This window comes from Stigmatopora argus, chromosome 9, assembly GCF_051989625.1.
Source record: "Stigmatopora argus isolate UIUO_Sarg chromosome 9, RoL_Sarg_1.0, whole genome shotgun sequence".
In the NCBI taxonomy this organism is placed as follows: domain Eukaryota; kingdom Metazoa; phylum Chordata; class Actinopteri; order Syngnathiformes; family Syngnathidae; genus Stigmatopora; species Stigmatopora argus.
Genome location: NC_135395.1, coordinates 5,621,069 through 5,765,247, shown reverse-complemented (window position 1 = coordinate 5,765,247; position 144,179 = coordinate 5,621,069). Strand labels below are relative to the sequence as shown.

The 144,179-nt window shown below is 40.8% G+C and overlaps 1 protein-coding gene across 10 annotated transcripts; it reads left to right on the top strand.

Annotated features, from left to right (window-relative positions):
* The first annotated feature begins 47,275 nt into the window (after positions 1-47,275).
* On the top strand, positions 47,276-124,097 carry glra1 (glycine receptor, alpha 1). Of its 10 annotated transcripts, none has more exons than XM_077609062.1 (11): positions 47,276-47,390; positions 47,665-47,730; positions 60,913-61,037; positions 77,193-77,231; positions 83,899-83,966; positions 88,917-89,140; positions 93,371-93,453; positions 94,646-94,783; positions 105,021-105,235; positions 111,222-111,368; positions 121,019-124,097. In XM_077609062.1, exons 3-11 carry the CDS (start codon positions 60,959-60,961, stop codon positions 121,328-121,330), a joined length of 1,305 nt encoding a protein of 434 aa, XP_077465188.1. In that variant the 5' UTR covers positions 47,276-47,390; positions 47,665-47,730; positions 60,913-60,958; the 3' UTR covers positions 121,331-124,097. The 10 variants fall into 10 exon arrangements, with proteins under 10 accessions (XP_077465188.1, XP_077465187.1, XP_077465189.1 ...); XM_077609061.1 differs by having other exon boundaries at positions 60,901-61,037; XM_077609057.1 differs by lacking the exons at positions 47,276-47,390; positions 47,665-47,730 and adding exons at positions 50,595-51,130; positions 62,471-62,482.
* The last annotated feature ends 20,082 nt before the right edge of the window (positions 124,098-144,179 follow it).

The following is a 144,179-nucleotide window of genomic DNA, read 5'->3' as shown; positions in this document are numbered from 1 at the left end:
AAAGTACACAAACATGCAAATAAACACACCTCTAAACAACTTCTGTTATGAATTCAAAACATTGATTCATTCATTTTCCATATCGCCTTCCTCACAAGGGTGGTTGGGGGCGCTCAAGCCTATCCCAGCGTGACAATGGGCACCAGGCGGGGGACACCCTGAATTGGTGGCCAGCCAATTGCAGGGCACAAGGAGACAGGCAACCAATCACACACACTCATTTCTTGAGGAAATCTAAAGTTTTCAACCAGCTAATTTTGAGACGTGGGAGGAAACCGGCGTACCCGGAAAAGACCCAGGCAAGCCCAGGGAGAACATGCAGAGCCCATGCAGGAAGATCGGGACCTGGATATTTAATATCTATTGTCCTAAAATAATGTGTGTGCGGTCGATTGGTCGCCCGTCTTTTGGTCGCGGTCTTTTGGTCGCGGTCTTTTGGTCGCGGTCTTTTGGTCGCGGTCTTTTGGTCGCGGTCTTTTTTGGTCGCGGCCTTTTGGTCACGATCTTTTGGTCGCCCCGACCGCGACAACGGGCGACCAAAAGACCGGCGACCAGAAGACCAACGACCAAAAGACCGGCGACAAAACAAGGTAAAACAACACGGTCTTTGCATCAATAAAAGCCAACAATGGCCATGAGCAGTTTCACTGAGCCGACGTGTGAGTGTATAAGAGTTTGTATGTACATGCGTTGTCCCTTTAAGAAGCTACGTCAGTCAGGCAGGGTCCTAACAAGTTCTCAAAAAAAAAAAAAGTCCGGGAAATTTGGAGCTTTTCTTTAGCCTAATAATTACTAGGGCATTAAGTATGACTAAATAGTAATTCGCAGTTTGTATTTAGGGAATTTGAGCAACGATTTAAATGGTAATTATCACTTACCCTCCGGGCTACCAAAAGACCGGCGACCAAATGATCGGCGACCAAAAGACCGGCGACCAATCGACCGTGTACCAAATAATGCAATTGATATTGTTTTCTATGCATGAAGGAGGAAAATTATAAAAAAAGAAAGATTTTATCGAGGCAGCTCAAGTCAAGCGAACAAGTTTAGTCTAGAATCAAAGTTGCCAGTCGCTTGGAGCTAACACATGCGGGTCCGTGTATGACCACGCACGCACTCAGACATGCACGTGCCCCCATCCCCCTGCAACAGTGCTGATGTGTTTCTATGTGTCACTCCAGTTCTATTTAGGTTCTAAGTACTTAGTGGGAGCGTGTGCGTACCTGTAATGTGCAGTGACAGTGCGGCCGGCAGCACGTCGACTCTCACGTATACACCGGCCCAGGCGCCAACCGGACGTCTCTTTGTCGGCGCCCCCCGGACATGCGTCCGCACCCCGGTGGCTGACGTCGCCAGTGTTGTCAAGTCACGTGATAGCGCTGATGCATTAAAATCTCGCACTTTTGAAGATTTCCCCATCTGTGGCTCAACCCGCAGGTGGAATCTCTTTGCAAACAAACCCGTAACTAGAAAGAGACACAGGATCGGCGGAATATTTTCTGGCCTGGCTGCAGCTTTGTCTGTCCCAGTGAAAATCGCCATACCTAACAGGTGCAGTTTTCCAAATGAAATTCTATAACACTGAAAAGTACATGCAATCCCATTTTTTTTCATTCATTCATTCGTTTTCTGAACCGCTTTATCCTCACTAGGGTCGCGGGGGTGCTGGAGCCTATCCTAGTTGACTTCCGGCCAGAGGCGGGGGACACCCTGTATTGGTGGCCAGCCAATCTGCAACCATTCACATTCACACCCATATCTAGGGGCAATCTAGAGTGTCCAATCAGCCTACCATGCATGTCTTTGGGATGTGGGAAGAAACCGGAGTACCCGGAAACAAACCAACACAGACCCGGGGAGAACATGCAAACTCCACACAGGTGAACCAACTTGGATTTGAACCCAGGACCCCGGAGCTGTGAGGTGGACGTGCTAACCACTCATCCACCAGGCTGCCCTCTTTCCAAAAGATAAAAACGAATTGAAACTCAAATGATGGCAACTGAGTGTCGGTGCTACTACAAATGGAAAACATGCCCCATTCACCATAATCACTACTAGACGACAACTTCCCAACAACGACCACCATGGCCAACATTCTTCCTTCAACACTACGGGCCAACTTTTCCCTTTAACTCAGTTAGCAATTCTCTATTGAACAACAATCTTGCTTAAACACAGTATATAAAATACCAGTACTGCAGAATAAACTACTCAATACAAAGTTACTACTTCAACTACTGTACCACAATCTGATCACTAAACAGTTACTATTATTCATTCATTCATTTTCTATACCGAGCATCCTCGTAAGGATTGCGGGGGTTGCCGGAGCCTATCCTAGGTGACTTTGGGTGAATGGCAGACTATACCCTAGGCCAGGGTGGGCAAGCTATTCCACAAAGGGCCGCAGTGGGTGCGGGTTTTCATTCCAACCCATAGAAAGGGCACCTTTTCACCAATCTGGTGTCCTACAAGTACAATCAGTGGATGGCAGTCAGGTGCTTCTTGTTTTCTGCAGAAATCTCATTGGTTAAACTGTTTATGCTAGATCGGTTGGAACCAAAACCTGCACCCACAGCGGCCCTCGAGGACCGGTTTGCCCATCCCTGCCCTAGACTGGTTGCCAGTCAGCCATAGGGCACATAGACATGACAACATATTTCTAGGTGGCCTGTGGTAGTGCTAAAATAATTAATTGAGTATTGATATTTTTGCAATCAAATATCGCAGGCTGGATACAACGTTTCAGTATGGGTGCTTTCATGTTTTCAATACTACTATACTAACTGGGGTAGAGGTTCACTCGCCTGCCACGGTGCAGGCAGGCGTGGGCTCAATTCCCGCTGGTGGCGGTATGACTCTGAGTGCGGTTGGTTGTTTGTCTCTCTGTGTGCCCTACGACTGACTGGCGACCTGTCTAGGGTGTAGTCTGCCTTTTGCCTGATCACAGCTGGGTTCGGCTCCAGCAACATCCGTAACCCTTTTCAGAATGTTCGGTATGGAAGATGAGTGAATGAACAAGAAATGAGAGGGTTGTACTCACTTTTGTGCGATACGGATACACACATAGAAATACATACATGTATACACATACAGTCATACCTCTACTTACGAATGCCACTAGGTACAAACGTTTCAGGTTACAACATTTTTATATGCAAATGAGTTATTCGAGGTACGCAACTTTTTTGAGGATAGACGGCATGGAAGATGAATGAATGAAAAAGAATTAAGAGGGTTGTACTCACTTTTTTGGGATACTGATACACACAAATACATACATGTATACACATATACAGTCATACCTCTACTTACGAATGCCTCTAGGTACAAAAGATTCAGGTTACAAAATTTTTATATGCAAATGAGTGATTCGAGATACCTTTCTGTTCAGACATAGGCTTTATCATCATCGTCAAATCATCAAAAAAGCCTATTGTCATCAGCTGCGTATGACGAAATTGGTGGTGCTACTCCACAAGTGCGCTTTCCCGACAAAAGACCACAAATAAGTAATATAGAATATAAGAGTCACATCCTGTTAAGGTAAATACTAAAATATTGCCTAATCTAAGATATTATTACTATCCACGGAGATCCTGGTGGTCGCGAGATGTCCTCGGGGATATTGTAGGTTTGTTGGTAATCTGTTGTGATGGATATATCGCATCTCCTCCCGAGAGTAATTAAATCCTGGCGACTGTAGAAAAAGTTTGCCCGCAGATGATAGTAAATAACAATAAGATTGAGGAAACAAAACACCAAACTGGAGAGCAAAGAGCCGCTGCACCAGTGCGCGCCGCCATCTTGGATCATTTACCTCCTCACTTACCTCCTCACTTACCTTCAATCAGCCAGCAGGAGGGAGATCACCGCCCAACATCTTTCATGTTACCTGACCCCAAAGTTATTGCACAGAAGGGATTGTGAGTCGTGCTACCGGAAGTTCAGAGTCCTGATGGCTGTGGGGAAAAAAAACATCCTTAAGTCTATTTGTCCATGCTTTGTGAGACCTGTAGCGTCTGCCAGAGGGCAGCAGCTGGAACAGGTTGTGACCAAGGTGGTATGGGTCCCTGACAATGTTCCCGGCTCTGCTGAGGTAGCGAGGGCTGGCAATGTCTTCCAGTGAGGGAAGAGAGCAGCCGATGATCTTCTGGGCAGTGTTGATCACTCTCTGCATGGACTTTTTGTCTGCTGCCGTGCTTCCAGTGTACCACACTGTAATGCTGCAGTATGCCAGGATGCTCGCCACAGTGGCTCTATAGAAGGTTACCAGAACCTTAGTGTCCAAGTTGTTCCTCCTGAGTACCCTCAGGAAATTGAGTTGTTTCTGGGCCTTCTTCACCACTGCCGTGGCGTTGGTAGACCAGGAGAGCTTGTCGGTGACATGGACATGGAGGAATTTGAAGGACTGGACCCTGTCTACGCATACTCCATTTATGAGGAGTGGGGCCAGATCTGTGCTGCTTTGAGTACGCAACCCTTTTGAGGATGGAGGACATGGAAGATGAATGAATGAAAAAGAAATAAGAGGGTTGTACTCACTTTTTGGGGATACTGATACACACATAAATACAAATACATACATGTATACAGTCATACCTCTACTTACGAATGTCTCTAGGTACAAAAGTTTCAGGTTACAATATTTTTATATGCAAATGAGTGATTCGAGATACGCAACCCTTTCGAGGATGGGCGGCATGGAAGATGAATGAATGAATGAATATACTAAAAGGTCACTGATCTTCCTTGAACACAGTCACCATTTACTGGACAACAATCTGCTTTCAGCACAGTCATTGCCCCCCCTACTCGACTCTGCGTGAGCGTTCCTTGCATTTCCAGTTAGGGCAAGTCCGTCAGGAATGCCTGCTGAATGGTGGCGGCCATTTTACTGATTGTGAAATTCCAATTGTTCATCTGCCGCATTGATGATGTCCCTGCAGTGGCCTCCTCACCACGCTGGGCTGTTTATTGACTTCCCTCCCGAACGCTCTTTGCATTCTGAAAGCGTTTCACATTTTCGAAGCGGAACGGCCAAGTTCATCCGAATGCGGCGATTGCAGCGGCGCCGCGGCTCGTTGTGTTTTCTCCGCCTTTGGCCGATAAGCGACAAAAGAAAGATGGCGGTTTATCGCTGGCCGCTAACAAAACAAAGCAATTTCCCGCTACAGAGGCGGGGGGAGAAACAATCTATCACGCGGCAGCGCACCCCTTTACGGCCCCCAAACCCCCTCCTCTCAGGAGGCTCCGGTGCACTGATGAATCTGCCGCCAGGCGAGAAATAAGACAAAGACTTTGGCTCTTCTCTCCAACACGCCGGCCGATTTTGGGGCAATCGGTCATTTTGGAGACATCGCGGCGTAGTGTGCAAAGGTCCAAATACATCCGCTGGAGGCTACCAGTAGCAATTGGATGCTCAGCCTATGTTTGGCGCATGTGCGGTCGATTGGTCGCCGGTCTTTCGGTCGCCGCCTTTTGGTCGCCGGTCTTTTGGTCGCGGTCTTTTGGTCGCCTGGACCGCGACAACGGGCGACCAAAAGACCGACGACCAAAAGACCGGTGACAAAACAAGGTAAAACAACACGATCTACACATCAATGAAAGCCAACAATGGCCATGAGCAGTTTCACTGAGCCGACGTGTGAGTGTATAAGAGTTTGTATGTACATGCGTTGTCCCTTTAAGAAGCTACGTCAGTCAGGGTCTTAACAAGTTCTCCAACAAAAAACAATAAAAGTCAGGGAAATTTCGAGCTTTTCTTTAGCCTAATAATTACTAGGGGATTAAGTATGACTAAATAGTAATTCACAGTTTGTATTTAGGGAATTTGAGCAACGATGTAAATGGTAATTATCAATAACCTTCCGGGCGACCAAAAGACCGGCGACCAAAAGATCGACGACCAAAAGACCGGCGACCAATCGACCGTGTGCCGTTTGGCGGCTAAGCGTAATTGGTGATGACAATATTTCCATCTGATCATGAGGATTTTAAATCGCTTATATTGTGATATATTGAATAGAACGCACTGCCTGATGGGAGAGGGCAGGGGTAGGGAAACTATGGCTCGGGAGCCACATATGGCTCTTTTGATGGGTGCATATGGCTCACCGCTAACCTGTGAGGTAAACTATGGAAACTGCTGGTGATAAAAGCGCAGTAATAGGATCTTTACGTTAGTATTATGTTGTTGACACCACCTACAGCGTGATTAGCAACAACGGAACAATGTCGTCAAAGGAATTCAGAGACTTTATGTACTTTAAAAGTGGTGAAGTGACTAAAAAAGGCACACATTTTCATGTATGTCGACTTTTAAATTCGGAGCATGGCTCTCAAAGATTAACATTTAAAAAGATATGAATTGTTTATGGCTCTCTCCATCAAAAAGCTTCCCGACCCCTGTTATAGGGGGTCACTTTGCCTCTGCCATTTTGAGGCTATTAAAGCATTGATTTTTATCCAAAAGCCACCTGATGGTGTTGATGTTCACTTGCCTGACTTCGGTGCGTTCAGGCACGAGCTTGATTCCCGCTGGTGGTACTATGATTGTGAGTGCGACTGGTCTCTGTTTCTCTGTGTGTCCTATGGCTGACTGGCGACCATTCTAGGGTGTAGTCTGCCTTTCGCCCAAAGTTGGCTGGGATAGGCTCCAGCAACCACCGTAACCCTTACAAGGATGCGAATCCTCAGCAGAAAATCTAAAATATGCAAGTTTTACAGCAGACATCTGCATTTATTGAACATGATGTGCTTTTATTTTGAAATCTTCACCAGACAAATGCACGTTAGTTGCTAAACCGTTAGATTACGCTTGGTAAAAAAGTGTAACTTGCTGTATTTTCCTCAATTATGTAGTGGCAGAGGCTAATTTTGGTAAAAAATGTAGAATATTGTGAGAAGAGAAGGTTAAATATTGGTATGCAGTGAATAAGTTTGCAGGGTCGCGTTATCAACTATAAATTGTTCGGTGGAGCCAAAATGGCAGCCGTCCGGATGGTGCCGCAGTGTAACGACGTCGAGATTTAAAAGCGGCTGCTGCCTGTGCAGGATTTTCTAATTAGAGCTGGCGACTTGGCTTCAGCCTCGGCTGGCAATAAATCATCCAGCCTCACAGGTGCAACCCCCACTGTCTGCTCCCACCCCCAAACCCGCCCTTCCCTTCCCTTCCCTATCAGCACGCCACTGGTGTTCCCCTAATGTTTTACTCTGACAGGAAGCCATTGCGTACGTTCACCGTCTTTACTAGCAAACATTCATTACCTTGGAAAGTATTTGGAGTCAGACTTCTATAAACAAATGAATCCATAATTACGTTCATAAGTATGGAAAAAGTAAGGAAAATTATTAACGTGTCAAAATGGAAATGATTTATATTCGTATACGATATCACTGAGAGGGAAGCGACCCACTTTACAATACTCACCCTATTGTTATATGGACATTTTCAAACCAGCAGTCAGCTGCAGAGGTGGTGACCCACCAAATAGTTTGAAACAAAAAAATAAATAAACTGGGACCGAGCTCGTATGTCAATTTACTCGTATCTCAAATACATTTTTCCCATATAAAATAATTAAATACAAATCAATCTGTTCCCACCCTTTGAAAAAAAACCTAGGATATTAGAATGGAAAAAAATGTTCTAATTCCATACCTGGCAACCAATTGCTCCCCTTATTAGTTATTGCAATTCCCCTCATTGAGCGATAATAACCCTTACAAATGCAACCTGACATATTTTCTCACATAGGGTGCACTTAAAAGTCTAAAATGTTCCTTGGACATTCAAGATTCAGTAGTTTACCCTATACGTGATCGGACGTTTCGTCGAAAGAGGTTTGGTCCGCGGACGTTTGGTTGACCGGACATTTGGTTGACCGGACATTTGGTTGACCGGACGTTTGATAGAACGGACGTTTGGTAGAACGTTTGGTCGGCGGGTTCGCTCACTGTCAAATTATGACAGAGAGTTTACTGTTGATATTTTGATATTAGATATTTAGATATTAAACTCACTCTCTCTCATGATTATAATTTTGAGAGCTGGTTTCAACAGTAACAACCCGGCGCCCAAACGTCCGTTCTACCAAACGTCCGGTCGACCAAACGTCTTTCGACGAAACGTCCGAGTACCGTCGCTATATGACGCTGACAACTTGACTGTCTGGGTACATTGCTTGCTGACGCGCTGTGTGGAAGAGGAGTGTGCGTGCGTATATCATGCTTAAGGCATGACAGTATTAGCAGTCGACGATGATGTCTTTGTCTGCTACCAGTGACCGAGACGATCCGGATTAGAGCCGAAATGGGTAAAACGAGATCGTTTTTCCCCCAAAAAACGTACTTTAAAAAAAATCCTGTACAAAAGATGTTATACGGCGTACACAATTTGAAATGATCAGAAAACGTATACAATACGTTGAAAACGTATAAGTTGACAGGTATGTAATTCACCACGGCAGCGGCTAACGGCTGTGTGTGCGGGCGCAACACATTCGGCAACACGTGTTGACGGCAACACATTCAGTTCACTACACTTTTGTGACATTACATAACATAAACTTGAAATTCAACTTAAATGAACTTACTCTACGAAACACACCTTTGTTGTGCTGCTTTCGCATGCCTCCCAACCGAATGTATCCTAGTTTGTTTTTTAAAGTTATCGATCCAGCCACAATTCACTTTGAAGGTTCCCGCTGGCGTTTAAGTCTCTCCTTTATAAGATGCTTGCTTTACTACTTTGAAGTCCTCGTAGATTTCTCTAACGGTTTCTCCTTTATCCATATTAAAAGAAGGCCCACCCTCTTGTCATGAATATCACTGCGTAGCTTGAATGGGACCACCGCATCGTATCTCGTATCTCAGGGCAAAAATTTGCTCAGAATTTTCCTTGTATCTCAAATTTCTCATATGTTGGGACACTTCTCAAGGTATTATTGTGTGTATATATATATTTATATATATATATATATATATATATATATATATATATATATATATATATATATATGAATGACCTTTCAAGGTATTACTGTGTGTATATATACAGTGGTACCTTGACATACGAGTGGCCCGACATACGAGAAACGTAAAATTTCGGGCAAATATTTATCTTGAGATACGAGACAAATTTTGATATACGAGCAGACAGCGGACGCGAGAGGCTGCTCATAAGAACATCATGGGCGCTGCCCCCCCCCCCCCCCCCCCCAACCGCCCCCCCCCCACTCCCTCGGGTAATGTCTCTCTGGTCGCAACTCCCTCTTGTAATGTCTCTGCGAGCACTGGGCGGAGCGTTGCATTTTTTCAGTTTTTTTTCCCCGTTAGTCATTGCGAATGGCGAGGCGATCGCTAATACGAGAGTTATATATACTACTCGTTGGCAAGTGATCGTGCGTTATCCTATTGTGAGGACATTTGTGTGCATAATTTTCGGAATAAATTGAAGGGAATACAAAAGCAAACTACCATCGATAGGTTGCATCTGAAACTTAGGGTGGAGGTGGGGCAAACAGAGCCAAACGGCCGGGAGAAGAAAGGTATTTTGCTGCCCTGTCAGCAATCCTCATTCCAGAAGGAACTAGGTAATTAATGTGTTAGATTCACGTGCCACACATTTACAAATAGAAATTTGTTTTGGAAGTTCAATTGCCGCCGCTCATCGCCCCAGCCAGTCAGCATGAGGACTGCCCTGCGAGTGGTTGTGATAAACTATCTGTTCGCCAACAATGCAGTAACGGAAAAGTTGTGACACATTGAAACACACACCGCCCTCAAGTATTTTAACCGTTTGTAAAAACTTTACCTCCATGTTTTGCATTAAGTTACACCCCCTGTTAATGCTATCAGTTTAGCCGTTTATACGCAGAATTGAGGTGGCAATAGTTTCACCTCTAAAATTTGTTTTAGTAGTCGTCAATGTATTTCGCATTCCGTTCGAATTTTGCCCATTCCATTTTATTCCTAGACAACCCATCTACTTAAAGCAATACTCAAAGGTTGATATTTTATAATTTGGAGATGCTATTTTTGAACATAACCATAATTTCATCACTTGTTTCATACCACGAAAGGCCCCACCAGAATTTGGGCATCCAGTGCCAAATAGAGCCTATTTCCAAATTTCCCTTGAATTTGTTGTAGATATTCCCCAAATATCTCAGAATAGATAAAGTACTTGCCTACGCATCTTTGTTTTTAATGGCACTGTGGCTGGGGAGCGTGGAGAAACTTTGCATCATCTTCCAGCGCTTTTAGCCTTTTCTTCCTTTCTCTCTCTTGGCGCCACATTTCCTCTTTGTTTAAAACTGTTACAAGTCCATTGATTAGCTTGTTTATCGTCTCCTACTCTATCCGCTCTACTCAGTCCGACTCCACGCTTTACACATTGGATCTCGCCGCCACAGCTGCAGGTGCTAGACGAGTCACACACACATCGTTCCCTCCGTCAAAACACTGCTTATATGGTTGGTAGGGGTGGCGAACAAGTTAGACACAGATGAAAAACATTAAACTGTGAGAGTCAAAGAGACACACCCGCAGAGATTTTTTTATGCTGCTTAAAAAATCCAATCTGCCAAATTATTTGTAATATATAATTCAGTCAAAGTGGAGTTGATTGTCAAATAATCTTGCAGAAACAAAAAGAATGTTTCAATCCGTGTCACAGCCTTCAATCCGTGTCACAGCCTTCAATCCGTGTCACAGCCTTCATCGGTGTCACAGCCCTACACCTTTGTCATAGAGAATTTGTATGTCACGCAATCTTGCCCTAATTAAACTGTTGATGCAGAGGGAGAGTCGTCGGAGATTGGAGAACGGAGACAGTCGAAGATTGACCGGAGTCTTACGCAGAGTAACTGTCTGTTCTCCCTCCGTGCTCTCCTTCTGCAGAAGCGTCAAAATCTCACTCATCTGTCTTGGCGTACTTACTTGTGTTCGACCTTGTGAATGTTCATCGTGGACCGGACATTGATGTCTAGTGCCATCGTAACAGTCAATGAGTTAACAGACACAAAGTATATTGCGATAATATCACCATTTTGACATACAGTGTTACCTAATGAAATTATTTTATCCAGAAATTGTTTTGTAACTTTCATTTTTCGTACGTAAAGATGCATTTTACATTAAAATGCTCAAGGTCGGCATCTCTAGGATCTGGAGCTGCCTCAAAACAGTTTGAAAAGAACTGAAATATATTTTTGTTTTAATATGGTTTCTGTAGGAGGACAAACATGACACAAACATTCTTAACCTTTTACAATGCTGTAAGAATGTGTAGAAATAAATTACAATGAAGATTTGTGTCAAAGCCTGCGTCTGTGTGATGGGCAATGGGGAAAAGAGAAAAATAACTGAGGAAGACCGACAATTCAACGTTTCTTGGCCGAATCATTTGCATTTATTGCCAATGCGGAAGGATTGACTGAATTTCTGCTTTATAGTGAGAAGTTGTCAAATAACACAAAGAGTAATGTGGTAAGACATTTCCAGGTAAGGCATGCTACATTTGTAGCCAAGTACCAAGTTGTGAAAGAGAAAAAAAAGTGTGATTGTCTTACTTCTGGAGAAATTATAGGCGCGCAAAAATAGAATTAAAAAAAATTAAAATGTGATTGAAAAGAGAAGAAGTGGATTGCATCTCCAAACTTCACTACTGTTGGAAGTTTTGTTGCAACCCGGGAGATAATAAAGCGTGGAAAACCGTACACAGATGGCAAAGGGGCACGTTATGCACGTTCCATTTTGTTGTGATTTTGTCGCATGATCAAAATAAAAGTGGCATCAAAAATCAGATTTCTTTCTTGCATTTTTTTATTTTCATCAAAGCAATGAAACATAATTCCTTAATATTGTAATGAAGTTAAACTTGAGGCGTTATCTACAACAGAGCAGTCACGTGGTGCTTTGTTCTCTACAGAATGCACTGCAGGGAAAATAAACATTTAATCATGACTGCTCATGATGTATTTGTAGGCAACATTTTGATAGTAAGCTATTATAAACACACAGCGTTATAAGGATTAGTATATAACACTTTTAATTTTTTGCGACTACAGACATATATATTTTTTTTCGTCCAATATGCCTCTTTCAATATTTTGGGTTGCCGTCCCCTGCTCTAACTCTTTAAAAATGATCAAAGTTTACCAATTTTGTATGAAAGATGTAAGAAACACACACACACACACACACAAGAAAAAGATTTATTAAGCATTAAAATGAACAGCAAATATGAAAAAAGTTTTTCTATTGCTTTTGAAAGGCGAGTGCGTAGGTGAGAAATGAAGAGGCAAACATTTGGCAACTAACAAATATATGCACTAACATAACGTATGCACTAAAACACAACTTAACCACATAAATGTTATTTTTATGTTATTACAAAGCAAAGTTTCTTGGGGACCAAAATGTGAAATGAAGAATGAAGTTGATTTAAGCACACTGGAAAAACATTCTGCCATGCCCCTTCCAAGTCTTGTCTTTGTTTCCTTTTGATGTTCTTGTTTTTGGTTTACACTTTGTTTTTTAGTCATGTTAATTAACCATTTTTTAGTTACTTCCACTACCTTGCTTGGCCTCCCTGTTCCCTGCATTTGGGACCATCTTTTCTTGTCGGCTCGCCCTCACTTCGTTGCAGATACAGAAAGTTAATTACGTTTCGGTGGATGTTGGATTTTTTGGGGGAGATTTTCAATGTCTTAACTTGAATTTCTTTTGTATCTTGGAACAGAATATACCAAGTACCACTGTATTGTTACACCCCTACATTTGTCTGATAAATTAGGCGAGCTGTCAATTAGTCGATTCATTGTAGCCTCCCTATGAGTGTTACATCAGTGTTTCCCAACCTTTTTTGAGCTGCGGCACACTTTTTGCATTTTTTTCACACCAATCTAATGTCATCAAAGTTGATGTCTGCAGACCCCAAACAGCTTTCAGTTCGACTGATGTTAAAATAATTAATGCTGCGTTTTTTAACCTTATTTAAATTTTTGACTTTTTCTCCTAACAGTAATATCTCAACCTACAAGTGCCACGACATACGAGCAATTTGAGATATGAGTAAAATTTCGGGAAAACATTTATCTTCAGATACGAGACAAATTTTGATATATGAGCATACAACAGACACGAGAGGCTGCTCATAAGAACATCATGGGCACTGTTTTTCCTGTGGCAACTCCCTCGTGTAATGTCTCTCTGGTCTCAACTCCATTGTGTAATGTCTCTACGAGCACTGGGCAGAGCGTTGCATTTTTTTCAGATTTTTTTTTTCGTTAGACAGTGCGAATGGCGGAGCGATTGCTAATACGAGATGAGTATAATAATAATAATAATAATAATCGGACATAGGCCCTGTCGTCATTATCACAACACAAAAGCCTACTTGTCATCACACGCAGAAACTGCGTGTGACGAAATTGATGGTGCTTCTCCATAAGCTACGTTTAATCGGCAAAAGACCTAATAAGTGTAAGTTACGGACTTGTAATTTGTCATTCCGCTGTTGAGGATACAGGTCGCTTACCTCTCACTGTCTTCCACTTACCTTTCCTCAGTCAGCTAGTAGGAGGCAGATCACCAACCAAACATCTGTTCATATACCGCAGAGGGGAATGTGTGTTATGTTAGCGCGAGTTTAGATTCCTGATGGATGTGGGGAAAAAACTGTCCTTAAGCCTATTTGTCCGTGCTTTGTGGGACCTATAGCGTCTGCCAGAGGGCAGCAGCTGGAACAGATTGTGACGAGGGTGGTAAGGGTCCCCTATGATGTTCTTGGCTCTGCTGAGGTAACGAGGGCTGGCAATGTCTTCAAGTGAGGGCAGAGAGCAGCCGACAATCCTCTGGGCAGTGTTAATCACTTTCTGCATGGCCTTTTTGTCTGCCGCCGTGCTTCCAGCGTACCACACTGTGATGCCGTACGCCAGGATGCTCTCTACAGTGGTTCTATAGAAGGTTCTCAGAAGATTGGTGCCCAAGTTGTTCTTCCTAAGTACCCTGAGGAAATGGAGTCGTGTCTGAGCCTTCTTCACCACTGCCGTGGTGTTTGTAGACCATGAGAGCTTGTCCGTGACGTGGACCCCCAGGAATTTAAAGGACTGGACCCTGTCTACACATACTCCATTTATGAGGAGTGGGGCCAGATCTGTGCCGTGTTTGCGAAAGTCCAGGATGATTTCTTTAGTTTTCGTGGTGTTCAGTGTGAGATTGTTCACCGAGCACCACGAAGACAAATTGTTGACCTCATCTCTGTAAGCCGACTCATCCCCTCCTGAGATGAGTCCGACCACAGTGGTGTCGTCAGCGAATTTGATGATGGTGTTAGACTGGTGGGTGGGTGTACAGTCGTGGGTGTACAGGGAGTACAGAAGAGGACTCAGTACACAGCCTTGTGGGGAGCCAGTGCTTAGTGTAATGGAGGAAGAGAGGTGGGGACCAAGTCTAACAGTGTGTGGTCGGTTGGTCAAGAAGTCCTTTATCCAGCAGCAGATTGAAGAGGATAGTCCAAGGTGGGAGAGTTTGTCAGTCAGAATGTCCGGTTTTATGGTATTGAAGGCTGAGCTGTAGTCAATGAAGAGCATCCTAACGTAGTTCCCAGGGTGTTCCAGGTGGCTCAGTGCTGTATGAAGAGCAATGGCAATAGCATCATCAGTGGACCTGTTTGCTCTATAAGCAAACTGGTGAGGGTCAATTGAGGGAGAGATTGTATTCCTGATATGGCGGGCTACCAACTTTTCAAAGCACTTCATGATCACAGGCGTGAGGGCAACAGGCCTATAATCATTCATGCCGCCAATGGTTGGCTTTTTGGGGACAGGGATGATGGTGGCAGATTTCAGACAAGATGGAATGATGGATAGTTGCAGGGAACAATTGAAAATATTTGTGAAGACTCCAGCCAGCTGGTCAGCACAGGCTTTGAGCACCTTCCCAGGTACTCCGTCTGGGCCAGCAGCCTTCCTGGTGTTCACGGACCGCATTACCAGTCTCACTTCCTGTTCCCGGAACGTCAGTGTATTGCTGCCGGGTGGTGGTGGGGGTGTTGAGACTGGGTCTGATTTGTCAGTCTCAAAGCGGGCAAAGAAACGGTTCAATTTCTCCGCTAGTGAGGCATCTGCATTAACAGACATATTATTGTTATTGTAGTTGGTAATATGTCATATTCCTTGCCACATCTTCTTTGGGTTATTTTCTGTGAAGTGCTCCTCAATTTTTTTGGTATATGCTGCCTTGGCCTTTTTAATGCCTCTTTTCAGCTCAGCTCTGGCAGCGCTATATTTTATCTTGTCCCCTGATCTAAAGGCGGAGTTACGGCCTTTGATGAGTGCCTGTGTCTCATTGGTCATCCAGGGTTTTTGGTTAGGAAAAACCCGTATTCGTTTATCTGTAGTGACGTTGTCAATGCAGTATATACTACTTCTCATTGGCAAGTGGTCGTGCGTTATCCTATTGTGAGGACATTTGTGTGCATCATTTGGGGAATATTTTGAAGGGAAGACAAAAGCAAATAACCCTCGATAGGTTGCATCTGAAAGTCAGGGTGGAGGCGGGGCAAATAGAGCCCACCTGGCCGGGAGAAGAACGGTATCAAACTTTAAAACAAAATTAGAATTAAGATAAGCGTAAGGTTAGATTAAACTTATTTATGAGTGTGTCTGCATCGTAATCCAAGTTCATTTAAATTTGTTTATGTTATGTTACGAGCGCGTTGCCGTGCAAAAAGTATCCCCCTCTCCCCCCTCTCTCTGTCCCCCCTCTCTCTCCCCTCCGCAAAATCTGTCTAATTTTAATACTATTAAACACATTTTAGTACTGTTAAACCTCTAGTTATTTGTTTCTTTGTTAATGGATGGCGAATTAGAACAAATAAAAATGTTTTTGCAATCCAATATCCGTTTTTTTGTGTTTTTTCAGATGGTTGGAACAAATTAATTTGTTTTCAGTTCATTCCTATGGGAAACGTTCATTTGAGTTACGTGTAAATCTACATACGAGCTCAGTCCTGGAACGAATTAAGCTCGTATCTCGAGGTACCGCTGTACTACACAAAAAGTAAGAGACTTAACATTGCCAAAAGTTGATGCCCAGGAAACCAAACAACTTCCGGTTCACGTACCGCAAAAACAGGAAAATGACTTAAATCTCATAATATTACGACTTCTTTTCCTTCCAATATTACTTCAACCACCAAACATTACGAGAAGAGCTGTTTTATGCTCACACAGACTTAACGTCGACAAAAGTTGAAGCCCCGAAAACCAAAATGACTCTAATCTCCTAATATTACGATTTGAATCTTGTTAGACTACAATCTGTGATTTCATATTTCAATTTTAACCTTGTAATAGATCGATTTTAATCTCTTAATATTGAGATTTCTCTCGGATTATTATGATGAATGACTTCTTATAATTTCCCGCGGCACACCAGAGCATCGCTCACAGCATACTGGTTGGGAAACACTGGTTTACGTTATATATGGTACCCGGACGTTTGGTCGACGGACACTTGGTCCCCGGACGTTTCGTCGAACAGAAGTTTGGTCGAAGGACAGTTCTCTCTCTCTCTCTCTCTCATGATTATAATTTTGAGAGCGAGAGATTACCTGGTTGATCGCTTTCAACAGTAAACTCTCTCTCATGATTATGATTTTGAGAGTGAGCGAATCCGGCGACCAAACGTCCGTTCGACGAAACGTCGGGGGACCAAGTGTCCGTCGACCAAACGTCCGTTCGACGAAACGTCCGGGGACCAAGTGTCCGTCGACCAAACGTCCGGGGACCAAGTGTCCGTCGACCAAACGTCCGTTTGACGAAACGTCCGGGGACCAAGTGTCCGTCGACCAAACGTCCGTTCGACGAAACGTGCGGGGACCAAGTGTCCGTCGACCAAACGTCCGTCGACCAAACATCCGGTCACATTATATACATGTGCGTACACAAGCAAAATCCATGCAGCCCTACAGAGACTTGTCAGCTTCTGATGAAAGTCAATTCACATTTTCTCTATTTGAATCTTTCTTCAAATAGTTCATTATGCCCCATGCGCGCATATGTGTGCGTGCGCTTATGAAGGAGGGAGTAGATGCCGACCAAATGGGATCTTCCTGTGTGCCCCCAGGCAACCGTTGACTGCGCTGGAAAAAATATTGGAGTTGTAAATAGCTGACGTTTCACTGTAGCTGCAATGCTTGCACACGCACGCACACGTTTCTGCACTGGGAAGGAGGACCACTAGTCATACCATGTCAACTTTTGCTCTTGTTAGCATAAAACGCCACTAATAATTGACACGAGCGGGCAGTGTGATTGAGAGGTGTAGCTATGGAGGAAGTATTCATTAGGCAGTGGAAGAAAAAAAAAAATCTAGTAGAGACACTCGCGTCTTCAATTCACATAGACTATTTTCTGCTTTTAATTGGTTCTGTTTGCTGAGAGACATTAGCTCAATTTCTGTTTCCTGTTAGTTTCACTTCCCGTTCGGGTCAGGCCGGCTTCTTTCTCGCTGAAAAAAAAACAGTACTATACGAAAATGATGTGTGGTTTCTCTCGCTGACTTTTTAAAAATAAATAAATGTTTATAAGAATGTATATTAAAACGATGTGTGGATACTAAACTAAGGAATACTTGTTGTAAAATAAATCATTTGGAATTTTGGATAAAACAGAGAAGGTGCTGTAATGTAATTGCAATTGGAAGCGGAGTCGCAGAGCCAGAGCATGCTCTGCCCACGTCACGTGACCGCCACTCTCTTAATGATCTTCCCCTTCACAATATGGAGAAGCAAGAAGTTGAGGATAAACACGGGAAAACTGAACAGACAAACACGCACCGGTAAGAGGGAGATGTGGAAAAACTTCAAATTGATTGATGAATCTGGGACAGAAACTTGCGTTGGCTTCCCTGAATGTAGTCGATGTAGCGCTTCAGGCATTTAAACAGTTGAAATCGTCAAACATCTATATTGTCATATAAAAGATGTAAATGTTTATACAGTCGTCTTTAAGGTAATTGCTTGGGCCGAAAATTAATACCCGTGGTCCGGTTCGGGTCTGGCCGAATTTTTTCGGCCCGATCTTCCCTCTACTCTGAGCTATAAGAACAAGACAGGATGGCACTGGTCAGGAACAGTTTTACGATATTGTCACTCTGTTAAGCTTTGAAGCATTACCTTCAAATTTTTCAAATAACCTAAAGTCATCACCCCGACGATTGGGTCTTGGGCGCAGTTGTGTTCCAATAGGACAATGACCCCAAACACACATCAAAAGTGGTAATGGAATGGCTAAATCAGGGTAGAATGAAGGTTTTCGAATGGCCTTCCCAAAGGCCTGACTTAAACCCCATTGAGAACTTGTGGACAATGCTGAAGAAACAAGTCCATGTCAGAAAGCCATCAAATTTAACTGAACTGCACCAATTCTGCCAAGAGGAGTGGTCAAAGATTCAACCAGAAGCTTGCCAGAAGCTTGTGGATAGCTACCAAAAGCGCCTAATTGAAGTGAAAATGGCCAAAGGACATGTTACCAAATATTAGCGCTGCTGTATTTATATTTTTGACCCAGCAGATTTGATCACTTTTTTCTGTTCACCCATAATAAAGTCATAAAAGAACCAAACTTTATGAATGTTTTTGTGACAAAGAACTATCTGTTCCAATCAATCTATCAGAGAAAAATCAGAGTTGTAGAAATAACTGGAAACTCAAGAGAGCCATGACATTATGTTCTTCACAAGTGTATGTAAACTTTTGACCACAACTGTATCTCCACCTTCTAAAGAGTATCATAGATTTACTGTATATCATGATGTGTTCAGGTTCCTGCTTCCTAGCCAGTTCCCTTTTCACTCCACTTTCCACTTTCGACTTTCTGTTGGCTTGAAAAAGTTGTTGACTGATGCGTTAACTTTCATTTCATTTTCTGGCCGAAGCGCAGGCTCGGCGGTTAGCGCCTTCATTAGCGTCTTGGTGGGAAAGAGCCACGAGGCGTCTTTTTATAACATTATAATGTTGAATTATTCAAAGGACTTTTTGCATAATTGCGAGCGGGCTTTTTTTCTTGCTAATGTGCACTCGCCGCTCGATAAATGTTCTTGTCCCTGCAAGTTTATTACGATGCAGTAGAGAACACCAAACCGGGTGCAACCAGTGGGGCAAACAACAAAACAAAGAAAAACATCATTAAAATCTGATAACACTAATAAAAACACAAAAGTTACTAATTCTAGCCTAGTGGTTCTTAACCTGGGTTCCATCGAAGCCTAGGGTTTATCTGAGTCGGTTTCAGGGGTTCAGTGGACCCTCTGCCGCGGAGGTCAAGACACATTGACTCATCATGTCTATTCGCAATAACATGCCTCGCTTGACCATCACTGGCTGCAGATGATCACGTGACATTGCTTGGCCAATAAGTGCTGCGAGGAATTTATATATCTTGAATTTGAAAAAAATCATATTTTATTTTACAGTAAAGTAGGGTTCGGTGAATGTGCATATGAAACTGATGGGGTTCGGCAGCTCCAACAAGGTTGAGAACCACTGTAATCTAGCCCGATAGCGTAGTTCTAATCCTTTCCCTGGTCCTGGTTCTGGCCTGGTTATTTTTATAGCTGTTTAACCTTGATCTCAGTACTGATCTTGTGCCTAGCCCATGTGCGGTCGATTGGTCGCCGGTCTTTTGGTCGCCGTCTTTTGGACGCCGGTCTTTTGGACGCGGTCTTTTGGTCGCCCCGACCGCGACAACGGGCGACCAAAAGACCGGCGACCAAAAGACCGACGACCAAAAGACCGGCGACAAAACAAGGTAAAACAACACGGTCTACGCATCAATAAAAGCCAACAATGGCCATGAGCAGTTTCACTGAGCCGATGTGTGAGTGTATAAGAGTTTGTATGTACATGAGTTGTCCCTTTAAGAAGCTACATCAGTCAGGGTCTTAACAAGTTCTCCAACAAAAAACAATAAAAGTCCGGGAAATTTGGAGCTTTTCTTTAGCCTAATAATTAATAGGGCATTAAGTATGACTAAATAGTAATTCGCAGTTTGTATTTAGGGAATTTGAGCAACGATTTAAATGGTAATTATCAACAACCTTCCGGGCGACCAAACGACTGAGTACCCCAATGGAGAAGCACTCAGTATTATTACCAAAAGACCGGCGACCAATCGATCGTGTACCGCCTAGCCATAGTTTGGTTTTTGGTGCTACAATACTAAAATTTTGAACTCAATACTCAAATAAATACTCAATAAGTTACATCACAGTGTCAAAGTGGCGGGGCTGGCCACATCATTTTGTACAATAGTCCTGGTTTTAATTCTGAACCTAATTTTAATCTTGCTCTGACTTGTTTGTGGTTTTAACCTTGGTCCTGCACTGTTCCTATTTTTATTTGTGTAATTAGTTCAAATCCCGAGTTTTTTGTTAATCTTTGTTCCTGTTTAGATGAATTTCGCGTTGGGTTTACCCCTAACCTAATAAATCCTAGTCATACTTGGGTCTGGGTTTAATTTTAGTCTTACCGTATTTTTTCGCATATTAGCCGCCTCCGCGTATAAGCCGGACCCTTAAAATTGTCACCTCCATATTCATGGTTTTAATAGGGAACACAAATGTGTTACTTTGAAGGGAAAATCTTAAGAAAAATATTCACGCGTGGTATTTCTGAGATACTGTATGAATCGTCTGCTGTATTGCACATTCCTAAAAGGTGTTGCCTGCACGTAGACACATTCAAAAGGAAGACACGTGAGCAGTACAACCATTTTAGTGTGTCCGTAGCTGTCTAGTTTGTCATCCCTAGTTAAGATGGCAGCGCCCTGAGCGAGCAATGGCAGGCACAAGTAAGTGAGTTTTTTAAAAGGTTTTATGCAAGATACTGTTTACTTTTTTCTTGAATTTCATTCATAGATGTCAAAAGAAATTTTGTCTGTTTATCTTTTCGCTATTTTGAAATTAATGAGTGTATGCAGTGTCGTGCATGTCAAGTCTAATTTGTGCGCATATAAGCCATACCCTTGATTCAGTCATTTTTTAGCAACAAATACGGCGTATATGCGAAAAAATACGATAATTTTCTTTTAGCTCAAATTTGATTTTCAGTCGATCTTGATCATCGTACTGGTCTTAATTTTGCTTCTGGCCTTTTTTCTGTACATTCCTGGTTTAGTTGAGGTTTTCGTCTTAATCTTAGTTACTTTACATGTCCATGCTTTAATTTGGGCCCTGGTTCGTTGGTTCTTGCTCAGTCGTATTCTGAATTTGTTCTTCTGTTGCTGTAAAACCGGGTAATTAGAGACTATTTGAAAAAAAAAAATCAAATAAGCTGTTGCCTGGTAATTAAGAAAATCATTCATCACAGTCAACTTGCAATGACGACCTCGTCATTGGAGGAGCAAATGAGCTAACGGGGATGCCCAGCGCAAGGACGAAACTTTCCGAGACCAAAGTGACACTGATAAACGACACCTTAGCCAATTAGCTTGACAGCTTACTCATTTGTCCCGTTTTGGTCACGGTTGCCCGGAGGCAACCGTCAACCCCTCCCGCTCCCCAATTCGCCCCTTGCTCCGCCCACCTCTGGCACCAAAATGTAAAGTAGACGTTAGCGTGTAAAACGCTGATGCCTGCAGAAACCCTGAATGTGTGTCGCTTATTTGGCTGATGGGCGGGGCCAGTGTTCGCTGGCGCAGCGTTCAGGGACCAGATGGTAAAGTCCCAATGGGTCGGCGGTGTTGAGGAGGAGGAAGAGCTGTCTGCTCTCAAAGATTCCAAATCACAGACATTAAGTGGAAGGGAGTCTGTCTGTCTGCTATATGCCAATTCTTCTGCCATGTTGGAGATGTCAGGCAAAGTTTAATGCATTCTTGCATACTGTTTGTTATTGCCCCCTTTTTTTTCGAACCAAAAATTTGGCACTTATCGCCTCCCACATCACACCATTTCAACTTCAAAATCCATGTAACACGGTTTTCTATTTTAGTACCATAGTTTCTCCCCCCAAAAAATTAGCTAAAAAAACATTTTCATTAATTTAACTTAAGACTTAGACTTGCTCATTCAATTCACATTGTCATCAGAGATTGTCCTGGCTAATTTTGCACCCATTGATTTACAAAACCGATAATATAATATATTACTATCTATGTTTACAAAATACGAATACAAATGATCTTCGTTCATATAAGATCATTTTAGTATAAAAAAATGTAGACAGAAGAGTACATATGTTGACGGCCTGGTGGTTGAGTGGTTAGTGCGTTGTCATCACAGTGGGGCGCGTTGTCCTCACAGTTGGAGACCTGGGTTCAAATCCAGGTCGGTCCACCTGTGTACAGTTTGCATGTTCTCCCCGGGCCTGCGTGTGTTTTCTCCGGGTACTCCGGTTTCCTTCCACATCTCAAATACCATGCATGGTAGTCTGATTGGACACTCTAAATTGCCCCTCGCTATGAGTGATTGGTTGTTTGTCTCATTCTGCCCTGCGATTGACTGGCCACCAATTCAGGGTGTCCCTGGCCTCTGGCCCGAAGTCAGCTGGGATAGGCTCCAGCACCCCCTGGGACCCTAGTAAGGATAAAGCGGTTCAGAAAATGAGAGATGAGTGTACATATGCACCAAAATATGAACACAAATGCAAATTGTAAAAACTTAATCGTATAAGAGAATTCATTTAAATATTAAAATGTTGAAAATAATTAACAAAATCTGAATTCTTTGCTCAGATTGCAGCAGATGTTTTGGATGTCTTTTGCCATTTTTACACTTGGCATTAAATTGTGTTCTGGATGATTGGATTGAACCTATAACCGGACATTTCTGGAGGCCTATGATGCTATATCATCAACTACATCTTCAAAAATTTGTTACAGCAGTAAAGAAGTTATTACACCATTTTAGACTGGATGCAGTGACACTTTACTGACGCTAGTGGGGAGACAATTCCTCTTGCTTAAACTCTGCCGCGGAGTAGATGGCTTACGTGGAAATAAATGATAATAGTATTTAAAAACCTACTGATTGATTACTTCATTCATTGCCTGTATGGCGCATCCTCGTAATGGCCAGAGTCTATTCCAGTTAACTTTGGTTGAAAGGCAGACTACACACCAGTCACCAGTCAGCCATACAGCAAGAAAAGATAAACGACCATACGCACTCAGAATCATACCGGCAACAGCAGGAATCGAGCCCGCACCTGGCCGCATCGAAGTCAGGCGAGTGAACCTTTACACCAAGGGTGTCAAACTCGAGGTGGTTCGCGGGGCGCATTCACTTCGACTCGATTTCATGTGGGCCGGACCATTTTAGATATAATATTTATATATTTAAAAAAATCGGAAAAAAAAAGATCTAAATATACCGTTTTTTTAGATCTAAAAAATTGTTTATTTGAGTTTTTTTTTCTTGGTAAGGGAAAACATCTTTTAATCATTTGTTTTTCATTTCAAAAGGAAACAAAATATATATATTTTTATGTTCAATATTAAAGTGGAAAACAAATCTTTTTATGTATTTATTTTTAGATTTTACAAAATGATTTTTGAACTAAAAACACAAAAATGGAGCAAAAAATTGCAATATTGATTTAAAAAGGGAAAATCAAGAAATATAATATACATCTATAATCTTCATTCGAATTTGATCCTAAAACAGAAACTCAGCACTCGTGGTTTACTTTCTCGGGCCGCACAAAATGATGCGGCGGGCCAGATTTGGCCCCCGGGCCGCCACTTTGACACCTGTGCTCTACACCATCATGTGGCTACACCAGCGTATATACTTGAAAATTATTTTATATAATTGTTTACCCCCAAAAGAGATTGCGGCCTGGGCAGTCATCCGTATTGCCTATGCAAACTCCACACAGTGAGGACCCTCCTAGGACCAAACCTTCGACACCAGAACAGTGAGTCCAACGCATTAACCACTCAGGCACCGGTCTGCGCCAAAAACGTTTCCATCCACACAGAATCATTTTTAAATCCGGCTCTTAAAATTTCTCCATTGGTCGACCCAAAAAAAAATCTATTTACCCCCAAAATCAACAGGAAATATTTAAAAAATACAGAGATTACCCTAAATTAAGACGAAGTGATCTGGTGTTGATCAGAAATCATATACAAGTGTTCTAAATTCCCTAAAATCAATAGGAGGTAACTCAGAAAAGCTTACGAATACACTGAAAGTGACCCAGAAATAAACAGAAAGTGGCCTGTTATTGCCCCGATATCAATTAAAAGTGGTACAAATTCTTCCAAAATTTAGCTGGAATTGCGCCAAAATCCACAAGAAATGACCAAGAAATGCATGAAATAAACACAAAGTGACTTAGTATGACCAAAAATCAAGAGGAGGTGACTCAAAATCCAAATGAGTGAAAATCAACAGTTTTCAACCCAAAATACCCCAGAATTCCTGCAAAATCCACTGGAAGACCAGTGTCCCAGAAATGCCCCGAAATCAAAAGAAAGTGACCCCAAATCAACTGAAAGTTACCCAGAAATGCCCCAGACTCAACAGGAAGTGGCATAGGAAATGACCCGATTTGCAAAAAATGCTGCATTAACTTCATGTGAAAATTGAACTGACCATTTAGATCACAAAGATACGAATCTACTTACTATATCTGCTTGGAACGGGATTGTTTTTTGTTTCATTAGTTCCTCTTTAGCTCATTGTCCGAACCAATCATGAAGTGACGTGGACATGTGTTTGGGAGAGGAGGAGTTAACATGTGAGGGTCCAATTATTGATCTCGTTGACCAGGTTAATGCCAAAGAAATGAGATTGATTGGCCACAACATTTGCATCCTGCTGACTGGTCGCCTTCTTCCTGGGATCAGGCACATATGCCCTGATTTGAAACAAGTGAAGCTCCTCCTATTGCCCCAAGACAGGGGTGTGCAAAAATGTTCCTCCCTAGGGCCGCTTTCAGAAAAATGAAATGATGCAATGGGCCAACTTGAAAAACTTCCACTTTCATTTGATAAACAAAAGATCGGAATTAGGTAAAAAAACAGATTTGGTTATTAAAATGTCTTTATTTTTAAGCATGAACTCATTGGTTGAGATAGACGTCTAATCCATTTTGACTGGAAGGAATCAAATTTGATTGGATGTTTATTGTCGTCAATGTCAGTGAAACATGATCCCTTAATGCTAGTTGAAATGGATTTGATGTCTATAACTGAGAATGGCAGTAAAATGGGTTAAGGCACTCACGTTGAAGATACTTTGTGCTCCCCTCAAATGTAAATTATGTGTGTCGACTTCATTTTTAATTCTAAAATTCAAAGGAAAATTACAGTTTTTCCCCCCTTTAATTTTTTGGGGAAAATTTTGAATAAACATTTTTTTATTGAAAAAATAGTACAACTATTAGTTTTTTCAGCATCAGGATTTTGTTGAGGTCGTTATTAATGAATTTAAATGAGAGGATTAGTAGAAATTTAAGAACAAAATCTAAAAAATATAATATATATATATATATATTATGTGTTTTATCCAAAAATATATTTTTTACATTAAAATTAATTATTTCATTCATTCATTCATTTTCTGAACCGCTTTATCCTCACTATTCAGTCATTCATCTTCCATACCACACATCCTCGTAAAGTTTCCGGGGGTTTCCGTAGCCTATTCCAGCTGACTGATGGGTGAAAGGCAGACTATACTCGAGACTGGTCGGCAGTCACCCGTAGGGCACACAGAGACAAACGACCATACGCACTCACAGTCGGTACTTGAACGTTTCGTCGAAAGACGTTTGGTCCCCGGACGTTTGGTCGACCTGACGTTTCGTCGACCGGACGTTTGGTCGACCGGACGTTTGGTAGAACGGACGTTTGGTGGAACGGACGTTTGGTGGAACGGATGTTTGGTCGCCGGGTTGTTACTGTTGAAACCAGCTCTCAAAATTATAATCATGAGAGAGAGAGTGAGTTTGATATCTAAATATCTAATATCAAAATATCAACAGTAAACTCTTTGTCATAATTTGACAGCGAGCGAACCCGGCGACCAAACGTCCGTTCTACCAAACGTCCTTTCTACCAAACGTCCGTTCTACCAAACGTCCGTTCTACCAAACGTCCGTTCTACCAAACGTCCGTTCTACCAAACGTCCGTTCTACCAAACGTCCGTTCTACCAAACGTCCGGTCGACCAAACGTCCGGTCGACCAAACGTCCGGTCACGCTCACGGTCACACCGCCACCAGTGGGAATCTTGTCTGCGCCTGCCCGCATCGAAGTCAGGCGAGTGTACCTCTACACCACGAGGCAGCTAATCATTTTTATTAATTAATAAATAATTTTCTCATCATTTTCTTTTGATTTTTGTCTGGCGCTCACAACTTTTATACAAAAGTGGGACGCTAATCATTTTCAAAGGGTTTAGTTGATATTTATCTGAGGACCGTGAAACGAATTACTGAATTTACACATAAAGTAGTGCTCTACTTACGAAAAATCCAAGTCACAAAAAAAGTTCTGGAACCAATTCATTTCGCAAGTATAGAGGTACGACTGGATAACATATAAATTGACAGAATAAACGAATAAACATTCAAATCGGGACAAAAACTAGATAGAAAATAGCATTTTCAAATTTGGAAATGTTATGTTTTTGTGAAATAAATGGGGCTTTTTTTTGTTAAAAAAATCTGTCTGTTAAGCGCAATGATCCAACAGTTACAGTGTCAATTTGCTGCCAATCCTCGCACTTCAAACAGCTTGGACATCTATCGTCGTCAATGGATCCGTGCGGCCGTGATTACTTGCTGTCAAATCTTTGACAATGGCTGGTAGAATGTTTGCGTTGGATAGTTTGGCGTAGGCGCGTTGTTCCAACCGGCCGCGTTAAATGCCGCAGGCTTCATTTATCACTCCGGTGCCGCCCCGAGTGTGTGGGTGGGTTGTTGTGCGGGAGACATTGGAAAGAGGGTGGGGGTTACGGGCGCGCCGGTCCGTTGAGCCAATCAGTGCTCTCGGTTCAGCGGCTTCCCGCGGCCCGTGATGAAGCCATTAAAGATGGCTGACTGAGGCCAGATGGTCGTCAGTGAGCAGGGAAGATGGAGGGCCAGGGGAGGGAGGGAAGGCCAAGGTCAGCGCAGGGAACTGGAACATGCACACTACACATACACTATCGCATATACTTCATGTACACACCATTCTAAATTAGTAGACGCCACAGTATCTACGGCATTAACGCCCAGACTTCAACAGCCATCTAAATTGGGATTGTTAAACCTCTTTGTGGGCGGCCGCGAGTGGTTAGCGCGTCGGCCTCACAGCTCTGGGGTCCTGGGTTCAAATCCAAGTCACGTCCACCTGTGTGAACTCTAAATTGCCCCTAGGTATGGGTGTGAGTGTGCTTGGTTTTCCGTCTCCTTGTGCCCTGCAATCGGCTGGCCACCGATTCAGGGTGTCCCCCGCCTCTTGCCCGGAGTCAACTGGGATAGGCTCCAGCACCTCCTGCGACCCTAATGAGGATAAACCGGTTCAGAAAATGAGATGACAGAAACCTCTTTGTTTGCATTTAAAAAAGGAATTAATTCATCTTCTGCACTGCGCATCCCCATAAGGGTTGCGAGGGTTGTGGGGGTTGCTGGAGCCAATCCCAGCTGACTTTGGGCAAAAGGGACACTACACCCTAGATTGGTCGCCAGTCAGCCGTAGGAAACAGAGAGAGGCAGACGACCATTTGCACTCACAAGCATACCGCCACCATCAGGAAGCGAGCCTGCCCCTGCCCGCACGGAATTTAGGCGAGTGAACCACTACACCAAGAGACAGCTAGATGGTAAATATATTTTAAGAAATATACTTTATTTCCTATTTAGATTTAAATAACTGTGGAGAACATAGAATATTCTGATTCATTTCTTAATTAAAAAAAAGATTCAAAATATAGTGCATTCGATGTTTTTGATTAATTTTTTTTATATATTCATTTTTTGCATTAGTCATTTTCTGAGCCACTTATCCTCACAAGGGTCACTGAATCATTAAAGTCTGTGTTGTGAGATTAAAGTCAGAATTCTGATATTAAAATCAGCCCCCTTTGAATGGATTGAACATTTAAATGCGACATATACTCATTTCAATCCATATCAGAAAGATGATTGCCTGCTGCGTCTATCTTTGTCAATGGCAGTGAAAGAGTTAACTAAGCATAATGCACAAATGTTTGTGTTATATGTACACGGAGAATAAAGCATATTCCCTTGAATGGAGAAGAAGAGTACTATTATAAATAGAAAGCCTCTGCATAGAGGCAAGCATTTTATTGACGCTCGTTGTTCCCTTTATGCACGCCCACTTTATTTACAATCTTCCTGCATCCATGTGGAAATGTGTGTGTGTGTTAATGCGTTTCATTGACTGTGTGCAGCAGCAAATGACTAAGGGGGAAAAGGGAGACTCCATTCCAGTGGACACAAGTGAAGCTTCATCTTGAGTGCACCCTAAGAAAAACATATCATTGTATTCAATACCGTTTTCGTTACTACATAAAGAACATCCTGTGACCTGGCGTCCACATGTGTGGACATCACATTTTTGGTTGTCAAAGACTACAATGTTAAATTTTGGACTACAAGGGCCTGGCGTCCATTTATGATGTGGGCATAATTTTTTCTCAGAAACTACATCATGTAAAAAGATAATTCTTTGTTTTTACACTCATCAGGTCCCAATTAGCCTAAATATCAAAGAGAAAATAAAAATGCATGTCTTGCAAGAGTTTGGGTCTTAGGAGGTTAAATGTTTCTCCATTGGTTATTATTTGCGAAAAAAAAATTCCATGAATTGCTCCCAAATCTTCAAGAAGCACCCTAAAATTAACAACAACAAAAACCTTTAAGTCATTGCCTCCCTTTGGCAGCGCTAGACATTCAATTCAATTGGACTGGGAGCGAAAATGGTGAGTTCCTGATTTGTCACAGAGTTTTTTTCTTGTGTTTTCTGAGTGTGCGTAACATAATTTTAAGTTGTCAAGTTCTATGTTCACGTTCTTGTGTGCACTTGTTTACTTAGCTGCCACTCGCAATTCCACCCTAGAATTAATGTCTGTACATAACAATTATTGAGGTTACAAAAGCATTAATGGTCCTTGTGCCCTGCGATCGGCTGGCCACCGATTCAGGGTGTCCCCCGCCATTGGCCCGGAGTCAGCTGGGATAGGCTCCAGCACCCCCGAGACCCTAATGAGGGTAAAGCAGTTCAAAAAATGAGAGAGAGAGAGAGAGAAAAAAGTATCAATAGGAAAATGTGTCTTTAGATATGAAAGAAATTCCACGTTATGAAACGCGAAATCTAAAACATTCAAAGCCTCTTGGACTATCCCGTATTTTATTTTGAAATTGCTGTGATAGAATCGCTCTGACATTGATATGAACACGGCCGTTCCTGATTCATGTGCCTTCAACCTTCGTTCATCACAGATTTGTAAGTTGTTTCTTGAGTTTTTCTTCATTTATTATGGGCCCAAGTAAGTTATGGTGGGAGCAAAAAGAATAAGTGTGCTGTTATCAAAGCGAGTCTTTCGCTCAGCTCGCCAAAAGCAATCATCGTTGGATCTGTATTTCACCAAACATAATAACAAATAATTTCAAGTGTATACAGACGCTCCCCTACTTACGAACATTCGAGTTACGAACAACGGTACATATGAACATGCCAGCAAATTGCGTTTATGTCGAAAAATGTTCGTAAGTTCAATTTTGTATTGCGCGCCTTTTTCCGTGTAGTGCTTCTTTCCGCCGCTAATACCGACGCCTGGCGCTGTGAGAGCTCAGCTCACCTAGCATCCACCTTCCTCTGCCCAGTTCATTGCAATGCGGAAGTGCGTGAGCATATCTCCAGTGTGCAAAGAACCTTTTTCATTTGTATCATTAAATATCTCGTGCATCCATTATTGAATATGGTTGGTGAAAAGCGAAAGGCTTCTATTGAGGGAGGTGCAAGGAAGAGGCAAGCCATTTCAATTTAAATGAGTGGCAATAATAACAAAGCTTGATGCGCGTCAGAAAGTGGTGAGCGTTGCACGTGAATACAACTTGAATCGTTCGACCGTCAGTACCATTTATAAACATAAAGATCGGGCAGCAGGACCCAAATATTGGACGTTGCACAAAGTTTGCAAATCAATTGAATGATGCCCTACAGTGCTACCGCATAATTTATGATGAAAAAAAGAGAACTGCAATCGTCATTAGATAGCTTCTTTCGGCCAGTTTCTAGTAAATCTCTCTCTCTCTAATGTATGTATACAGTACTGTATGTATTCTCTCCATTTTATTAAATGTTTTTTTCAGTACAAACCAGCGTGTGTTACTTATACAAGCCTTAAACATACAAATGCACTTATATAAACCTTCACTATACCTATATAGTCCTTAAACATAAATTATAATACAAAATATAGCACTGAGCAACTTTTGAACAAATTCAATTTATGAACAATCGCTCGGAACCTAACTCGTTCGTAAGTAGGGGAGCGTCTGCATTTACTTAACTGTCAAATGTTTGCCTCCTCCGCCTTCAACTTCGAACACGTCCATCTTTGTATGTATTAGTTATTTTAATGAATAAATAAATATTTTTTTCTTTTCATCTTTTTTGTTTATACATTTTTTTTTTACAAAATGTATATACTTTAGTTAAAGGGTTTCAGGGTAGTATTGGGAATCTTAGAATGGGTTAATACTAATCAAAGCTTTTACATGTAAAATGCCCCTCTACCTCCGAAAAAATCTAAGTTGCAAAACCATTTTCCGTAAGTAGAGGTAGCACTGTACATATTTCCATATATCTTTTGGCTTACTGTAGAAATGGGATAGGTTATAATGTAATAATATCAGTTTACTTAGAGGATTTTGTGCAGTTATACCAAGCGAGATACCCAAGGCAAGTTAAACAGTTTTAAATTAAGCAGATATTTATCATCTCATCTGATTTTCTGAACTGCTTTATCCTCATCAGGGTTGCGGGGGGTGCTGGAGCCTATCCCAGCTGACTCCGGGCCAAGGGGGGGGGGGGGGGGGCTAGAAAATGAATGAATGAATGAATTAAAATTACTGCTGTTGCTATTTATTGTAATTCACACAAATACAAACCGAAATAATGCAGGGTTGAGTAAAAAAAAAACACTGAAATGGGCCACTTTATCAGGCCACCTGCCTCTACCAATTAGGTGTCTATTTTTTTATTTTTTTTAGGGAGGTGGCAAACCTACACATGGGAGAAAGAAAGTACCCCCCCACCCCCCCCACACACACACACACAATTTCTCCAGAAATTGCATATTGTAGTTTCTGCGTGTTATTGCATCATGTATGAGTGACTTCCAACTGTGGCGTCCATTTGCTGTGATGTGATGAAGAGCCACCTACAGTGAATATGCGTCCGTGCGCATTGGTCCATAGCCAAAAGCACCATTTTCATATTAGCTTTCTTCACGTCTCGGCAAGGGGTTCATCGTCTTAACACCTCACACCCCGTCCAAGGTTACATCCTCACAACAGGGGACTATTCGCACCACGAGAGACACAGTTGGTCAATGTGTTGATTAGCATGTTGCTAAAAGTCAAATATGAGTGCTCGGGAGGTTTTTATGCGCACTTAGAGCTGCCGGTTGGTTATTAACTCCTCTCGTTAATTGCGAACATCATTAAAAAAAAGAGAGAGCGAAGAGTCAGCTTTTTTTCTGCAAACATTTTCATCAGCGAGCATGAGGATGAAGAGGAGTTGCAAAAAGCAAAATGTCCGTGTGTTGTCCCTGAATAAGGCCAGATCCGTTTTTAATATTTTTGTCTCAGGGCTGAAAAGTTAATTAGTTCATGAATTCATTGATTGGAAATATTAACTTACATTTTTAATTTATTAAATTTTTCTTCAACAAAAAGGGGAAAAATATTTTTATTTATGTATTTATTTTTATTAAAGGGCAAAAACTGTAAGTACGGTACGTACAATTGATCTTTTTACATAGACAAATAAAAGAAGAATAGAATAAATTCATTTTTCAAAATTATAGATTAAAAAATGTTTAAAACCCCCCTAAATATTATCATCTCATCTCATTTTCTGAACCGTTTTATCCTCATTAGGGTCGCGGGGGTGCTGGAGCCTATCCCAGCTGACTCCTGGCCACCCTGAATCGGTGGCCAGCCAATCGCAGGGCACAAGGAGACAGACAACCATTCACGCTCACACTCATAACTTGGGGCAATTTAGAGTGTCCAATCAGCCTACCATGCATGTTTTTGGAATGTGGGAGGAAACCAGAGTACCCGGAGGAAACCCACGCAGGCCCTGGGAGAACATGCAAACTCCACACAGATGGACATGACCTGGATTAGAACCGAGGACCCCAGAGCTGTGACGCCGACGCGCTAACCACTCGCTCCACCGGGCCGCACCTAAATATCTAAACCTATTTTTTATTATATATATTTAACAGTAAATATATGTATGGAAAAATACATTTTACATTTTTTAAATTAACGTTAGAACAAAATCAAAGTGTGGTTGTCCATTTCATTGTGCCTTGCATTGGCTGGCAACCAATTCGGGGTGTTCCCTAGCTTCTGACCGTGGTTGGCTGGGATAGACTTCAGCACCCCCATCACCAATGCAAAATGAATGAGTGAACAAAAGTGTAAAACGGTAAATAGCCTGTTTTATTTATTTTAGATTTTTGTTAAAAAGAAACTAGACTATGATAGAAAACAAATTGAATGATTATTTTGGGGGATTAAAAATGTGTATATTTATTTTTTAAAGGGAAAAACACGAAATATTTTCTATACATTTCTATATTCATTTGAATGTTATCATAAAACATGAAGTCAACACACATGATTTAAAGAGTTAAAAGAAAACAAGATCTATTTTGAAAGAGAACAAGAAGTCGAGAATTTTATTGATTGAAAGTAAAGATAAAATCTGAACTTTAAAAAAAAAAGTCAGATATTTTGAAGAAATTAAAAGACAGCAAAGTCCAACCTTATTACATTAAGAAATTGAAAGAGTACAAAGGCAGGCACTTTTAAGAGACTGAAAGAGAACAGAAAGTTGGACGTTTTTCTTTAAAGTCTTGTCCAAATTCCAGTCCTTAAATTGTTTCCCAAACCACTATTAGTGACACAGGCCATCAAAATGCCATTACTGACGGTTGGAAGGCGCATGGATGTTCCCGTCTGGCTGTGGCCAAAACGTCTCGTTTGGCGCTTGAGTGAAGCGCGCCAATTAACGGAGCGCTTTGTCACCGTGGCAACACCATCATTTGACGTCAATAGCTTGTTTAACGTCCATCTGTTCAACGAGAGCTATGTCAGAGTGAAAGACGGAATATAGGAGAAGGGACGGTCAAAAATAAGACAACAGCAATCTCTTCAGCCCTCTATTTATATTTTTCTTCCATTATAGTGTTTATTTTACTCTCGTTATGCCATGTCCTCTAACAACCAGCCATCAAGTTAATCAGAATTGACTTGAAGACAACAGATGCTGTGGGAAAAGGTCCTTCCAGGACGTTTTCTGCAATAAAATGCTGTGCCACTTTTATATCCTGCGAAAATCACATCAAGGCTATAAAAAGCAACAATAAAGCAGAACAATAACGTGTTTTTCCTCTACAGCAGATGTCGATGACGCTTTAAAAAGCTCCTCCTCTGCAGCAAGATGGCTGAGAAAACACTTTCCGGTTCATGACTTCAGGTACATCCCACATTATGTTGTATCTTTATCTGAGCGAGTGTTAGTGTTTTCTCACACAGCACTGCTGAGTGACAATTATAGAACACAGCAATAGCAGATAAAAAAAATACATTTGAGCAAAAGGGTGAAGGTGTCTGCTTAATTCAGTCTTGCAGTCCCAGAAGGTTTTGAAAAATTCAGCCCCCGAGTCTAGTTTTACATGGTGGACATGTCCACTACGAGTACACCCACAAAAAAGTCGGTAGAAACAATTACTGTAAAAACACAGCTAGCCTAACATTTTGTTTAAAACATTTATTCCTTTTTTTCCGTACCGCTTAGACCACATGTGTCAAAGTGGCGGCCCGGGGGCCAAATCTGGCCCGCCGCATCATTTTGTGTGGCCCGGGAAAGTAAATCATGAGTGCCGACTTTCTGTTTTAGGATCAAATTAAAATGAAGAGTATAGATGTATATTAAATTTCCTGATTTCCCCCCGGTATGGAAGATGAAAGGATGAATTAATTTCTATGGAGGTCAGTGTTTTAGTTGTTTTATTTCTTCCAAGAAATTAAATCGTTTTATCAGAAAATTGTCATCACAATTTCTCATCTCATCTCATTCTCTGAACCGCTTTATCCTCACTAGGGTCGTGGGGGGTGCTGGAGCCCATCCCAGCTGACTTCAGGCAGAGGCGGGGGACACCCTGAATTTGTGGCCAGCCAATCGCAGGGCACGAGGAAACGGACAACCATGCACACTCACTTGTAAATTATTAGATTGTCAATCAACATGTTTGTTTGTAGTGTGGTGGGTTGTAAGTGTCGGATATTTTAATTTAACACTAAGTTGATTCTATGTGAATGGAGCCCAAGATGCACCCGTGTCTGACTGCGTCTCCTTTATGGCGCGCAGTAAAAAAAAAAAAATCCGATTTTTTTTTTTTACTGCGCGCCATATGATTGCTGCTGCGCAGAGAAGACGAGAGTAGTGCGCAATTGCGCACGCGCGCATCTTAGAGGGAACACTGGTTATGGAGCTATGAGTGCAGATTGTTTATTTTTTAAATCTCTTTCACAAGATCTTATCATTTGATTTGGATAAAGAAATCATTAATGCTAGGACTTTAAAGGTATCTTTAGGTTTCTTTATATGGTTTCCTGGTGTTTTTCAAAGACAAAATCCCTGACATTTTGGTTGGAAGTGGCATTTTGGAGTCAATTTGGTGATTTTTAGGTGCCCCTGTTTGTGAACCGACTCACAAGTTCCTCTCTGTAGACTGATATTAAGTTGTCCGTCGTTCAGGACTGCGTCCTTCACCTCGTAAGCTGGTGTTTGCGTTGCGCTAGCCGCGGACTATCGGTGACTTTTGCCGACTTGACGCCCGACTGGTCGCCGTGACCTCGCGTCACAATGTTTCTCATCTCCCGCATTGCATCGCGGCGACACCTGATCTGCTGCTCGCATGGTCCGCCGGCACTCCGGAAGTGTTTTTCCGTACGCTCCTTTCAATTTGGGGCATACACGTGTCTCGAAGCCACTGCCATATTTACCGCCTTTCAAAAAAAAATCAAAGGACGCAAAGGCCAATGTGAAATGGTTCCACTATTATTTCTTAAAGAGACAATAGGAATCAGGTTTAAAAAAAAGAAAAAAACATTAGTAAATCACTGGCTTAACTCATTGGCTGCCAGTGTCAGCAATCCAATTTTGACTGACAGCGACTCAATGACAGATTTCCTAACAAGTGGTTAGCAGGGTCACAGTTCTGATATCGACGGTCCAATCCCTGGTGGCTTCCAACTATCCTGTGTGGAGTTTGCATGTTCTCCCCGTGTCTGTGTCGGTTTTCTCTGGGTGCTCCGATTTCCTCTCATATCCCTAAAAAATGCATGGTAAGCTGGTTGAACACTCTAAAATTTAGAGTCTAAATTGTCCCTAGGTGTGAGCATGAATGGTTGTCCAAGTCCCTGTTCCCTGTGATTGGGTGGCAATTAATGCCCAGGAGGATAATCAGAACAGAAAATGAATGATTTATCGTACTGTGGTGACTTGCCAACTTCTAGTGTCTACCCACTTGGGGGAAATCTGAGCCAATCAGAATAAAGCGCGGTGTTTTCCAGGCAGTTGTCCCATAGGCAGGGGACACCCTGAATTGGTAGCCATTCGATTGCAGGGCACGAGAAGATGGACAACCATTCACGCTTACACTCATACTTGGGGGCAATTTAGAGTGTCCAGTCAGCCTACCATGCATGTCTTTGGAATGTGGCAGGAAACCGGAGTACCCGGAGAAAACCAACACGGGCGGACCGACCTGGTTTTGAACCCAGGACCCCAGAGCTGTGAGGCCGACATGATAAGCACTCATACCGCCAGGCTGCATTTTTAACAATACATAGTTGAACTAAAAATGGAAAATACCAAAAATCTTCTCTTAACTCACAGAAAGTGAGCCAAAATCAATAGGAAGTTACCAGAAATGGCCCTAAAATCATCAGGAAAATGTACCGTAATGTTCGTGAGGTGTCCAAAAATCAATCAGAAGTGACCTGCAAGCCCCCTAAAATAAGCAAGAAATTGAACCCGAATTGAACTCATTGCTTGCCATTCACAACTATCACCATCCAATTCATTTAAACTGCAAGGACTGGCTGTCAATGCTAACCTTTCTGTTCATTTGCACTCGAAATCCTTCATTTGCCCCTCACAGTAAGGGGAATGCAAAAATATCCTCGATTGCATTACTAAAAAGACTAGCACAAAATCAAATTCAGCCCATGACACCACATTTCTGTTAAGTGCAACAAAAAAGAAAACGCTTAAATAAATCTGAGTATTGATACTGCAAAGTATCGTAACAGGGAACGACATTTCAGTATGGAGACCTTTCCATAATTTTGACAACCCTCCTCGGCTAAGTTTGAAATTTGGACACGCCGATTCAATTATTGTTCTGCTCCCCGCAGGGTGAGGTTTTCCGTTTTGGCTTTGATGGCACATCGGCCTCCCCCCCCCGGCAGCCCCGGGGCCCTCAAAGACGGGCCCGTTGTCTGCACGTTGGCCCTCGTACGACGTGACTCATGCGAGAGGCCAAAGCGTAACATCGTTTAGAGCCGGCTCGTCCTCGTCCACGACATGACATAGAGACGGGACCGCTTTCCCGCGTTCAACGAGCCGTCCCGCCGGGGGGCTCGTCGATGTCTGACGAGTCCACCTCGTCCGTCATACGCCATCAGCGTCAGGATCGGCCGGCGCACGGCTTTCCCTACCTTCGGCGCACATGAGTCAAAGTGATGCTCTTCCTCCTCGCGGCAACATATGGCCGCCGGTGGCGGGCCGGCTCGCCTTGAACGGAGTCGACAGCCGCCGTTACATAACGTGCTCCGTCCTGCCTGCGTGCGCGCGTGCATGCTGTTTGCCGTGTCGGCCAACGTTTGGCACGCCAGGCGAGGTGCGGATGCCGTTGAATCAGGAGAAACAAGTCAAACTCAATTTTACTTGCCATGAACCATTGTTACATACACCCTCCGACACGCACCCAACCCCCGCCATATATATATATATATGGATTCTTAGAAATACTCGTTAGGTGGGCAAGTGGTTAACGCGTCAGCTTGACGATTCTGTGGTTGACGGTTTGACCCCAGGTCTGGACCTTCCTGTGGAGAATTTGCATTTTCTCCCCAACCTTGAGTGGGTTTTTATCGGGGTACATTGGTTTTCTCCCGTATCCCAAAAACATGCATTGTAGGCTAATTGAACCCTCTAAACAGCCGCTAGGTGTGATTTTGAGCAGGAATGGTTGTCCATTTCCTTGTGTCCTGCGATTATCCGGCAAAAGACCTACCGTATGCATGCATGTACATCTATGTGTATGTATGTATATGTATAGGTGTGTGTGTATGTGTATGTGCTTATATATGTGTATGTGTGTATGTATATGTATAGGTGTATATATGTGTGTATATGTATGTGTATATATATATATATATGTATATATATATATATATGTATATATATATATATATATATATATATATATATATATATATGTATATGTATATATGCATATGTGTATATATATATACTTCAGCGACACGCTTATTTATTTACATATTTATTCATGTATTTATTTATTAACTTACTTATTACCTATCTATTTTTGTCTAAAATGCCTTTCCTATTTCTGCATCTCACCCTTTTGCTATTGTGACAACGAAATGTCCCGAATACGGGATGTATAAAGTTATCCAATCCAATAAAGTTGTCCAATCCAATAAAGTTATCCAATCCAATAAAGTTATCCAATCCAATCCAATTGCCTAGTGCCTGTAGTTAGCTGGGATAGACCCAAGCACCTTCTGCGACCATTGTGAAGATGAGTGGTATGGAAAATGAAGGAAAAAGTATTCATTCCGGATCGCGTGATCAGAAAACAGGCCTGGTTTTGTCTAAAGATTTAGAATCTGGTGAAAACGACCGGGCGTTGAAAATTATTCATTTATTTTTAAATTTTATGTACTAACTAATTACCTGTTATTGGTGGAGATAGAAATCCAATCAATTTTTACTGGGAGGTCAAATTGGGTTGTACGCCTATCAACGTCAACGTCAGTATAGTATATTTAATCTAAATAGTCTATCGCTACAAGCAACTACAGGAATGCAGAAGTATAACAATTAATTAGGTTGTACGCCTATCAACGTCAACGTCAGGTTAAGTATATTTAATCTAAATAGTCTATCGCTACAAGCAACTACAGGAATGCAGAAGTATAACAATTAGAGACTTCTCTGATCTGAGCACGTAATTGGGAAACAGGCCTCGACACGTCATTTTTAGAAGATCGGCAAAGGGTGAAACAGATTGGGTTTTTAAGATTTGTTAATCTCATCTCATCTCATTCCATCTCATTTTCTGAACCGCTTTATCCTCATTAGAGTTGTGGGGGGTGCTGGAGCCTATCCCAGCTGACTCCAGGCCAGAGGCGGGGAATACCCTGAATCAGTGGCCAGCCAATCGAAGGGCACAAGGAAACGGACAACCATGCACACTCATATGCATACCTAGGGGCAATTTAGAGTGTCCAATCAGCCTACCATGCATGTTTTTGTAATGTGGGAGGAAACTGGAGTACCCGGAGGAAACCCACGCAGGCTCGGGGAGAACATGCAAACTCGTGACCTGGACTTGAACCCAGGACCCCATAGCTGTGAGGCCGACGCGCTAACCACTCACACTACCGGCCCGCCAAAGATTTGTTAATGGCTACAAAATAAGAAAATGTTCAAGATGGACAACAGCGTTGTCAAAAAACTAAAAAGTAAGAAATTCATTCGTTTTCTGTACTGCCTATTTTCACAAGAGTCGCGGGGATGCTAGAGCCAATCACAGCCAACTACGGGCAGTAGTCGGGGAACAGCCTGAATTGGCTGGCAGCCAATCGCAGAGCACTCTGGGAGAAACAACCATTCATACTCATACCTTGGAACAATTTAGAGTGTTCAACAAGGCTACCATGCATGTTTTTGGGATGTAGGAGGAACTAGGATTACCTGAAGAAAACCATACACACTCATACCCATACCTAGGGGCAATTTTGAGTGTCCGATCAGCCTATCACACATGTTTTTGGAATGTGGGATGAAACCGGAGTACCTGGAGGAAACCCACGCAGGCCCGGGGAGAACATGCAAACTCCACACAGGAGGACGTGACTTGGATTTGAACCCAGGACCCCAGAGCTGTGAGGACGATGCGCTAACCACTCGTGGCTCCGGGCCACCCAACAGGCAAACTTCACACTGAAACCTTGCAACCTCAAGGATTGAACCCTCGATCTTAGAACTGTGAGGCATTTGAGGTAACCACTCGTACACTGTGCCCCCTAAGTAAGCGATTATTAAATAAAATTGATAAAATGTGCAAAAAATATAACGCATCACTGTACAAAAACACGTGATTATTGGATTGGCTTGATTTTGAGATCGAATCTGAGTATTATATATACTGAGTATCAAATCAGGACATCACGACTGAAAAAAATCTGTTTTGTACACAAGAGGTATTTGGGTAATTCATAATATCAACAAAAGGTTAAATCTGAATCTTTCAGAAGTTAGTCCTAGATTGGTTCAGAAAAGTTCAAAGGAAGAGTAATTCGGAATAGTATTGGATGTGGATTCATCACCGATAAAAACACTGCACTAAGTTGGACTAACTCACAAATATATTTTAACATAATTAGGGTGATGTTACACATTTTTGCACGTGAGTTTGAGTCACCTGATTTTTAGGATCCGCCGATACAGAATACCAATCTGATACCTTGGTAACTCATTGGGGAGAGAAAAAAACATCTAAATATAAAATATTTCCAAATTTCAGACATTATGCATGCCTAATGTGACAGCTAGCATAATGGTTTCCTACCGGCGGCGTTTATTCCGCCTCCACTGTTTCCGGTGATGTTGTTATGTTGCATAATGCAAAGCATGCAAGATTTGTTTGTTTCTTTTCACGATATCCTTGTACATCTTGAGTTTTTTCTTTTCTTTTTATTCCTAGTTAAAAATGAAATCACCCATTTTTGATCTTCTAAAATGATTTGATTGGATCACAGATATCCCTCACATAATCTTGACATCTTCATCAAAATCAATCAACATCATTCATCCTCAGAATCGATTATCCTCACAAGAACATCAGATTTCGATCATGGTGAATGGAGAACCAAAAGATGCCAAAATGAAAAATAAATGAATAATAAATAGGACTATAAATTCAAAAAATAAGAAATTACGTTCAAAAATAGAAAATAAAGGGAAAAAATTGAAAATAAATGCAAAAAATAGAAAATAAATGCAAAAATAGAAAATAAATGCAAAAAATAGAAAATAAATGGAAAAAATAGAAAATAAATGTAAAAAATAGAAAGTAAATGCAAAAAATTGAAAATAAATGCAAAAATAGAAAATAAATGCAAAAAACAGAAAAATCAAAAATAGAACATAAATGCAAAAAATAGAAAATAAATGCAAAAAATAGAAAATAAATGCAAAAAAAATGAAAACAAATGCAAAAAATGGAAAACAAATGAAAAAAAGAAAATAAAATAAATGCAAAAACAAATATGGAAATAAATACAAGTAAAATAATGAATGTAAATACAAAGATAAGACATAAGGGTAAAAATATAAACACAAAATAAACATTGAGTTAAAGACACTGCAATCAATATGGCCATTTGTGGAATAGTTTGGAGACCCCTGTTTTAGGTGAGTTGGACAAAAACTATAATACAAGTAATAAATAAACAAAATATTTTTGCAAGTCACTAAATAAATAAAATTTAAAAAAAAAATGGTAAGTAGATGTGAAAAAAATGGCATTATTAAAAAATGGAAGATTCGCTTTGCACGGCTTCCCTGCAATAATGACGAAAGGAATATGCATGCGGCCGCCCCATCAACAAGTCAATATTTGCAACTTGGCGGCCGCAATGAATTAAAGGCGAGCAAGTTCGCTGGTGCATGCCGCCATCTTTTATGCATGAGGCCAAAGCGGCGCTCAAAAGTCGCTAAATAGCCTGAAAAATTCACACGGAGAATCGGATAAATAAATAGGTCTCCAGTCAGGCGTGAACTCAAATGTTTGCTCTTACGACTCCGAAACGGTTTTATGTTAAAAAAGAGAAAAAAGTAGCGCAGCTCCAGTCGGGGCTGCCGCATCTGTCCACACCGCCCGCGGGAGCACAGCTGGGCTTTGGGCCTTGACGGGCAATGCGGGCGGAGTCAAATGATTGCGAGACGTGAGCCGGGCACCGACGCCGCGGGCGCGACCCTCAGTCCGTTCGCCTGCAACTAATTACTCTAAACTGAAACTCGATAGCCGTACTTCCCACCAAAAATTGATAAGTTATGTCATTTTCATTGCAATGTATTTTTGAATAAACTCAGTGTTTTTCTATTGGTACTCATTATTCCTTCATTCATTTTCCATCCCGCTTATTCTCACAACAATTGCAGGGGGCACCATGAATTGCCTGCCAACCAATCGCGACGGACAACAAAATGAATAGAAAGTGACCCATAAATGTACCAATATAAAAATAAACCATCAAATTAACAGCAAGTTCCACCAAACTTACCTGGAAGGTTCCCAAAACGTACCCGGACGTGTTCCAAAACCAACAGCAAGTGACCTGAAAGTACTCTAAAATAAACAAGACCCAAACATTACCGATGAAGGCTCATCTTTGTGTGCCTTTTACGGTGCATATTCATTGAGTCATTCAAAATCAAGACAAAATGACCTTAAGTCAATGAGAAGTGACCCTTGAAGTCCCCCAAATAAACTGGAAGTGACCAATTAACAGTGATCCGAAAAAGCCCTAAAATCAACAGGAAATTATCCAAAATGTACAGGAAATTAGTTATTATAAAATATTATAAAAGGGGTGTCAGACTCGGGTTGGTTCGCGGGCCGCGTTAACGTCAACTCGATTTCATGTGGGCCGGACCATTTTAGATATAATATTTAGATTTTTTTGATAAATTGATTAAAAGAACTGGATTAAAAATCCCTGAATATGCAGTTTTTTATAGATCTAAAACAATGTTTATTTTAGCTTTTTTATATATTTTTAGATTTTACAAAATTATTTTTGAACTAAAAACACCGAAAAAATTGATCAAAAATTACAATTATTGATTTAAAAGGGGGAAAATCAGGAAATTTAATATACATCTATACTCTTCATTTGAAATTGATCCTAAAACAGAAAGTTATCATTTACTTTCCCGGGCCACACAAAATGATGCGGTGGGCCAGATTTGGCCCCCGGGCCGCCACTTTCACACCGGTGGATTAAGGGTTTGCCCTGCCTGCTGTCCATAGTTGGATAGGCTCCAGCACCCCCCGTGACCCTTGTGAGGATAAACATTTCAGAAAATGAATGAATAGTTGACAATATAGACATCTTAACTCATTCATTTAAAGGTACTCTAAAATAATTTTGATGATTTTCCTTTAAGTACATGAAATCTGTTTCTGAATCGTAGTACTAACAAGCCAAGCCATTTTCTTTCTTTCAAACGTATCATGCACAAATTATAGTTTTTATTCATTCAAAACTCTAGACCTTGTTAAAAGTCTCTATTTTTGCCCAATCCGACAATGCATTCATTTTTATTTCATGTTTACAGGTCCTCTATATTGGAAGTACTGGGAATAAATGCCCCTTTTTTTGCCATTGTCGGCGGTGGACGTCCAATCCACTTTGTCCTGATGGGGCGAATGAATGTCGGTTCATTGGCAAGCAATGAGATAACGGCGATATACTGTGAGGATCTTCCTAGTTCCCGTGCATTGGACGTGAATGGCCGTCAATAAGGAGGCAGCTAGCAGCGTACACAGGCGCCCCCGCCCACCCTTTTTTTGTCTGAGAGGATGACTTTTCAAGCCTGCTGTTTAATTCATGAGCGTGATCATTGTACGGCTGGAGGTCGTGCGCGTCCCGCACTGCTGCGCTCCAAGCAATTACCTGTGCGGGGGCCACTAATAGTTTCCCTCCCGCTCCATTCTTGCAACCTGTTATCTGGGATTAAATGCTCTCTCTCTCTGGCATACCGCGGATGACCTTGGCACCCGACCTTCAGACCCGACACGTGTCGGGTGTTATGAGTCCAGCTCCTGCAGACCACGTCTGGGCATTGAATTCTGTCTGTCTTCTCTTTTCATCAAAATGGAATCATTTTCTCCATCATTTGCCATCCAAACAATGCATTCACAAATAAAAATAAATGTTGATTTCATATATTAACATATATTCATCAATAAAAATGGAGACATCACCCTATGGTGTAGTGGTTATTTCGTCTGACATTGGTGCACGTAGTCTGGGTTTGATTTCCATTCGGTAGTATTATGATTGTGAACGGAAGTGGTTGTCTATTTCGTTGTGCCCTGCGATTGGCTGGCGACCAATTCAGGGGCTCCCCTGTCACCTACCTGTGGCTGGCTGGGATGGGCTCCTCCGTGACCCTTGTGAGGATAAGCGGTATGGAAGATCAATGGAATGTTAAAAACTGAAAATGAAAAACTAAGAACATGAAAAAAAGAAAACTGAAACAAATCTGAAAATATAAAAGAATTTAAATGACAAAATATTGAAATATTGGTTAGCACAAGGGTGTCAAACTCTGGTTGGTTCGAGGGCCGCATTAACGTCAATGCCATTTCATGTGGGCGGGCTATTTTAGATCTAATATTGAGATTTTTTAAATGTTTTATTGTATTAAAAGAACTGGATCAAAAGCCCTAAATCAGGGGTCTCAAACTTGCGGCCCGCGGGCCAACTGCGGCCCGCGGGACGATAATTTGCGGCCCCCGTCTTAATATGAAATATCGATTTTTTTTTTTTTTTTTTACCCCTTTCCCCATGATGGCGCCGTTTAAGTGGCAGCCAGTGGCAGTAGCTCTGTCCACTCATGTTTTTCTTGTTTTACATGAAAAATTAGAGGGAACATTGACATGCACCTGCTTGTGGCAGGTGTGATACTGGTGTGCCGATAGCGAGCAATGATGATGTCGTGACCGGATGATTCGCCTAAAGACGTTTCGCCGACGGACGTTTGACAGACGGACTCGTACTAGTATTTGTTAGTTTAATGATTAAATACAAATACTAGTATTTGTATTTAATCATTAAACGCTGTTTTCAGCTGGATTTGACCGAATTTGAGAGCATTTTGAGCCGTTTGGCGAATGGACGTCTATAGACGTTTTTTTGCCTCCATCGCGATATCATCCAGTATTTGTATTTAATCATTAAATGCTGTTTTAGGATGGATTTGACCCGATTGCTGTCATTTTACGGCTCGGTTCTGCTACATCTGCCTGCCCAAGAGTGCTTATTCCCGGACTGCCATTGATGGTAGACGAACATTGATTTTTACTATAATTTGGAAAACACCGGCGGCGGGCCGGATTAAAAATCCTAACGGGCCGTATATGGCCCGCGGGCCGAGGTTGAAAAACTTGTACACACACGATCCGGCGGGGCGAGCGTTCGAATCCCGTTTCGGCGAAACCTCCGTTCGGCCGAATGAACGTTCGGTGGAACGTCCATTCGGCGACCTGCCCGTCTGTCAAACGTCCGTCGGCGAAACGTCTTTAAGCGAATCATCCGAGTACCGATGATGTCGCTCACACTGGTACTCAGTGCGCTCAGGGAGGTTGTCTTTCTGCTCAGACCAACAAAAAATTAGAGGGAACTTTGGTTCGGAGCTGAATGAACCAATCACGGTGAGGTATACGGCTCTGGAGGGCGGGACATCGGCCGGGCTGTCCAGTGCCTCGCTCACTCACTCATTCATTCCTCCAATCAGCTGGGCGGAGGAGAAGCCGTGAGGCCGATCACTCCGCTCGGCGCGCACACTCCTCCACTGCTCTCAGCATAGAACTGAATGAGGCGCTATGATCCGTGATCCAGCCTGTGTCAGTGTCTGTAGCCATCTCCGCGATTGAAACGGAGAGCGAAAGTGCACATGCGCCACAAACCCGCGCGACTGAATGTGAAAGATCAACCCGAGACTCATTCCAAGTGGAAAACCATATTACAGAGCCCCAGAGATGTCTCTTTCAAAGCCTGCCGTGAAGAGAAAGGTCGGTGATGAGCACAGACAGTTTCAAGAAAAGTGGGGAGTGCAATATTTCTTTGTTGAACACAGGGGCACCCCGACGTGTCTCATTTACACTGAAAAAGTTGCGGTGCACAAGGAATACAATTTGAAACGTAATTGTACTATGAGACATGCTGAGGAGTACGAAAAATACCAGGGAGATGAGAGAGCCAACCAGGTTGCCAGTCTTAAAACACGTCTTCTGAGGCAACAGGATCTCTTCAAGAAGGCTACCAAAGACAGTAATGCAGCAGTCAAAGCTAGCTACGCCGTTTGTGAGTTGATTGATCCTGTGCTAAGTGATCCCAAATGTCTCATGGACTTGGCTTTTCTTGTTGATATCACACATGAGCTTAATGTACTGAACAAGAAGCTACAAGGCCAGGGGCAACTTGTCAGTGCTGCCTATGACAACGTGAGAGCATTCTGCACTAAACTTGTGTTATGGAAAGCCCAGCTCTCTCAGACAAACCTTTGCCATTTCCCAGCATGCAAGGCTCTCGTGGATGCAGGCACACCATTCAGTGGTGAGAAGTATGTTGAGGCCATTTCGAAGCTACAGGAGGAATTTGATCACAGATTTGCAGACTTCAAGACACACAAAGCCACATTTCAAATTTTTGCGGACCCCTTCTCCTTTGATGTGCAAGATGCCCCTCCTGAGCTTCAAATGGAGCTCATTGACCTGCAGTGCAACTCTGCACTCAAAGCCAAGTTCAGGGAGGTGAGTGGAGAAGCAGACAAGCTTGGGCAATTTTTGAGAGAGTTGACCCCCAGCTTCCCTGAACTTTCCCGAAGGTTCAAGCGGACCATGTGCCTTTTTGGGTGCACATACTTGTGTGAGAAGCTCTTCTCCACCTTGAACTTCAATAAGTCCAAGTACAGGTCCAGACTTACTGATGAGCATCTTCAAGCTCTACTGAGGGTCTCCACTGCTTCCTCCCTCAAGCCAAATGTGACTATGTGAGAAGAAGCGCTGCCAGGTCTCTAGCAGCAAGGAGTAGGCAAAAGAAGCCGTGTTCAGAATATTTCATGTTCAATGTTCCATTCAAGTTCAGAAAGTTAAAGGTTAAAGAGCTGTTAATACAGACATTTGAAACGGAATAAAAATAATTCATTTTCTCTACTTAGCCAGCCAGTGTATATCTACTGTATGCTCATTAGTATTATTTGGTTTTATATTACTGATTGATTTATTTTTTATTCATCTTTAAGTTAATTTATTTAATTCATTATTTTTTGTTAAAAAATAAAGATATTTGATAACGTTGGAAAGTTTTATCAGTGCTTTTCTTGTGGAAATCCTGATGCGGCCCAGTCTCACCCAGACTCGGCCTCTAGCGGCCCCCAGGTAAATTGAGTTCGAGACCCCTGCCCTAAATAGTCCGTTTTTATAGTTCTAAAACAATGTTTATTTGAGCTTTTTTCCTTAGTAATGGAAAATTTCTTTTAATCAGGTTTTTCATTTTAAATGGAAACATTTTTTTAAATTATGTTCAATATTAAAGTGGAAAACGGAAAATATTTGTATATTTATTTTTAGATTTTACAAAATGCTTTTTTAACTAAAAACACAAAAGAAAAAAATTGGATTAAAAAATTGCAATGATTTATTTTACAAAGGGGAAAATCAGGAAATGTAACGTACATCTAGGATAGGCTCCAGCACCCCCCGCGACCCTAGTGAGGATAAAGCAGTTCAGAAAATGAAATGAAAATCAAAATGTAAATACATATAAAATGTATATGAATTGGAAAAGACTAAATATTAGTAAAAACGTCTTACTAATATTTTATAAACAATATTTCTTTGACTCTTTTTATTTAAAAAACACATTGTTTTTTAATGGCACTGACGCAAGATGGTGCCACGGGGGATGACGCCCGTGCACCATTTGCTTAAGCCACGTACCCACCTTGATGTGTGTCATATCTATGACAGTTAAGGACAACGTAAAAGTCAAAGTCAAGGTAAGTTACAATATATTGTCTTCGATTAGCCATTGCAATCATCTACGAGTTACCGTGTCTCGCTGGTATTAGTGAAACTAATGCTACATCTTGCTAGCTACTGAGAGACATAACGTTACCAATTAGCATGGCTAACAATCAGTCACATTGAGAGCAGCACTCAATTTTTTGCAAAAAAATAAAATAAAATAATGGGCATTTTAACTATTGTGCCTTTATTAGAACTAGTTGCTATAACGGCTGTTATTTTGTTTGTCTTTTCCATTTTATACAGCGGTTCAAAAAAAGTCACATTTTCTACTGATAAGTGTTGACACTCCCCATACACAAAGGCACCTACGTAAGTATATTTTACATTGAGTACATTTGAAAGGAGATGCGTTGTGTAGCACGGTGGTATCTCTACTTACGAAATTAATTGCTCCCCTAAGTTACGTTTTGTAACTTGGATTTTTCGTAAATAGTGCAGTATTCTATATGTAAATTCTCAAATTCATTCCACGATCTTCAAAAATATATATATCAACCAAACCCTTTAAAAAAATCGTGTCCCTATTCTGTAGAAAGATATGAGTAGCGCGCACACATGCATACACACACAAATGAAAGAAAATGAAGAAAATTATCAATTTGTTAAAATGAATAACAAGAATGCACAAAATATTTTCTATTCGTGCATTTCCATAAGTGTAAGGAGCAAACTAACATTAGGCATCAAAGCACATAAACGCACATCTAAACAACTTCAAATAATGAATTCAGAACAATTTGGCAGAAGAAAGTTGCTTTAACCATACTTATTCATTAATTCATCTTTCTTATCGTGCAACCTCGTAAGGCTTGCTGGAGCCAATCACAGCTGACTTCGGGGAAAAAGCCAGGCTACACCATAAAGCAGGGGTCGGGAACCTTTTGGACATGGAGAGCCATAAACAATTCATATTTTCATGTTAATGCTTGGGAGCCATATTCAGAATTTAAAAGTAAAAATTCATAATAATGTGTGCCTGTTTTTTAGTTATTTCACCACTTTTAAAGTACAAAATTCTTTTGACAACGCTATTGCTAATCAATGAGTCAATGGGAATATGCATGCAGAAGAGTCTAGCAAAGAAAAAATATGAATAAAGCGGCTGTAAATGTAGTGTCAACGCCACAGTACCGACGTGACGCTCGTTCGTATTGGTGCATTTGGGACTCAGCTCTCTCATCAGCGGTTTCCATATTTTACCTCATAGGTTAGCGGAGAGCCATATCCACCCATCCAAAGAGCCAACTATGGCTCCCGAGCCATAGATTCCCTACCCCTGCCCTAGACTGATCACCAGTCAGCCGTAATGCACAAAGAGACAGCCAACCATTCACACTCACAATCATACCACCACCAGCAGGAATCGAACCCACGCCTGCCCACACCGAAGTGAGGTGAGTGAGCCACCACACCATCGGGTCTTTAACCGCACTCGAAACCCCCCCCCCCAAAAAATAGAGACAGCCAAATGTAGGTCAGCGGAGTGTAGGGAGATTGTCAAGCAAGGCACAGCGCTACGCGACAATTTCAAAATAAGACACGAAATGCATTTACGTTTTGGGGTATTTCGTAACTTGGATCTTGTTTTTGTGTATTGAAACAGTAATTTGAATAGCAAAGGAATTTTTGTAACCTGAAAATTTTGTACGTAGAGGTACCACTGTATGTTCATAGTTAATCTGTACCCATTGAAGACTACACTACCCACATTTTTGTAATCTGTTACCACAGATTAATAAACTGTACTCACAATTTTTGTTATGGTAATGTGGGCAGCTGCTCTGGGAGCAATCCTTTTGGGGGTGCATGAGAGCATACAAATTGCATACCAATAGGGTTTACATAACTCTGGGTACAGATTAGCTATAAAAAAGGGATGGGCGGCCTGTCGGCTTGAGTGGTTAGCACATCGACCTCACAGCTCTGGGGTTCAAATGCAGGTCAGTACACCTGTGCGGAGTGTGCATGTTCTCCCTGGGCCTGTGAGGGTTTTCTCTGGGCACTCTGCTTTCCTCCCAAAAACATGCATGGTAGGCTTATTGGACACTCTAAATTGCCCTTAAGTGTGAGTGTGAATGGTTGTCCGTCTCCTCTTGCCCTGCAAGCCTTGTGAGGATAAGATGTTCAGAATTAATGAATGACTGAAAAAAACGGATTAACAAAAACCTGCCACCTGGGGGCTCCGTATTATGGATTGAACAATTGCTGCCAGCTTTCCCAGTCAAAAGGGATTTTGTGTCTTTCGCTGTTAATGGCAGGTAATGAGTTAATACTTACAAAATGTAAACAAATTATTATAACCAGATTTTTTTCATTCGATCTTTTGAAAATGTTACGTACGGGGATGGAGGACCCCAAAGCAGGCGAGGGTGCGAGTCTGGTTCGTTCAAATATTTATTTCGATCGTCCGCGAGGCAGGCGAAGACGAAAGGGGACGGCGGAGGCGGGTCGTTGGCCGTAGCGGGAAGGTCGGTTGCCGTGGAGTCTGTGTGTCATGTACAGGTTCGAAGGCGCAGTCGTTGTCCGTGGTCCGTGATCTATGGTCGTTGTCCGTGGTGGGTGATCCGTGGTCGTTGTCCGTGGTCCGTGATCCGTGGTCGTGGGGGCAGAGCGTGGTCGGAGTCCTGGGTGCAAACAAGAGGTTGAGTATCAATAAGACAGGCAAGGAAAAACGCAGTATTCTAGAATACTCACAGTATTCTGTTTAGACGATCCAACAGCATGGTCATGTTCCTGGTGGCTTTCAATACTCCTTGTAGACTAATGACTCACACCTGGCAGCACTTGAGTCATTAGGGGCTGGACCTGTGATAGGGTGACAGGCGCAACCAGCCACCAGTCTAGTCTGGGGCCTGACAGTAAATGACATTATCGGGTCCAACTTCGGATTAGGCAATCGGTTCTCCTCTTCAGTTTGGTTTTTTTGTCGATGGTAAAGTTACTGCTGATTTTTAAAGCAACTCTGGTTACTCCTTCAATCTCGATGGGACCTAAAGAGTTAATAAAATATTTCAAAAGGAGCGAATCCGAAATTCCAGAACATGCCGCTGACGTTCACGCCACAAAATGTGACTGCTGGCCCTGCCCGCCAACGGCGTGTGAGCGCATCCTACCTTCGGCCAATGGCGTTGCAGGTGGGCGTGTCTTAGAGGGGGAGGAGCGTAGCTTTGCTAAATTACTGCAGCACGGGCGCCACACGCGGCCGCGGCGTCTCTCCAGTCGCGGACGCGCGTGGAGTAGCAGACGCGGCGCGCACGGGAGCGTCCGCCGGTGCGGAAACACGCGATGACTGAAAATCAGCTCCCCTGACCGCGGGGGGGTCCACTCTCCGCTGTCCTATTCGGATTAACGCTCATGCTTCCGACTAGGAATATGCTTCCATTTCCCGCCGGCTGTGAGGATTTGTAAGGAATCGCGAGCACCCCCCACCCCGCCTCCCCCTTTCTTCCCGGAAGACCCCCCGCCCCCGACCCCCATTTTTCCCAGAGAGGACACAGGTGTGATCGCATGAGCGCAAACTCACCTTGGAGGTCCTCCACCCACACCTGCGCCCCCCTCCTTTTCCTTCTAGCTGGCAAAGTGTGACCCACACTTGCCCCCCCACCCCGCCCCCCTGATAATCCCCTTTATTGACAAAAATGAGACTATCCAAAATGTGCCGCCTGAACGCGCTGAGTATCTACTTGTGGGAGACGATTGTGTTCTTCAGGTAAGACGACCTAAGACGGTTTTTGAATTTATTTATTTTTTTATGTGGAATTCCAAGTTTGACCGCCAACGTCCAGTTAATTTGAAATGCGCAGTGCCTGTCCGCTCCCATTGGATTGGATGTCTGCTTCAGACATGGTTGATCTGCTAGAATCATTGACTGCCATTGACAAGATAAGACGTCTAATTCAGGACTGGCTGAGAATGCTGATTTCAATCCCGTTGATGGCGCTAGATGCTAATTCAGCTCCAGCAGTCAAAATGAATTGGATGGTACCTCTACGTAGCGATGTCAATGGCAGCCAAGGAGTTAATAGTAAATATTATTATCTAGTGTTTCTAAATTTAAAAATCCACTTTTTTGATGGCAAAAAGGGCATCATAATCATTTATTTGATTTATTCATTGGAAAATATTTTAGGTGAAAAAAACAAGGGGAAACAGATTTTCATTCATTCATCTTCTGTACTGCGCATCCTCGTAAAATTGACCTGTTTTTCAAAGAAATCTGTATTTTATTTTGGGGGAAAAAACAAATTTCAAATAAATTTATTTAAATAGCAGGAAAATAGAATCATATTTATTTTATTTATTGCATTTATTTGAATTAAAAAGAAAGTACAGATTTTTATTTATTCCTTTTATATATATATATATGTGTGGGTGGTTGTGTATATGTTTACATGTATATATTAATTAAATGTTGAAAACTTTTGTAAATGTATCGAAAACATTCTAAAATAGGAAAAAAGTAATAGCATTTCTCAATTTATAATAAAATGTTGAAAAATTATGTACTTTTTATTTAAATATTTATTTGCTCATTATTTTCTTATTTTACATTATGACATAGGCAAAAATTATTTTACAAAATCAAATTAAAAAAATCATTTGTATTGATTAAACTGTATTTGTTTATGAAAATATTTTAAAAGAAAAAAGGGGAAAACTGATTTGATTCTTTGTTTTATTTTTCAAATACACACATTTTTAATATTAAATTATAAAAATTGGAAAAAATGTAAACCTTTATTTTTAAGATTTTTTTTTTTTTGAACGTATTTCATACATAAAAACATTATATCCGATGTCCATTCGCCCCTTTCATTCAAAAGCAATTGGATGTCTAATGACGTCGATGGCAGCTAATGAGTGCCCCAGAAAGGGTTAAATCCGTATGCCAGATTTTGTGTTTTTTCCCCCGATCCCGCTTTTATTCCTAACCCTGGTTTGATATGTTTTTGCGGTGACATGGTCACACGTGGTCATCCCCGGCCAATCGCCTCACTGCTGCAATGCGGAGGCAGTAACGGAAAGTTGGGGTTGGAGGAGTCAGAAAAATGTGACGGCAACATGTAGCTGCCCCAAAACTTATGATCGATAGATTGTTCCATAATTGTAAAATACAAAATTTGTAATTTTATTTCCCCGAGTACTTTTACGGCCCACACGCTTTGCCGATTCACACCATTACAACTTGGAAACATTGCAAAAAAAACAATATAGATCTTTAAATTTCCCCCTAAAGCTCACGGTCCTGCCAAAATCATTTAAAAAAAAATTCAAAATAGGCTTTGGTATTCATTTCCAAAGGCAAAAAAAATCATTTTATTTTTCCTAATTCACATACCATTGTGCACAAATGCTTTAGCCCATTTTGGCAAAATCTTATGGTTCTGACAAAAATTTAGGCATAACATATCCCAATGCTCCGTTCATTTACTTTATTTTTGAGAGAAAAACACTTACCAAATTGCCTCAAAATCCAACTGAAGTGACCCACAATGAATGGTTAGTGACCCCTTGCAGATGCAATAACATCAACGGGAAGTGGCTTACAATCAACAAGCTATGGGAATTCTTCAAAATGTACAAGAAGTGAGAAAGAAATGCTCCAAACTAAACAGAAAGTGACCTGGAGATGCACCAACATTACTAGGAAGCGGCTTGTACTGAACAGGAAGTCTCCAGGGAAACCCCAAATTATATTGTACGAACCCCAAATCACCGTTCACTCATCAGGAAGAAACCTGCATAACAATGGATTAGACATCTATTGCTGTCAATGGAAGCTGTTGAGTTTAAATTTGTGCTTTCCCTGATCGAATCATGTGATCGAAAATCAGCCCGGATCATGTAATTTTTCTGAAAGATCAGGTTTTTAAAATGTAATTTTTTTTTTTTTACTCAATAGCCACAAATTGGGTTAGAATGTCAAACACTGTCGGTTCGTGGGCCACATTAACGTCAACTCCATTGCATGTGGGCCGGACCATTTTAGATCTAATATTTAGATTTTTTTAAAAATCAGATTAAAAGAACTGGATCAAAAGCCCTAAATAATTTTTTTTCTAGATCTAAGACAATGTTTATTCAAGCTTTTTTTTTCTTAGTAAGGGAAAACGTCTTTTGATAATGTTTTTCTTTTCCAAAGGAAACAATATGTTTGTTAATTATATTCAATAATAAATTGGAAAACAGAAAATATTTGTATATATATACAGTGGTGCCTCGAGATACGAGCTTAATTCATTCCGGGACTGAGATCGTTTGTCGATTTACTCGTAACTCGAATGAACGTTTCCCATAGGAATGAACTAAAAAGAAACACCAAAAACAGGATATTGGATTGGAAAACATTTTATTTTTTTCAAATTTGCCATATGTTAACAAAGTAACAAATAACTAATGGTTAATATAATGTGTTTAGTAGTACTAAAATTAGACGGATTTCGCGGAGGGTAGAGAGAGGGACACATGGGGGGGGGGGACTTTCTGCACAGCAACGCACTCGTAACATAAATTAAACAAATTTAAATGAACTTGGATTACGATGTAGACACTCAAAAATAAATTTAATCTAACCAACGTAATCTAAACTAAACGTAATTCTAATTTTGTTTTAAATTTTGATACCTGTCTTCTCCCGGGTTGGCTCTATTTGCTCCGCCTCCACCCGGAATTTCACATGCAACCTATCGAGGGTTGTTTGCTTTTGTCTTCCCTTCAAAATATTCCCAAAATGATGCACACAAGTGTCCTCACAATAGGATAACGCACGACCACTTGCCAACGACGTAGTATATACTAGTGATTAGTGGCCAGCCAATCGCAGGGCTCAAGGAGACAAACAACCATTCATGCTCACACTCATACCTAGGGGCAATTTAGAGTGTCCAATCAGCCTAGCATGCTTGTCTTTGGGATGTGGGAGGAAACCGGAGAACCCGTAGAAAACCCACGCAGGCCCGGGGAGAACATGCTAACTCCACACAGGTGGACCGATCTGGATTTGAACCCAGAACCCGCACTGTGAGGCCGATGCGCTAACTGCACCACCCAGATATGTACTCTTCTGTCTTATATGAAAGATCATTTGTATTTGTATTTTGTAAACATAGATCGTAAAATAAGTGAACCGACCTTGGATTTGAAGCCAGAACCACAGAGCTGTGATTATGTGATCGGAAATAGTGTTTGAACATGTTTTTTTTAGAAGACCAGGATTTGGTTTAAAAAAAAAAAGTTTTTTAAGGTAAATTTTATTTAATAGCTACAAAGCAACAAAATAAAATGTAAAAGTATGTTGTCAAAAGAAACAAAAGTTTTTTTTTCTAGACAACATTTTAAAACAATTGGAATTGGGTGGAAAAAGAGTACTTTGAAGAGGTTTTATTTACATGGGTACAAAGCAACAAAATAATCAAGATGGACAACAATATTGTCAAAAGAAACAAAAAAATGTGTGTTTTGTGATAAATGATGAAATACGTTGATTACTTGAAAATGTATAGGATCGGTACTTAATATAAGCAGATCCCCAAAATGAGGTGACTTGAACTCTGATGCAAAAAACATGATTGGGATAATTTGAGGTTAATATAGGTTATTGTTTTATTCACATGGCATTTGAAACGAAATGTTGTAATTCATTATTATCCAGAATGTAATCACACTTTATCTCACAGGATCAATCGTGATTAAAATTAGAAACTATTCATAAAATATACATGAGAATAAAATGGTCGTCAGTGAGTTATGGCGGCACGATGAGCCGCGTTTTGAACACGAGGCCAATTAGGGAGCGGAGGGAGGTCTTGAGAGGAACATAATGAGCAGCACTTAGCGCTAATGACAGCTCAGGCTCTCTCGCCACTCACCGCTTGCACCATCGATATGCAATAACTGATCTTCGGAGCCACGTCGGCTCACAAGACCATCGCTGGTCTTCCTAGTTCTCGATTTACCTCTTGTACATGTTCAAACACTATTTCCGATCACATAATCACAGCTCTGGGGTTCTGGGTTCAAATCCAGTTCGGTCCACCTGTGTGGAGTTTGCATGTTCTCCCCAGGACTGTGTGGATTTTCTCCGGGTACTCCGGTTTCCTCCCACATTCCAAAAACATGCATGGTAGGCCGATTAGACACTCTAAATTGCCCCGAGGTATGAGTGTGAGCGTGAATGGTTGTTTGTCTCCATGTGCCCTGCGATTGGCTGGCCACCAATTCAGGGTGTCCCCCGCCTCTGGCCCAAAGTCAGCTGGGATAGGCTCCAGCACCCCCTGCAACCCTAGTGAGAATAAAGCGGTTCAGAAAATGAGATGAGAATAAAATATATTTTCTGTTTTCCACTTTTTTCAAGAAAATAAAAATAAAATATATTCAAATTAATTTATTATTCATTTTAAATGTAAACTAAAATGAATGAAAGATGAAGGGAATTTAATGTTTCCCCCATTTTAGGTTAAGGTCGAAATAAAAAAAAATCTAAAATTTGAAAAATAAAGAACCTGAGAATGCTTATGCTTTTACTGTTTTATTTTTTAAGATAAATACATACAATTTACTGTTTGATTTTAATTTAAAAACAACATAAAAAGCTAAAAATGTACAGATTTAACGTTCCCCACTCTTTTTATTAAAATGCTGGGAACTTGGTGGGTAGTGATTAGCCTGTAGGCCTCACAGTTCTGAATTCGACGGTTCAAAACCCAGTGGGTTCCGACCTTCCTGTGTGGAGTTTGCATGTTCTCCCAGGGCTGTATTGGTTTTCTCCGGGTCCTGCGTTTTCCTCTTAAAGTCTCCAAACATGCCCCTAAATTGCTCCTAGGTATGAGTGAGCGTGAATGTTTGTCCGTCTCCTTGTGCCCTGCGATTGGGTTCATGGTGCCTATAGTTGGCTAGGGTAGGCTCCTGGATTCCCCTGTGATGCTTGTGAGGACAAAGTATTCAATTTGAAAAATGAAATAAGTCTTTATTGATGAGAACCTGATGCCTTTTTAAATGACAGAAATCAAAATTGTCTTACAAAAAGTTTAAGATGTTGTGGTGGCCATATTGCTTCTAATGTCGAAATATCTTGATTCTTTCGATGGTTCATATTAGTGCAATAGTTGTCACTTTCAAACAAGAAATACAAAAAATCTAAGCGGAATTTTGTTTTATTTCATAATCACAAATGTACAAATGTGTTTCTGTGTTCGGAAAGGGTGTTTCCTGCACGTAGACAAATTCAAAAAGGAAGTTACGTGAGCAGTACAACCAGGAAGTGTGTCTGTAGTGGTGGTCTAGTGTTCACCAAATCTCTGCAATAATAGTATGAGATACACATTACACAGGTATCAAGGCTGATATTTTAAAGATCGACTCCACGACCTCCAATCAGTCTTAACAACTATTGGGATGTGCTGACATGCTAAACGCTACGAATACATCTATCAAGGCTACTGGCGTCTGGCCAGTCAGAGCACCTTTAACTACGGTAAGATGGCGACGCCCTGAGCGAGCAGTGACAGGCACAATTGAGTATTTTTTTTTCTTGAATTTAATTCATAGTCGTCAAAATAAATGTTGTTTACTGTTTTATGTTTATCTTTTCTCTATTTTGAAATAAATGACCGTAACGCCCGCATTGTCTTGGGTTATGGCGTTTTGTGCATGTCAAGTCTAATATATGCGCATAAAAGCCGTACCCTGGATTCAGTCATCATTTTTTGCGACATACGGCTTATGTGCGAGAAAATACAGTACTTGTGCTGCCATTGCTCACTCAGGGCGCCGCCATCTTACAGTAGATAAACTTGCTCTGACTGGCCAGACGCGAGTAGCCTTGATACATGTGTTCGTAGTGTTTACCATGTCAGCACATCCCAATAGTTGTTAAGGCTGATCGAACGTCTTGCAGTCCATCATTAAACTATCAGCCTTGATACCTTCGTAATGTGTATCTCATGCTATTAATGCAGAGATTTGGTGAACACTAGACCGCTACAGACACACTTCCTGGTTGTACTGCTCGCGTAACTTCCTTTTTGAATTTGTCTACGTGCAGGAAACACCCTTTCCGAACACAGAAAGACAATGATTGATGGGTACATTTATGATTAGGAGATAAAACAAAATTCCGCTTTGATTTTTTTTCTTTTTATTTCTTGTTCGAAAGGGACACCTATTGAGGTAATATGAAGCATCGAAAGAATCGAGATATTTTGCCATTAGAAGCAATATGGGCTGCCTCGTGGTGTAGAGGTTCACTCGCCTGACTTTGATATGGGCAGGCGTGGGCTCGATTCCCGCTGGTGGCGGTATGATTGGGAGTGCAGATGGTTGTTTGTCTCTGTGCGCCCTACGACTGACTGGCGACTAGTCTAGGGTGAGTCTGCCTTTCGCCCGAGGACAGCTAGGTGAGGCTCCAGCACCCCCTTTTTTTAGGATGGGTGATATGGAAGGTGAATGAAAAACAAAGAAGCAATATGGCCGCCACAACATCTTAAACTTCTGGTAAGAAAATTGTAATTTCTGTCACTAAAAGGCATCAGGTTCTTGTCAAGATAGACATTTATTTTTTCAAATTGAATAATTATATATTTTGCATTTACAAAGACAGGCATATTAACTTCCTTATGATATTGACCCAAATAATGTGCAACCAAGAAGATGATCCTTTCGATTCATACAGTATCTCAGAAATACCACCTGCGATGATTTTTCTCAAGATTTTCTCTTCAAAGTAACACATTTGTAGTCCCTTTTAAAGCCATGAATATGGAGGTGAAAATTATGAATCAGAGAAGTCTTTTACGAGAGAAATTGTAAAATTCAACGATTTAAAGGCAATTTTAAGGGCCCGGCTTTTACGTATATGCGAGAAAATACAGTAAAAAATATTAAAATGTAAATACCAATTATAACAAATCTATGGTTTTTTTGCCATTGGCAAGGATGCACATCCAATCTTAAATATCAAAAGCCTAATTCTAGCTTACAACAACAACCACACAGTGCTACTGAAAAAATGCTAATTAGCTCCCGTGACACGAGGAGCACCATATATTACTTAACCTTTGTCTCAATTTCCTTTGGTGTCAAAGTTACAGTAATGAGAAGAAACGTTGACCGTTGCTTTATATTTTGCACTTTATTTTGTCAATTTGGTAAGGGCGTTTGTTCATTCGCCCTACCTATCGGTCTACTACTTGTCTGGGGCCTTCAGTGAGTCGACGTCGACCCTGACGGTGGTACCCAGAAAGCCAAATATTCTCTGAGGTGGTCGTTCCCCCCACATTTTGGAGAAGGCGTTTGCACTATGACCGGTGTTCAGCGTGAACCACCCCCGAACTCCATTTCTGAGCTGCGCTACAACACGCTTGGTTGGATCTTAAACGCTCGCAAGCGATTGTCACTTTGGCTTCCCGAGCCGATGACAGTGGAGGCGGGACGACAAGCCGGCGAGTTCCGCGCCGACCCGTGACCTCCTTCTGTGTTGCTGACCAACCGGACGCCAGTGACGTCATAACTCGAAATAGAGCGCTGGAGCCCATTACGCTCTTTGCTTCCAAAACAACTGAGACGTAATATCTAGGCAATATCCATGATATATTGCCACATTCTCACTGGTAATTTCATTCTGGATAATTAACTCCAAATTGTCCAAATCCTCTTAAAAGTATTAATTTTTAAATGAAAAAATGTAGAAAAACAGTAAACATCTGTATTTATATTCTTTAAAATATTTATATTAAATATATTTCATATTTCTGTTATTTTTGTATTGCTTATTTTAATGAATGAAAAAGGAGAAAAAATACAGTACAGTGGTACCCCGACATACGAGCACCCCGACATACGAGCATTTCGAGATACGAGTAAAATTTCGAGCAAATAATTATCTCTAGATATGAGACAAATTTCGAGATACAAGAAAACCAGGTGGCCAAGACATGAGAGGCTGTTTATGATTTTAGTCTTTTTTGCCACATCTCTTTCGTGTATAACAGATATCTACGAGCACTGGGCGGAGCGGTGCATTTTTTTCAGTGTTTTTTTCCCGTCACTCAGCGCGAATGGCAGAGCAATCGCTATTACGAGGAGTATATATTTCTTCTCGTTGGCTAGTGGTCGTGCGTTATCCTATTGTGAGGAGATTTCTCCGCCCCCTCTCTCTTTCCGTCTCTCTTTCTCTCCCCCTTCGAAATCCGTATAATTTTAATACTATTAAACACATTTTAGTAATATTAAACCACTAGTTATGTGTTACTTTGTTAATAGATGGTGAATTAGAAGAAACAAAACATTTTTTCCAATCCAATATCCTGTTTTTAGTGTTTTTTCAGAGGGTTGGAACAAATTAATTTGTTTTTAGTTCATTTCAATGGGAAACGTTCGTTCGAGTTACGAGAATATCGACATACCAGCTCAGTCCCGGAACAAATTAAGCTCGTATCTCGAGGTACCACTGTAAAGAGAAAAAATATTTAGTTTCAAATTTATTCTATTTTCTAATTTTTTAAAATGAAATAACACGTAGAAAAATATGGGCTTGATAGATTGAATTTATTTGTGCATTAATTAATTTAAATTAATGTTATTTAAAAAAAACAATTAGACGGCCCAGTGGAGAGTGGTTAGTTTGTCGACCTCACAGTTCTGTGATCAAGGGTTCGATTCCAAGTCCGGACCTTCGTATATGGAGTTTGCATGGTCTCCCCAGGCTTGCTTGGGTTTTCACCGGGTGCTCCGGTTTAATCCCACATCCAAAAACAATGTGCAGTGTAGGCTGGTTGAACAGTATATTGCCCATAGGTATGAGTGACCGTGAATGTTTGTCAGTCTCCTTATGCCCTGTGATTGGCTACCCACCAATTCAGGGTGTCCCCGTTTTTTCTTCAATTTTTTAAGTGTGCGTAACATAATTTTAAGTTGTTAACTTGTGTTTCCGTATGTGTGTGTACATGCTTGCTCAGCTGCCACTTGCAATTCCACTCCATTTTTCATTCAAAATTTGTATACTTTTATCATTTTCAAAGTAGTCAAGGGCCGCAGTGGGTGCAGGTTTTCATCCCAACCGAAGAAGAGGATACAGTGTCACCAATCTGGTGTTTTAAAAGTATAGTAATCAGTTGAGTGCTGTCAGGTGCTGCTAGTTCAGAAGAACCTCATTGGTTAAGCTGTCTGCTGGATCAGTTGGAACAAAAACCTGCACCCACTGCGGTACTTTGTGGAATAGTTTGGACACCCCTGGTTTAGGGGTTAGTCATATAATACATTGATGATGTTAGACGTCCAATCCATTTTGACTGGGAGGTGGTGAACGATCGAAAACAAAAGCCAATCAGTGAAAAAATATTTTACAGTCAATTAAACGGACGTCTCCCACTGTCTCATGGTTAATAATGCCTCCTAATTTTAATTTCATCCAGAAATGTATGGCTTTCGAAGGTGGTTTAGCAATTTCCAGGTTCATACCGTGGCTGTTTTTTGTTTTTGTTGTGTGGCGGGCAGCCTGGCGGCGTCCAAAGAGGCGGCGGCTCGGAAAGCCGCCTCGCCCATGCCGCCCTCCGAGTTCCTCGACAAGCTAATGGGCAAAGTGTCGGGCTACGACGCCAGGATCCGACCCAACTTTAAAGGTAGGATTGGGAGCCTTTTCACAATGTCGCTGCTTTTTGTGAGGGCAAAAGGCAAAACTTTAGCAAAGCACTCACTGCCAATGGTTTGTATTTGTGCTTCAAGTCATTGCCTCATCACTATAGGAGGATTTGGACTGAATAAAATCAGCCACTATACAATACAATCTGGGCTTCATTGGTGCACTCTATTTTCAATTACCAAACGAAAAGGAAATTAGCCAGGAACGGGAAGCATTAGGATGTTTAGTTTGATGATGTTAAATGAAAATCAAGTTTCTTTGGTTTTCAGTTTTGAATGAATAACATGAAATTTGAATGTACATCCTTGCATACAATCAGGACCTCATCTTTTTAAAACACAATTTTGGTCTTAGGCTCACTTACCAGCATTTACAGCTGTCAAAAAAACAAAAAAAAGATTTTTTCTCAAATTTGATTCTTAATTCTTTGGGAATGAGGGTTGATTATTATGATAATTAACCACAAATAATCAGATTTTCTTAAACATAAACTCAACTGACAATCAAAATTTACATTGAGCTCAGTTCGTATTATATATATTTGGAGCTAAGCTCATAATTGTAGTGGTAAGATCCGATTTTCACCTAAGACCATAATTGTGATATAGAAAATTGCACTGAGTTCATAATCATGTCATAGAAATGTTTGAGTCAAACTAACAATTGTATTATACGAAATTTGGTCAAGCTAATTATGTTTTCATAATTTCCCTAACTTTATAAGCTCTGTTGGGTCCTAAAAATTGGGTCCTAAGCAAGACGGTGCAATGAAAGGTACCCATTTTTTCCCCGGTAACCATGTAACCCTCTTTCAGAAGCGTGAAAGGTAACCCCTGAAATAGAGGGTTACCATTCTAGGGTTAACAATCATACATCCAGTCATGTGACTCTTTTCATCCCTCTAATCTGAACTGGGAGGGTTGGCAGTGAAAGAGGGAATAGTATTAACTCGCTGCCAATTCTCCCATTTAGTAATGGAACTGGAGATTGATCCCATCGCCACTACACTTATAGTCCTGTACAGTTACTATTCTCAACCGGTGACGCTGGTTGAAACTGGGATGAAACACATTATGCAAAAATTCACATTTCTGGCAAATTTGATTTTTTTTTGTCTGGAATTGAAAATGTATTTAACAAACAAGGGACTCAAGCAGGGGCGTCTTGGCTTTTGGAATTTGACTTCAAAGAAGAGAAACTAGGTGGTGGAGACTGGACTCATTGGATGCCATTTATGGGCATAGCCCCTACCAAGTTTACACCCTTGTCTGGCTAATACAAATGTAATTAAATGTCAACTTTCAGCGTGGAACAAGGTAACAAATCAACAACTGTCGGATTTTAGCCCATTTCCCTCTTTGCTAATGTGAATGTTCTGTTTAATCATCTCATGTTCTTATTCTCAACTTTCAGTGTGGAACAAAGGTAAAGAATAAACAAATGTCAGAATTTAGACCCTCTCCTCCTTTGCGCCACCCCACCTCAGCCTTTCCCCCTTTGCACCCAGCTCTCCTACAGTGCTAGCTGGCTACATTGCTTGTAGCCACATGCTATCCCAACTGCTTGTTTTGTTTTTGTTTTTTCTCTGATAATGATGGCAAATATAGTGACTTTTCCCCCCTCCCCGAATTGACACCCACTCTTTTTAGACATGTCACAGGTTTCTCACTTTAGAAACAGGACAATTAGTGAGGAAGTACTCGTACTCATTTCTGAACATTCCTGAATACTGTTTCATTTAGCTCAGGAGTCTCCAAACTGTTCCAGAAAGGGCCGCAGTGGGTGCGGGTTTTTGTTCCAACCTATAAAAGGAAACCTTTCCACCAATCTGGTATCTTAGAAGTGCAATTAGTGGATCGTACTCGTTTCTGAACATTCCTGAATACAGTTTCATTTAGCTCAGGAGTCTCCAAACTGTTCCAGAAAGGGCCACAGTGGGTGCTGGTTTTTGTTCCAACCTATAAAAGGAAACCTTTCCACCAATCTGGTATCTTAGAAGTGCAATCAGTGGATTGCAGTTAGGTGCTTCTTGTTTCAGCAGAAACCTCATTGGTTAAACTGTTTGTGTTGGATTGGTTGGAACAAAAACCTCAAGGACCCGTTTTGAGACCCCTGAATTTTAGCTGGTGCTAACTTCCTTAGCATCCTAAAGCTTTGAGCATCACCACCTTGTTACACCCATGCCAGATGGGTAATTTGAATTCTTGCCATGCCATTGATGGGTATAGACGTTCAATCGCGTCTTTTCATTCTTCTGCTGTAAATTGAAATGAGTTTAATACACATTGACGTCCAATCCCTTGGAACTGGGAAGCTGGAACTGAATGAAGATTCGCTGTCAGTTGAAACAGACTGAACGTCTAGCGCTATCAATGGCAGCAAGTGAGTTAAATTGTGCACAATAGAGTGCACCTGACGGTAAGGCTATTCTGTTACGTTACTGTATGGCTATATGGTATACAAGACAATGGAAATGTGGGGAGGCAGGTGGGGGAGTGGGGGTTGGGGATAGGATACAAACTTTCCCAGATGTCCACATTGTTTAGAGCAGGGGTGTGCAAACTATCCAAAAAACAGGTCCGATTTTGTCAAAAGTAGCCCAAATTTTATCAACCTTTTTTCTGCCATGCGAAGTCTTAAAAATACCCTAATTGGGTGGGAATCCCCTCAATCTTGCAACACACGAGCAGAAGTGTTGCACCAGGAGTGTCTAAACCTTTTTCTCTGAGGGCTTCTTTCAGGAAAATCAAAGGATGCCACTTTCAGAGAGGATCATAATCCTTTAGAAAAAAGTTTGGATTTTTAAAATACATTTTTCTGATATTAACTCATATATTCAGTGCCGTGAAAAAGTATTTGCCCCCTCCCTGATTTGTGTTTTTTGCACATTTATCACACACAAAGGTTTCAGATCATCAAACCAATTTTATATGGGACAGAGACAACCCAAGGAAATAGAAAAGGCAGTTTCTAAATGATGATTTTATTTACCAAGGCACAAAAATTACAAACATGTCTGGCACTCTGTGAAAAAGTAATTGCCCCCTGAACCTAATACAGTGGTACCTCGAGATACGAGCTTAATGCGTTCCCAGACTGAGCTCGTACTTTCAGTCAATATCGAGGGTTGTTTGATTTTGTATTCCCTTCAAAATATTCCCAAAATGATGCACACAAATGTCCTCACAATAGGATAACACACGACCACTTGCCAACGAGAAGTAGTATATACGCCATTCGTACTGTCTAACGGGAAAAACACACTGGAAAAATGCAACGCTTCGCCCAGTGCTCGCAGAGACATTACACGAGGGAGTTGCGACCACAGAGACATTACACCAGAAAGACAGTGCCCATGATGTTCTTATGGCGTCCGCTGTCTGCTCGTGTATCAAAATTTGTCTCGTTTCTAAAGATAAATATCTGCTCAAAATTTTACTCGTATCTCGTATGTCGAGGTACCACTGTACCAGATTGCACCACCTTTGGCAGCAATAACTGAACTCAAACGTTTACGATAATTTGGTTATGGGTCTTTCACTTTGGAGGAATTTTGACCCACTCTTCTGCGCAGAATTGTTACAATTCTGCAATATTAAAGAGTTCCATAGCAGTAACAGCCCGTTTCAGAGCACACCACAGCATTTCAATAGGAAATAAATCCGGACTTTGACTTGGCCACTCCAAAACCATAACTTTTTTTTAGCCATTCAGAGGTGGACCTGCTGGTGTTCTTTGGGTCATTGTCATGATGCATGCTCCAAGAGCAGTGGGTGGAGCTTGCGCACACGAAGTGAGGCCCGGACGTTCTCCTTCAAAATTTGCTGGTAGCCAGCAGAATGTATTCTTACATCAATTACAGCAAGTTGTCCTGGTCCTGAGATGGTAAAGCAGCCCCAGACCATCATTTTGCCACCACCATGTTTCACTGTTGGTATAGTGTTTTTTTGATGGAATGCTGTGCCATTTTTTGCCAAATGTAATGGGCCGCTCACCTTCCAATAAGTTCAACTTTTGACTCATTAGTCCTCAGAATGTTCTTCCAAAAGTGTGGGCGATCAACAAGATGTTTTTTGGGGCAAACGTAAGACGAGCCTTTATATTCTTTTTGGACAGCAATGGTTTTTGCCTCGGAACTCTGCCATGATGCCAGCTTTGAATTGTGTTTTTCTTATAGTAGAGTCATAAATATTGGCCTTAACTGAGGCCAGCGAGGCCTGCAGTTCTTTTGATGTTTTTCTAGTTTCTTTGCTGACCTCCTGGATGAGTTATCGTAGCAGTCATTTTAGCTGGCTGACCACTTCGGGGAAGGTTTGCCACTGTTCCCAATTCTCTCCATTTGTGGATAATGGCTCTGACAGTAGTTCGCTGGAGACCAAAAGCTTAGGAAATGGTTTTGTAACCTTTTCCAGACTCCTAGATGTCTATCAATTTTTTTCACATTTCTTCTTGAATTTCTTGGGATCGTGGCATGAACTTGTAGTCTACTTCACTTTGTCTGACACATTCTATTTAAGTGTTCTCTTGATTAAACACGTGGTGGTAATCAGGTGTGGGTGTGGTCTGTGAAATGGAACTCAGCTTTCCTACAATTGTGATTAGTCAGTTTTTTTGTAATCAATTACTTTTTCACATAGGGCCAGACAAGTTTATAATTTTTTCTTTAATTGTATTATTAATTTGAAGCAAAAAACTGAAATTCTACATGGTTTCCTAGATTAAATTCACCAAATTGTCATATATTGACTTGTACACTAATTGAGACGTTTCTTCTAGTGTTCAAGCTAAAAACTACAACAATATAGGCTGTATTTAAACTTCTTGTGCAGGCCATATCCAATGAGATTTTCATAATTTTGGCCAAGAAAAACTGGGATGCAGGCTGCTGGGATGTAGTTTGAACACCCCTAGTTTTAGAGATAATTGAGATAGGGTGACCCGAATGTCCACGCTCCGTCACGGCTGTCGTTTTGCCAGCGTAGCGTGACGGCTCGTGCTCGCGCCCAAATCCTGCGACTCGTTGTGTGTACGCGTCGCTTAAAAAAAGACAAACGAGTGCAGCTTCGCTCAATCGTCTCTGACACGCAATCTGGAGCTGACAACATCAGCCGATGCACACAAACGCACACAAACATCACATCACACAAGTATACACACATTCAGAAACACAAACTTGCACATGTACTAATGTATAATAATATTCACACACCCACTTTACTAACTGACATCCCCAACCACACAAATAGTAGCACACACAAACATGCCGTCTACTCACTTTTTATATAAACACAAATATACCAATATGCACTCAAAAATATATATGCACACTCATTAAACCAAGATACATACACAAATTCATGCAAATACGCACACACTAACATGCATTAATATGCACACAACACACGTACCCCTACACACAGAGACTAAGGTATCCATTGGGTAGAAAGTGACAAATTTTATTTTTTTAATAAATGTAATTTAAATTTAATTAAATTTACTCTCCTTGCTGTAATTAAGTAGTTTTTTTAGTGGCACTTGTAATTTTTTTTAGTATTTTGAGTAAAATCAGTTATCTTTCTTTGGCTAATGTTACTCAGTTACAATGTTCCCTCTAATTTTTCGTTGGTCTGAGCAGAAAGTCAACCTCCCTGAGCGCACTGAGTACCAGTGTGAGCAACATCATCGGTACTCGGATGATTCGCCTAAAGACGTTTCGCCGACGGACGTTTGACAGACGGGCAGGTCGCCGAATGAACGTTCGGCGGAACGTCCATTCGGCGACCTGTCCATTTTTCATGTAAAACATGCTGTAAAACACGAAAAACATAAGTGGACAGAGCTACTGCCACTTGCTGCCGCTTAAACGGCGCCATCATGGGGAAAAGGGTAAAAAAAAAAAAAAAAAAAAAAAAAAAAAAAAAAAAAAATCCGATTTTTTTTTTTTTTTTTTTTTACTGCGCGCCATATGATTGCTGCTGCGCAGCGAGGACGAGAGTAGTGCGCAATTGCGCACGCGCGCAGCTTAGAGGGAACACTGCTCAGTTACTGTATTTTTTCTTCTTCTAACCTATACGTCATCCCTGACTATAAACCACAGTCATTACATTTTACACAAAAACAACCCAAGGCACACTGGAATATAAACCATTTTAGTGTGGCTATGCAGCAAAATGAATGCAACCCTAACATTTACGATGAACCAGTCAGTTTGAAAATAAGTAAAATATTTTGCAATATACAGATATTTATTTTTAAGGTGGCCTGTGGATGTTGAAAATGAATGAATGAGCTACTTTAAAGTACAGGCTGCATTAGCTACACTGATACAATTATCATACTGATGGAGAATGTCCAACAAGTCATGACAACTGGCCCATTTGTTTATAGTGTGCATCAAACAAAGTTTATATATCAGATTGTAAACATAAAAGTCAAGGTATGTTAACATATTGATTTAAGGTTGTCTTCTAAGAGCAATTGACCTTTCATAACAGCTCTGCACTACATAGGTAGTACTGTTGTTACTCCATCTAGTTTTGTGAGTCCAACGACATCTATGGCAGGGAAGCGTATACCGCATTATGTTAGTGATTTGTTTTGGAACAATATCCTCCAGATGTAGGCAGAATGATTTGCAGTATACAGGGTAGGGTTACGTTTTGTAATACCTTAAGATACGAGCTTAATGCGTTCCAGGACCAAGCTCGTATGTCAATTTACTCGTATCTCAAATCATTTTTCCCATAGAAATGAACTAAATACAAATTAATTCATTCCCACCTTCTGAAAAAGCACAAATGGATGTTACAATGGAAAAACATATTTTTATCGGTTCTTATTCACCACCTACTCACAAAGTAACAAATACCTATCTAGTGGTTATGATCTTCAATACTAAAATGTTACTTATTACAGACAGACGGAGTGGACGAGAGAGAGCGAGAGAGAGGACAGGAGAGAGACTTGTCGGACGTGCTCGTAACATAAGAAACTTTAAATTTAACTTAAATGAACTTAGATTACTATACACACTTAAAAAGTTTTAATCTTACGCCACACTAAATTTAAACCTTCTTGTGCGATAACCGAGTCAAAGATGTTAATGTATTCCACCGCGGCTTTCGAGGCGGAACGTCCTGCTTCTCGTTTTTTTATTCATCAAATCAGCCACGGCTCGCTTGGAAGGATTTCGCTGGTGTCTTTTTCAGATGCTTGCTTTGGTTTCAAGTCCATGTAGATGATGCTGGCTTTTTCGCAGATTGTCGACTCGATCACGCTATCTCCAGTAAAAAAAATGCAACCTGTACAGCCCGGCGCTCGGAGATTTCTTTATGCGAGAAAGACAGTGCGCTGTTATCATAAGCAGTCTCTTGCGTACACGGCCACCACACTGTCTCGTATGCTCGTATCTCAAATTTGTCTCGTATATATTTGCTCTGAATTTTCCTCGTATCTGAAATTTCTTGTATGTTGGGGCACTCGTATGTCAGTGTTACTGTATGTACATGCATACAAGCTAAATCAGAGAAACCACATGACCTCTATTTTAAATGTGACTAGCACATCACTGTGAATGAGTCATGCTCTTGTACTGCTGGATAAGTTATCTTTTATATATTTATCTAATGTTTGGCAAATATAAGGCCAAATATGAGCATTACGGTTAGGTTAGCAAGTTCACTAAACCCGATGTTCCAAAGCTAACGTGCTACTCAGTGATAAAATCCACCAAGAGTTGGTCAACAGGTTAGTAGCAGATAAATATTATTGCGAGTGGCATTAGGTTTTCTGTGTTTTTTGGGGTGTTTGATGTGTACAGCATGCACAGTGTTGTGATACTCCAGTGTAGGGTGTCTCTTTACAATATGCTAAATAAAAAAATATTCATGTTCAAGAGGCTTATTGGAATGATATTTTTTTAATGGACATAGTAGCCTATTTTCACGTCTTTAGGGCTCAACGTCTTCAAGAACACTGTCTCACTTGCGGGCACAATTTCTGTATTTGCCTATACACAATGCGCTTTGGCTCAATGGGCACATCACGGTAGTGCTAGGATGAAACGGTGATATGCTAGCATGGATGCTAACGCACGTTTTATAGAAGACAGCAGGAGTAAAGCTGAGTTTGATTGTGCTTTTTTACTTAATATGTACTCGCCTTGTTTGCAGACACTTTAGCCCAGGAATTCCCAACTCATACACAATCGTCGCGTAACTTGCGCCATGCTGCCTGCCAGTCTTTGTATAACTACGGTTGCTATTGAACATTTATCATTCCCAATCCATTTGCCTTAATCTACGGAAAGTTAGCTTTGTCATTTTTACTTGTGGAAGCTGATTTTCCAGCTCTTCACTTCCGAACCATGGAGTCTTTTTATTGAGGTGCCTGGATGCAACTCGATTTCCATGTTCCTCTGCGTAGCAGTTAGCTCCCGTAAGCATATCTTTTGCAGGTACCATTTTTAGGGGTCAAACCGATATTGTTATGCAAAATACAATACGTTCCATTATGTACGTTCTCTTTTCTTGAACGTCCTTTCACTTCAGGCCTTCTCTATATACAAGTAGCATGTTGGCAAGAAATACACTCAGACAGTCAAGCGGTCAGGGTCATACAATGACATCTACAACATTTTGAACTGATTGCATACACAAGGCACACCAACTGATTGGGCGCCCTGTCAATTTTAGAGAAAACTTTAGACTTAAGGGTGCCCCATAGGTATGAAAATACAGTACGTATTTAATGTTAGTGCACTCTTAACGGATTGTGAACAGATGCACAAAGTTAACTAAATTTAGCTAATAAAACAGCTACACATAGACGTTATAGCGATGTCATTCTAGTAACATAATATTCGATGACAGTAACTGCAACTTTACCCAGTGTGGAATATGAATATTCTTACCTTTACGTATGAAAAGACAAGACATTTGGCGTTAGCTTGATCTTGAGGACTACACGTACATTTGCTTGTTTATTTTGTAGACATTTAGCTGGAATAGAACCTAACCCTAGGTACCAGATAAACTACCAAGCTACCTAGTGTCCAAATTACATGCGCCATGAGCTTACCTCTTCACCATTTTGGACGCCCGCTGCTTGCTGATGCGTTCCGTGACTTCCGTAAAGTTGTGTGTCCTTTTACAGTCAAGTAACACTTATAGAGATAAGGTTTGCGACAAGGGGGAAATGGTAAAGCTTGACTGAGGCAGTCAATTAACGACAGTTGCTTGGACACCTGAATGGTCAATGGCTGTCTTTGGGGGACAGTTTGCAAAAGGTCAACTGCAATCACCTACAAATTTGTGTGTTAAGATTTAAAGAAACATTATATGGCTGCTGCCGATAATCATAACTTTGCTATATAGCACAGGTAACATCATTAACATTGAGAGCAGTACTCAAATTTTGCAAAAAGTGGATACTGTACTATTATGCTCAGAGTAGAATTAGTTTTATGTAATTTGTCTCCATTTTGTACACTGTTAAATAAGTAACTTCCATAAAGTGTACAAACTCACACAAATAGCAACTACCGTATTTACTCGCATATAAGCCACTTTTGTCGGACAAAACACAATGACTAAATCGAGGGTACGGCTTATACGCGCATAAAAACACGACTTGCAAAAAAACTGCAATTTGACGGCGCCGTGACACAATGACGCGACACGATGACGTCACTTAAAAATGGCGCCCATGCGTGCGCCGTGACGACGCAAGCAAATGCCGATACAGTCATCTATTTCAAAATAGAGAAAAGAAATAGATAAAATGGTAAACAAAATTTATTTTGACGTCTATGAATGAAATTCATGCAAAAAAACGTATCTCGTATAAAATGCAAAACGTTCCCGTCACTTCTCGCTTGGGGCAATGGCCATCTTGGTGAGATTGCGGGGCGCAGCCTTCTTAGTGAGGTCGGGGCACGGCCATCTTAGGGAGGTCGGGGCGCAGCTATCTTAGTGAGGTTGGGGGGCTGCCGTCTTCATTTTTTTCACCAGACTCGAGTAGCCTTGATTTTGCAATGGAACAAAATTCCACCTTGATTTTTTTTTCATTTTATTTCTTGTTCGAAAGTGACAACTGTTATAGAACCTTAAGTGTTTACCACAGTTTCTTCATGTCACTTATGATGTAGATGACTTTAAATGTAAATGTTTTGTTTACTAAAATGTTCTGAAACTGTTAACGGGTAAGCGTGCATCATTTACTCAGGTTATAACAACAACTATTGGAGTAATATGAACCATTGAACGAATTTAGAAATTTTGACATTGGAAGCAAAATGGCTGCCTCAACATCTTAAACTTCTTGTAAGAAAATTGTAAATTCTGTAATTAGAAAGCACCAGTTCTCATCAAGATAGACTTATTTTATCAAATAAATAATTTGATATTTTGCATTTACAAAGACAGACATATTAACTCCCTTATAATATTGACCCTTATAATGTGCCTTTGATTCATACAGTAACTCAGAAATACCACATGTGATGATTTTCCTTAAGATTTTCCCTTCAAAGTAACACATTTGTACTCCCTATTAAAACCATGAATATGGAGGTGTAAATTGGGAATCAGGGGGCGTTATACACGAGAAATTATAAAATTCAAAAATTTCAAGGCAACTTTCAGGGTGAGGCTTAACTGCGCGGGCGGCTTATATGCGAGTAAATACGGTATGTTAGTGACTTTTACTTTGACAGTTTAAACGATAACATTTACTTTGAGCATACTTTTACACCAATACTTAGTAAAATGTAATCAATGTAACTTGAGTAGATTTTTTTGGTTTCCACACAAGAAACACAAAAAATGCATACTCATCAAATACAGACATGAACATACACCCAAATGTACTTAAAAGTACACAAACATCTGTACCTACCTACGAAATTTTCACATGCAATGAAGAAATGGAACACAAAAATGCACATAAGCAAATCTGTATGTATCTTTTTTTCATTTTTTTTTTTAAACGGACCGTCTTTGAAATCATTAGGTGCCATTGATGGCGATGGACGTCCAATTCATTTGAACTCCAAATGGGTTCCAATGAAGATATGACTGTCTGGCGTTTCAACGTACCCTTTTCCATCCGTGAGCATTTGTTTAATGGCTGCTTAATGCCGCAGATGGACGTGCCCTAATAAGCTTGGGGTGGGGGGCATTGGCTGAGGTAGCCTGGCGTGCTGATGACGTGCTGACCAAGAACAAGTTCAGATACTTTTCGCTTAGCGCGCACTTTGGGCGGCACGCGTAAAATGTTCTAAATGTCACTTCGGGACGCAAGAAGTGAGGAAGGAAAGTAAGGCAAGGCCAGAAAAAGAAAATACGGGAGAGACGAAACGAGGCAACCTATGCAAAAGAATGAACTAATTTTCTACCGTTGACAGCGATAGTCATCCAAACCATTTCAATTGGGATGGCTGGAGTTGAATGAGCACTTTTCCGTGCCATTGACATTAAATTCCTGCCGATCCAAATGGATTGGACATCTATCGCTGACACCAAATAAGGTAATACATAAGTATACACATTTGATAAATATATAAAATACATGTTATGTTTTTATTCCTTACAGTGGTACCTTGAGATATAGCTTAATGCGTTCTGGGACTGAGCTCGTATGTCGATTTACTCGTATCTTAAATCAACGTTTCCCGTAGAAATGAACTAAAAACAAATAAATTCGTTCCAACCCTCTGAAAAAACACAAAAAAACAGGATATTGGAATGGAAAACATTTGTATATGTTCTAATTCGCCATCTATTAACAGAGTAACAAATAACTCGTGGTTATGATGTTTAATAGTACTAAAATTAGATGGATTTTGGGAGAGAGAGAGTTTTTGCACGGCAATGCGCTTGTAACATAACAAACAAATTTAAATGAACTTGGATTACGATACAGACACACTCAAAAAAAATGTAATCTAACCTTACACTAAACTTAATTCTAATTTTGTTTTAAATGTTTATACCTTTCTTCTACCGGATTGGCTCTATTTACCCCGCCTCCACCCTGACTTTCAGCTGCAATTTTTAAAAGGAACCTATCGAGGGTTGTTTGCTTTTGTCTTCCCTTCAAAATATTCCGAAAATGATGCACACAAATGTCCTCACAATAGGATAAAACATGACCACTTGCCAGCGGGAAGTAGTATACTCATCTCATTTACACTCGTTTGTCAAGGCATCACTGTATTTTTATATTCTATTTGACCAAAAACTTTGCAAACATTGAAGTATCTTTACACAAAGAGAGCCTTGCATATTCACATAATTCATATTGGAACATTCATTTGTTCATTTTGTGAACCGCTTACAAGTGTCATGCAGTGTGCTGTAGTACAACCATTCACGCTCACACTCATACCCAAGAGCGATTTAGAGTGTTCAACCAGCCTACTCTGCATGTTTTTGGGTTGTGGGAGGTAGCCGGAGTACCCGGATAAAACCCATGCAACCCTGGGGAGAACATACGAACTCCACACAGTGAGGACCGACCTGGGATCGAACCCATGACCCCACAACTGTGAGGCCAACCCCTTAGCCACTCATAGGCCGGACTGCCATATTGGCACATATTAGTTAAAAAGTAAAAAAGTTTTTATCGCAAAATGTCCAGTCAATCCATCTTAGACCTTGAAATACAAGACTTGTATTTATATATTCTTATTTTATCATATTGACATACCATACTGTATCCCATTGACCACATTCAAATACAAAATATTTGCTTTTCTTTGTTTATTCTTTTCATTAATATTTTAGCATATTGACTGACCTACTTTTAACCCCCCAAAATCTAAAGTATTTGTCCATGGTGGTATTCCAACGCAATTTCTCTCTAGAAATTCAGTTGTATTTTTTTATTTCAGTTTCCAATTTTGACCAAAAATATTCAATTTACTCCCTTTGACATAATTAAATACTACTTTACATATTCACATTCAGCACATTTCAACATATTGCTGCAAACGATATTATTTTTGACCAAATGGTCATTATTTTACCAAAACATCTCACTGATTCATTCCAATATGCATTCTGCCATCGCTTTTATCTGGAAATAGCTTTTCTAGCTTTTCATTACTTTTTATATAAATTGAATATGACCATTTATACTTTGTTTCCCCCAAAAGATTTTTTCCCTGCAATCTAGAGTATAATAACATCAATACGTGTCTTTCTGCGTGCCAGTTAATACGATGCTAACACAGTAGCTCTTGAGCGAGATCCTGTCACGCCATCAGCGTCAAAGCTAACGCTAAGGCTAGCGTTCGTGACATCATCACACGCTGAATGCTAATTAGTTGTGGTGGTGTTTTAGCGGAGAGAATAACGGAGACGCGCGTGGAATGTCAGCTTTCTGGACAGCCTGAGGCTAAGATCTGCTGCCGGCTCTGCTATAATCCCGTCTCTAAAGCCAGGCTTAAACGTGGGTTTAGTGTGACACGAGCGCACAAGTGGAAGTCAATGCTGCGCGCCTTGTACAAACCATTCCACTTCCCCCTTTTAATTTTATTTATTTTTTTACACTTTTGTCAATTTCTTTGAAAACAAGATTTGGAAATAAATACACTCCTCACCAAATACCGTATTTACTCGCACATAAGACATATTTGTCGCTCAAAAAAATTGACTGAATCGAGGGTACGGCTTATATGCGAATAAAAAGACGACATGCACGAAACTGCAAGGTGACAAAGACGAAACGCCATAACGCAAGAGAAGGCGGCCAATACGGTCATTTATTTCAAAATGTCATCACTTTGCTATATAGCACAGGTGACATCATTAAAAATTGAGAGCAGCACTCAAATTTGGCAGAGGCAGGAGGAGGGGTTTCCGCGACAGGTTTTTGGCGCGTAAGGAACATCGTGATGGGAGTTGTGAATTCAGTCGTTTTTGTTCTAGGAACACTTCCTCGACGTACCTTTTCGCTGCTTCGTGGTCTGCAGATGAAGCTTCTCCGTGGAGCGAACCACCGAATAAACCATGCCTCTTTTTGAATTTTCCGAACCAACCCTTTGCGGAAAATTTACGAGGCTCACTCGCGCCACTGGTGCTTGGCTGAGGCTTGCATTCTTCGTCAGGAGCTAAGCTATCATACAAGTTCTTGGCCTTGGTTCGGATGATGTTGGTATCCGGAGGAATGTTTTTCACCCTACGTTCCGAGACCCTGACTGAGAGGGCATTCTCCATTTTGATGAGGGTTTTATTCCTCGTGGTTACCACACGCTTGGTTTCCCTTGTAAAGTAAAGTGTGGCCGTCTTTCGAATGTTAGCCTCTTTTTTAATGTAACGCACGGTAGATTCATTGATGCCGTAATGGCGCATGACATCGACAACACTTTTTACCCGCCCTCAGCATATCGAGCAACTTAACTTTTTTCTCTCTTTTCATTTTCTGTTATTTTCTTCACATCAGACGAAGCCCTGGGTGGTCCCGGAAGCCATTTTTTGTGGCGTAGTAGTAATTGTAAAATCAAAAACAAAGAAAGCTGGATTTCACTCTCCGTACGCGATGCTAAACGCTACACGCAGGAAACGGGAAAGACCGACTCGCGTGTTCACAGAGGCATTTATACTTTTGCTTTCTTCTGTGGTATGGTGTGAACCAATCATTGCAGCGCAGAAGAGGGGGCGGTACCCTGACTTCTGTCATTTTCGCCGCAATTTCCATATTTTCTGGTTGCGAACTTTAAAAAAAATATTTTTTAATAAATAGCGGGAAAAATCGCAAAGTAGTGAATTCATGATAAGTGAAGTCGCGATAATCGAGGGATTACTGTAGTTACTGTAACTACTTCTAGTTTGACACTAGTACTGGACACTCGGCACTGACACCATTTAAAGTGCAATGTCTAGAACATGGAGTTTGTAAAGCAGAGGACTTTATTGTTGTTTCGGCTCCTTAAGAACAAGATAATTACGATAGAGTTGTACTCTACCAGTTTGCTATGGCTCAACAAACCCATCAGCACACATGGGGACATACAGGAAGGCCTCTGAGATCCTGCCTGCCCGTCTTGGCTTCATGTGCTCGCTAACTAATCAGGTGTTAATCCCACCCATTGATGGTTGAGTTTGACAGGTAAAATGTGTCCATGAAAAAAAAAATTATATAGTCAAATAGCGTTTTTACATTAAATGAGCTATGTTATAATGAATTACACATTGATTTAATTCCCATTTTAATTATTCAGTGACACACACACAGTATTTCATTCTGTCCCATTTGTTCTCCACACCAATGAGGACTACAGAAATGTTATTTCAAAAATAGTATTTTTCAAGTCACATTATTTAGTTCGTTCAGTCACATTATTTAGTTCATTCAGTTGGTCAGGCTAGTCCCCGGACTACAAGATGGCCACCTGTGGTCTAAAACAGGGGTCCCCAACCACCGGGCCGGGGTCCGGTACCTGGTACCGGTCGGTCAGAGAAATAAATATTAACGTTTTCAATCCTGCCCTCCTACTTGAAATGAGAACAATTGTTATAATAATAATAAATAATTGCTCTTATGCTTGGAACTTATTTTTTTGCCCTCATGGATCTCGTCCGTGGAACATACAGCCCCCTCCACTTCCAAACTTCTGTCTTAAGTTGTCGCCCTCTGCTTATGCCGGTCCGCGAGAAAATCGGAAGAGCTTTTTACTGGTCCGCCGTGAGAAAAAGTTTGGAGACCGCTGGTCTAAAAGACCAGCGCATAATCCAGTTTACATAGTGGATGAGTATCTTGATGGTGGCAGTCCTAGTAGAGCCTAAGCGAGAAGATTGTGGTGCATTTTGCTTGTTTGACCTTCCTCTTTTCCCATTTGTCCATGGCCGCACTCGACTTCCTTTGGACCAGTGCATCCTCCCCGCTCACCCAACCCGCTCGCCAACCCGCCCGCCGCTACTGCCTTGCCTCCAACGCGCACCCCCTCTCCCGCCCAGCTCCCGCCCCCCTTGTTGGCAGCGCGCAACGGCGCCCCTACCCCACCCCCCACCCGATTAGCGGCGTTGTTTTCCTCAAACGGGACAAACAACGAGTAGTTGCTCTTGTTAGTCGCTAGTAGGAGAAAAATCAACATTTTGTGATGTGTTTAATTGTCATCTTTTTGTATTATTAGACCCCAAAGGCTCCAAAAATGAAGCTACTCACAAGAAAGGTACTTTCCATTTTCTTTTCTTGCCCATGAATAGGGTTGTCAGAAGTATGGAAAAGTATTGACGTGTCGATACTGAAATGTTGGATTCCGATACGATATTTGATTGCAAAAGTTTCAACAGTTATTAGTTTTTGCAATACGACAGGTAACCAGAATATTGTTGTAAAGTGGGAAATTGCATTTTGCGATTCTAGGGATATTTTTGCATTTTCCGTGTTAACAAATTGGCATTGACAGCTCTAGACGTCCATCTTATTTAGAATTGTAGGGGTGAATGAACATTTGCTCATTAAATATTTCCTTTTTTATCTCTTAATGTCTCTTAATGATCTTATCATTTATTTTTAATTTAAAAAAGCAAACCCAGTAAATATCCAATTAGACATGAGCGGCTCGGATCAAGAATTAATTAATATTTTATTTAACAATGAAAACAGAAAGGGGAAAGAGTAAACATTTTTATTTTTATTTATTTAATATTCATTTTTCAAATTTTGACTTTAAAAAAAACTATTTTGAGATTTTAAAAAAAACATACAAAGGGATAACTTTTCCTTTTTCATTAAAGGGTAAGAAAGTAAGTAAACATTCTTTTTTTAAATTTAATATTTATTTTTAAAATTCTTAGATTAAAAAAAAACTGGGCAAATTTTTTCCCAATTGTGGTGGTGTCTCCCCAAATTTTTTTTAAAAAACTTTTTCTTAAAAAGGGATAACATTTCCTTGTTATCCTAAACCTAGTTTTTTGTTAAAAAGTGTAAGACAGTAAATATTTTTTTTACATTTACATTAGACAATAAGTGGAAAACAGGAACATTTTTACTCAGTTATATATTGATTGTTTAGATTTTAAAAATGCTTCCTTTGATAATTAATAACTGAGATCATTGGAAAAAATGCAAATATTAGATTTGAAAAATATGCGCATATCATGCTTAGATCATGGCAATATTAGCAGTCGAGGATGACATTTTCATTTTCTGCCAGTGACTGAGACGATCCGGATTAGAGCCGAAATGGGCAAAACGCGATGGGTTTGACAAAAAATGTACATTAAAAAAGTACCATACAAAAGTTGCTATACGGCGTACACAATTTGAAATGATCAAAAAACATACACGTTTTTCCTGAATTTTATAAATTGAAAGGCAAGCCATATACTTGCAAACTCCTTACGATTGTGTTAATGCAATGGATGCACACGCACATACATATAGTCAGTTTGCCCTGATTCCTGGCCCTGCAAAAAATATTCACTTATTATACTACGCTCATTTTGTGCACAGTAAGAAAACGGGGGCAAACCCAATTTTATTTTCATTTGAGTTTCACCACTCGTCAAGCCTGCCTGCGGCCTAAAAGACGAGTTCAAGCCAGACGCCATGGTAATCCACATCTCTGTCTCCGCTGACCCCATGCGCCATAACCCCCTCCCCCGCCCACTCTTTGAGGATGTAATTTTTGCATGAATTACGATTTGGTATACTTGAGATTTCAAAACCCCACCCACATTCTGAAATACACGGCCAAGATCACATTTAAAACCACATACAATGACGTAGATCAGATTTGTAATTGTCCGCATATTGTGCAACTTGTCCCGCTCAGACTCTCAACGAAGTGCATCACTCGAGTCAGATAAATGTGAAAAAAATCTCAATTGGGTCACTTCAGCCTGTGGTGTGAGCATAGCCAAAGTAATTTCAATTCACATCACAATGGTGGTTGGACGCTGTGTGGTTGAATGTCGCCAATCGAGGGTTTAAAAGAGAAAAAGATGAGTAAAACAAACAATGATGGGTTAAAATAAACTCCATCGGTAGGAGTTAGTTGGCCTTCTTTTTTCCGTCCAAACGCAATGACGCCATGCTTATACACCAGGGCGCCGGCGGCAAGCGACCATAACCTTACCTTCACGTGACATTTAAATATAGACTGTGACAGTGACTCAACCTGAGTGTGTGTGCGGGGGCTGGCGCTCAACTGCCATGATACATCTTCCTTGCTGTCAAGATGATTTAAAGCATCAAGCTAACAGCACAGCATCAACGGACTTCATTAAATGGCACACGTGCATTTCCGTACAGGGTCACACACACACAAAGAAGCAAAAAAAAACAGGCAGACGGCAATGCAGTGGGAGAACAGGCAACGATCATTCATTCCTTTCTTTCCTTGATATTTTCTGGAGTTTTAAGAATTAAAAAAATCTTTACTGTCTATCTACAGTTTTTGGTTTTTTTTGTTATCTAATAAATAACAGTGATAATGTTCATTCATTCATTCATTTTCTGAACCGCTTTATCCTCACTCGGGTCGCGAGGGCTGCTGGAGCCTATCCCAGCTGACTTCAGGCCAGAGGCGGGGGACACCCTAAATCGGTGGTCGGACGATCGCAGGGTACGTGGCGACGGACAACCATTCACGCTCACACTCATACCAAGGGGCAATTTAGAGTGTCCAATCTGCCTACCATGCATGTTTTTGAAATGTGGGAGGAAACCGAAGTACCTGAAGAAAACCCACACAGGCCCACACAGGTGGACTGACCTGGATTTGAACCCAGGACCCCAGAGCTGTGAGGCCGACGCACTAACCACTCGGGCCGCCGGTCCACCGACAATAATAATACACATTTGAAAATGATAAATTGATTTGACAATATTAACTGCTTTATCTGCATTTTACTTTTTAGTGATAAATATATATTTAGGGTATATTTACAGGTTTTTTTGTTTTTCAGCTTAAAAAATAAAACCATATTTACTCATTTAGTGTTGGTGTTTTTAATATTTTTTTCTTGGAAAAAAACATACTTATTTTTTGTGTCAATTTAGTTTGTTTACCTTAAAAACATTAAAACATTTAATAAATGATGAATGAATACAGCATATTTAAAGGTTTTTTATATTTTTAAATTTTTAATAATAATGAAAGATTCTGTGTACATTTACTGATTTTGTTGTGTTTTGGTTTTGTTTAAAAAAAAAATAAAGAGTACGACAATATCTACTGCATTGGGATTTTTTTGGTTTTTGTAATGTTTTAATAAAAAAAATAGCATCATGTTTTTTATATAGTTGGCATCTATTTTTATTTTTAAATATTACTACACACTTAAAAATTATAAAGGAATATGACAATATTAACTCCCTGTTTTGCAGCAAATTTTCAACAATGAATAAAAATGTGTATATTTACTTATTTATGAAATTTAAATTGAATGAGACAATATATACATTGGCAGCCTGGTGGAGCGAGTGGTTAGCGCGTCGGCCTCACAGCTCTAGGGTCTTGGGTTCATATCCAGGTCACATCCCATCTGTGTGGAGTTTGCATGTTATGGGTGGGTTTTCTCCGGGTACTCCGATTTCCTCCCACATTCCAAAAACATGCATGGTAGGCTGATTGGACACTCTAAATTGCTCCTAGGTATGGGTGTGAGAGTGCGTGGTAGTCCGTCTCCTTGTGCCCTGCGATTGGCTGGCCACCGACTCAGGGTGTCCCCCGCCACTGGCCCGGAGTCAGCTGAGATAGGCTCCAGCACCCCCCGTGACCCTAATGAGGATAAAGCGGTTTAGAAAATGGGAGAGAATATTTACATCTTTGGCTTTTCAGATTTTTTTAAATATAAATTTACACTTTAAAAAATACTATCCATTTTTTTAAATAATTTGTGTGAACTTACCCTTTAATTTTTTTTCAATTTGAAAAAAAAAACTTAAAAATATAAATAAATGAAAACCATACTGACTATTAACTCACTGGCTGCCAATGACTCCAATAGGGGGGTGAATGAATGTTCCTTTCAATCGCTGTTGACACTTGATTAGCGGCAGCACTTTGTTTTCTCGCGCTCTAGTGTTTATCTATGGCTTAGTGTGTTGACTCGCGTACACGTCGTATGCTAATAGCGTTATGAAGCAGAGCGGAAGAAGGAGATTGACAGCGATGTTGAGGCAAACGCTAACATGCGGAGTTGCCTCCAGGTTTGTAACGAGCATGCCATAGCTAATCAACTGTGACCAGAACGTCCCAATTGTTTTTACGGTGGCGCCTTGAAAGGGCTGCCTATGACTATGACTTGCTTTCATTTGGCCATCATCAATTCACATTGCTGGTAGGAATGTGCACTATGAGCCAAATGTGGGGAGTATTTTGGGACAGGACCAGTTTTTTCTCATAATCTGAAGTCATTAGCTGCCATTGACGGTAATCTATGAATGAATAATTTGCCCCGTCCAGTCAAAATGGATTGGATGTCTCGTGCCGTCGATGACCATCAATTGAGTTAAATATTACAATGGATTGGTCCACGTAATGGCCTTCCGAAGAAAACTATAAGTACTACGTGGTCGGGAACATCGATAAGGTTGACACCCCTGTTCTAACCCATGAAAGCGTGGCGCATACCCACGCAGAGATTGTCGAATGAAATGAGAAATTTAACGATCCATAAATTAGCTGCTTCTCATAGAGTGAGAGTGAGAGGTAGCGTCCTTCCAAAAAAAGAGTGCTGTGCAATTGCATTGTCTTTTGTTGTTTTCATGATGCATACAAAAACATCAAAATCCAATTTTTCAGGGGGCTATCTTTGCTGGCTCGCCAGCCTCGAGTCATGCCGTCGATGCGAACCCCGGCTGGGCGCCATTACGCCATCCCTCCCCTTTAAACGGACCACCGATGTGCTTGCTATTCTCTCTCTCTGGCACACACAGAAAGCCCCTGCAGGGATGCGCACACGCTGACAGGGAGAGTAATTGGCCATCAAAGTAATCCAGAATCCTCAGTTAGGCCCGCCTGTGGAATTAGACGCCGACTTGCAGCGGGATATCGAGCGTGCGCATGTGTGCGTGAGCGTCTGTGTGTTTGCCTGAAGCCTGCTGTGACCTGAAGGCTAATATATCGCATAAATAATAAAAGTACCACAAACAAGTGCAGCTTGTTTAGAGCTGGGAGCGGCCGCCATGTTTGTACAGGTGACGAATGCCCTCCCCTATAGTCACAACACATACTAAAAATAGCGTATCATCTTCTAGTTTGGCGCGTTATTTTTTTAATACATTTATTTTTTTAATTTATGTTGAGTTATCACAATTTGTACGACATTTTCCGTGTTTTTTTATTTCATTCATTTATTTTTCCAATCTGATATTTTAAATTATAATATTTTTTTAGAAATCCTATGTTATTTTCAAAATTTTATTTACAGTGGCCCTACCTTACGTTTTGTTTTCTTTACGTTACGAAGTAGTGGATAAAGTTTATCATCCCCTTTTTACAGCATTTTCCCTAAATTCAAACATATTAGCCAGTGTGTGTCACACCGTCACTAAGATGCTGGTCTGCTATTGGTTGGCGTCACTAAGATGCTGGTCTGCTATTGGTTGGCGTCACTAAGATGCTGGTCTGCTATTGGTGAAGCCGACCAGTAGCGGATAAACTTTTTAGTCACGCCATGGTGCACACTGACCGCCATGTTTGAATTTTGGAACTTTTTTGCTGCGCAAAAGAAATTCTTGTTTATCATGTAGTAGGAACGATGCCATAAAAAGGGGACGAAAAAATGTTATATTCCACTTCGCAACATAAAAAAATCACAAGGGTAGGGATGGTGTAACCTGGAAATCCACTGTATCTTTTTTTTTTTTCCATATTCATGTTTTGTTTTTCTTTTTCTTTTAATATTTTCCCTAGCCATTCTCAGGACAGCCCACCCTATTTTGCCATCCATATTTTAGTATTTTGACTCATTAGTATTTTATGTATTGTATGCAATACACAAGCTATAACACATAAGAAAATACCCTGCTTTCCACCAAGAAAAAAATATGTTATTCTCATCTCTTAGTAATCTGCTAATTCAACTTGGTCAGTATCCCAAAAAATCTCCCCCCAAAACAGAAAATTTGCTTCTTTATGTAACGTAACATATTTTGTTTTTATTTAGTTCTCCCCAAATCATTTGACCAGTACTTTTATTGAGCAATGTCCTTTACATACTGGAGGAGAAACTGCGCTGATGTTTATGTAGGAGGATGTTTGACTTTGAAGCTAATTTATTGGTGCGGGCATCCTCATGGGTCACATGACATGGATTTTTCATCTTTGTTAATATTTCATCGTGATGGCGTCGCCGCCCGAAGGACGATAAAACACTTTGATTGACCTCTGCGGGTGTACCCGTGATACGCCGGCCGGCGCTTTCCCGTTGAGATGGAACGCAGATATACAGTCGTTGTTTGTGCCAGGGTTATGTCAAGCATTTCTATATTTCAATGACAAAACAAGAACAAAGATAATATGTTGAATGTTTTAGGGGTCTTTGTTAGAATTAATGTGTTTAACTCATTGGTAGCCTTTGACGGCGCCAATCATCCAATCCATTTGGACTTCTGAGTCCAAGTGGATTAGACGTCTATTGCTATTATTGCTGGCTAGTCAGTTGTGTGGCAGAGTGACCCCTAAAAATGTAGACTCTGTTCCAAGGTAGTGCAAAAAAACCTAATAAAATACATCGAAGGTTTTTGCTTTTAAGGCTAACCGTTGTCCCTAATGGGCCGCCATTGATGCATTTGAACTGTTCAGATGCAGTGGACGTTGATCGCCGTCAAGGTCACTGTGACGTAATTGTCCTCTGATGTGCTCTCTTAAACTTCATCCTCAGGTCCGCCAGTCAACGTCACCTGCAACATCTTCATCAACAGTTTTGGCTCCATTGCAGAGACAACTATGGTAAGTCAATTTTGATGGGGAGGTAAAATGAACCTATGTAAAACGTGTTTATATCTTTTGCCATGTTAAAGAAACAATCAAGATTATTTGTCTGTTCAAATCAAGAGAATTTTGTCAACAGTTTCACTTATTTCAAAATTGGAAGACTACTACCGTATTTTCTCGCATATAAGCCGCCTCCACGTATAAGCCGTACCCTTAAAATTGCCTTAAAATCGTTCAATTTTACAATTTCTCTCGTATAAGAGACCCCCTGATTAACAATTTCCACCTCCGTATTCATGGTTTTAATAGGGGGTACAGTAATCCTTCGATTATTGCGTCTTCACTTATCGCGAATTCACTACTTCGCGATTTTTTTGGCTATTATCATTTTTTTAATTAAGTTAATAAAAATGTGAAAATCCATGCAGAAACTCGTAAGCGGAAGCCACTTTTGCTACTGGGACTCAGCACTGAAGAAAAAAAAAGTTATAATAGGGGTGACCCTACTTCTCGATTTTTTTTTGTTATCGTGGCCATGTCTGGTCTACATTAACCTCGAAATTCGAGGGATTACTGTACAAATTTGTTACTTTGAAGAGAAAATCTTTAGAAAAATCATCACACGTGGTATTTCTGAGATACTGTATGAATTAAAAGGATCGTCTGCTGGATTGCACATTATTTGGGTCAATATCATAAGGAAGTTAATATGCCTGTCTTTGTAAATGCAAAATATCAAATTATTCAATTTGAAAAAAGAAGTGTCTATCTTGACGAGAACATGATGCTTTTTGATGACAGAAATTACAAATACAAGAAGTTTAATATGTTTTGGCGGGTTAGGGTTGTACTAGAGCCTATCCCAGCTAACTTTGGGCACCAGGTGACCCTGAATTGGTGTCCAGCCAATCGCAGGGCACAAGGGGAGGGACAACCAGTCACGCTTACAGGCACAGTACCTCAGGGAAATTCAACCAGCCTACTCTGCTTGTTTTTAGGATGTGGGAGGGAAGTAACCGTAGAAAACTATGCAAGCCGGGGAAAAACATGGAATTTCCACACAGTGAGGACAGACTTGGGATTGAACCCTCAACCCCAGATCTGTCAGTCTGACGCAGTACCCACTCCAATGGGTCCCTTAAGTTAGTGACAATATACTATCCTGATAAACCACCCATTCAAATGCAATTAATATTTATTCTTAAATATAACACAAACTGGATTAAAATAATACAATGGTACCACTACTAAACACTAAAGCCCCATTGGAAAAATCTTTTCTCAACATATGAAAGAAATTTCAACTTACGAAATGCCAAATCTAAAAAAATTTAAGCATCCTCTTGTAGCATCCTGTATTTTCAAATGAAATTGAAATTGCCATGACAGAATTGCTCTATAGGCTGAATTTGAGTCCGACCGGCTGACCAAAAGCCCACTTTCTGGGCACTTTTTAATCTTTTCCCGGGACTATGCATGGTGGAACCGCTCCGGCGCTGAGTTCTTGATTCCTGTGCCTTCGACCCTTATTAATTATGATGTTCTAACAGGTTGTTACTTGAATTTTTCCTAGTGTGCTTATTCCATTATCATTCATCTTCCTGACATTTTTTTATACTTTTCAAATGCAGTAAATCAGCCATGTGTGAAGTGTCACCTTTTAACCGTGAAGATCGCCTTTTGCAGAAGATGGCTATTGATTCATAACAAGCTGAAGTGTTCAGTACAGCCTCAATTTACCAATAATAAGGCTGCACAACATGTTTTCCTATTTTGGATATCTGAACATTAATTGTACGGTCTAGTCTAGTTCATCTGTGAAAGGAAGTGGAATCTCGTATGCAAACTATTGATGAAGTTTTAACACAGTTGTGTGCCGAGCGCAAGCTGCGATAAATTGCTGCCAGGAAATTACCGACCTCTTTATTTTATTTATTGTGCGATTAACTGACTTATTGCATATCACGGCAGGCTTATAATATGCGTTAATTTTCAAACTGAGGAGAAGCTTGAAATTGCCCTGGAAAGATATAAGCCTAAATGATTGCGCCTCATTGAAGCCGCCTCCTCTTTTTAAGCGTGCGCATATGCGTCACCTTGGCACCATCTGCGCCCCCCAAAGGACTAAATTGACGCTGCGTCATTACACGGAAATTCCATTAGTGCCCATAAGAGTGGGAAGCGTGCGTGCGTGCGTGCACACATTGGTTTCACTTTAAATCCCGCAACACTGTTTTTATTTTTTTTAAAGCGCTAAATACATGTTTTAATAAAGTCAATCAAAAATGTATTTTAAAAATATTAAATGCTGACAGTTTCAGTTATAATACAATACTAAAATACTTCAGAAATATGCAAAGATGACATTGTTTCATTAAAAACTAAATGGAAGAAATGTGTTAGGGGTTGAAATGTTTTCGACTTCAATAGATGGCATTTTCAGTGCCATGAAAAAAGTATATAATAAAATGCATTTATGACAAACAAACAAAAATACACAAAATGGACATTCAATACATTTCGACTGGGACAGTCTTGTGGTGAATTATGTTTCTGTGGAATTTCCATTGAACATTTTAAATATTTTTTTAAAATTAACTTAAATTGAAAAGACATTCAACTAAATAAATGTTATCAGTGCTACTGACAGCTTACATGTCCAAACCTGGTAAGGTCAGTTTTAGTGCCATTTAATTTTTTTCTTATTTTTAGTTAAATACATTTTAAAAGGGCGGCAAACTGGTCCTCTAGGGCCACTGTGGGTGCAGGTTTTTCTTCCAACCGGTCCGGCACAAAAAGTTTAACCAATGGGGCTTCTGCTAAAACAAGAAGCACCTGTTTTCTAAGATACCAGATTTGTGGAAAGGAAACGTTTCCTCTTTAGGAGTTGGAACGGAAGCCCACACCCGCTGCGGCCCTTTGTGGAATAGTTTGCACACTCATGGGTTACCCTGTGCACCTCACAGTTCTGCTTTCGAGGGTTCAATCTCTGGTTGGCTGGCAACCAATTCAGGGTGTCCCCTGCCTACTGCTCATACTTGGCTGGGTTAGGATCCAGAACCCCCACGACCCTTATGGGGAAGATTGGAACAGAAAATGTATATATACATTTTAAAAAATCATAATTTTATTATTGGCTGAAGAAACATAAATACATTTTTTTCAGTACAATTAACTCACTAATCCATATTCCTGTTTATTTTTATTTAAAAAATCAGTACAGTCGTACCTCTACTTACAAAATTAATTGGTTCCAGAACTTTTTTCGTAACTTGAAAATTTCATAGGTAGAGCAGCACATAATTCTCTAATTCGTTCCACGGTCCTCACACAACTACTAAGTAAATCCTTTAAAGTTGGTCAAAGTGTCCCAATTTTGTATGAAAGCAGTGAGAAACACACAAAAATAGAGAATAAGAGAATGATTTATTAATGTCTTAAAATGAATAACAAGCATACAAAATCTATCCGCATTGAAACGCAGGGGAACAAGAGGAAGCTAACGGTAGGCAACGGAACGAGAGAGCAGTGCTCAGCACATAAACACACGAACACATGAACACACATCTCATAAACGCAACATTAAGAATTCAAACAACAACATCAACAACAAACATTAACGTGAAATGATTTTCTTGGAATTTAATTTTTCACCCATTTTATTAGTTGCTACTGGTTCTTACCTGTTCAGATTTAACTTGCCCATCTGGGTTGACGGATGTTTAAAATATATATATATATATATATATATATATATATATATATATATATATATATATATATATATATATATATATTCAAAGTCGGCAACAGCACGACTCGTGAACACTTCTGGAAGTGTTTTTTTTTTCTACGAAGACAAAGTTGATGAAATTTCTCCAGCATTTCTTTGATTTTTGCTGTTGGAATGCTCGCTCCTTCCTCCTCATCATCCTGTATTGCCGAATGTTCCATTATTTCTAGAGTTTGTTTTTATGCGCCTCGACCAACTCGTCATTGTCCTCCTCGCTGACCACTTATTTTCATTCGCACTGGTAATTTTCTTGGGAGGCTTGATGATAAAAACAGAAGCACCTGCTTTTTATACACACTTGGAAAAACTCGACAACAAAAAACACCGTCAGAACTCCTTGACGACAAACGGCGGTAAAAAGTTCATAAGAGAGTATCTTGAAACATGGATAGCGGTTCTTGTGAGTCACCCAATGAGAGCCCAGTAGAGTATAGCGAGGTTCTAAAGTGAGAATCAATGCATTCGCGACAATTTTCAAAATAAAATAACAGATAAGGAAATGCATTTAGTTTTGGGGGGATTTCGTAACTTGGATCATTTTCGTATCGCGAGGCACTTTCGTAACCAGAAAATTTCGTACCTAGAGGCATTCGGAAGTAGAGGTACGACCTGATATGCAAATCAATTTAAAACAAAAAAACTAAATTATATCTTCAATGTCATTGACGGCAATATACGTCCAATCCAAATGTATTAAATGTCAACCAGTTGATCGCAGCCAGACTCTCCTGGTCCATATGGTTTGGGCGTCTGTTGCGCTCAGCTGCAGCCAATGAGTTATGTAGCCGGCAGTACAGTATGTTAATGCATGTGCGTGTTAGGGTGAACAAGTGAACAGTGACTGCTTGCTAATCCTTGCCAGCACATTAGAAAGAAAAACAACTAAGTATGGCTATCATCAGACTTATCAATTTTTATCCTCTCGCTAATTTCATTTAGGAGAACCAAAAGTGTCTGCTTAAGTGTCTGCTTTCTGCCATTAATTGATTTGAAAAAAAACAAGCCAAAAATCTTAAGACAGTTTTATTAGCTCAATGAAGACATATAAATCAAAATAAAATCATCTTGGGGAAAAAACTACAAGAAAGATGAACTGTTCATTGTTTGTCACTTCAAATGATTAAAAGATAGAAAATAAATGAAATTTTAAAAGAAAAAGGTGTGTTTGGCAGGACTACAGAGTGAACATCTTCTTGAGGCAGCAGTGGAACGACCCGCGTCTGGCCTACAAAGAGTATCCGGACGACTCTTTGGACCTGGACCCGTCTATGTTGGACTCCATCTGGAAGCCCGACTTGTTCTTTGCCAACGAGAAGGGGGCCAACTTCCACGAGGTCACCACCGATAACAAGCTGCTACGCATCTCCAAGAATGGAAACGTGCTCTACAGCATACGGTGAGTAGCACGCCGTACTCAGCCTCAGTCGGTCACTCCCTGTCAAACTTTTCCAAAATTTAGACCCTAATGCTGTAGTCAGACTAGAGCAGTGGTCTCAAAACGGTCCTCAAAGGGCCGCAGTGGGTGCAGGTTTTTATTCCAACTCAACAAGAGGATACCTTTTGCAAGTGTAATCAGTTAATCAGTTGATTGCAGCCAGGTGCTACTTATTTTAGAAGACACCTGTTAAAATGTCGGCACTGGATCGGTTGGAACAAAAACCAGGACCCACTGCGGCCCTCGGCGGAATCGGTTTGAGACACTTGGACTAGAGCATGGGTGGCCAAACATTCTGTGTGTGTATGTGTGTGTATGTATATATATATATATATATAAATATATATATATATATATATATATATATATATATATATATATATAGTTTATATGTATATATGTATGTGTATATATATATATTGTATATATGTATATGTGTGTATGTGTGTATATGTGTGTATGTGTGTGTATGTGTGTATGTGTGTATGTGTGTATGTGTGTATATGTGTATATGTGTGTGTGTATGTGTGAATGTGTGTATGTGTGTATGTGTATATGTATATATATATATATATATGTATGTACCCTCGATTCAGTTATCATTTTTTTGTCCGACAAATGCGGCTTATATGTGAGCAAATACGGTACATATATACATGCATATACATGCATAAATATATATACACACATATATGTATGTATATGCATGTGTATATATATATATATATATATATGCATGTGTGTGTATATATATGCATGTGTATATATATACATATATATATACATATATGCATATATATATATATATATATATATATATATATACTTATATGCATATATATATATGTACCGTATTTGCTCGCATATAAGCCACATTTGTCGGACAAAAAATGATAACTGAATCGAGGGTACACCTTATATGCGCATAAAAAGACAACATGCATGAAACTGCAAGGTGACAACGAAACGCCATGGCGCCATGACCCGATGACACCATGAAGCAAGACAATGCGGCCGATACGGTCATTTATTTCAAAATAGAGAAAAGATAAACAGATATAACGCTACACAAAATATATTTTGACGTCTAAGAATGAAATTCAAGAAAAAAAAACGATCTTGCATAAAATGTGAAAAAACTCACTTGTGCCTGTCACTGCTCGCCCAGGGGCGTCGCCATCTTACCTAGGGGCGTCGCCATCTTACCTAGGGGCGTCGCCATCTTACCTAGGGCGCCGCCGTCTTACCAAATTAAACGTGCTCTGACTGGCCAGACGCGAGTATCCTTGATTTTGAAATTTAAAAAAATCCACTATTCGAAAGTGACAACTATTGCAGTAATATGAACCATCGAAAGAATTTAGATATTTTGAGATTGTGTGTATATGTGTATGTATATATGTATGTATATATGTATGTATGTATATATGTTTATATACACATTCTTTGGCACTTGGTCAAAACAGTCTTCAATTAAATATTTGGATTAAAAAAATACAGAATAGCATATTTATTACTTCCTCCTGTGCTCAATTCCTTCAGATTGGTGGGACCAAAAATAATCAAGGGTTATATCGGCAGTGTGGATGTTGTACCAATTTCCTACACAACACATGAATCATTTTCAGATTGAATTTCTTGGGAACTAAAACTTAAATGCTGGATGCCAGTCAAGAAAATATATGGAAGAGGGTAGAGTGCGCAAAAAGGCTGTCCATCCGTCTGTGACGTCACTCAGTAGCAAGTCTGATTTTTCTGGCCAACAGCCAAATGGGATTAAAACTTTGCGCTTTTTCTGTTTGTTTTACAAAGATGGGTTGTGGCTCAGTGAAGTCCAATCTATGGAATTTAGTGAAGTAACCCTGATTTTTTTAGTCCAACTTCAACTTCAATTTAGGTGTGGAATCACGAACAATGTGTTTATGGAGTTTCTCCTAAATTCTCCTAGCGGGTCGTCTGTGAATGTCAATTAATTTTGAGGGCCAACTTTACGGTGTACTGTGGACTGCGTGAAAGAGACCTTGACGCCGTTCATCTAGAGTTCCCATTAATGAGTCAGAGTCAGAGCGACCGCTTTTCTTTCTGTCTCGCCGACATCCAATTCAAGGCTGCGGAAATTATTGCCGCCTCTGCCTACCGCTCCCTTTTATTGCCTCGCCTTGCCGGTGATCTACAGCGCTTCTTAGTATTCCGGCGGCGTACGGCGTCCGTCATTGTGTCCTCCGGTAGGAGGAGAAGAAGCTATGAGACCCCTCCAAATGACAATGTAGTGCAGTTTTCAAACTATTCTTTACACAACTTGGGGTAGTCACCCCCAAAAAATGACTTTCGTATACTCTATGACAGGGCAGTCAAACTGATTTTTGCCAGGGGCCAAATTGTACGTATGGCTAGAAATATTTAGCTCATTTGGCTGCCACTGACAGAACGAAACGTTCAATCCATTTTGACAAATATTTCCCAGACCAAGTGAATTGATCATTTAGCATCAGTAATTGCCCTGAAAGTTGAGCTTTTACATCCAGCCATCTTGGTTTTAATCCATTGGATTTTGAATGGCAGGCAAGTGAAGACAACTTTATTATTGATTTTAGGCATTCCAGGGTCACTGGGGGCATTGTCATCTGTTTTAAGGGTATTTTGGGGGGCATTTCCGGAACACTGCATGTTGATTTTGGATCACTTTCTGTAGGTTTTAAGGTCACGTGTATGAATTTTGGGCAAATCAGGGTACTTCCTATAGATTTTTAAATCATTTTCTTTGGATTTGAAAGCATTTCCTAGTCAGCTTCTGCTCATTAGTCACTTCCTCTTGGCTTTGGGGCATTTCCAGGTGATTTCTTGTACTTTATCAAGTGCTATCTCTACATTTTGGTACATTCTGGGGTCTTTTTTTGTAATTTTTTAAAGCATTTTTTGTTGTTTTTTTGGCCATTTACGTTTCCTTTTTTGGTTTGGTCCACATTCTGTTGGTTTTGGAGCACTTATAGGTCACTTATGGTTGATTTTAGGTCACTATTTTTCTTTTGAGAGATTCCCCGAATACTTCATGTGCATTTTAGTCCACTTCTGATTAATTTTGGGGCAATTCAAGAAATGTCAGTATTGTGAAAACAAAAGTAGCAAATACTCTGTCATCTCGATTTCTACTTGCATTGTTTGACTCTGTGGTCTTTGTGTCCTCCCTTTTTTTACCCGATAAATTAAAGTTTAAAAAAATAAATAATAAAGTTCTCCAGTCAATGTCACGGCAACAACAGACAAAAGTACGGACATTCGGACAGATAGTTGGCCGCTTCTTGGCAGGCTGGAGCGTGATGCATTGCGGCGAGCGGTCCTCGGCTCCCTCCGCCTGTAATGCGGCTTTTTCTCTGGCAGGAGGCAATAAAATCAGGGGAATAGAAAATGGCCGTCATAAAACGCTGCAGCAGCTCAGAGCACATCGACTAAAGAAGCGGAAGGACATTTTAGAGCCTTTGACAGCGACAGGTGTCCAGTCCCGTTTTAAGCATTGCCAGCAGCGGCCGTTAGGGATGACAACGTCAAACTTTGGATTCTGCTTAACAAGTTTTCTCGTTTTCTCTCAAAATCATTGTAAATATTCTACGATGTATTTTTATATTTTTAAGTATTTAAAAAAGAGGCGGCCTCAATGACCAAGTGGTTAGCACGTCGACCTCACAGTTCTGGGGTTGATGGTTCGTTCCCAGGTGGGTCCTCACTGTGTGGAGTTTGCGTGTTTTCCCCGGGGCTTGTGTGAGGTTTTTCAGGGTACTCCAGTTTCCACCTACATCCCAAAAACATGCATGGTTGGCTGTTATAATCTATTTTCATTTCAGTTAAACAATGTATAAATTGCCCTTAGTTATGACTGTGAGTGTGAATGGTTGTCCGTCTACCCGTGCCCTGCGCTTGGCTGGCCATGGTGTCCCCCCTGGTGCCCGTAGTTGGCTGGGATAGGCTCAGCACCCGTGCGACCTTTGGAAACAAGCGATTCAGAAAATGAATGAATGAATTTTTATGATTATAAAACTAAAAAAATATTTTACTTGCTAAAAATATATTTAATAAAAAATCTTTTTTTTTAAACATCACAGCCAGTACTCTGAGCTCAAATGGATTAGACGTGTATGCCTTTCAATTGCAGCAAATGAGTCAAAAAACAAGCGTCCTTGTGTTTGTGTCCCCCAGAATAACGCTCATTCTGGCCTGTCCCATGGATCTCAAGAACTTCCCCATGGATGTCCAAACTTGCATCATGCAGCTGGAGAGTTGTAAGTATACACTCATACATAAATAATTTCAGTGCCATTGATGGAGATCGATAGTTCTTAAATCATGTCACGTTCAATCATCCTTCTGCTTTATGGTAGACATTTAATCCATTTGAAATGGCAGCAAATTCACTGCAGCCACTTAATTTCAAAAGGATTGGACATCTATCAACGCCAATGGCATCTAAGTACATCATGTGTGTTGACTTTGAAGATAATAGAATATTTACTGTTTTTCCTTCAAATTCAGTAATACACTTTTAATTTTAATTTAAGTTTTTAGTTTGTCAATTTAAAAGCATTTTTAATAATCTAAAAACAAATGATATGAAATATTTATTGTTTTGCACTTTAGTTTTTTAACTTAAAATAAAAAATACATGTATTTCTTCATATTTATTGTTACTTTTTAAATGAAAAACAGCTGTATCAAAAATAGAAAAAAGGAAATATTTGTTTTCCCTTTTTTAAGAAAAAAAGTTAAAATTCTTTTTTTTAACTAAAAAACTGATTTTATTCTTTCATCCAAATTCAAAAATATAAAATTTTAAATCTAAAATTTAGAAAAATAACTCAAACTTATTTTTCAATGTAGAGAAATATTTTTTGGAAAATTGAATATCAACTGCTTTTCTTTTTAATTAAAAAAAGAAAAGATTGAAAGATCAATCAGTGTTTAGTGTTTTCCCCTTTTTAGAATTAGAGAAAAAATTGAAATACTTCCCGTTAAGAGGCTTAAAAAGAAGATTTGAGCTCATTTTAAAGTCTATGAATGATCTGTCCACTAAAGCTGTCAATTCGTTAATGGATTAATTCAAAATTACCATACTAGAGGTAAACAGTATGTATTAATTTTTTTATTTTATGCACCTGAGTGCAATACAAATTTGTGCGGTTTGGTTTCCGCCACCGACGTGAAGTAACTGGGAAAGCAGCGGTCGACACCCTCCCTCTCTCTCACTCGCTCAGTCTGGCGCCAATGTCGCAAAGAAATGATGTTTCCATGTAACCATAGAAACCAAATCCTTTGTCTAGATTTGGGCCTGCCCACCTTTTTTCTCCACGTTTGAAAAAGAGCCTGAAAAACTCTCTTTACAAGTTAATGTCAAATGCTTCAGACGGCAAAAGAAGCAGACGCGAATCGCGGCAGTGCAGTGAAGCTAACACTGGTACGCTTTCCTTGTGCGGCCAGTCGGCTACACCATGAACGACCTGATCTTCGAGTGGGACGAGAAAGGCGCTGTGCAGGTGGCCGATGGTCTGACGCTGCCTCAATTCCTCCTCAAGGAGGAAAAAGACCTGAGATACTGCACCAAACACTACAATACTGGTGAGAACTACAACACGCCAACACTTCCATTACTGGACAACAATCTATCCAAAAACATGATTTACACTAGCAGTATCGGACCTGTTTCCCATCAACACAGTTAACGCTACCACTACTGAACAACAATCAACTTACTACACACTTATTACAATTAATACTCTTGTTGGATAGCAATGTACCTACATCACAATTACAACTATACCATATACTATACAATTACTACTCTACAATACCTATTAACATACGTGAACTCCCATCTCTGAACCTCTTCGCCCAATCATCTTAAAGCTTGGCTTAGATGAACAAAATTGCGATCACAATGCTGTCTAAAACTGCTACGTGTGTATATGTGTCTATCTTCAACCTACACAAGGGACTAAAGATGGAAATTAGCCCTCAGCTACAATCTTAAATATTTACATATATATGTTCATTAACATGAATATAAATATGTTCATTAATATGTGCTGTCCCTCATTAAATAAATCAAACTCATCTACCACTACTTGACAACAATCGACTTACCGACATTCTGCACACTTAAAACGACAGCAATCTACCAATAACAACATTACTACTCCCAGTATTGGACAACACTCTACCAACAACTTCTACCACTACTGAAGAGCAATCTACTTAGGACAAATATACAGAAACAAGACAACTGTCTACCTACAACACATACTACTTAACAACAATCGACTTACTCCACACGTATTACTTCTGGACAGCAACCTACCAATAACTTAATTACTACATCAGTATTTGACCATAGTCTATTCACAATTTGTACATCTACTCGATGGCAATCTAGACCCGCTGGTGGCGCAGTTGTGGTGGCCCGGGTTTGACTCCACCCCCACATTTTTCTTATTTCGAGGTACTCATTTGCATATAAAAAGCTTTCGTAACCTGGAAACTTCGCCCCGAGAGGCTTTCTTAAGGTATGACTGTACCAGTATTGGACTACAATCTACTGACAACTCCTACCACTACCGGATAGTAATCTACTTACCAAACAATTACCAATACAGGACAACTGACTACCTACAAAACAATTACTACTACCACTACTTGAGAAAAATCAACTTACTACATGATCAATACTACTGGACAACAATCTACCAGAAACACTATTACTGCACCCAGTATTGGACAGCAAACTACCAACAATTCCTACCTCTACTGGATAGCAATTCACAAAATTACCAGAACAGGAGAAAAGTCTACCTACAAATCAATTACTACTACCACTAGTGGTTAACCATCTAGTTTTGCACGTTGCTATAAAAATTGAATAAGACTGCCAGCTACTCCCAGCTCAAAGGCATTAGACGTCAGTGGACGTCGATGCCGCCGGAAAATGATGATTCAATGTGTGCCTACTGTGTATGTTTTTTTAGCTGTTTCCCAATGGGGGCGAAGGCGGCGGTGAAGGTGCGCCAGGGGTATTGTGATTTATTAGTAGCTGCAGTGAGCATGCGAGAGAAGATATTCCGCCCGGCAACACAAACAGTGGGCAACATAAAGCTTCTTGAAATACTAATTAACTGGCTGCCTACCGCAATGCACAACTCGCCTGCCCTGCGCTGCTACGCCGCAGGAACAATAAAGACGACAACAACAACAAAGGCGTCCTCGTCGGACGTCAGGATGTTTTCCGTCGGACCTCTTGCTAAAACTTTCTGGCGACAGCTGCATCCTACTATAATTTTTATTATTGCGGTATTAACTTGACTATTTGACTGGCATTGAGGGTGATAGACAAACCAGAGCAGCTCTAAAAATCAACAGTTTTTACGTTTGTTTTATTTGTTTGGTTAAGTATTTTTAATGCTTTCATTGATTGTTTTTTTGCACAAAAAAGTGGTACATTTTAATTTGGATTTATATCAGCTATAAAATTTGAGCTGGCTGTAATAAGTACTTTTTATTTATTATTTTTGTATCTCCTTTTGTTTTATTATACTAATTTTCTTATTCATTATTTCTTTTATGGCAGCACAGTGGGTGAATGCATTGCAGGCTCCAAAATTTTCACTAGTCATGAGCCTGAGCGTGAATTATTGTGTCATGTGATTGGCTGACAACTAGTTCAGGTACCTGTCCATAGTTGGCTGGGATAGGCTCTAGTACCCCCGTGATCCTCATTAGTATAAGCGGCACTGACAATGCATGAATGGATAATATAGGTACAGTTGTGGTCAAAAGTTTACATACAATTGTGAAGAACATAATGTCATGGCTCTTTTGAGTTTCCAGTTATTTCTACAACTCGGATTTTTCTCTGATAGTGATTATAACAGATACTTTGTCACAAAAAACATTCAGGAAGTTTGGTTCTTTTATGACTTTATTATGGGTGAACAGAAGAAGTGATAAAATCTGTTGGGTCAAAAATATACATACAGCAACAAGAATTAGCAATTTTGGTGACTTGGAAAGTTGTGTCAGTGAAATGAGCTTCATAGCATGGCTTCTTAACTTCTTGTGAGTGACTGAGTGACTACAGCTGGTGACTTCTCTGAGGCCATTTAAATATGGCTCATTGGATGCAAACGCCCACAAACGCTACAATGGGAAAGTCAAAGGAGCTCAGCATGGATCTGAAAAAGCGAATCATTGACTTGAATAAGTCATGAAAGTCACTTGGAGCCATTTCAAAGCAGCTGCAGGTCCCAAGAGCAACAGTGCAAACAATTGTTTGTAAGTATAAAGTGCATGGCACTGTTTTGTCACTGCCATGATCAGGAAGAAAACGCAAGCTATCACCTGCTGCTGAGAGAAAATTGGTCAGGAGGGTGAAGATTCAACCAAGAATCACCAAAAAGTAGATCTGCCAAGAATTAGAGGCTGATGGAACACAGGTGTCAGTGTCCACATTCAAGCGTGTTTTGCATCTCCATGGACTGAGAGGCTGCCGTGCAAGAAGGAAGCCCTTGCTCCAAAAGCGGCACCTTAAGGCTCGACTGAAGTTTGCTGCTGATCACATGGACAAAGATAAGACCTTCTGGAGGAAAGTTCTGTGGTCAGATGAAACAAAAATCGAGCTGTTTGGCCACAATGCCCAGCAATATGTTTGGAGGAGAAAAGGTGAGGCCTTTAACCCCAAGTACACCATGCCTACCGTCAAGCACGGTGGTATTATGCTGTGGGGCAGTTTTGCTGCCAATGGAACTGGTGCTTTACAGAGAGTAAATGGGATAATGAAGAAGGAGGATTACCTTAAAATTCTTCAAGATAACCTAAAGTCATCAGCCCGAAGATTGGGTCTTGGGCGCAGTTGGGTGTTCCAACAGGACAATGACCCCAAAGACACATCAAAAGTGGTAATGGAATGGCTAAATCAGGCTAGAATTAAGGTTTCGAATGGCCTTCCCAAAGTCCTGACTTAAACCCCATTGAGAACGTGTGAACAATGCTGAAGAAACAAGTCCATGTCAGAAAGCCATCAAATTTAACTGAACTGCACCAATTCTGTCAAGAGGAGTGGTCAAAGATTCAAGCAGAAGCTTGCCAGAAGCTTGTGGATGGCTACCAAAAGTGCCTGATTGAAGTGAAAATGGCCAAGTGACATGTTACCAAATATTAGCGCTGCTGTATGTATATTTTTGACCCAGCAGATTTGATCACTTTTTTCTGTTTACCCATAATAAAGTCATAAAAGAACCAAACTTCATGAATGTTTTTTGTGACAAAGAAGTATCTGTTCCAATCATTCTATCAGAGAAAAATCAGAGTTGTAGAAATAACTGGAAACTCAAGAGAGCCATGACATTATGTTCTTCACAAGTGTATGTAAACTTTTGACCACAACTGTACATCTTTTTTTCAAATCATAATTTTATTACAGACTACAAAAAGTTAAATACAACAAATTTTCAGTTCCATTAATGCATTGACCCATATTTTAGTGCCATTATTATTTTTTAAAAATCAGAAATTGAAAAAATACTCAAATGAATTACAAAAAAATTAATTTTTAAAAAAATTTCTTTAGTGTGATTTTAGTTTTACTATAAGCCCCGCCTGACTGTGTGCCACACCCCTAAATTTCACAAGAAAAAATGGTATTTTGTGTATTTACACATTGCACTGGACGATCAGCCAAAGTTCGCAGAAAAGGGGCAAAAGTAGCGGATTGCAGTCCGAGTGAATAAATAAAATATTTTCTACAAAAGACATAATTATATGTTTAATAGTTTCATACTTAAGTATGTATATACTAGATCAGGGGTGGAGAACAAGTTAGACACAAAGAGCAAAGAATTTAACCTGAGGGAATTAGCCGCACCACACAATGACCTGCCAAAACAGACAGGCACACACAATTAAAACCATATTATTCACCATAACACTTTCTCCCCGTTACAAAACAACAATGTGTTTATTTCAAGGTAAGTGTTATTACAGTAATACATTGACATACGAGTGCCCTGACATACGAGGAATTTGAGATGCGAGTAAAATTCCGAACAAATATTTGCCTTGAGATACGAGAATTTTTTAGACACGAGCATATGAGACAGTCAGGTGTCCGAGACACAAGAGGTTGCTTATGATTTCAGCCGCACTGTCTTTCTCGCCGCAACTCCCTTGTGTAAAGATCTCTACGAGCACTGAGCGGAGCGTTGCATTTTTTGTGTTTTTTTTAATGTTAGTGCAGAATAAAGGGAACAACAATGGGTCCAAAGCAAGCAGGTGGAATGAAGAGTGGTGCAAAGAAAAGGCTTATGATGACAATCAATTAAGCACGAAATAATTTAAAAATTTGAGAGGCAAGTAGTCGTGCGTTATCTTATTGTGAGGACATTTGTGTGCGCCATTTTCGGAATATTTTGAAGGGAAGACAAAAACAAACAACCCTCGATAGATTCCTTTTAAAAACTTCGGCTGAAAGTCAGGGTGGAGGCGGGACAAAAAGAGCCAACCGGGAGAAGAAAGGTAAAAAAATATATAAAACAAAATTAGAATTAAGTTTAGTGTAAGGTTAGATTAAACTTATTTTTGAGTGTGTCTGTATCGTAAACCAAGTTCATTTCATTTCAAATGACTCTCTCTCTCTCCCCTCCCGTACAATGCGGAGTCATTGTACTGAATGTCTATTTTTAGTATTCAACATCATAACCACTAGATAATTATTAGTTACTCTGTTAGTAGATTCCAAATTAGAACCAACAAAAATGTTTTTTTTTCCAATATCCTGTTTTTTGGTGTATGTTTTTCAGAGGGTGGGAGCGAATTAATTTATATTTAGTGCATTTCTATGGGAAAAGTTAATTTGAGATGGGAGTAAATCGACATACGAGCTCGGTCCTAGAAGGCATTAAGCTCGTATCTCAAGGTTTTACTGTATTTGTTTTAAATGGGCCCTGATGAATTTGAGTGTGTTATAAGAGAGAATAAAAATAAAAGAAACATGAAATGAGGTAAAGCGCCACAGCATATACAAAATATGATAAGAAGCAAAGAGCCGCATGCAGCTCGAGAGCCGCACGTTCACCATCCCTGTACTTGATAATTAATGGTGCATTTGATAAGTAAATACAAAAGAAAATCAGCTTTTGAAGGGCGTTTCATTTTTGCTCATATATAGTTTACAAGGTATTGGGAGTCGTGTGCGTCATGGTCTACTGAAGTGTATTGATTAAAGGTCCCACACTCACGGATGAATCATTTCAATCTTGTCCTAGGATGGAAAATATGGACATAGCTTAAAAGCTCTCAAGTGTATCTGGCGCATAAATCAAGCCACGGCCCATACCACACTCTTCGTCCTCTTCCTCCCTCCTTGAAATTTTAAACATATGAAGGTTGTTTTTGATATCCAGGGAAGCCTGGAATTAATTGCACGGTAAATAAAAAACAGGTCGGTCGTTTTTGCGGTTTGTGCTGTGAGTACTCGGCGCATTTTCACATTATAATTTCACCCATTGATTATATGACACTCCAGTTCCTTTCACAGATGTTTATTGGTCATTCCCACACTGTAAAATGCACAACGTACACTTTTTGTGAAGGAAAATACAAGAAAAATGAACTTTTTTACCAAGTGTAGAGCTTATAGTTAGCAGTTTAGCATGCTCACTCCGTTGAAAATTTCAAAATAAAAGCATGTCCCGTTCAACATGCAAATGTAGATGACAACAGTTACTCTTCCAGAGCTGGCAACCTCCATCAACCCCATTTCAGGAGTACCCTTGTCCCATTTCCAGAGTTTTTCCGGAGTGAATCCGGTTCACACAAAATCGGTATAAAACCTAAAAAAAAATAACGTAGGACAGTTTAAATCAAACTGTTACCATAACGTTTTTACATTAATTGAAATATTGTGTTTTTGCTAGCCATTGAAAAAGTACAGGATAATGATAATAAATTTATTTGTGCGTTTAACAGTTAGTAATTCCACCTTGTGTCACGCTGAAGTCGCACATCCATGTTGTGCAATGTGCAAATGTCGGTCCTTTTGGAGACGGCTTCAACATGGGATTTTTCGTCGAAAGCGAACCAATCAACTTCTGTGAGTGTCTGGGTTTCTTATTAAAAGTTTCATCCAAATTGCCATCCGTTTTGCGTTTAACCCCAGCAGGCATATTGATAAGACTTACCAGTGCTGTGTACGCCTGCTTCCTTTAGAACAATCCCAGAAATGATAGGATTTGTTTCAAAAGAAAAGACTGGTGATTTAGTCAGCCTTAATAATACGTCCCTTATGAAAAAAAACGAAAATCTTAAAGCAATAGAGCCAGTGGTTCCTAACCTGGGTTCGATCGAACCCTAGGGGTTCAGTCAGTCGGTCTCAGGGGTTCGGTGGACCCTCTGCCGCGGAGGTCAAGACACATCGACTCATCATGTCTATTCATGATAACATACCCCGCTTGACCATCACTGGCTGCAGATAATCACCTGACCTTGCTTGGCCAGTCAGTGCTGCGAGGAATTTTTTTATTTGAAATTTTTTAAAATCACATTTTATTTTACACTAAAATAGGGTTCGGTGAATGCGCATATGAAACTGGTGGGGTTCGGCAGCTCACAAGGTTAACCATTGCGACAGAGGCTACCTATGCAATCGATGGTAACTCGGATGATTCACGATGCACTCGTGTTACCGAATTCTTCCGGTTTACAATGTAGTTGAATCAAATGTGGAAGTTAGATGCGGAATCCGTAGCGATGGTGTGAATTTCGAGGCATTTAAATTGGAAATTTGGTACTTTTCCGAAATGGTTGCTTCAATTTTTGGGGGATTTCCGGAGTTTAGGGAGGTTGTCCGGAGTTTGCGTTGCTTGTCCGGGTAAGCTCTGGAAATTCCGGAGAAGTTGGCAGCTCTGCTCTTCCATATTTCACATTTCTTCAATAAGATAACATTTAAATATATAGGGTAGTAGTGATCGACGGATAATCGGTCGAGCTGTTTATCAGGGACGATATTTGGACATTTGACGTATATTGCAGAGTGATGCATGGTAAGAAATACTGACTGTAAAACACGTAGAAGCACCCAAACACAAAGATAAACTTATTTTCATTATGCTGTACTTTTTCAATAGTTTGCAAAAACACTATTTCAATTTCAATTACTGTAAAAACATGATAATAAGGTAAGCGAGAGGTAAGCGACCTGTATCCACAACAGCAGAATACCAAATTACAAGTCCGTAACTTACACTGATTTAGGTCTTTTGCCGAGTAAACGTAGCTTATGGAGAAGCACCATCAATTTCGTCACACGCAGTTTCTGCGTGTGATGACAAGTAGGCTTTTTGTGTTGTGATAACGACGACAGGGGCCTATGTCCGATTATTATTATTAAGTTTGATTTAAATTTAATTTCTGAACCGTTATTGTCTCCATATAGTGGTTATATTTTACCAATTTCGTCATACGCAGTTTCTGGGTGTGACGACAATTAGGCTTTTGTTGTTGATGATGACGACAGGGCCTATGTCCGATTATTATTATTATCGGCCTCCTCTAACTACTAATAATCCGTATCTGAAAAAATCCGGTTGGCAAAAGACTGAAAAATGTGCATTCAATTTAGGTAACATTTGCACTTTGGATCAAATCGGTGCTTTTGCTGGGCTCTATTTAACAGAGAATAAAAATAGCATTGCATTTCTCACCTATTTCATATTCTACACCAAGCTAGCTTTCAAATGTTTTAATTACAGCTTTCTGTATTATTTAAGAATAAAAATTGAATACATTTGAATGGATGCTCTATTAGGATACATTTTCACAGTGCTTAAAGTGGGTCATTTCTACCTTTTTCATTTTCCAGACCGCTTATCCTCCCAAGGGTCACAGTGGGTGCTAGAGCCTATCCCAGCTAAATATAGGCACCAAACGGGGGACACCCTGAATTGGTGGCCACCCAATCGCTGGGCACAAGGAGACAAAGGACAAGCATTCACGCACACACTCCTACCTAGGGGCAATTTAGCTCGTTCACGAATCCTACCATGCTTTTGGAATTATTCGGGCACCGAGGTCGCCGAGAGGGCAGCTCACACACGTGATTGACAACAAAGTGCGCTGAAATGAAGGTTTTCAACATGAAAGGGAAGCCTTAACAAGCAGCTGTGACAGGTCGTAAATAATAGCCGGGGCTTTCGGGACCACACTTAGGTCCTGATGAGACCTGAACTGCTAATGGAGTCAGTTATCCATGTTCAAACAAAGTGTGAGTATTGCGGTGGGCACACTGTACAAACAGACACTGTTCAGGCCCAAAGAAACTAACAATGTGGATCAAATTTTACTCCCAGGCGATCTACCAGTAGTACCTTGGCAACTGGTCGATCGCGATTGACATAATGAGCACTTCTGGTCTAGAGGATGACCGGCTGGATGTGAATGACAATGTTTCATCGCTGTTGATGATAGGGTAGGCATGGCAGCAATCATTCGATTAAAATGGGTCAAACATCTCTGTGTCAGTGCCAGTTCGTTAAACAGACATTCAAAGGAAGAGGTGTTTGCCAACTTGGCATTGGATGACATGGAATTGGATTGGGATCATCCGTAACCGGACGTTTGGTCGCCGGACTTTTGGTCGCCGGACGTTTGGTCGCCGGACTTTTGGTCGCCGGACGTTTGGTCGCCCAGACCCAAACGTGCAGCGACCAAAAGTCTGGCGACCAAACAAGGTAAAACAACACGGTTTACGCGTCAATCAAAGCCAACAATGACCCTAAGCAGTTTCACTGAGCGGACATGTGAGTGTATAAGAGTGTATATGTACATGCGTTGTCCCTTTTAAGAAGCTACGTCAGTCTGGGTCTTAACAAGTTCTCCAACAAAACACAATAAAAGTACGGGAAATGTGGAGCTTTTCTTTAGCCTAATAATTAATAGGGCATTAAGTATGACAAAATAATAATTCGCAATTTGTATTTAGGGAATTTAAGCAACAATTTTAAATGGTAATTATCAATAACCTTCCGGCGACCAAAAGTCCGGCGACCAAACGTCCGATCATCAGATGATATAGAAAATAAAATTGTAAAAAAAAAAAAAAAAAAGATTTTTTGAGATCAGACAATATGGGAGACGTTCAAATATATTATTGGTCAAATGAAAAAAAAAACATTGAAAGCCAAAGGTCAAACAACAAGATAATTGTAATTATGATAGAGATGAATTCAGATCAAATGATGGAACTGTGTGGAATTTATAACGAATGTTTCCGGTCAAAATGGATTGTATGTCTCGCACCTTCAATGGCAGCCAGTGAATAAAACGTCTGGCCGAATGACGACACAAAAGTCACCAAATTGTAGCTTGACATTTTAGTAATACGAGTGAATTTGAAATGTTTGCAGCTCGGCATCTGCCGTGTTTTTCCCGTCAGCAACCATTTGACATCCTGTCGCTTCACGTGCCGCGCCGCCTTTTGATCTTCCCGAAGATGACAAAGATGCCAATTTGCTTTCTACGCCGTCAACTTCTTACTCCTCAAGTCTTGCTCGCGACTGTCGCTACCGCGTTCTTCATCCTTCTTCTCGTCTTGAGATTTCAGGCATACGAAGGTCATTTCCGTTGTGAAGGTCCTGATCGACTGTTTCGCCGCCGTTGCCGGTGATAAGTGTCCAATCCTTTTGGACTGGATAGGGCACCAAATACAACAAGTGGCAACAATGCAAACATAGTCCTTATAAGCACTGAATGAATGCGATTTTTTTTATTATTCATAGATAACCATCAAATAGAATAATCTGCGTTTGTTTAGGCAAGTTCACGTGCATCGAGGCCCGCTTCCACTTGGAGCGTCAGATGGGTTACTACCTGATCCAGATGTACATCCCATCTCTGCTCATCGTCATCCTGTCCTGGGTTTCCTTCTGGATCAACATGGACGCCGCTCCCGCCCGGGTGGGCCTGGGCATCACAACTGTGCTCACCATGACCACGCAGAGCTCGGGTTCCAGAGCCTCCTTACCCAAGGTTAAATCATATCATCGCCCGTTGCCTTTGTGACTCGTCGCTTCATGAATTATGTTTTGTCTATTTTACTGTTCTACTATCCGATAAAAGTATTTTTTTTTCAAAGCAAAAGTATGGTTGCACATACATAGCGGTCAGATGAGAGGCCCATCATTTTCAACCTTGTTGTATCTCAACTATAAGAGATAAAATGAGGGAAAAAATGTCAGAGAAACACATCATACAGTAATACCTTGACATATGACTGTCCCATACCTGTCAACCTTAGCCAATTTTCTCCCCTTATTAACGATTGCAATTCCCCGTATTAAACGATAATAAATTGTAGAAACACAACACGGCACATATTTAGATTAGATTAGAACTTTATTTCATTCCGTACTCGGGAAATTTCTTGGTTGCAGTAGCAAGACAGACACAAGACAGACAAGACATTGTAGACCTAGGTAAAAAAAACTGGAGCCACACAGTAAGTCCACAAGGTGGGGACCTTCTACAGATTGAGACTGAGGTTACCGCATATTCCCTCAGTAGTCTGGAGGTTTTAAAGATCATCTTCCTTGCCTAGATCCTCCTAAACTCTCCTATCACCTAATCAGCAGCAGCGGAGAGGCCGGTGGGGGGCTTCAAAGCACACACATTTTACATATTTACTCAGGGGCTTCAAAGCACACACATTTTACATATTTACTCACATAGGGCGCACTTTAAAGTCTATAATTTTCCTCCAAGTGGACGGGGTGCCATCAGCCTTTTGTATGCACGAAATTCAAGATTCTGTAGATGTCGCTGGATGACGCTGACAGCTTGACTGCTGGGTACGCACTGTATAGTGAAAAGGCGGACGTGCTTTAAGCATGACAATATTAGCAATCGATGATGCTGTTTTCCTCTGCTACCAGTGACCAATACCGTGTGCGGTCGATTGGTCGCCGGTCTTTTGGTCGCCCGGACCGCGACAATGGGCGACCAAAAGACCGGCGACCAAAAGACCGGCGACCAAAAGACCGGCGACCAAAAGACCGGCGACCAAAAGACCGGCGACCAAAAGACCGACGACCAAAAGACCGGCGACAAAAGAAGGTAAAACAACACGGTCTACGCATCAATAAAAGCCAACAATGGCCATGAGCAGTTTCACTGAGCCGACGTGTGAGTGTATGAGTTTGTATGTACATGCGTTGTCCCTTTAAGAAGCTACGTCAGTCAGGCAGGGTCTTAACAAGTTCTCCAACAAAAAACTATAAAAGTCCGGGAAATTTGGAGCTTTTCTTTAGCCTAATAATTAATAGGGCATTAAGTATGACTAAATAGTAATTCGCAGTTTGTATTTAGGGAATTTGAGCAACGATTTAAATGGTCATTATCACTTACCTTCCGGACGACCAAAAGACCGGCGACCAAAAGATCGGCGACCAAAAGACAGGCTACCAATCGACCGTGTACCACCAATACAATCCGGATTAGAGCCAAAATGAAGATCGTTTTACAAAAAACGTACTTAAAAAAATTTCACGTACAAAAGTTGTTATACGACGTACACAATTTGAAATGATCAAAAAAACGTATAAAATACGGGAAAACGTATAAGTTGACAGGTGTGGTGTCCCAACATACGGGAAATTTGACATACAAGGAAAATTCCAAGCAAATTTTTGCCCTGAGATACAAGACAAATTTGACATCCGAGGATACAATGGCTGGCTAAGTTGTCCTTTTCAAGCTGCCCAGTGATATTCATGCTGAGAGGGAGGGGCTTCTGTTAATATGGATAAAGGAGAAACAGCTAGCGGAATCTGCGAGGACTTGAAAGTAAAACAAGCCGCTGAGAAAGGGGATACTTCGATGCCAGCTAAAACCTTCAGAGCGAATCGTGGCTTGTTCAATAACTTTCAAAAACGAACTGGGATACATTCGGTTGTGAGGCACGGGGAAACAGCTATTTGCGACTATTAAAGCCGTGCCGGAATACATTAACACCTTTGCATCGGTTGTAGCATAAAAAAAGTTTACATCCATTTTTACGTGTGTATCGTAAGTGAAGTTAATTTAAGTTAAATTGAAAGTTTATGTTATGTTGCAGTGTCACAAATGTGTAGAGAACCCAACGTGTAAAGTCTCTCTCCTCCACCAATAGCCGCTTCCGTCTTTCTCGAAGATAAGAACTCGGCACAGTACTCTATACAATAATGTCACATTTTATTGCAGGTCATAAGTATTTGTTACTTCGTGAGCGTAGGTAGTGAATTAGAACAATTAGAAACATGTTTTTCCATTATAAGATCCTATTTTTAGGGTTTTTTTCAGCGGATGGGAACGAATTAATTTGTTTTTAGTTATTTTATATGGGAAATTTTGATTTGAGATACGAGTAAATTGACATACAGGCTCGGTCCTTGAATGCACTAACCTCGTATCTCAAGGTATTACTGTATAATCTTTCACTCATTCATTCATTCATCTTCCATACTGGTGAGAGACAGACAACAACTGACGCTGGCACCGAGTAGGAATCGAACCCAGACTTCCCGCACCACAGTCAGGCGGAAGAACCACTGCACCATCGGGTGCCTTGTATAATCTTTAAAGAAATTATTTTCAAATGACTGAAAAATATTGATTTGCTCAGTAACAAACAGTCCAGATATCAGGCACTCACAGACTTGTAAATCCTTCTGCAAGAAGCCCCTCTGTCTTCTGAGCTGTTATCATTTGATAATAGATTACTTATCAATTAATCATGGCAGCCCTACTTAGCAGACATAATGGTCTTCCCTCTTTCCCTCCCTCATTCCTACTTAGATGTGACCTGCGCCAAAAATGAATTTGGCAGCCCTGAAATAAATGAATCGTAATGAGGGACAGCCAAGAACAGAAAAAAAAGAAAAAATAACTTCCAAAAGGGCAGCTCACTGTTTTCCTGTGAGGGATTTTCAGATTAAAGAAAGAAAAAACAGTAGTAGCTTGCGTGACCCAGTATACGATTGTATAATTATGTCCAGGGAAGCTGTAATCCCCAACACGCACACACACACATACACACAGTTCGTGGACATTAGGTGCTTCATGCGCTCTAAAAATTGAACAAGTGAACCGTGATTCCGCTGCAGTTCAGCTGTCACAATAATGATCACACAGCACAGCTGAGCTTATGCGTGCGCACACACACTGCTGCACATCCGGTCGCTGCACGTCAGCAGGAAGGTGAGAATAGCAAGGAAAGAATGAGCTAGCACACTTAGCGCGCCAGGCATCTAGTGTAAAAACACCACAAGATTTGTCTCGACCTACTAGAGTAACTAGACCATCTCATCCCTTTTACCCTCAGCCTGAGCTCTATGAAAAATTATCGCGAGTTGACCTTTTGTAAACTCTGTTCCAAAAATGACCATTGACCAATTATACGTCCGAGCAACTGTTGTTAAGGGAAACCTTTGTCAAGCCATTGTCGCAATGCTTATTTCTGTGGTTGCTGTGAGCATTACTTGACTGCCAACTTGGTTATTTACCATATTTACTCAAGTATAACGTGCAAAATTTTGTACCAAAAAAAACGGTACTCGGACGTTTCATCGAAAGACGTTTGGTCCCCGGACGTTGGGTCCCCGAACGTTTGGTCCCCGGAGGGTTTGGTCGCCCGTACGTTTGGTCGACCGGACGTTTGGTAGAATGGATGTTTGGTAGAACGGACGTTTGGTAGAACGGACGTTTGGTAGAACGGACGTTTGGTAGAACGGACGTTTGGTAGAACGGACGTTTGGTAGAACGGATGTTTGGTCGCCGGGTTGTTACTGTTGAAACTAGCTCTCAAAATTATAATCATGAGAGAGCGAGAGAGATAGTTTCATATCTAAATATCTAATATCAAAATATCAACAGTAAACTCTGTCATAATTTGACAGCGAGCGAACCCGGCGACCAAACGTCCATTCTACCAATCGTCTGTTCTACCAAACGTCCGGTCGACCAAACGTCTGGTCGACGAAACGTCCGGGGACCAAACGTCTTTCGACCAAACGTCCGGTCACGAACAAAACTGAGGCAAAGTTCGGGTGCACGTTATACACGAACTCTTCGCTTTCATGACCAAAACCTGATGAAAAACTGCCCTACGCAGCCATTATAATGGGAGATGTAAAACCAGTCTTTGTCCGCCAGATGGCGATAATCTACTTTCTTTTACAAAAGCCAGCCCTCTCCAAATAGCTTTCGGCAAGTTTATAGGGTAAAAGGGGTTAAAAAAATTAAAACGTTGCTCCAGGGAATCGTTAGTGTGGCACCTGCTCACACGAGTCTGCCCAGGGTGCTCAAGAAGAATGGAATTAATTGTTTGGTGAATCTGATGAAATGAATCAAACTTTTAAACATTTTAAATATTATGATGATGAATTAGACTTTAAGGATTTAAAATGGTAAATTCCATTTGAGAATTGTGTTCATACTGGTGGTCGTTTGTGTTACCAGGTTTCCGTACCTTATGTTGTGAATACATGTTTTTTCATGGCGACATGTGTTCAGCATTTGACAGTTATGAGTACCGGTGCAATGCTTGGTGTAAACTGAGAAAAACTGAAGAAAAAAAATATATATATATATATATTACTTGAATGACATATCCAGTCTTCCCTCGCTTATCGCGACTTCACTTATCGCAATTTTTTTCTGCTATTAATTATTTTGAAAAAAAAATAATTTCTTTTTGAATTCATAAAAATGTGAAAATTCACACTGAAACTCGTAAGCAGAAGCCACTCTTGCTACTAGGACTCAGCGCTGAAGAAGGAAAAAAAAGGTAGTTATAATAGGGTGCGGCCCGGCGGCTAAGTGGTTAGCGCATCGGCCTCACAGTGGGGGGACTTGGGTTCAAATCCAGATCGGTCCACCTGTGTGGAGTTTGCATGTTCTCCCTGGGCCTGCGTGGGTTTTCTCCGGGTACTCCGGTTTCCTCACATATTCCAAAGACATGTATGGTAGGCTGATTGGACACTCTAAATGTGAGTGTGAATGGTTGTTTGTCTCCTTTTGCCCTGTGATTGGCTGGCCACCAATTCAGGGTCCCCCCCCCCCCCCCCCCCCCCCCCTCTGGCCCGAAGTCAGCTGGGATGGGCTCCAGCGCCCCTTGCAACCCTATTGAGGATAAAACGGTTCAGAAGATGAAATGAAATGATAGTAAATGTGTTTGTGGTGTAGTGTTTAGCATGTCCGGCTCACAGTTCAAGATCAGATAAACGGTGACTGCATGGGTTTTCTGTAGGTACCTCTCCTACAACCCAAAACATGCATGCGAGACTGATTCCTCACTCCATAATACATGTGAGTGTGTAATAAATGGTTGTATTGTGTCCTGCAATCACCTGGCAACCATCTTAGTTATCTGGGATCACCCCTGCAACCCACACGAGGATAAGCAGATCAGAAAAATAATTCATGAATGCAACACACCTTGTTAATAATATTGTGAAATGATTGTAATAATACTGTTAGATAATAATTTAGGAGTATTTGTTTACAATCAAATAAGCATTTTTAACCCCGCCAAAATAATAACAGAAACGGAGTATTTCCTGTTTTCTACATTTATTTTTTAAGGTTATTAAAAAACGAAATATATTTCTTCAAATATTTCTATTTTCTTTTTTTAAATTACATTCCATTAAAAGATTTTAAAAACAGGAAATATTGTTTTCACTTTCTAAGAAATAAACTAAAATGTTCACTTTTTCTTTTAATCCAAAGATATTTGGGGGAAATTCTAAAACTTAAAAAAAAAAAAAAAAGTAAAACTGAGAATGTTAACACTGTTCACTTTTTGTTTTGAATTTAAATAAAGTAAAAACAGTAAGTTTTTTCTTTATCAATAGTGTCAAGAAGCAAGCAGGGCATCTTTTAAAGGTACACATAGTCAAAATATTTTCAAAAATTTAGCCCCTGAAGCCCATTTTCTGTTGCAATATCATTCTTTTGGCTAATGCAACATTACCTGCAGGTCTCCTACGTGAAGGCTATTGACATCTGGATGGCCGTGTGTCTGCTGTTCGTCTTTTCGGCGCTGCTGGAGTACGCTGCTGTCAACTTCATCGCCCGCCAGCACAAAGAGCTCCTCCGCTTCCGTCGGCGGCGACGGCACATGAAGGTCATTTCCTCGATTACATGCAAAATTCTTTTTTTTTGCTCCACAAAAACTTTTATAAATTATTCACAAGGGATGTCCCGATCACATATTTGCATGGGAGTCCGAGTCACCTGATTGTGCGATTCTGCCAAAACCAAGTCCTGATCCGATACTGAGTAAATCAATTAAGGAGTGTTAAATAATATACCGTATTTACTCGCATATAAGCCGCTTTTGTCGGACAAAAAAAAAAGATGACCGAATTGAGAGTACGGCTTATATGCGCATAAAAACACGACTTGCAAGAAAAAAGCAATTTGACTGCGCCGTGACACGATGATGTCACGACAAAAATGGCGGCCAGACGTGCGTCGTGACGTCACGACGCATGCGAATGCAGAGACGGTCATTTATTTCAAAATAGAAAAGATAAACATAAAATGCTAAACAACATTTATTTTGATGTCTATGAATGAAATTCATGAAAAAAAACATCTTGCATAAAACGCAAAACGTTCCCGTCACTGCTCGCTAGGAGCACGGCCATCTTACTATAGTTAAACGGGCTCAGACTGGCTAGACGTGAGAACACTTACTTGTGTCTGCTGTTGCTCGCTAGGGGCGCCTCCATCTTACCGTAGGTACGTGCTCTGACCATAGCGTCTACCATGACAGTACATCACAATAATTAAGGCTGATCGAAGGTCTTGCGGTCGAACGTTAAAATATAAACCTTGATGCCTGCGTAATGTGTATGCTATAATTGCACTCAGAGACTTGGTGAACACTACTACGTATAGCGCTATGGGCATATTTCCTGGTTGTGCTTACGTTACTTCATTTTTGAATTTGTCTACAAATAAAACAATTCCGCTTTGATTTTTTTTATTTCTTGCTCGAAAGTGACAACTATTGCCGTAATATGAACCATCGAAAAAAATCGAGCTATTTTGACATTAGAATCAATTTGGCCACCACATCTTAAACTTCTGGTAAGAAAATTGTAATTTATGTCATTTAAAAAGCACCGGGTTCTCATCAAGATAGACTTCTTTTTTTCAAATTGAATAATTTGATATTTTGCCTTTACAAAGGCATATTAACTTGATATTAACCCTAATAATATGCTTTTGATTCCTACAGTATCTCAGAAATACCACGTGTGATGATTTTTCTTAAGATTTTCCCTTCAAAGTAACACATTTGTACTCCCTATTAAAACCATAAATATGGAGGTGAAAATTGAGAATCATGCGCGGCTTATGTGCAAGAAATTGTAAAAATCAGAAATTTTAAGGCAATTTTAGGGGTGCGGCTTAAATGCGCATATTTCACCAATTCTAACAAAGCTATTGCAACGTAACTCATAAAGGGGTGAGTTCAGTGAAGCAACAAAAAAAAAAGAAATCACAAAAACCTTTACAAATCAGTTGCGCAGCACCAAACATAAGGTTGCCAAAAAGTAGTTTAAAAATATATTTTTGATGAATAAACTTATATACAACAAATAAAGTTGGTCACCTAACGTGATTATTTGAAATGTATATATACATATAATTTTAGGCATTATACATGTTGGATTATTTTGTTAGTTTTTATTTTAACTCAGTAAACCAAAGAGAATGATCATGTTGCACGACGACACACGTCCAATCCATTTTGACTGCGAGAGATGGTAGCGAACACTCGATCGCTAGTCAATGGCAAGTCATGAGTTAATACTTAAAAATGTAAATGAGTACATTTTGAAAAGTCGATATTTTTTTACCTGATTACGATCCTCTGAAAACGTGATTGAGCCCGATTTCGGAGACATCCCTACTTTTGACTTGTTGCCTTTCCATCTGTCCTCTCTTTTTTCCTCCTGTCTTCTCTTATTGGATTGGATTGGATTGGATTGGATAACTTTATTCATCCCGTATTCGGGAAATTTCATTGTGACAGTAGCAAGAAAAGGCATAGTTATAAGTTAGACAGTACAGTCGCAAAGGCCGCAGAACAACAAAGCAAAAGCAAAAAGTACAAAGCAAATCAAAGTAAATGGGATCATTAAGAATCACCCAATCAGATCATTAAGACAGAAAAACAGCAAAAACACAAAACGAGCAAGAGTGGACGGAGCTACCGCCACTGGCTGCCACTTGAACGGCGCCATTTTGGTTGCGGTAGCAAAAACGGATACAGACTCAAAAGACGTAAAGTTGGACAAAAACTGGAACCACACACAGGAAGTCTTCCACAAGATAGGGAACTTCTGCAGACTGGGACCGAGGTAGAGAATATGCAGAGTCACTCTTCCAAGCTTATCCGCACAGTTCCTCCGTAGACTGGAGCTGAAGACAACAGTAGCAGAATAGGGCACCTCGACTCTGTTGCTGGTAAGCGCCGACAGCTCTTCCATCTTATCCCACGATGGAATGGTTGGTCAGAAGCGTTGCTTCTTCTACCGGCACTTTTGTCCAGCTCCGAATCCCCAGCGGCACCGAGGTGTTGCTCCGCTGCGTATTGTAACAGCTAGTCCCATGTGTGTGACATGGCTGAATGGTTCCAAAAAAGAAGTAGCCGGAAGAAGCTAGGCTAACAGAACAAGGAAAGTTGTAAAAACATTAAAGTAAAAAGTATAAAGTACAAAGTAAAGTAAAAAGGAATGTATTAAGAAATATTAAAATGTAATTAAAAAAAGATAGAAGGGCTGTAAAACACAAAAAAACACAAGAGTGTACAGAGCTACTGCCACTGGCTCCCGCGTGAACGGTGCCATCTTGGAATTCTTTTTTTAAATGACTTCCATCCGCTTACTGCCATTCTCAGATTTTCGTCCACCTTCTCTTTCTTCCACCTTAATTTGTTCTCTCTTTGAAATGGCTTACCGTCCTTTTTTTCCACTTGATGCACTTCCGCTGTCTGTCTTTTTCGTATCTCGAGTCACTCATTTGTATATAAAGAAATTGGCAACCTGAAAATTTTGTATCTAGAGGCATTTGTAAGTAGAGATACGAATATTCTAAATTTTAGATTGAAAAAAAAAAATTATACATTTTTTACAATGTAAAAAAACGTTTTTAACAATTTTGGATTTAAAAAAATTGGGAAACAATGTAAATATTCATTTTTTTGTGTTATTTTTTAATAAAAATGTTTAAATGATTTTTTTCTAGGAAAGGGAAAACATTGAGTGTTAATGATTTGTTTTTCATTTTTAAAACTGGAAAGACAGTATATAGATTTTAATAAATCTCTTATTTTTGTAGATTATTTTTAATCATTAAAAATTGAAGTATTAGATTTTTTTATTTAAAAAAATGTAATTATCTATTGAATTTTAGCATGAAAGTGATGCCAGTGGGCTGGACTCTGAGCTCTCGTGGGATTACATTTGGCCACAAATCCATGTTTTTAAGTGAAAATTGCAGTGAATCGGATGGTATCACTTTGTACTCTAACATAGTAATTACTTACTTACCTTATTCGCTGGTAACGGTGGTAATAGACGTCGAATCAGTTTGAAGTTGGAGGCCGGTCAGCCCTCCCGCTTTAAATGAATTGGGCATGTACTAGTGACCAACGCGTTTCAATGCAGAGCAGAAAGATGATTGGACAGCACACAATTGGACGCCTCTGCACGTTTGCTGTCTTTTGTCTCCAATTGATCCTCGCGACTAATGGGTCCAACATCTGTCATAGTTTAGCTGAAGGGTGTGCGGAGGTCGTCTTGTGTGTGCATGCGTGTAATGAAAAAAAGGGGGAGAAAAAGTGTAATACATGGCCTCGCCTGAAGTCAAGGACAGAATTGGGACACAGAGGCTAAAAATGGAGCTTGTTACCTGATGCGCATGCACATATCGCAAAGTGAGTGAGGCAGCGTGTCCATGTATGTTTTCTTTGTTGGGGTTTCAATAAGAGGGTTGAAAGGGGGAGGGGGGTTGGTTTAATGCCTGGAAGAGACTGGCATTTATTTTTTTATATTCAGGCCTACTCAATGGCTGACGATGAAGAAGACCAATCCCCCATCCCCCTTTTTGAATAATAACATGATCATAATACTCTTTAGTTTTGTTTTTCTGTCTTCAATATGCTTATTCAAATGTAACAGCATTATGGGCGAATGGGCGGCGACGTGGCTCGCGTTCAATTTATTTTCATTGGCAGTACCACGGCGAGGCGAAAATCGCCTTCCTGTTGTGGCGAAGCGACATGCGACAAATAGTGCATGTGCACGTGTACGCGATGTGAATATAGAGAATAGGAAAGAATTCAATTTCTGTCGCCTATCACTACAACCAATCAATAGTGGGTTTGGTGTCAACAAAGGAGAACGCACTATTTTAGCAGTGTGTGACCAGCGCATACATTATAATATTTCTTGGGATGTTTTCTGGGATAAAAATAAAAACAACCGTATGAAAAATCTATTCAGTATCTCCCTTATTCCCCACAAAACCTTCTGCGACAGCATAGTTTTGGGGGAAAAGAAGGCGTCGGTTCCCTTCAAATTCATAGCCAATCAGAGACAAGGTATGACGCACAGGCAGAGCGCGGTGTCTGTGGTTATCGCTTTTCCGTGCTGCCGCGTCGCACCCGGTGTGTTTGATTTCAGCTCAATGGCAATGACTCACTCGTATTGCACATCGCCTCCTATGTGTTTTGCCCATTACAAAGATCTCCATAGAAGTTATGATTCCCCCTCTCAAAAAAGGAAAGAAAATAAGTAATTGCTGACAATTGCATGAGTCCCTCCCAGCTGGCAAAAGGTGGGGGACACCCTGAATTGGTGCCCAGCCAATCGCAGGGCATGAGGAGACAACCATTTATGCTCACATTGATACATACCTAGGGGCAATTTTGAGTGTTCAAACAGCCTACCATGCATGTTTTTGGAATGTGGGAAAAAACGGAGTATGTGGAGAAAAGCCACACAAGACTGGGGAGAACGTCTGAAAATGTTTTTTTTTTACTTCAGTGTCCTAGGAGTGGCTTCCGCTTGCGAGTTTCAGCGTGGATTTTCCCATTTTTAGGAATTTACAAAAAAAATGTACCGTATTTTCACGACTATACAGTGCATCGTATTTTTAGCCGCAGTGTCAGTAACGACTGCTATTTCTGTATTTTAAACACACAAAGGACGCATCGTTTTTATAAACGCAGCCAGGCATGGCAAAATATACTATCTTAAACATGCCCGCTACACCAACACGCTAAAAACACGTTTTTAAAAACGCAACGGAAGCAAAACTGAGTTCGGTTGTACTTTATTTAGCCATTTTACAATGTACTCACGTCATCATCACCCACAAATCCACCAAAGTCCTCATTTTCTGTGTCCGAATTGAACAATTGTCCAAATTAGTCATCGAAAACGCTGAGTCTTATATGTTCGTCCAGGCGGCCACAATCCATTCGCAAATAGTAGCTAGCTAGTAGCTAGCGTAACTATTCCAGGGCTGTCTTCCATGCTTCGTAAGGCTGTGTTGATGCCGATCGCCAGGCCACAATCCATTCGCAAATAGTAGCTAGCTAGTAGCTAGCATAACTAGCCCAGCGCTGCCTGCCACCCTTCGTAAAGCTGTATTGATGTCGATGTACAGGCCACAATCCATTGGGTGTAGACAAAAGAACTACATATCCCAGCAGTCACTGCGCAGTACTTTTTCTACGGGGAAAATAGTGCAGTCGGGGGCTGCTTGCCGTAGTTGTGAGAGATGGTGTACCCTATCGACTGATTTATTTTATTTTATCGTGATAACAACTTTAGTATTGGTCCATATATAAAGCGGACTGGATTATAAGGCGCCTTGTCTATTTTGGAGAAAATTTAAGACTTATTTGCGCCTTATAGTCGTGAAAATACGGTAATAAAAAAAAAATTCCCCCAGAAAAAATTTATACTGTGAACTATTGAAAGTTGAAGCCGCGATATTCGAGGGATTACTGTCGTTAGCTTGTCTGCCTCATAGTTCTGAGGTTTGAATCCCAGGCACGAGCTTTCTTGTGTGGTATGCTCTCTGCCTGTGTGGGTTTTCTCTCTGTACTCTGGACAACCAATCTTTGTACTACAGAAATGTAAAATAATAAAAACCGCCGTCATAATATATTACTTAACAGCAAAAATATTAAAACCTTGCCCATTTTAACTAGATGCCAAAATCGCAAAGAATAAGGAGAGTGCATTTAGTGGTAAGTTGACCGTCATCATATTAGAGAGTGGACTGCAAATTTTGGGTAAGGGGCAAGGGTAGCTTTTTTATTTCGATCAAATCAAAAGCCTTTATTGTTTTCATACACAGCTTCGTATAACGAAATTGGTGGTGCTACTCAACAAAGTGCATTTTCCAAGTAAAAACATAAGCAAGTAATATAAAAATATAAAAAGTCACGTCCTGGCAAGGTAAATTCTAAAATATTGCACAATCTAAGATATTGGACATTGTTATTGCACACCCTGAAGTTATTGCACAGAAAGGATTGTGTGCTAATGTAGGTTCAGAGTCCTGATGGCTTTAAATAGAAATAGTAAATAAAAAGGCAAATGTACAATAATATGAATAAAACACTAACATAATATAATTTCAAAGATATAAAATATTTAACAATAATAATAGAAGATTCTCCCTACAGAAGAATTTTGAGCAATGTGATTTTTTTTCCTTGATTAAAAACTGATGGATCATAAATATGGTACAAATGTATGACAAGTGCGGCCTGGTGGATGAGTGCTTAGCGTGTTGGCCTCACAGTTCTGGAATCGAGATTCAATCCCAGGTCTGGACATTCCTGTGTGGACTTTGCATGTTCCAGCAACTTATGCGACCCTTGTAAGGATAAATGGTACTGATAAAGCATTTATGACAAATTATATCAGAAATTCCACCGCCTGATGGTGTAGAGCACAGGTGTCAAAGTGGCGACCCGGGGGCCAAATCTGGCCCGCCGCATCATTTTGTGCGGCCCGAGAAAGTAAATCATGAGTGCCGACTTTCTGTTTTAGCATCAAATTCAAATGACGAGTATAAATATATGTTATATTTCCTGATTTTCCCCTTTTTAAATCAAGAATTGCAAAAAAAAATTAATCCATTTTTTTTCTTTTGTGTTTTTAGTTCAAAAAGCATTTTGTAAATTCTAAAAATAAATATATAAAAATATTACACAAAATACACATTGTTTTATATCTATTAAAAAAACTGAATACTTAGGGCTTTTGATCCAGTTCTTTTAATCCGATATTAAAAAATCTAAATATTATATCTAAAAAGGCCCGAGTGAAATCGAGTTGACGTTAATGCGGCCCGCCAACCAACTCGAGTTTGACACCCTTGGTGTAGAGGTTCACTCGCCTGAATTCGGTGCAGGCAGGCGCAGGCTCAATTCACACTGGTGTTGGTATGATTGTGAGTGCAGATGGTCGTTTGTCTCTTTGTGTCCCCTATGGCTCACTGGCGACCAGTCTAGGGTTTAGTTTGCCTTTCACCCGTCAGTCAGCTGGGATAGGTTCCGGCAACCCTTGTGACGATGCACAAGACGGAAGATGAATGAATGAATATCAGACATTTTTTGCTCTACTTGTTCCGTGGGACCATTAAACGCTCAGAGTTGAAATAATTTGAATTTGCTATCCATTATTTAGTGGTTGGGCTTTAAATGGTTTACAAAGCCAAAACATGTTTAGTTTTTATTCTTTTCAGAAGAAAAACATGGAAAAAAATATTGGCTGTCTCGTCTTCAATATAAGATGACTAAATTGTCATTCTTTCTCTTTTGTACTATTCAAGTTTTTGAAAGGTTAGTGTTTTTTATGAACTCTGACTGCCATTTGAAGTGTAAAATGTGTTCATTTTTTCAATGAAAATATATTAAATAAATATTATTGTACAGTAATACCTTGAGATACAAGCTTAATGCGTTCCGGGACCGAGGTCGTATGTCGATTTACTCGTATCTCAAATCATAGAAATGAACTAAACACAAATTAATTAGTTCACACCTTCTGAAAAAATACACCAAAAAACAGGATATTACAATGGAAAAATATTTTTATTGGTTCTAAGTCAAATAACTATCTAGTGGTTATGATGTTCAATACTAAAATTATTCAGTACAGGACAGCAACGCACTAATAACAAACATAAATTTAACCTAAATGAACGATACAGACACACTTAAAAATAACTTTTAATCTTACTTTACACTAAACTTAATTCTATTTTTGATTATTTTGTATTTAATATCGATTGTCATCACATGTCTTTTCTTTGCACTACCCTTCATTGCACCTGCTTGCTTTGGACCCATTGTTTTTCCCCTTAATTCTGCACTGACTTACCCCAAAAACACGAAAAAAAATGCAACGCTCTGCCCAGTGCTCGTAGATATCTTGACACAAGGGAAATGTGGCGAGAAAGACAGCGCGCTGTTATCATAAGAAGCCTCTCGCGTCTCGGCCACCTGGCTATCTCAAAATTTGTCTTGTATCTCAAGGCAAATATTTGCTTGGAATTTTACTCGTATCTCAAATTTCTCGTATGTTGGGGCACTCGTATATCAAGGTATTACTGTAGTTAAAAATTATATATACTGTAATACCTCGACATACGAGTGCAACCCGACATACGAGTGCCCCGACATACGAGCAATTTGAGATACGAGTACAATTTTGAGCAAATATTTATCCTGAGATACAAGACAAATTTTGATATACGAGCATACAGCGGACGCAAGACGCTGCTCTAAGAACATCATGGGCACTGTCTTTCTGTTCGCAACTACCTCGTGTAATGTCTCTACGAGCACTGGGCGGAGCGTTGCATTTTTTTCTGTGTTTTCCCCCCCCCCCCCCCCCCCCCCCGTTAGTCAGTGCCAATGGCGGAGCTTGTTCGCTAATACGAGAGGAGTACTACTTTCCGGGCAAGCTGGCAAGTGGTCGTGCGTTATCCTATTGTGAGGACATTTGTGTGCGCCATTTTCGGAATATTTTGAAGGGAAGACAAAAGCAAACAACCCTCGATAGATTCCTTTTAAAAACTCCGGCTGATTAGTGGGAATATTTTGAAGGGAATACAAACTCAAACTACCCTCGATATTGACTGAAAGTCAGTGTGGAGGCGGGGCAAAAAAAAGCCAACCTGGGAGAAGAAAGGTATCAAAAGTTAAAACAAAATTAGAATTAAGTTTAGTGTAAGGTTAGATTAAATTTATTTTTGAGTGTGTCTACATCGTAATCCAAGTTCATTTAAATTTGTTTGTTATGTTACGAGCACGTTGCCGTGCAAATCCCCCCCCCCCCTCTCCCCTCCGTGAAATCCGTCTAATTTTAGTACTACTAAACACATTTTAGTTCTATTAAACCACTAGTTATTTGTTACTTTGTTAATAGATGGCGAATTAGAACAAATAAAAATGTTTTTCCAATCCAATATCCTGTTTTTGGTGTTTTTTCAGAGGGTTGGAACGAATTAATTTATTTTTAGTTCATTTCTATGGGAAACGTTCGTTTGAGTTACGAGAAAATCGACATACGAGCTCAGTCCCGGAACGCATTAAGCTCGTTTCTCGAGGTACCACTGTATTGAAATTTGATTAAGAAGGGTGAATGAGTGGATTGAACATCTAACGCCGTCAATGGCAGGCAGAGAGTATCTTTGAATCCAAACGTGAATTTTTTGTTCCCACGACAGGAGGATGACGGCGGCGACGGGCGCTTCAGCTTCGCAGGCTCGGGTTACGGCGTGGGTCCGGCGTGCCTGCAGAAAGACGGCATGGCGGCCATCAAGGGCAACAAGAACAACGCGGCTGCGACAGGTGGGGCGCCGACCGGCGGTGGGCCGCCCGAGAAAAGCATCGAGGAGATGAAGAAACTCTTCATCGGTCGCGCCAAACGCATCGACACGGTGTCGCGCGTGGCCTTCCCCCTCGTCTTCCTCATTTTCAACATCTTCTATTGGATCACCTACAAGATCATCCGCAGCGAGGACATACACAAACAATAAAACACTTAATCTTTCTCCTCTGTCCTTCCTCTCCATCCTTCATCTTCCTCTTCTGGACAAAAGGCCGACAACTCTTCATCCTCCTCTTTGTCTTCCCGAAGACAAGAATCCAATGGCTGCATGCCAAAAAAAAAAAAAGAAGGGGGGAAAAAAGTGTCTTTTCACAGCGACGGAGGCCACGCCCACCCAGCGCAAGGGAGGAGTCACGAGTGTGCGTGGGCGCGGAAAAAGGTCACAAAGTGGAGCTCTGCCCCGTGATGGGATGCTAATGTGCTTTTAAACTAAATTTTGCTTCTATGCTAATGCTAGCACGCTATAACCCCTGATGTAGCAATTGCTTATTGTGGGGATGCTTTTTTGGGGGGGAAATGTACAAAATTTCTCCGTACATTTCCAATGACAAAAGAAAGTGATCCCTAAACTTAATTGAACTTTATTCAAAATGAACAGCAAGTGACCCTGGAATTCTTTTTTTTTTTGTGAGCCAAAATCAAGAGAAAGTGACATAAAAAGAAAGTGAGCCAGAATAGCCCCAAATTTGTAGGAAGTGAGCTATAAATGCCACAAAATCAATAGGAAGTGCCCCAAGATGAACTCATTCGCTGGTATTGATGGCAATACAAGTTCAAGCCGTTGGACTGGGAGGGACAGGTAGTAATGGTTTTATAAAAATCCCCTCAAATTAACAGGAAGTGACTAAAAATGGGACAGTAAAGCATCCCCACTCAAAATCGCTTTTTATCATATTGTAATTTCATATATTTTTTCATTTTTTTGGTTGATATCGCAATGCTTTAATTTATTAAGTTTCATGGTTGATTATTTTTTCCATTTTGAACTGATAATTTTGTTTTATTTTCTGCCTATTACTACTACAATTTCCCTTTTATGCTTTATATATTTTATTTTTTTAAAGTTTTATATTACAATTCTTTAAATTATCATTATTAATATTTAATAAATGTATACTTTTTTTATGTTAAACTGCATTCATGCAATTTTTGAATTCTTTCCAAAGATTTTAAAGCATTATTTTTTATGTACTCTACTTATGATAATTAGGACATCCAGATTTTCTTGATTTAATTCATTTATGATTTTTTTTTTAAATCCAAATTACGTGTGATATGTATTTTTTAATCATTTGAATGATTTGATTTTTGAAGTAGTTTCTAATAATACAAGGCTCGGTCGGCTACTCTATGCAAAGCGCTTCGTATCTAATGCAAAGCACGTGGGCGTCGACCGCCGACGTCCGACGTCGTGTCAAGCGTCCGAGGCCCGGCGACTGCTCGTGGCCGGGCTTTCATTTCATCGTGACGACAAACTTGGTCGTCGCCGTTTGGGCTTTTTCATTTATCGTGTTCGTTGCGCTCCTGGCCAGTAGGGGGCGACGGAGGTATTTTTCACAAAGCCGAAGTGTTATCCCGCTGCCCGTCTCCACGGTGACAGTGCATCAGCATCACCCGTCGTGTTATTTTTCGGGTGATGCCGTGATGAGCTTTGATCACATTTTGTGCCATAGCCGCCACCGCTAACTAGCTAGCTAGCTGGCTAACAATTGTGTGCACGCGAAGAAATAAAGAAAATACAAAATGCGAAGACAAAACAAGGACCTAGAAAACCGGGGGTGGGCAAACTTTTTCAAGAGCAAAAATGCTGACGAAATAACTATTTTCATGTATATTTAACATTAGTCAAAAATATCTCTTGCTAATGATTTCATGATTTATATTTTTTTAATGATTGCTTTACAATCTTAGTGATCATTTTTATGTTGTTCGAAACAATGCATTTAAAATATGAAAATGTAAATATTTTTATTTCAAGTGGTTCGGTTAAATTTTTGAGATGAATTATTTTTTATGGATATTTAATGGTTTCATTTTTTGATTCGATTTCATATCAATGAAAATCAATATCACTACTCAAACTAAATGAAATTAATTTTCAGGTTGAGAGAAATTCTAGCAATACAAATATTTTGGGTATTTTAGTTACAATAACAGTTATTGTTAATTTTGTAATATTTTTCATTTTCAATGAATAATATAAAAATTAAATTAAAATTATTTACACTTTATTCACAATAATACTGTTAAATTATTGAGAGTGATGAATAAATGAGAACATGCCATTTTTTTACTGTTATTTACAATTACAAGTAATTGATGATTTTGTTACTTTCATGAAATCAATTTTATTGTATTGTCACTTGAGTTACTCATTTTTTAATGATTTATTTCCATTTTTGTCCGTTTTACTCCAAACAAATGAGACTAATGTCTTGCGTAATGTCAGCGTGGCTGCATATGTATATTTTGCCCACCTCTGACCTCTGACCCGCAAATGTTTTTGTGCTTCCGACGCGGGCGAGGTCGCGGCATCACGCTGTGTTATTCTACCCTCTGGGTTAGGGGCAGGAAGGCGGGGCTTCTCTATTTCGGAGCTTGTCTTTTCAAGTTAGCATGTTTGATCGATTTGAAACGATTGGTCGGGAATCTTTTTTGCACACGTCGGAATGGCCTTACTTTTCTCTTCCTTCCTTTGGCTTGACGAGCTTCTGCGGTGTCCAACCACTCCTTTTTGCTTTGCGGCGTGCGGGTAGAAAAAAGAAAATTAAAAAAAAAAAGTGTGGCAAATGAGTTTTCTTTTCTGAGATCTGACAAAATATATTTTGCATGAAAACAAAGAGATTGGCAGATGTTTTGCTTGCGCACAACAAAGAAAAAACTGTGAAGCAATTTAAAGAAGAACAAAAAAAGAATGTAGCATTTCTGCTGTAACTGTATATAATATATATATATTCTATTTATTGAAATATGTCCTACTAATTATTCTATTAATGACCTTTTATCAACATCATTTTGAACAATGTCGATGGCGGCTCGCTGCCAGATCTGTGTCAAGTTCAAAAAATAAAAAAAAGATTAAAATTCAAATAATCTTGATGTCTGAAAAGTTTTTTTTAATCGATTCTGCCATACATTCATTAATATTTCATCCCACAATTCTCGTGACAATTCAAAATCTGTCTGAATTGAGTTTTACACATTGATTTTTGTGAAAATAAACAATAGGTGGCAAGCAGTCCACTCCCATCCACTAGTAGGCAGCGCAGCCTCCTTGCCTTGCAATCTGCCGAAACAACTGCACAAAGTGGCTTCCGCTTGCAAGTTTCAGCGTGGATTTTCACATTTTTATGAACTTACAAAAAAAAAATTACAAAAAAAAATCCACAGAAAAAAACGCTATGTAGTGAAGCCGCGATAATTGAGGGATTACTGTAATCCTCTTAAAGCGTATTATCTAGATTCATTGAATTTAAATCATGATACGAATCATCGCAATATGAGGAAATACACAGTAACGTGTGATGCGAGAAAAAAATTAAAATAAACAAAGATTGTCTCTATGGTAAACACAGATACGCGAATTCATATTTTGTGCACACGATTTTATACTTCATGCGCGTATTCTTTGTTCTTTTGGCTAAAGCTACAAGAAGGGCGGTAAAGATGATTTAATTTTGGGCTGGGGATGAGCAATAAAGACATTTTTAAAATCCTGGCATGTCAAAGTGTCATTATTAGTGAAAGACATTTGAACAGTAAACTGAGAGGAAATCGCTGGTCTATTTTGCAAGGTAGGTAGCATAGTTCGAGAGCTCACAGTACCCACATCATGCACAAGAAGTACTTTGTGCACACGACCAAATACTACTTTGTACCCACGAAGTTTAAACTCATGCGCTCCAAGTATAAAGTCATGTGCATGATGTTTGCACAAAGTATGGTATGTTACGTTGTGAAACACACAACTTGTAAAAAACTCATAAAATTATGTTATGCGCACTGTTATGAATTATCTCATCTCATTTTCTGAACCGCTTTATCCTCACTAGGGTCACAGGGGGTGCTGGAGCCTATCCTAGCTGACTCCAGGCCAGCCAATCGCAAGGCACAAGGAGACAAAGGACAACCATTCACGCTCACACCTAGAGAAAATCTAGAGTCTCCAGTTTGCAGTGGTGTGCCGTCAGGGCCTTCAAGGCCTTCTCTGATGGCCTAAGAAATATCTGAATCACAGACTGATGTTAATTATATTTTGCCCATGAATACTTATTAAATAATTCCAAATTGTCTGTTAGCTTACTTTCCCCCTGGTTGCACTGCTTCCAGATGTGTGTTTTCATATTGAAGCATTTAACCAATCACATTTCAGCCATTATTTGTTGCCAGGGTCAGAAATCTGCCTCAAGGCCTTCACAATCAGTTCTGCAGCCTCTGCTGCATTAAACAAGCGTCGATAAGACTGTTGCTTTAACCAACCAGAATTCAATTTGGTGACACCAAGGCCTTCTCGCAGGCGTAGGGATACGTCATTGCCTTCTCGCAGGCGTAGGGATATGTCATTACCTTCTCGCAGGCGTAGGGATACGTCATCACTTTCACCAACTATGATTGGCCAGTGATAGAGTGGACTAGCCAGAGCTACCAAACTGTATCTGGAGCGTGCTGCACAAGCAAATATGATTTGCTTTGTACTTTGTGCTTTTGCTTTGTTGTTCTGTCTAATCACCCTCTTGCTACTGCCACAATGAAATTTCCCAGATACGGGATGAATAAAGTTATCCAATCCAATCCAATATTGTTGTGTTGATTTAATAGTGGTTTTGTCAACCCGCAATGGTTGAAGGGGGAGAAGAAATGGAACTCAAAGCCATTTTCAAGATGGACTTTTCAAGAAAAAAAAGCTGGACATCATTAAGAAAGGTCAGACAACTCCAAAGCAAGCAATCCTGTCAAAACCGGGAACAAACATTTTCAGCACTAAATCGGATGCCAGAAATACGACAGGACAGGCTCGACTTTCAGCATTAGCTTCGATGGCGATAGAAAAGAAGGTGTAAAGAAAGGAGGATTGATATTGTCTACAGTTGAAAACGATTTTTGGTGAGTAAAATATGGCTATATTCCTAAATAATATTTCAATTGTATGAGGTTATTATTGATGATTTTTTGTGTTGCAGCTGTAGCTGCAGTAGAGGTTTTATAGCCATAAAATAGCTTTTGAGTGTTGGATTGATTCCGACAGCTGAAGGCGTCACTAGAAAATTCACGCACCGCCACTGCCAGATTGGGATCTGCAAGGAAACCAGAGTACCCGGAGAAAACCCACACAAGCCCAAGGAGAACAATCTCCACACAGTGAGGACCGACTTGCGATCGAACCCATAACAGTGAGGCAATATTTATTTTAATGAGGGAATTAATTTGACAGCATCTCTGCAGTGTTCACGTCGACGACTTGTCACATTTACTGAGAGGGCGGCGACATCTAGTGGACAACTAAATATTTTATTTTTATTTTGGAGCGTCTGCTTTTGGGTGTTAGTCTTTCAATAGGCTTACTTTGGTTGATTGTTGTCGTTTTGTGTCCTTATGCGTTGTCCTTGTTCGCATTTTTCAGGGTCATGTGTGTATTTCTATGTAATTGTTCGTTCGTTTGTTTGTTTTTGAGTGTGATTTATTGATCTGTAAATAAAATCAAAGAGGGACTCACTCGTCTGTCTTTATGCACGTGTCCATACACGTTGACAACATCATACAAACTCCACTTCACCCCCTTTCTAAGTAAAGCGTTATTTTGGACCCGAGGCGTAATTGAATGCTCACGTGTTGATCAGGGGTGTCAAACTCACGTCTAGTTAAGGTTTCATTTGGGGGGCCAACTAAAGACTGCCAAAATAAATCATTTCGACATTGTCCAAACCCCCCTTTTGGGCCTCTTCATAACACATTTTCTGTTGTATTTTGATTTGTACTTTTTTATACCCCCAAAAGGGAAAAAAAACAATTAATATTTATTTGAATCTTCTTTTTTAGTTATAAAAAACAGTAAATACACTCATCTCATCTCGTCTCATTTTCTGGACCGCTTTTTCCTCACTAGGGTTGCAGGGGGTGCTGGAGCCTATCCTAGCTGACTTCAGGGCAGAGGCGGGGGACAACCTGAATTGGTGGCCAGCCAATCACAGGGCACAAGGAGACAAACAACAATTCGCACTCACTCTCATACCTGCAGGCAATTTAGAGTGTCCAATCAGCCACTCTGCATGTTTTTGGAATGTGGGAGGAACCAGAGAAAACCCTCGCAGGCCCGGAGAGAAACTCCACACAGGTGGACCACCTGGATTTGAACATAGGACCACCACTGTGAGGCTGCCGGGCCGCCCTCGCTTTGTTTTCAACTTCTGTAATAATGCTTACAAGACAGAGAGTAAGTCATTCTATTACATCTCAGGCAAGGCTGAGATGCTAATGGACCGTGTGCGGTCGATTGGTCGCCGGTCTTTTGGTCGCCGTCTTTTGGTCGCCGTCTTTTGGTCGCCGTCTTTTGGTCGCCGTCTTTTGGTCGCCGTCTTTTGGTCGCCGTCTTTTGGTCGCCGTCTTTTGGTCGCCGTCTTTTGGTCGCCGTCTTTTGGTCGCCGTCTTTTGGTCGCCGTCTTTTGGTCGCCGTCTTTTGGTCGCCGTCTTTTGGTCGCCGTCTTTTGGTCGCCGTCTTTTGGTCGCCGTCTTTTGGTCGCCGTCTTTTGGTCGCCGTCTTTTGGTCGCCCCGACCGCGACAACGGGCGACCAAAAGACCGACGACCAAAAGACCGGCGACAAAACAAGGTAAAACAACACGGTCTTTGCATCAATAAAAGCCAACAATGGCCATGAGCAGTTTCACTGAGCCGACCTGTGAGTGTATAAGAGTTTGTATGTACATGCTTTGTCCCTTTAAGAAGGTACGTCCGTCAGGGTCTTAACAAGTTCTCCGACAAAAAACAATAAAAGTCCGGGAAATTGGGAGCTTTTGTTTAGCCTAATAATTACTAGGGCATTAAGTATGACTAAATAGTAATTCGCAGTTTGTATTTAGGGAATTTGAGCAACGATTTAAATGGTAATTATCAATAACCTTCCGGAAGACCAAAAGACCGGCGACCAAAAGATCGGCGACCAAAAGACCGGCGACCAATCGACCGTGTACCGTAATGGACTGCCCCAGTGCGTTGTTTTTGACTCCTCTGTCAGAACAAATGGCTTTTACCGGAGTTCTTATATGGGAATAAACATGCAGTGAACCTTGAGAAATAAGGCTTTAACAGATGATTTAAAATGCATAGTTCTAAAAATGGCAACTTGGCAAAGGTGACTGAGGCGTGGATCATGCGGGCCGCTGAACGCGCCGTGGAAGTCGAGAGTGATGAGGTCCCTAAGAGACTCCGAGACGAAGGTGCAGTAGGCGTGGGTTAAGATGTGATTAGTAAACTGATGAACTCTCTGGAAGAGCTTTGGTTGGGTGAAGCAGGTCGGTGAGGATTATGCTATAGGGGTTTTATATATAGATACATTGATAACTACATTTGGTGACAACGAATTTGATTATTGTTGGCAACTGTTTGATGGTGAAATCAAGCTGGAAGAAAGGGTCCTTCATACGACGTACAGTAGGTGGCTGTATGTACCCAATTGTTGCTTGCAATCTTCTGTTAATCATGTGTACAGTAGGTGGAAGTACGCAGCTAGTTGTAGTTGGAGATGCTGAATTTTGTCTGTTTGAATAAACTTTAAATTTGTCATAATGTAGCCTTATGATGCCTGATGACCTCATCTAGTTATAAGAAAGTTGTTGCAAGTGCATTAGTTGTAATGTTTGGAATTGATGATCTGTAGATCACAGTGTTCCACGTAATGACTTTTTTTCATTTGATTTCAGTTAATTTTGTATTATTGGTGCTACATTCTTGAATATTATATATATTATAATTTAAAGAGGGCGGCATGGGGGCTGAGTGGTTAGGGCGTCGGCCTCACAGTGGTTCAAATCCAGGTCGTTCTACCTATGTGCATGTTCTCCCGGGCGTACGTGGGTTTTCTCCGGGTACACTGGTTTCCTCCCACATTCCAAACACATGCATGGTAGGCTGATTGGACATTATAAATTGCCCCTAGGTGTCCTGCGATTGGCTGGCCACCGATTCAGGGTGTCCCCCGCCTCTGGCCTGGAGTTAGCTGGGCTCCAGCACCCCCGGTGCCCCTAATGAGGATAAAGCGGTTCAGAAAATGAATAAATGAAAGAATAAATTATGAAGGCAATTGCAAAAAAGTGCCATTTCGCACATACTAAATTCATCATTGAATTAACTGTCCGATTAGTCAACACTGGCCCCTTGCAGTGAAAATGGTTTGGACGTCTAATGCCGTCAATGGCTGCCAGTGAGATATTTGAGTGGTTAAACAAATGCACGTAGGGGTTAAGTCCTATGTCATAAAGCTGCTTTTTCGGTGTCAAGCGCACCTGTGGCTCTCGACCAATCAGCTGTCAGAACCACGCGGGTGCTCAAGAGGCCTGTTACAAGTCGCAAAAACCTTGTCAGTCATTCAAAAGGTGAATTTGGAAAACGATCTGGAAGCAGCAAGAAAATGTGGATAACACTTTCTCGGCATCAACACCAGACATTGAAAAGTAAATGATGACATGTAGGTAAAGAAGTCTCGGGACACCTACAGGAAGTCTGAAGAAAACGTGGACAAACATTCATTTGTTCGCTAGCAAAATCTCCCACTTCAAATAGATTGGATGTCTATCAATGTGAATGCCAGCCAGTGAGTTAAAACAGTGTCTGACCAAGCCATGATAAAAACATATGCAGGTCTGCATGCAATCTAGTGTTAAAAATTATTTATTTATATGGTTTCTCTACAGCGTTGCAAAAAGAAATGGTCGCCATGCAAAACTGATTAAAACAAACAACAAATAAAAACGTGACCACTACCACTACCCCCCCGCGACCCTAATGAGGATGAAGCGGTTCAGAAAATGAGATGAGATGAGACACCCTCATATAGTTGATGTATTACTCAACCCCTACTACTATTACTACTACTACTACCACTATCACTACTACTCCTACTACTACTACCAATATCACTACTACTCCTACTACTACTACCACTATCACTACTACTCCTACTACTACTACCAATATCACTACTATTCCTACTACTACTACCACTATCACTACTACTCCTACTACTACTACCAATATAACTACTACTCCTACTACTACTACCACTATCACTACTACTACTACTACCAATATCACTACTATTCCTACTACTACTACCACTATCACTACTACTCCTACTACTACTACCAATATCACTACTACTCCTACTACTACTACCACTATCACTACTACTCCTACTACTACTACTACCACCACTATCAAAACTACTCCTACTACTACTACCACCACTATCACTACTACTACTACCACTATCACTACTACTCCTACTACCACTATCATTACTACTCCTACTACTACTACCACTATGACTACTACTCCTACTACCAGTATCATTACTACTCCTACTACTACTACTACCACCACTATCAAAACTACTCCTACTACTACTACCACCACTATCACTACTACTACTACCACTATCACTACTACTCCTACTACCAGTATCATTACTACTCCTACTACTACTACCACTATGACTACTACTCCTACTACCAGTATCATTACTACTCCTACTACTACTACCACTATGACTACTACTCCTACTACCAGTATCATTACTACTCCTACTACTACCACTATCACTACTACTCCTACTACTACTACCACTATCACTACTACTCCTACTACTACTACCACTATCACTACTACTCCTACTATCACTATCACTACTACTCCTACTACCACCACCACCACTACCACTACTACCACTATCACTACTACTCCTACTACTACTACCACTATCACTACTACTCCTACTACCACTACCACTATCACTACTACTCCTACTCCTACTCCTACTCCTACTACTACTACTACCACTATCACTACTACTACTACTACCACTATCACTACTACTCCTACTACTACTACCACTATCACTACTACTCCTACTACTACTATCACTACTACTCCTACTACCACTATCACTACTACTCCTACTACTACTACCACTATCACTACTACTCCTACTACTACTACCACTATCACTACCACTCCTACTACTACTACTACCACTACCACTCCTACTCCTACTCCTACTCCTACTCCTACTCCTACTACTACCACTACCACTACCACTACTACTACTACCACTATCACTACTACTCCTACTACTACTACCACTGTCATTACTACTCCTACTACTACTACCACTATCACTACTACTCCTACTACTACTACCACTATCACTACTACTCCTACTACTACTACCACTATCACTACTACTCCTACTACTACTACTACCACTATCACTACTATTTCTACTACTACTACTACTACTACTACTACTACCACTACCACTATCACTACTCCTCCTCCTTCTACTACTACCACTATTACTACTACTCCTACTACTACCACTATCACTACTACTCCTACTTTCACTACTAATCCTACTATCACTACTACTCCTACTACTACCACTATTACTACTACTCCTACTACTACTACCACTATCACTACTACTCCTAGTACTACTACTACCACTATCACTACTACTCCTAGTACTACTACTACCACTATCACTACTACTCCTAGTACTACTACTACCCCTATCACTACTACTCCTAGTACTACTACTACCACTATCATTACTACCCCGACTACGACTACTACCACTATCACTACTACTCCGACTACTACTACTACCACTATCACTACTACTCCGACTACTACTACTACTACCACTATCACTACTACTCCTACTACTACTAGCACTATCACTGCTGCTCCTCCTACTACTACTACAACTACTACTACTACTACTACCACTACTACAGCACCATCTCGTGGACGTTTTCATTTTAAATTAACACATCTTAAACTACTTTCCCTGACTTACAGTAAATAAACACTTAGCCCTGCGACGTTGTCAGGAACTATAAGTTTGAAATAAACAACTGAATTGAATTACTGTATTTACAGTCTGTGATATTTTGAGCAGTGGAGGTTTCATGTGGATGGCTCTCATAAAACGGCTCTGGTTTCCTGCAGTGCGTTGAGCCGTGCCATCCGGTCTACTTATTAACATAAATCATCCTTCAGTGGACCGTGATGATGCATGCGCTGTGCTATCTATACACACCAATGTGGGTCATATTTTCTACATGTCATGTGAGGACTGCAGTATTTTGAAGCACTCTCACTTCCATAGGGTCAAAATATTTACATGTTGTAGACAACAACAACAAAAAACAATTTTTCCTCTTTTGTAGGGCAGACTCGTGGAATTATTTCATTTGATTTTCACGTTTTATTGACAGACAAGCACTGCTTGTTTAGAACCAAAAATCTCTTTTAAAAAATGAGTTGGATGAGAAAGGAACATTTCAGTTACACAAATAGCACAGCAAACGTGTATACAATTACCGTAAAACCTCTATTTCAATGGCATGCCATTCTATTTTTCAAACTTTCCCCCGTAGTGCCGTTCAATCAGAGGTGCCATTCAATTAGACAGGTTTTTTGACTAGCTGGTCAGAGTTTTGAGACGATGCGGTAAATTTTATGGATGAAAAGAGAAACCAGGTAACATATACATATTTATTTAACAATAGCCACAAATACAAGGCGATTACTGGTAAGTAATTACAAATTCACTGGTGAAAATCAAGTGGCACGTCGCTGTTGTAGCTGTCCTCGTCATTCACATCACCTTCAGCATCAGTGTCGAGTGCCTGAGTGAGTTCACGTTCATCGTCGCCAGCATTGGTTTCGCCAGTGGCGGGCCGTCAGGGCCTTCAAGGCCTTCTCTGCTGGCCTAAGAAATATCTGAATCATATTATATTTTGTCTGTTACACCCTGCATTCGATCTTGACACACAGGGGGAAATAATCAGAACAGCGAGATGTTGTTGTTAGTTCAATCCAAACTTTTACTGTAATGATTCAGCACAAAAACCCATAACATACAATTACACCCATATATATACATTATCAACACGTTAGAACCCAAAACATAATGTACAATTACACCTATATATATATAAATATATATTAGCAACACTTTAGAACCCAAAACCCAATGCACACACACACTCGTTCAACACACGGTCATAACTTGTCATATCTTTTCCCATTACAACTTCCAGTAGTCCTACTATTATTCAACAGGGCAAACAATGCAAAATCAACAATATAACATCCTTTCTATGACCGTTATAGACACTGTCAACGATAATGGTGGCCGAAGGTAGCGTGCTAAATGCTATTCCATGTGCGTGACCGAGACTCTCACATTCACGCCCGTAATTCAAACGTAAATAAACATTAATAACCATTATCTCTTTTCTCACACGCTAAACAGTGTATATTACAAACCCCAAACTCAAACAACCTTTACAACAAACAGCATACCTTGACACACAGGGGGAAATAATCAGAACAGCGAGATGTTGTTGTTAGTTCAATCCAAACTTTTACTGTAATGATTCAACAGACCTCCCGTGCCTCAAGCTCTTTGCTAAGACATCAATAATCGAATACCGATCTACTTTAACATGCCCCACACTTGCCATGTGGATCCAAGGATCACCAATCGAACACCGATACACACATTCAATCCAAACTCGTCATAGCTTCTTTACATGCAATCGTTAATAAATCAAACACTCTAGCATGTCACACTAATAAATCAAACACTCTAGTATGTCACACTAATAGATCAAACACTCTAGTATGTCACACTCTCCCCCACAAAAACAAATGTCGTCCCGACATCAGTATATTCCAAATATCTTCCCCTTGTTGGTTGTTATGCTGAACAGTCTAGCGAACTTGTCATTTCACATCCTCTTCTGTAAACTGATACTCATGAAAACTCCAGGCGGCAAGGGCCACAGTTCAAATATAATCCACACCTCGTACGGTCCACGTTCACTGGATGGAAACTGTAATCACAGTCGTAACAGTCCATGTTCGCATAATACATGCCACCCTTGTAGGCTCAAGCCCGTTGGAGTCCATACATAAAGGGTGGTTGAATGTAATATGGCTGCAGGTGTACTAACCAAGGAACCACTCCTGGTGCAGGGTAAGGAGGTAGCAGCTGATGTGGTGACTGAGTACTATAACAGGAGGGGACACCAAGCTGATCATAGGTCGTTCGTCGTGGTGGATGTCTCTCCCTTCTTGGCCGTTCATAAGTCAACGCCTCAGGTTCATTCACAGTGGTTGGCGGAGAGGTCTCTGATAAATGATCATCACGAGGATCTTCAACAGCCAGATTTGTTCCCTCACCAGGCAGGTCCTCCCGCTGATAGTCATCTTCTCGTTGTACTGGTCCGGAAGCAGGGCCCTTCACTCCGAGTCTCTGATTCGCTGGCAGTGGCCTGTGCTCAGACTCCATCCCTTGAGCATCGCTCTCATTTAGCCCCTGGAGGGGCTCGTAGTGAAAGTCATATTCGTCACCACTGTCTTCGTCTGACTCTTGAAGATGAGATACGGGCTGCTGTTTCTTTCTCTGCATACTTTTGCCAATTTTTCCTTCTTCTAGTGTTGCCTCAACAGGTAAATGATCACAGGACATCAGTAGATTTCTGTGCAGAACTCTGGAACGCCCTTTACCTTTTTCTGGCCTGACTTCATAAATTGGTAGATCAGATCCCATTCGCCTCACCACCGTATGAACTGTATCTTCCCAGAAGTCACGGAGTTTTCCAGGTCCGCCTCTTGGTGTCAGGTTTTTTATCAGGATGCGTTCTCCTGGTTGTAGCACAGAGCTCCTCACTTTGGTGTCATAGTGCTTTTTACCTCGTTCTGCAGCTTTCCGTGCACTCTCGGTGGCAATGGTGTACGCCTCCTCCATCCCTCGTCTCCATTTCTCCACATAGTCCTGCTGTCCATCTGTATCGGACTTGTTGTACAGTCCAAAGAGCATGTCCACTGGAAGCCTCGGCGATCTCCCGAACAGTAGGTAAAATGGTGAATAACCTGTCACATCACAACGGGTACAGTTGTACGCATGCACAAGCTTGTTCAAAGACTCCTTCCAATTTGATTTCTGTGTCTCACTCAGTGTTCTTAGCATCTGCAGCAATGTCCTGTTCATTCGTTCCACCTGACCATTACCCATCGGGTGATAAGGTGTTGTCCTGGATCCAGCCATGCCACTGAGTCTCTTCAACTGTGTGAACAAATTATTTTCAAATTCTCTTCCCTGATCATGGTGGATACGTAAGGGGAACCCAAACTTCAGGGCAAAGTCATTGAAGATAAGGTTTGCAGCAGCCTTTCCTGACTTGGAGGTGGTGGCATATGCTTGGACAAAACGTGTAAAGTGATCGACAATAACGAGGATATACTCATATCCGCCTTTGCATCGATCAAGATGGAGAAAGTCAATGCAAACCAGCTCAAAGGGCTGTGTTGTCACAATATTCGTCAATGGTGCTCTCTGTTCCTGGCATGGTTTTTTTTGTTTTAGGCAAGGACAGGTTTTAGTCACATAATGTTCAATATCAGACTGCATATACGGCCAGAAGAAACGATCACGCACAAGGGATACTGTGCGGTCGACACCCTGGTGCCCCATGTTATTATGCAACTCTTTCATTACTGTTTCTCGATATTGTTCCGGTAAGACTAACTGTTTACGGGTTGTGGTGGTTCTGTACAGAATCCCGTCACTGTCTGTTATCAGTTTGTCCCACTGCCTGAGCAAACATTTTGTCTTTGGGCTGAGCAACTTCAACTCCTCCGCTGATGGCTTACAACCTGACAGTTTATAATTCGACACAGGACGAATGAACAGGTCAGATTGTTGTGCTTTCCTTACCTCTTCTTTTGGTATAGGGCTGATTGACGCAGCAGCTGTCTCCTCTACATCTGTCACTGAACAGCACATCTGTAATGAAGGCAGACTCAAAGGGAACATTTCCTGTACCTTGATTGCTTGGATCGTGGCAACGATGGCATCGGGTGGTAGTTCCTCAGAACATTCCTTCATCAACGACTCAACATCCAGCGGCATCCTTGACAAAGCATCAGCATCATTGTTTTCCCTCCCTGGCCTATATTTTATTGTAAAGTGGAAATCAGCCAATTCTGCAACCCACCTGGAAGTGGTTGCATTTAATTTTGCAGTGGATAGAATGTATGTGAGCGGGTTGTTGTCGCTATATACCGTGAATGCTGGGGCATAGTACAAATAATCTCGAAACTTGTCAGTGATTGCCCATTTTAGAGCCAAAAATTCCAGTTTACCAGAATGTAAGTGATAATTCTTTTCAGCTGCTGTCAATGTGCGGGAGCCGTAGGCAATGACTCTAAGTTTGCCATCCTGCTTCTGACACAACACTGCACCTAACCCTTGGTGTGAGGCATCAGTGTGTACAATGAATGGCTGGGTAAAATCTGGGAATCCTAATACTGGTGGATGGAGCAGGCATTCAATCAGTTGTTCAAGCGCCTGCTGGTGCTCGTCAGTCCATGTGATCGGCTTGTTTGAGGGAACAACATGGCTTGGTTTTTTTGTCTTTGTTTTGTTTGGGGCATTACTCTGGTCTGTTTTCAGAAGGTCATACAGACAACTCGCTCTTCTGGAAAAGTCTTTGATATATTGTCTGTAATAAGTCAGTAGACCAAGCATCTTTCTGAGTTGACCCACAGTGTGTGGTTTGATGTCTTTCAGTGATCGAACAGCTTCAAAATCTGCAGGATCCACCCTGCTGCCTTCTGCAGAAACTATCCTGCCCAAATAGCGAACCTCAGCTTTGAAGAGATTGCACTTGCTGGGTTTTAGTTTGATGCCATACTCTCTGAGGCGACAAAGTACTTGTCTCACATTTTCTACATGCCCTTCAAAAGTCTTACTGAAAACCAGCGTATCATCCAAGTAAGGGATGCAGATATTATCCCGGAGTCCTTCCAGACATTCCTCCATGCAACGCTGAAACGATGCAGGGGCGTTCATGAGGCCAAAAGGGATACGGATCCACTCGTACAGTCCCCATGGTGTAACAAAAGCAGTCAGTGCTCGGCATTCCTCAGACATAAACCCCTGATGATATGCCTTCCCCTGGTCTAGGAGGGAAAACCAGGAGTTCCCGCCCAAGCTATCCATGATGTCTTGAACTCTGGGGATCGGCTGTCTATCTGGATGTGTCTTCCTATTTAGGTCTCTATAGTCTACGCATAACCGAAGAGTTCCATCTTTTTTTCTGACACACACGACTGGCGAGGAGTATGATGAGTTTGACTTTCTCACCCAGCCCTGTGCTATTAAGTCATGGAGATAACCCTTCATCTCTTGGTACAATGGTCGGGGCACTGACATATATGAACGCTTTACTGGCTCAGAATCTTTGAGAGAGATAGTCATTTGTAATCTGTCAATACAGCCAATGTCATTGTCTGAGATTGAGAAGGAGTGACACTCTTCTCTCAGCATTCTTTTGACTACCTTTCTCTGCTCCTCTGTCAGGTGACTTACATCTACAGGTGGGTCCCATTGTTCACCTGTATTGAATGGGGTGCGAATGCTGGTATGGTTCACTGCAGTTGGTGCTGGGGTTGGTTCAAAAATCTCAGCGGGAAGTATAGTCAAAATTTGTTGTACTGTGCCAATTACAGTGCGCCCGGGTAAAAGAATATCATGGCCTGTAGGATTCGAGACATCAATTGTGATGACAGGGAAAACACCCTTTCTTACCCTGACCAAGGTGTCGTTGAACTCAAGACCCTCTGGCCACTGGGCATTCACATCTGGCTGAAAAAGCACACTCGTGCCCTCTTTGAAAGGTTTGGCAGCTATACGACATTCAATCTGAATAATGGTGTGTTTTGGCACTAAAACCCTGTTTTTCCTAGCTCTCACTACATACTGGTCTATCTGTTCCGCACTGACGGCCTGTATAAAAGTCCTCACCTCGTTTCTTTTGAGACTTGGGAAAGCCCTCCTCACAGCAAGGTACTGTTGATCCACTTCGGTCTGTGCCAGAATGTGTTCAATAACGTTAAAACCAATAATGGGATGGGACAGATGATGCCCGCTTGTCACAAGCATTGGAATTGTCAATGGGTTTTTTCTGTGTACCCCTGAGACCAAATGAAATGTTGTCTCAACCCACCCAATATAAGGCATCTCAATCCCATTTGCTGCAATCAATGTCAGATCTGCAGATGTTTCTAATATTTCTGAGACATTTCTCAGTCGCACGCCAGGTAAATATTCCTCTTTCCACCTTTCGTCAATAATTGAAACTTGCGAACCCGTGTCCCATAATGCTTGTAGTTGGTGGCCATTCAAATAACACTGAACTAGACATTGCCTTCCAACTAGGGAGGTAATTTTATGTTGATGACCTATTGCTGCCGGGGGTGGCCGGTAGGACGTGCCTTTGTCTCTGCTCGGAAATTTCCCACAGTCACCATGTATAAATAGTTGAGACTTCTCTCTCTTCATGGTTGACACTCGTCCCGCAGGGGCAACCACTAGTCGTTTAAAGGGGCTTCTCTTAGCGGCCTGACAATTCGTGTTTTACATCCAACTTGGAAATGTTCTCCACTCCCACAGCGATAACAGTGTGTGCACTGTACATCTCGCCCTCCTCGCTGACAGGCAAAACACCTCCTTGGGACATAAGCAGGGCGGCTAGTGTTCCAGTGGGGTGCTGGGGGCTGGCTGTAGTAATTTTGTTGAGCAGAAGGTGGCTGGGGGTCCCCAACTGGTCTTCTAACTGAGGGTGGGGGGTAGGACTGAGGCTGAAATGTAGCCTGCTGTAGTATCTCCTTTATCTGAGCTATTTCTGCACTGAGATCTTTAAGAGAAGCAACACTTGCCTTAAGTTCAGTCAACTCCGCTCGTACCTCAGGGGACACTTTTGGTTTTTCTTCTACAGGGCAATTGGTAGGTCGTAGTTCTTCTGACTGCACCTTGCTAACATGTGTCGCTGCCTGTGGGGTACTAAACTTCTTTTTATTTCTCCTTTCCACTTCATTAGCACAGGCTATATTTAACCGCTCTAGTAACAGTTCATCTGAAGTCTTACAGTCCAGCAAGAGAGGCTGCATATCTACCCTCACACTGTCACTCTGGAGACCAGTGAGTATTGTGTGCAAGCACATACGCTGGACTAAACTTGGGTCATACTGGAGTCCTGATTCTGATTCTCGAGATGCAAACAGTACCTTCTGCCTAAGACCCAAGACTCGCATTAAGAAACTTTGAGGAGTCTCTTTGATCTGCTGCACTTCTGAAGCTAACTGCTTATAGAGGTCGGTAGCACTCCTCTCCTGAAAGTGAGTGCGTAGGATGCATTTGAGTGTGGGAAGAGTGAGGTTAGGTTTCTCTTCCAAATAATTACGTAGCTGCAAACTGGGGGAGATAGCTCTGATAACTGCATCAATAATTTCCACATCTAGGTAACCCCTATTCAGTCCATTTTCAATTTGATGAACAAGGCTGGAGAATGTCAGCTTGTCCCTTTGGCCTGGTTCACCTATCTGGCCAGCAATTTTGAAGTCCTTGCGCCAGTATGAGCTTGGCTGGGGCTGGGGAGACACACCCCCTTGAGGGTCCGCAGCATCTGGTAGCTGGGGCAAAGTTATTGGAGTCTCTTCCAATCTTGATCCTTGCTTTTCGTTTTCATCTATTTTGACTTCATGCTTCATATCTGATATTTTATCTTTCAGTTTCAACAATTCAGACATGCCTTCATCCTCTACTTCCTCTAGTTCTTCTCTTTCTAGGTACTTTACAATGTGAGCCACTAATGACAGACGCGATTTCCGTTTAACACTTCTTAATATGTTAAGAAAATCACATATTTCCAGTAGGTTATTTTCCGTCAGGTTGTTCAATGTTCCTACCACCTCTTCGAGTAACTGTTCCATTTTGTTGACGATCTAGGAGCTCTGTTGACTGTACAGGAGTGAACTCTGAACTGGCACGTCTTTACTGTCCATCTGATGATCTCGTAGGCCTCAGATGACAAGTACTCAACCGCCAACTTCCAGTTCTTCTTAAACAGCAACACCTCCTCTCACTGCCATCGGCCTGGTTTTGTGGGGGGATTTAGCTGGCTCAGAATTCAGTGAGCAGGTCTAGGACACTGGACATCTGAACAGCAATCCCAGCGGTGCCTCCAAAATGTTACACCCTGCATTCGATCTTGACACACAGGGGGAAATAATCAGAACAGCGAGATGTTGTTGTTAGTTCAATCCAAACTTTTACTGTAATGATTCAACAGACCTCCCGTGCCTCAAGCTCTTTGCTAAGACATCAATAATCGAATACCGATCTACTTTAACATGCCCCACACTTGCCATGTGGATCCAAGGATCACCAATCGAACACCGATACACACATTCAATCCAAACTCGTCATAGCTTCTTTACATGCAATCGTTAATAAATCAAACACTCTAGCATGTCACACTAATAAATCAAACACTCTAGTATGTCACACTGTCCATCAATACTTATTATTCCAAATGGTCTGTTAGCTTCCTTTCATTGCTTTTCCTCCTGGTTGCACTGCTTCCAGATGTGTGTTTTCATATTGAAGCATTTAACCAATCACATTTCAGCCATTATTTGTTGCCTGATCAGATCTGCCTCAAAGCCTTCACAATCAGTTCTTGCGGGCTCTGCTGCATTAAACTAGACTGTTGCTTTTAACCAATCAGATTTCGAGTTGGCAACCCCACAATGATTTTTCATAGGGATTAGCATTTTGCTGGCTGGGACATGTCATTGCTTTCACAAACTATGATTGGCTAGTAGGCGGGCCAAAGCAGTACCCAGGGCTTCCGAGATCGCAAACTCCACCCACTATGGCCGACAGAAGCAGAAGCAAAAACAAATTGATTCTGTTTGCTCACAAAGCTATTTTCCAGACGGACTTTTCCAGAAAAAAATGAAGAAATATTGGCCCATCATTAAGAAAGGGCGGTCAACTCCGAAGCTAGCAAACCTGTTACAGCCGGGAAAATGGTGTGTGGGGCACTTTCAGCGCGCTAACTTAGCTCCACAAGCAAATAGTATATTGTTGTGTTTATTTATTGCTATTTTCAAAACGGACTGTGCCGGAAATAAGAGAGGACAGGCTCGACTTTCATCATTAGCTTCGATGGCGATAGGAAAGAAGGAAGAAAGAAAGGAGGATGGATATTGTGTAAAAAGGATTTTTGGTGAGTAAAATTACAAATATGGCTATATTCCTAAATAATATTTCAATTGTGGGCCAAGTTCTGATATCTGAAAAGCTCCAGTGTTTGTATTTAATCACAAAATGCTGCTAGGAAGTGGATTTTACCCCAGTTTAATTTTTGGCATTTCACCATTGCCGTCCATCGCTGTCTTTTCCCGGGAAAAATCACCCCCTGGCCTCGTTGTAATGTCTCAAAAGCTCCAGTATTTGTATTCAATCAATAAATGATGCTAGGAAGTGGATTTTACCTAATTTTAGTGCATTTTTTGTCATTTCACATATGGACGTATCGACGTTCATCGCTGTCTTTTTACCAGGGAAATGATACTCCGGGCCCGGTTCTGATGTCTAAAAAGCTCCAGTATTTGTATTTAATCAATAAATGCTGTTTTCGGCTGGATTTTACCCCATTTTCGGGGAATGTTTGCCCGTACGCCATTGACGTTCATCGCTCTCTTTTCCCGGGAAAATCACCCCCGGCCTGGTTTTAATGTCTGAAAAGCTCCAGTATTTGTATTTAATCATGAAATGCTGCTAGGAAGTGGATTTTACCCCATTTTTGTGCATTAATTTATTGATTATTTTTTTGTGTCGCAGCTGTAGCTGCAGTAGAGGTTTTATAGCCATAAAATAGTTTTTGAAGGTTGGATTGATACATTGAAGGCGCTACCAGAAAATGCACCGCCCGCCACTGGGTTTCGCGCTTGCTGGAGAAGGTGGAAACCAGTCTGAATCGGGCCGTCTGACCTGAAACAATGGATCTGGCAATCCTTCGAGCCGTCGAGAGCGTTGGTCAGTCCGCATCCCTTGAACGACTTGATGATTAGATCCTTCGGCAGATGATCCCAAGCATCGACAATCCATTTCACATAAAATGTAAAAATGTGGAAATTTTTCAGTTTGTCTTTTTCAGGAATCGGCTCAGAGGTTCGGAAAAAAACCGAAAAAAAAATCGGCCATAGTGGGTGGAGTTTGCGATCTTGGCTGCCTCGGTACTGCTTTGGCCCGCCTACTAGCCAATCATCGTTTGTGAAAGCAATGACATGTGCCAGCCAGCAAAATGCTAACGCCTATGAAAAATCATTGTGGGGTTGCCAACTCGAAATCTGATTGGTTAAAAGCAACAGTCTAGTTTAATGCAGCAGAGCCCGCAAGAACTGATTGTGCAGGCTTTGAGGCAGATCTGATCTGGCAACACATAATGGCTGAAATGTGATTGGTTAAATGCTTCAATATGAAAACACACATCTGGAAGCAGTGCAGCCAGGGGGAAAAGCAATGAAAGGAAGCTAACAGACCATTTGGAATGATAAGTACGTATTGGTGGACAAAATATAATATGATTCAGATATTTCTTAGGCCAGCAGAGAAGGCCTTGACGGCCCTGACGGCCCGCCACTGCCAGAAGCACTCCATTGTGTACTGAAGAAAGTATGGCTTTTAGAATCGTCACCGAGTGTAATTCTTAAAACCACCACAAGGAAGCAGCAAGCTAACATATTTCTGGTCAGGCATACTCAGCGATAATACTTGCTCAAAGCTTGAGTTTACACACTTAGAGAAGGTTAATGTTGTTGTGAAAAGGAGAATGTTAACATAAAACATCCATCCATCCATCCATCCATAAATCACGCTTTATCTATTCTATAATCATTATAAAGCGTGATTTATGGATGGGTGTGGGAGTGGGTGGGTGTGTGTGGGAACCTGGAAACTTACTGGCGGAAATTCCTCCTAAAATGACGTTTGTAGATTACGTGGAAAGGCGTCGTTCTTACAACTAAATTGGGTCAGCGCGTTCAGCAGCATCGTGTCTTCCTGTAACGATAGGTTTAAAAAAGGCAGTGGCTCCTTAGCCGGTAACCGGTGAAATAGTCCCATGGGCTATTTAGCCGGTAACCTACTATTTAACATTGAGTGAATAGGGGATTTTCTAAACCATTCAACCAATCTTATTGAAATTTTATGTGTTATTGCCAATTGATAGATTTTAACATTAGGTGAATAGGGATTTAATGACAATAATTTAGGCAGTGGCTCCGTAGCCGTAGTTTCTTACTATTTACCCCACACGGAATTCTTACCGGCTAAATAGCCATATGGGGCCTTATAGGCTATTTGACCGATTACCGGCTAAATAGCCATATGGGGCCTTATAGGCTATTTGACCGGTTACCGGCTAAATAGCCATATGGGGCCTTATAGGCTATTTGACCGGCTAAATAGCCCCTGGGACTATTTGACCGGTTACCGGCTAGGGAGCCGCTGCCTAAAAAAAGGGTTTCGGGGAGCACCTGGAAACTCGCTGGCGGAAATTCCTCCCAAAATGACGTTTGTAAATTTCGTGGAAAGGCGTCGTACTTACAACTAAATTGGGTCAGTGCGTCTCGCCGAGTCTTCCAGTAACGACAGATAAAAAAGTGGTTTTTGCCATTCAAATGGAGGTGCAAACTCGATACAGGTGGACCGACCTGGATTTGAACCCAATGTGAGGCCAACGCACTAACCACTTGCGCCACCGGGCCGCCCTCATTCATTCATTTAATTCATTTTTTGAACCGCTTATCCTCACAAGGTGTTAGAATTATTATGGAATATTCTATATGTGTTGTAAG

Coding starts and splice junctions, on each gene's coding strand:
- glra1 (XM_077609055.1), top strand. CDS start 51,060: ATGAGACTATCCAAAATGTGCCGCCTGAACGCGCTGAGTATCTACTTG. Junction 94,784..105,020: donor CACCAAACACTACAATACTG/GTGAGAACTACA, acceptor GCGTTTGTTTAG/GCAAGTTCACGTGCATCGAG. Junction 105,236..111,221: donor CCAGAGCCTCCTTACCCAAG/GTTAAATCATAT, acceptor CATTACCTGCAG/GTCTCCTACGTGAAGGCTAT.